Raw genomic sequence first — 144,179 nt, forward strand, 5'->3', positions numbered from 1 at the left:
ATTTTAAGTAAAGCCTCTTCGCTTGACTATCCCATTGCTGCGATAGCACTGGATGCTGAAAAAGCATTTGACAGAATTGGCTGGGATTTTATGTTTCACGCTCTTCAGTGGATCGGATTCCCTTCTAAATTGAATTCCCTTATTTCTTTACTATATTCTGGTCCTAAAGCTTCTATTTTTATTAATGGGATTACCTCTGATTTTTTTCCTCTTTTCAGAGGAGTTCGCAAGGCTGCCCTTTATCACCTCTTTTATTTATCATTGCATTAGAACCCTTCTTAACGAAAATTAGGTTAGACGATAGAATTACCGGTTTTAATCTTGCCAATACTCAGGTTAAAATTAAGGGTGGGCGTAGTGGGGCTACGTGAAGCAGCGCGTAGTGTACCCAAATCTACGCACACTCGTGCGCTCTGCGTAGCCCCACTACACGCCGCCCGCCTCCCGCCCACCCTCCTTTTAAATAATACCCTGCATGTTAAATAATTAAAAGTAAAGAGACTTACCTGAAGCGCGGCATCTCCGGGGATCCCTCTTCCTCGTTTCCAACTTCTTGTGACAAATGCGCATGCGCGAACGCCCACGCATTTCTCGCAAGAAAAGTGTATGCGCGGGCGTCCGCGCATGCGCATTTGTCACAAGAAGTTGAAAACGACGAAGAGCGAGCCCCGGAGACGCCGCGCTTCAGGTAAGTCTCTTTAATATTAATTATTTAACATGCAAGATATGATTTAAAAGGAGGGCGGTCGGGAGGCGGGTGGCGGGCGGCAGGCAGCTACGCTTCGCCCTGGCATTTGCGTAGCGCTTGCCTGCTTCGCCTACTTCGAAAACTGCGAAGCAGGCAGCGCTACGTACACTACTTGGGCAAAGCGTAGTGTAACGCCCAGCGTTAGTTAAAATGTCTGTTTATGCTGACGGAATACTTATGTATTGCTCAAATCCCTCTTCTTCGCTTCCGGCCTTTCTTTCTCAAGTTGATAATTTTTCCCAACTTTCCGGGTACCGTCTTAACGCGGATAAATGTGAAATCCTTCCATTAAATGTTCTCTGTCTGAAACAAGATTTCGTCTCCACTGGTTTCTCCTGGAAATCCACTAAAATAAAATACTTAGGTTTATGGTTCTTTCCCACTATTCCAGAAACTTTAAAAGAAAACTTTGACAGTCTCATTAAAAATGTATCTACCTCTATTGACCGATGGTATCCACTTTTTCTTTATTGGTGGGGGCGTTTGGATTCTATTAAAATGATGCTTACGCTGCTAGTTCTCTATCTTTTATCTATGATCCCGGTTCATATTCCTACTTTTTACTTTAAAAAAATTGATTCTCTACTAAACAAATTCCTTTGGAAAAACAAGACTCCTCGAATTGCTCTTAATACTCTTAAGGCTGATAAGACTTCTGGTGGTCTCAAATGTCCTGATTTTAAATCCTATCATTATGCTTTTTCTCTTAGGCAATCCTCCCGTTGGCTTAATCCGGATCAAGGTGTGCATCCTCCTATTTGGTTAACTATAGAAAAAACATTTATAGCTCCGTTCCACTTTAATGAATCCCTTAACTTTACTAACACTATTTCCTCTTTTCGCTCCCAAGTTATCTCCCACACACGTATAATATTAAAACCACTTCTTCCATCCTCATATCCCTCATCTTCTTCATTAGACCTGCAACCAATCTGGCATAATCATATGCTCCGTATTAAGGGTCGTACTACATATTGGAAGACTTGGAGGCTCAAGGGTTTACTTTGGATTTCGCAATTAATATCTAATCATACTCCGCTATCCTTTTCAGAGCTTCAGGTACAATTTTCTTTACCCTCCTCATGTAAAACTCAATATGATTCTCTCCTTCCTCCTCTTCTACACTATCTTCTTTCCCTACAGCTTAATTCAAATATTCCTTCTAAATGCTCCACTCTTTTTCCTTTGTTATCTATGAATACATAAGCTTCCTCTTTATATAAAGCCTTGTTTTTCTCTTCTGATAGAACCAAGGGGAAAGCTGAATTGGCTTGGGAACGAGATCTTGCAGATTGTTGGACTATCCCATTTTGGGATAAATTATGGTCGAAAATCCACAAAACATCTAGGGCAGCGAATACTTCTCAGACTCTTTATTTTGTTTACAAACGCCTTCTTCTAACTCCTTCAAAGTTAGCTTCTTTCTCTACAGACTATTCCTCGTCCTGTTGGTCATGCGAAATGACTTCCGCTGATTTAAAACATATGCTCTTTGACTGTCCCTCTCTCTCCCGTTTTTGGCTCTCAGTTTGGTCTCAAATGAATAAAATTTTCAATACCCAAATCCCTTTTTCTATATCTAATATCTTTATAGGCTCCTTAGCACCTTCTTGTCCTCACCCATCTCCTAATCCCTCCTTACTTGACTTATTACTAGCTATAGCCTTTCATTTAATCACTTCCAACTGGAAACAAGTTGAAAAAGTTACCTTCAGAGCCTGGTGGAACGCTGTTTGTTTTCATCATAGATTGGATACAAGCAATGTCTCTCCTCCATCCTTATCTATCAAAAGAGATCTTCTATGGCTCCCTTTATCCACTTACCTGACTAATGTAGCTTCTAAACCCGCCATTACAGTGAATACTCCAGACGAAGTCAGAAAACCTCCTTAAGTCCTCTGTTGTCTTTTTAAGTTTAGTTTTTAAATGTATACCTTGAATGATTCCTTTTTCTTCTTTCTTTTTTCTTTTCAGTATTGTCTCTTATGACTTTAGGATTACAGTATACTTATTACAGTTCATGCTTATGCCATAGAGTTTCAGATTCTGATAATACCTGTGTTTATATTGGACCTTTTTTTTCTCCTTTATCCCCCCTTTCCCTCTCTTGCCCTTCCCTGTTTTATTAATTAATAGGTTTGATGTTGAGACTTACTTTTTGGGTGATTTTCTTATATATTGTCACTCTTGTTTTGTATGCTACAATTTTTCTTTTCAATAAACTTTAAACTTAAAAAAAAGAAATTGCAACCTGTCTAATTAATATTAATTTGACAGGTCATTCTGCAGCCTCCTGTGATTCAGATAAGCCGTTTTATGTTATACTGGCTGACCACTGCGTTCCTAATTCTGTAAAGGGATACATTAGCTTGCTACTCTTTTGCAGTGCAACATGATGCCTAGTAATTGGGCTGTTCTCTGAGGCTTTGTACAGATGTTTTCTAATCAGCGTGCCCAAGAGAGTATTTTGTTCCCTGTTGTTTTTTGCTTGGCTGTGGACCGGTTTTTCACTATGCAAAAGTGACCATGAGCATTGATACTTCCGGTTTTGCAAAATGATTGACAGCACTAGCTTTACTTCCTTGTCTCTTCTTCGTCCCAGCCCTTTGAATGTGAGGTCTGCCTCGTTCTTAAGCTAGGGTTTACCCATCCCAACAAAACCAAAAACATTGTAATCCTAAATAATTCGCTTCTCTCATCTCAATTGAGATCTTCCTGTGCAAAGCATCTCTTGTCTGTCCAGCAGTATTGATAAGTGAAAAATGTATATTTTTGTTTCTCAATATTATATCTGTACAGGCGGCTGTGATTTAGCCGTATCTTTCTATTTATTATGCATGGCATCAGAGGCTTGACTCAGTGGTTCCTGTTTCTGTGGTACCCGAGCTCCTTACCTCGTGGTTTGCATCCGGCAGCCAGGTCTTTCTCCTATCGAGTGGGTGGAAATGGGTGCTTCAATCTACTTTGGAGAAGAGTTTGCCAGTATGGGTTCCTGCCTGAGGCCTGGTATTCTCATGGCAGCGACTGCACGATGTTTAGAGCTACGCAAGAGTTGAGTTACTATTGAAGGTTTTTAATGCAGGACGTGCACATGCGTCAATTCACCAAAATGCCAAGGGTGGCAGAAGCGACATCACATACCCTATGACCCTAATGAATTCACAGGATGTGACATAATATTACTGTTGACCCTGGTGTCGTGTGACCTTCAATCCCAACAACATCACAGGACATGCTCTCTCAGCTGAAGTGTAAGTTATCAAAATAGCAAAATATTACTAAAGCAAGTAAAAAAACAAGCATTATTAACTGTGATATGCCAATGGAGCAGCTATGAAATGCCATAGGCACATTTCCAAACAAAATGTAATGTAAAAATACTCTATTGTGCCCCAGTTCTGGAAGACCAGTGCTGGTTTGAACCAGTGGTATTGCATACAGATTTAACTAGCATAAATTCATACCGTTCTTGCAAGTTGGATATTCTGTATTCTTTAGTGTGGTTCACTTTAATGCAATTACTTGTTGTGATAATTTGCAATGTTTTACTGCACTGTATTCATTAGCATTTTTACTGGTGGTCTAAGATACCCTGCAATTTAATTGTTTGCATTTTTAGATCATGGATGGACAGGCGTAATTCCCTATATACAATCACTTCTTAAGTCGTTTTTTGAAATATGAAACCCTTTGTTCTCACTCTTTTATGTTCGAATATAATTGAGACAAATACAATGGAAATTAAACTAGCAGACATGCTGAAAACACAAACATTCACAAGTTTCTGAAATGTTGTCTCCTGATTCTGATACAGGGGATGAGACACCTGTGGTTCCTTCTCGATTTCTCTCTATACCTCTTCTTTAGTAAATGACAGGCAACATAGTAGCAACCCCCCTTAAAGCTAGAGAAGAGTCTCCAAACACAAAACAAACCACAGGGGAGGACCAGCCAATGACTATTCTGCTAATAAGCAGAATGCTCCAGATAATAGAGAGCGATGTGTCCAAGGATGTGAATTGACAAACCTGCTGCAACATGTTAGGGGCAATTTATCTTTCCCTGAACTGGTAAAAAATGGGATGAGGACTGCTTTTTACAATACCAGAATCAGGGAACCATAGAGCTTTTTTCTACTTAAAAAGTGCTCATCAGAGTAGACGGATGTGGACTGTCCTGTGTTTTCCAGATTTCTGGCAAAACAATCTCTTTTGAATGGCTTCAGAGAATACCTACCTTCTGTAGACAAAGTAGACGCTTTAATGGATGGCCGTTCTTTGCAAGGCTCCATGAGCTCTGAAGAGCCATCTCTTTCTGGCATGATGGAAATGGCAGTAAAGAGATCATAGTCAGCTTTAAATTTTTCCATCTGCGACAATACTTGCTTCACTTATGCAGTTCAGTCCTTTCTCAGAGACTTACAGTCATTAGCAGAAGGTATTTGTTATGACAGAACCATAAGAAGGATTTCTACGTGATGTATCCTTTGATTGTCTATGAGTAACTGCAGCAGCAGTGGGTTCACCTTCACATTTTCCTAAGCCGTGTGAGGATTTTCAGCAGGTGTATCTCACATGGATTCCGCATAAACTGGAATAAGTCACATCCCTTTTACGGCAAATCCTGGCCACTGGGAGTCTTTATCGAACAGATAGAGGTCAGGAATTTCTTCCCCAAGAGAGTAAACTGGAGTTACATCTCATCTGGCAAATCTATTAGGTAAGTCCGTGATGACAGCCAGAGTTATGAGTGCAAGGGCAAATGGCTGCTTCTCTGGCCATGGTTGCAAAGTCCCAAATGCATCTACATCCTCTAGTGCAACACCCACTACTGTTTTGAAATATTTTCTCCAGAGATTGCGAGAGTCTAATCCCTCTAACTTTCCGAATTTATCAGGCACTACAAAGTTGGCTGGTGCTGGAAAATACAGATGCCAGCAACAAGGGGAGGGTTACAACTCTGGGACAGTAGTCGATCCAGGATTGTTGCATCTTGGAAGACATTCAGAAGTCTTTCAGCTTCCAGATGTTAACAGGAATTTATCAGGCCCAATGGACAATTAGGTAGCCAGGTCAAGGAGACACTCAAGTCCAAGATTTAGTCATTCTGGCTCAGGAGACTTTCTCAGTAAACAGAGTTCAGCATTCTCTGTTTAATAGCAGTGTATTTGCCTGGGAGGGAGGATAGCCATGTGGACCATCAGAGATGGATGTTTCCTTCTTCAGTATGCCTGAGTCTGTGTCCCCACCTGTTTCAGGAGATATATCTCATTTGCAGTCATCCTTGGCTGGTTGCTTCAAGGAAGATTACCCTTCTTCCAAATTTTAGTTCCTAGTTCCATCTCCTGTAGGCTGATAAGTAAATGTTATGGCCTTCCAATGGCCAAAGGGTCTTGTCTATGCATTTTTCCTGATTTCTCTCATTTCCAGGGGTCACAGAAAGATCCAGGACGATTGTGCACAGATGCTTTTAATGGGTCCCATGCTGGTCCAGATGTTTCTGGTTTCCAGTCCGGTCTTAATTAACAGTACAGATTTCATGGTTATTCACACTTCTTCCTAAAATTCCTTCTCTTTCTCATTACTTTACCACAGGGAGCTCTCGGTAGTTGTGGCAGATCTCCTCCCTGGTAGCTGACATCTCCACATGTTAAAGTATAAGAAAAAGTAAAAAAGTTTTTTCAATTTGAAAAAGTTTGTAAAATTATTTTTATATTGAATGTGAATGTAAATAATTTTTATATATTCTTTTAATCGTAGAAATAAAGAGAAATGATTCAGCACTATTGACTACATTTTGACTTAAATTAAATGATATCAAATATATATAATACAATTTAAATTAATTTTCTCAAAATTAAATAAAAAATAAATTTCCACCTAAAATAAGAACAAATATCTTTCTATTATCTATTACTATTTATTTAAAATGATGTATAAAAGTATTTAAAAGTACTATATAAGCACAAAAGGATATTAAAGTATTTTATAATTTAATGAAACATATGCTCTATTTTATGTATATATTAAGATGAAATAATATTTATTTATATTTCTAACTATTTGAAATAATTTAATATAAATTAGCTATTTTCTGTGTAGTTTTACTTTTAAGTTACTGCCTCAATTATTTTTTGTGGGAGGGTGTTGCACTACCAGGTGTTGCTCATGTATGGTGCTACACGTACTACTGTTTAATAGTAACTTACCCTTTTAAATGAGGCTCAACTCCCTTTTTCATGTGCTTATCTACACTTTTGAGTAACTTTATACACAGATTTTGTAAATAGCCAAAAGTAGTAAGGGCACTCAAAAGTGTAAGAGCAAATGTACACACTAAATTACTCACAAGTTATACGTATCTTTGTAAATAGCTCCATCAGGGTTTGCATACATGATCACATGTATTTAGCAGTTTGAGCAAGAAAAAGTTCAATGTGCAAACTTTTAGTAACAGATGGTTATGTATCTAGGCCACAGATGGGTTCTGTGTGTGACCAGTAATAAATACTCTGTGTGGAAATGTATGTTTCTTTTTGAGAGAGTGTGCAGGAGTTCATCAGAATTTGTCAAATTCTGGCAGGTTTGACTTGCTGAATTTTAACAATTTATGTGGATTCTCTTACATTCGCTAATCACCGGCTGTAGTTAAACGCTGCATAACTCAAAATTCAGACCCCTGCACAAACTAGCTTGCGCTAGGGTCAGAAAACGTATGCCCATTCGGAATCAGGGCCTGAGTGAAATGTCAATTCAGCAAAACCTAAAAAGGAATTGCTTAAAGCATAGGGTTGTAATAATGAATGGGTTTCACTTCCCTGGAACCTCCTGGATTGTACCAGGGCCGGACTGAGAACACAAAGCAGCCCTGGCAATTTTTTTGGACCAGCCTGTGGAGGGTGGGGGGGAGGTTGGGTGAGGGTGCGGAGCACTGCTGCTTAACTAAACCGGACCCTAGAACTGCTGCTTTTGTTACTGGGTCTGATATTGCAGCACTGATGCAAAACCGGCCCCCAGTAACAAAACCGGCCCCCACCACACCAAAACCAGCTCCCACCCTTTCAGCCTCCTGGGGAAACGCACGATGCACGCTACAGCCAGTCCAGCCCTGGAAAGTAAACTTCAGGAACAATGGTTCCAATGATATGTAACTTTGTGTGACACTGCCAACAGGTGGGAAGCAGCACATTACCACATAAACGGCTGTATAGTGGCAGTGGCGTAACAAAGGCCCCCAAAGCCCACGCGGTGCGGGGGGCCCGAGCTCCAGGGGGCCCCCTCAGCAGAGTACCTTGACCTGAGAGCTCCCAAGTAAGTCCGTAAGAGGGCCGCTCCTTGCACTTTGCAGGGGGGGCCCTCAAATTTCAGTACATCACTGTACAGTGGGTCCTAAATGTTGTACAGTGCCGTACAAGTGAGATGAAAAAGGGTACAGGGTGGCCTCAAAGGAGGTGACGGAAGCATTTGATATCAGAAAATGTAGTATAAACATCAAAAGAGAAGTCCTATTTAAAAGTCTTTGAAGATGAAAGTGATAGTCATATTTCATCTCAATTTACATGCCCTGCTACAATTGTAAGAGTGATACACGTGCATGCCAATGAACATTCTGTGACTGTATGACATGCGGGCACATACAATGTGTGACAAGAAGACATGTGCAATGAGATGAGACATGTAGGCAGGCAGATGTGACAGGAAATAGACATCATGAGTGTGCAGATGACTATAAAGTGCAACGTGACGTCTGCACATTACAGTTTATCGGATGATTCCGCCACTTACAGGTGTAAGTGTCAATGACATAGGCAGTACGGGATATCCTGCCATTTGTTTCATGATTCACTCATACACAAGGAGACACTGCACTGTGTACATGCAATAAGTGAAACATGGTGACCGAGGCCCACGATTTCAGTGAATAGCCACGGAAAAAAGAATGATCCATGTGAAATGGGTGAACAACCACAAAAAGAACGGGGTAAATTGAAGACCGATAGAGGGAACACATCAGCTTGAGCATTATCAAAGACCATATCCCTCTTACTTAGGCTTCTGCTACATTCATCCTTCTCTCCTATTTATTTTCTCCTCTTGCTGTTGTTGATGTGTATAGGCTTTTCCTTTCCTGAGCAGGTTATTTGCTGCTGTTGTCCTGGTTATCGTTGTCTTGATCAATCAATAGACCAGTTTTCAAACTTTTCCTTTCTTTTCTGGATCCGTGATTGACAATCCATTGGCAATGCTTCTTGGGCATTTAGCCATGGCCATCTTCTGAGAGCATTCCAAATTTTCAGCTGAGGAGAGTTGTCTGAAGACCTCTGGTGGGAAGCCTAGGATGGCTGTATCATCATACCCAGCTCTGAATGGTGTCTGCCTGAACCGAGGAAGATTAAGCTGGCAGGGCTCAAAACACAGCACTACCATATTCCTTTGAAAGATTGCATTTTTTTCTGGCTAGTGATCCACATCTATTGCAGCAAACTATTGTTGTTGTATTTCTGTAGGCAATCAGGACCAACTGAAGAAGCCCATTATCCATCTCAAGTCTGTCCATTGTTGCCCTCAAAATACCTGGTCAAAAGAAACATAAGTTTGTGCCAGACCTTCAGATGCAATATGTCGTCCTTCTCTGACATACCCGTACTTCCAAATCAAGGTCTTACCTCCACCTAGCACTGTGGTCTTCGCAAAAAGATAAGTGGTTATAGACACAACATATCCTTCTTTGGAATTCAGTTCAATAATGTATCTATATTATAGTACTATGTGGAATCCTGGGGGCATATGTATCAAATTCCGTTTTTGCGATTCTCAAATAACGATTTTTAGGGAATCGCTATTTGAGAATTGCAAAACGAGATGTAATAAAAAATTTGCGAATGTTTTGCGATTCCTTGGCATTCCTTAATCGCGAATAGCAAATTGCTAATCGCAATTAAGGAATACCTTCCCATTCATTCCTATGGGCTAGGAGGCCCATAGGAATGAATGGGAAGACATTCTCATTTTGCGATTCGCAGTTTGAGAATCGCAAAATGAGAATGCAATTTCAAGGGTGCCAGGGTGTCAAAAGGACACCCTGTTGCACCCCTTAAATATGTATGTATGCACATGTGTCGCACAAACATGCCCTAAGGGCATGTCTGTGCTTCACATGGCACTTTGAAAAATGCCAAAAAGTGAAATTTTCAAAGAAATCGCAAATTACCACCAACTTGAAGTTGGTGGTAATTTGCGATTCCTTACGGCCAAATTGTACTTTTTCTAGGCTTCATAAACTGCATTTAAGAAATCACAATTTGCGATTCCTTAAATGCAATCGCAAAATAGAGAATCGCTATTTTTGCGATTCTCTAATTTGTGATGCCCTTTTGGGATGATATATCCCAAAAGGCCTTTTCCCGTTTGCGAACGGTAAAAGGGCTTGATACATATCCCCTTAGATATTACTTGTCACCTTTATTAAAAATCTATATGACTGAACTTTCTCTCAAAGGTTTCATAGGTCTGAATTATATAACCGTGGTTGGAGGAATTGTTAGCCTAGACCCTCAATCGGGGTTACTAAGATAAACATTTGATGTAAGCTGTATGAGACCTGCTGCTTTATCAGCTTTGAGTAACCTAAGACAATTAAACACTTCACTGTAGTACCTGCACCTGAGTTTGCAGAATAATCAGGAGTATTTGAGGAGTGCAGGTTTTCATAGAAGGCAAAACATGCAGGAGGACAATATCCTGTATCGTCCTTGGTATCACTATTCCTGTACCATGGGTTACCATGCACCAAATCCTACATTGTCAAATTCGCACTTCAGTTTGTGCTTTTACTCCCACCTCATAGGGGTGATTTGTTTTAGCTTTCAAGGATGGCTTATGCATGCTTTTCAACTGTCCCACAAACTGGGTGCGCTCTTCTACTAACTTTAACAGTATACTTACTGTATCATTAACATAGTTCTTTAATGCCAAAATAATGAGAGAATAGAGATGTGCTATCTACATCTTTTTCATCACTCAATTTAGGCTGACATCGCCAGAGTTACATTTCCACTGTCAGAGTATTCCAAGTTCCCAATACTCCCTTTAGGGCCAGCACTTATATTCAGGATCTGAGCTTCTTATGTACTGATCCCTGCAAAGTCATCCCCACACGAATCCACTTCCCTGGGTATAAGAACTACTATACAGTTAAAGTTTAGTAGCAGTTTAGTAGCAGTTCATTCTAAAAAGTAGTATAGCCCAATATATATTTGCATATATTTATAATGACCCTAAAGTCATTTCTGGGAGTGAAGGGTGAGGCTATTTGTTGGCAGACGTCTGGGTGCCACGAGGGTTGAAATTTATATGTATGCATTGTGCTGTGTGATCATGTAACAGTGACTAAACCCTACCTAGGTCTCTAGTCATACAAAATCTGGGGAGGGCCCCAGCAGTGGCGTAGCTAAGGGGGGGAAAGTGGGGGTGGACCGCCCCAGGTGGCATGAGTTTTGGCGGCAGCGGCTGGCCTCACCTCCCCCGCTTTTACCTGCGGCCGTTGCGGCCGCAAGAAATGCAGCAGTGCCCCCCCTTACCTGCAGCGGAAGCGGCCGCATGAATGGCCAGCACACCCCCCCTACTCTTCGATAAGGCTGCTGTGGGCGGCAAACGCAGCGGCCACCACCGGCTGCCTGAGGCCTAGTTACACTTCTGGGCCCCAGACTCCTATGTCCATGCCCTGAATTGGATTAGCCTGGTATTCTTCAGACATGAGACAGACTCTGAAATTACAGAATCTGTATTAGGAGTCCACATAGTAACAATGTCATATCTGTGTGACCTGTTTAGAGCAATCAGGAGTCAGGTAGGGCACAAGAATATGCAGAGTGGGGGAGATGTATGCTTCGGCTGATAGGGTAGCCTGTTTAGGTCTCAACTGTTTATAATAATCAAAGGCTCTGGAACCTTCATTATGGTCCCTGTAATGGAGTAGCCCATCCACCAAACTCTAAATCAGGCTCTAAAACCTGAAGGTTCAGGAATGCCACAAGATATACACTGCCTCTCATTGTGCTATGGGTTTCACAATCATCTGCACCATTAAATATGAGTTGTAGATGCTATATTGTTATTGGCATCTAGGTGAGAGAGAAATACTAGGAGTTAACTTTCCTCTACAAATCTGTCTCACTCAAGCAGGGATTTTATTATGGCATGCATTTACACATTATTTGTATTCCATGGTTCCCACTATGGCCCTGCCTGAGGCCCTAGATCATTCATGGCTAATGCTGATTGTTTTGTTGCATAGAAATTATAACTGTACAATGTGTTGCTTTTCCTATTCTAATACTGTGCCTTTAATTTGTATGTTCATATAGGCCCCAATTTACAAAGGTACTGCACCTTATTTACACATGCCAGAAATGTACAAATGAATTTCTGGTGGGAGTAAATACCTCTATTATTGCAGATTTCTCCGCCACAACAATGGACAAATCCACAATTTTCAATCCCTCTCAAGGGGTGGGAAGTAGGTTTTCCATGGCATGATGTGCCTTGGAAGTGTGAGAAACCCCACAAACATATATGTTTGTGGGTATTCCCAACCTACCATCCAGTGCCTTTCCATCTTGTAAATGATTGGAGATTTACTCAATACAGTGTTGCACTTACTCCCTTTCTAGGATAGGAAGGAAAATGGATTATCCCATGTTTGCTGGAGAACAGAGGAAGAGTTTTTTTCATGAGAAAAAATGCATTCCTGAGGGGAAAACAGTGAGCCTTTGAAAGGGTACTTCATTCCTCGTAGAACTCCACACAGCGGGTTTAAGATCTTAAGGGAATAGTCACATGACTTTCCCAGTTGTATACCTAGAAAACTGTGCCTGACAAAGCTTTTCAAGCCTACTACTGGGATTTTGGTGATTAGGAAAAAACATAAATGTACATTCAGGTGAAGATGTTAATGTCTATCTGTGGTATTAATTTTCTTTGTGAGTAGGGCCCATAATGTTAAGGGCCTAATTCCGATGTCGGGCAGACTTAAGTCCGCCCGACATCATTTCGGTCGGCGGTCCCGACCGACCAATTAGGATACGACCGAACAGTGTTCGGCCGGACTCCAATTCTTTACATTGGGAGCATGCATTCCGAGCGGCATGCATGCTCTCATTGTAAAACAAAGAGGTGCAGTTCAACCCTGCATCAAGTGGCAGGTACCTCAAGGTGCCTTCCACGGGGTGCGGGGATCTACAAACCAACCAGAGGCCGTGCACCCGTGGGGGCCCTGCTGGGGACCCCAAAGTTGACTGCTGGAAGGCTGGCACAGAAAGGCTGTCGGAATCCGACATTGTAATCCCTCGGGCGGAAAGAGCCGCCCTTGGGATTACTGAGGTCATTCTGACTGGCGGACGGTCTCTCCGAGCCCGTCGGAGGCCAGTCAGAGTGACCGGTTGGATTCCTTTGCGACCGACACCATCAAAACGGGTCGGTCGGAAAGGAATCCGACCGACTGATTACGTTGCGTTAGGAAATGGCTCCGAACGATGTTTGGAGCCATTTCCTAACGCATCGTAATCAGCCCCTAAGTGTTTTACATTATGCCCATCATGCACATTAATAGGTAGACTCTAAAAAATTCCCACAAAATTCTTCACACACTGTGCAATTGGCAAGAGTTAGTTTATTTATTTGGGAGCGGTGTAACGCTATCAACTTAATAAATCCACTCTGGGTAAGTTAAAACAAAGCCCCTAGAGAATCTTTGCTCAACCCCTGGTAGCTGTGGCATAATCAGCATGGAATTCCCCATGGAAATGCAAGTTAAGTACCAGCAATTTTAAAAGTATGGAAACAGCACAATGAAACACCCAAACCACTTAAAAAATGATATCAAAATGTCATGAGTAAAAGTTGACCAAAGCCATCAAAATGAAATAAGAGGAACCATATGTCTGAATTTTTTTAATTAGTAAGGTTAAAAGTACCAAGGAAAAGCAATGCACCAATCAATAATACTGTTCATCATTGATTTGGATGAGGTAGGATCTTAGGCTGACCACGAGGGGGCAGAGGTTGGATATAGTAAGCAGGTCCTCCCAATCAAAGATTTTACCTTCACTCTCTCTTCTTCTGAGTCTCTGAAATAGTAAGCAGCATCTTTAAGGGTAGCAAGGATTAAGGCTGTGGCCAGCCCTGGACGTCAGGTATGTTGTTGTCAGCCTCTTGCTGCTGTCGGCTTTGGTGCCAGGCTACTAAGCAGGACAAAGATTTTGTGGCAGCTGAGGGTGCTTTGTTGGTCGAATAGATTTGTCACCTCACCCGGGTCTGGGATTTTACCATCAGACTTAGTGACTTTGTTGAAATTCTAAATCCTTCAGCGGGGCAAGGCTGGAAGCTGTAGCCTGCCGGGCTCCATGATGCGTGATACCTTTACTGTGAAGTCCCATTGAACCGGTTTCCAGCAAGGCAAAAAGCTCCAAGAGAAATGAACCCGGTTTTCTTGCCTGCCCAGGGTGCGACTTTCCCAAGCAGGCCTTAGTATCTTGTCCTGAGTCTCCAGAGGTGGAAAAAATAAGTAAGGGCCAGATGTGTACAGACATTAGGAATACCGATTTCCTAATTGCTATTATCTCCGAATCACAATTAGGAAATCGGTCTTCCTAATGTAAGAAATGTTTTATTCCTAAATAGCAATACCTACTAGGTTGCAAATCAACCTACCTCATGAATATTAATGAGGTAAGCATCAATTAGCGACCCATTAGACACTCCCCCATCTAGAAGTGCTCTCTTCCCACATGACAGGGTCCAAACCAGTTCTCTCCCCCACATATATTGGAGCTGACTTTCTAGGAGCCCTGAGAATGAATAGACTAGGCCCTCCTTGATGTTTACAAGTTAAAAGAGGCAGTGCTAAGGCTGGCCTTTGTTCCACCAATTCCAGGTAGCTTATCTTTGGTAAGTGCTCAGCAATTAACAAGGGGCAAGCAATTAATACCACCCTGCCATTCATGGGCATAGAGGCAGGCCATTGGTTTCTAAGCCAGAGTTATAACTCACTAAGCTAATGATGTGCATTTCAGCTCTTGAGGTGTGCCAAGGGGCAGAACTAGTTTTAAGCACTTCTAGCTAAGGCAGCATAAAGTAAATTTTTCCACTAAAGTTATAAAAATCTGATTTAACCATTAAATCTAATATTGAAAAATAAATAAGAAATTTTCTAGTTGGAGATAAGAAATAAAGATTTTAATCCCACCGAGGCCTCCTCTATAGGCAAAAGTCTAGCAAACACAGTGGATAAGATTTTAGGTTGATTTCATTGTGAGAGTGCACTAACCCCATTATGTAGTATGCCACATTTTTATATATGAGCACCCTGCCCTATGGTTTTCACTTTAGGCATGACTACTGAATGTCTAAAGATAGGCTTTTCCTACATAGCAAAGGTCCTATTTTCTGCCGAGTGGCACCGTAGTGTATTTAAACTGCAGCCGAGCCAAAGCACAGTGGGGCTCCTGGAAGAAGTTTTTTTGTGATATACGTGGGTGGTGCAAATGCACACTCCAGCCTGCGTGTGCACTTTCTGTGCCATCTACCATGGCCTACATGAAAGTTAAATTGACCAATTAGATGAAAACAATTTTACCAGCACTATTTTAGGTCTAGAGCACGCACACACAGTGTCACTGAATAACAGTGTCACAGAGTTAGGAGTTCTGATACCACCCCAAAAAACGGTTCAGAAAAAGGTGAAGAATCCTGGGTGATCACACATAAAAGGCCTAATTCCGCCACATTGCTATAATTACCAATTATATAATTGTTATGAAAATGTAAATATAAACATTATGGTGCCTATCTTGATTTCATTAACAAGAAGACAAGGGAGTTTGTAAATTGCTATAGATAAAAGTTAGGAGCATGTCTAGTAAAAACAAAACATCAATACATTTCCAAGGCTTTAGTTTCAATTTATCACTGGGAGACAGGTACGTAAGGTACACATCGCATTATTGCTTATGCATTTTGAACGCAATGTTGATCGTGTTTCCATTAGCTACAAAGACAGAGATGTATTACTAACAACCTTTGAGGTTTCTGATAAAATTGCTGCATCATCTGCATGTATCTTTTGACAGCATCATCTGGCAACATCTGGCAGAAAACTTCTAGTCACACTCAGTTTCCGGAAGTGTATTAAACTGAGAAAAAGTAAAACTATTTTTATGTTAAATATTAATGTAAATTAATTGTATGCATTTATTTAAAGTGTAGAATAAAATAAAAACGTGACAATACTACTAACTTAATTTTAATATAAATTGTAATTATGTTGAATGTATATAAATTAAAATACATTTATTTTTCTAAAGATTAGATTAAAAAAATTGCCACCGAAGTACAAACATATATTTTAATTATGTATTACAAATGATTAACATTGACACATATAATTAATTTAAAGGAATATAATTATATTTTAATAACAATTAATTGTTATATTGATGATTAAATTCAGAAAGTCTTCTTTAACAAGTGTATATATATATATATATATATATATATATATATATATATATATTTTATCTACTGGCAGTTGATGTGGAAACATATCGTGATATGTTGGAATTGGGTGAGGTGGCACAAACCAATGGAGCCTGCATGTCCCCCTTGGAACCTTGTGTTAGACCAACTACCCCGTTCAAAAACAAATCTAAATTCGTACCAATCATGGCAAGGGACGGGCTTGATGCATTTAATGAACATGTGGTCAACCAAATCAAAAAACTTAACCACATAGTCAATAGCCCGGACAGGAAGTATACCAACAAAGAAAGGAAATATTACCAACTGATTGCAAAATTACAGAAGGAGGACATTGTTGTCAGGAATTCAGACAAGGGGGGTAATATTGTTTTATGGTCCATGGAGGAATATCTCAAAGAGGCCTATACCCAACTCAATGATGAACAATGTTACAGGAAGAGCACTCCTACTAAATATAAGAGCACACAGGAAATGCTGGCCAAGTTTCTGCTGGCATGGAAAGGCCTGGGATTTTTGAGTGGAGATGAGTACAAATTCCTCAAAAGAGAACACCCTACGATCCCATGTATATATTTTATACCTAAAGTGCATAAAAACATGAACAAACCCCCCGGCAGACCAATCATTGCTGCTTGTGATGGTCCACTGGAGAATCTATCTAAATACATAGACTACTTTCTGCAGCCATACATGAGGAACTTAAAATCATATATTCAGGACACGTGTGATTTTTTAAACAAAATTAACAATCTACAATGGAGCACAGATTACCTGTTGATAACCTTGGATGTGTGCTCACTATACACATGTATACGTAATAAGGATGGCTTGAGAGCAGTAGAGTATTTTCTCAGCCGTAGATCCATCGTATATGCTCAACACACAAAAATGATTTTGGACATGTTATTATTTAGTCTTGACAACAACCTCTTCCTTTTCAATGGACAAATGTACCCACAAACGCAGGGTGTAGCCATGGGGGCCGGTTTTTCTCCCAGCTATGCTTGTATTTTCATGGGCTGGTGGGAGGAGCTGGTCCTCATGCGACAATATGACTACACCTATAACAACAATGTTATCTGTTGGTACAGATTTATTGATGATTTGTTTATTGTCTGGAGGGGAACTGAGAGGGAAGCTATCGAATTCATTGATCAGATCAATAAGAATGATATTAATTTAAAATTTACTCATACCATCAGTAAACAAACAGTGTCCTTCTTAGATGTACAGATAACAGTTGAAAATAGCAGCTTAACCACTACATTATTTCGAAAACCCACTGCAGGGAACACTATCCTCCATGCATCAAGTGCTCACCCTCCTCACCTAATTAAAAGCATTCCGTACGGGAAAATGCTACGTATTCGGAGAATATGCAGCAGTGAGGAAGAAATGAAAATCAAACAACAGGAGAGCCGTATTAGGTTCCTAGCGAGAGGATTTAATGCAGGAGTGGTTGACGCAGCCATCAGAAGGTCACGTTCCAAGGCGAGAGAGGAACTTTTAATTTACAAGGCCAATCGTCCTGAGCAAAGGGTCAACACTTCCGCCCAACCGGTTAGATTGATTCTGTCATATTCTAAACAGGAAAGGCAGATCAGAAACATTATTAGGCGGAATTGGCATTTCATACAAGATGACCCGGTGATAGGAGGTAACATGCTTACTAATCCCTCCATCACTTATAGGAAAACAAAAAGTTTGGGTAACAAATTGACAAACAACAGTCAAGATGTGAGTCGCAAGGATATGTGGCTCACTGCTAGAAAAGGTTTTTTCAAGTGTTCCACTTGCAAGGCCTGCAAATTTGGTAACAACACAAAAACATATACTACAGCATTCTCACCTAAGATCCGGGAGATTAAGCAACATCTTACGTGCAAAACAGAATTTGTAGTATATGTTTTGGAATGCAGTTGCCATCTGAAGTATATAGGGAGTACAAGATTAGCTGCACACAAGAGAATATTGCAGCACATACGAGCGATCATTAACAAAGATCAGAACTATCCAGTCGCAAGGCACTTCCAAGCATTTCATGACAGTGATCCGAATCATTTAAAATATTTTGTCATAGAGGCTATCCCGGTCACCAAGAGGGGAGGGGATAGAGAAGCGAAGCTTAGGCGGCTGGAAACTCACTATATATTAGAATTTGACTGTAAGCACCCAAGAGGATTAAATGCAACTGAAGACCTCTACACCTATTTGTAATTTCCAACTATACTAGAAAAATGGATTATATCTAAAATAAGGAATCTGTGAATTATTTGCTATGTACGTTTGGCCTTTGGTATTTATAGGATATCTTATTGCTCTTATCTCAATATTTATTGTAATTTAAACTTTTTAGACTTACATTTTAGACATACGGTTTTAATATTTTATGTCTATTGTTTGTTCTGATGGTTTATAGATCAAGGTCATCTAATGATTCAGTAGCAAAAAATATTAGCTCAATCAGCCTGACTCCCCTATTAGCGTCTCTATTTGGCATGTATGCAAAAAATTTCAATCCCTCTTGTTTTAGATTCTGTGGCTCTTTTGAACCAATTAGCACTTTCTGCACCTTTTTCAAATTACTGAGTGCCTCATGTTTGCATTAATGAATTTACAATTTGTAAATATGGGAATTTTATGCAATGATTACTTATCAATGCATTTTTCTATTGTATTTAACATAGACGCCCTTAATACAGACAATTGTCATTAAATTGCAACCGAGGTAGCACTCAAGTAGTAGTTTATATAGATAAATGGCAAGTAGATTTTAATCATTCACTTAATTATTCTTTTTTCACAATCACGCATGTAATATAACGACTGAAAATATTTCCATGAAGGATATTCATTTCTTTATCTGTATTTAAACAGTTATTTGATAAACACCATATTGATTGAGACTAGCCCTATGTGGGATATTTACCGTTCTGTATTCAAACAGTTAACCAAGTGAAAGTATAAATACCATCAATGCTTTTCTAATTGTTCTAATGGCCTTCATGGGCATGTATGAAATGTACTAAGGAGGTATTTTACCAATATTGTTTTTTAATTGCATTTTTGCAATCAAGTTTATTGTACATGAACTACATATGTGGATCCTCAATTACAGGATGTTATTTCAGTCTTTCTTCACTATTCACGTATTTCTACATGTGTGATAGGTTGGTTTTGGAAGCACTAGCACTTTAAATAATGGAAAAAATGTCTGAACATTGTCATGTGATCAAGGCCGCTTTTGACGGCTGAAACGCGTAATGGCGGACAAGGAGAAATAAAATTTTGAATTATACAACGAGGTCCACGTTCGTTCTTGTTTCTCTTGGAAGAAACGTGTGAGCGAAGCAAAGCTCATATATATATATATATATATATATATATATATATATATATATATATATATATATATATATATATATATATATATATATATATATATTTTATCTACTGGCAGTTGCCAGTAGATAGTTATGGTTAGGACATATTTTCCATAGGAAATCCGCAACATTCTATTGGGAATATCTTTGGCGCCGATTGACAAATCTTCGCGAAATTCTCCAAACGTTTGGCCAGCTCCACTCCGCTCCTACCCTGAAAGTTTCGTGGTGATTCGTCAAGCGGGGGCCGAGAAAAAAGGGGGGTCCCAAAACGCATTTTCCACATGCAATTTCCCATAGGATCTGTTGTCGCAGCTACAGCCCGAACCGCTGAACGGAATGACACCAAATTTGGCAAAGAGGTAGTCCTCAGTTCGGACTCTTGCCTTTTGCATATTTGGTGTGAATCTGTTCAGTAGTTCCTGAAAAAATTAGGGTAAAGAAGTTAGTGATATCTATGGCCGGGGAGGTTCCGCGGACCCTACCCGCACCGTAAGCGAACCCTCCCCGAACTGAGCGCGCACCCTCCCGATCGCGCGCTGAATGCTAATTGGCTGTCGAGCGTCTCTCTACATTCGAAACCAGGAACTGTTGGCGGCCATTTTCTGCCTCGGTAGAAGCGAGGCTGAAGAAGCAAGGGGAATAAGTGTGTAAAACATATAAAGGGGGCAGAGTGGAAATACTCGGACCCTCTAGAGGTGCCTAGGGGGTCCCAGAAGGACCCCCTGGGGCCCCCCTTTTTTTTAAAAAAAAAGCGGCGAAATGCGCGCACGGTGCGCGCATCCCATCGCGTTGGATGCACAGATCCTCTCGCGGTGGATTCGCGGATCCACGGCAACGTTTTTTGAAAAACGACAAGAAATCATTGGTTGTATAACAACTTTCTACACTGAAAGGTAGGGTGTATATTTCTGTTTTTTAAAGGTATGATTGTTATTGGTTAATAAAAACAGATTATAAGGAACATTATATATGATAAGCTGATATGTTGAAAAGTCAAGCACACTTCCTGTCTTGTGTAGGAACATTGTGTGCTGAACTTGTGACCTGTGAGCTCAGTGCAGTGTTCCATGACCTGTTTCTATGGTAACAGGCAGAAGGCAGATTGGGGGAAGGGTTGAAATGTATTTCAGTTGGAAAGGGTTGAAATGTTTAACCAATAGAAATGTGTGTTTGCTTTTGAGTTTATGTGCGAAGGATTGTGATTTGATGTTTACATGTATATGTGTGGAAAATGAAAGGGAAACTTTTTCATTCTTTGCTTTTGCTGAGAGGTGCACAGTGCAGAGATTCTGTAAAAGAAAATATGGTGAGTGATTGATATACTCCTTAATCTACAAAAGAACTTGAAAGATGAGTTATTTAATTGTGAGGGGATGTATGTAGACTATTTTAATCAGACTAATGTATTTTTCCTGCTAAAGTGTAGGGAGTACTTTTTCTCTCTAAAATGTGTGTGCATGTAGAAACCATTCTGTGATAGGCATTTGTGTTTTTCATGTGTTTGTAGACAGATAACTGTGCAGTTTTTATATTTTGGTAGAATTAGAAACCAGTCATTGTTTATGAATTTGTGAAATGAGTTATGTTATATTTCTATACTAAAATGTAGTACTACTTCTAGATGAAGAAATGTGTTTTGATATAGTGCAAGGGATAGTGTTGTTTGTCTAGAATCACACAGTGAGTCTGTGTGCATTTGGGAACCACTGTGAGAGAAGCATTTGGTAACATCATATATTTGCTGACAGATAACTGTTTTAAAACATGTTATGCTGTCAAGTTTTAGTAGCATTAGAAGACAGTTATGGCTTATGCTTTCATTATATGAGTCAGGCATTGACAGTAAATTGCAATTGTGAAATATGTAGATTGTGTGCAGTTCCCTTACCACTTGCACTATAGTGAATGAGTTTTGGTAAACTCATAGGGATAGTGGTGCTTGTCTAGAACCACACTGTGAGTTACTGTGTATTTGGGATCATTGTGAGAGAATCATTTGGTACAATCATGTATTGGCTGACAGATAACTGTTTTAAAATCTGTCATGTTGTGAATTTTTAGTAGCATTAGAATCTAGTCTTTGCTTATATGTTGATTAAATGAGTCATGCCTTGACACTGATGTGCTGTACTTAAATATGTAGATTGTGTGCAGTCCCCTTACCTCTTCCACAGTAGTGAATGATTTTTGGTAAAGTCCTAGGATAGTGTTGATTGTCTAAAATCACACTGTGAGTCTGTGTGCATTTGGGTAAGGATTGTGAGAGAAGCATTTGGTAACATCGTGTATTTACTGACAGATAACTGTTTTAAAACCTGTCATGTTGTCAAGTTTTAGTAGCATTAGAAGCCAGTCTTTGCTTATGCGTTGATTAAATTAGTCAGGCATTGACATTAAAGTGTAGTCGTGAAATATGTAGATTGTATGCAGTTCCTTTACCACTTCTACTGTAGTGAATGAGTTTTGGTAAACTCCTAGGGATAGTGTTGTTTGTCTAGAATCACACTGTGAGTCTGTGTGCATTTGGGAACCACTGTGAGAGAAGTGTTTGGTAAGATCGTGTATTTGCTGACAGATAAGGGTTGTAAAACATGTCATGTTCTCAAGTTTTAGTAGCATTAGAAGACAGTTATGGCTTATGCTTTAGTTATATGAGTCAGGCATTGACAGTAAATTGCAGTTGTGAAATATGTAGATTGTGTGCAGTTCCCTTCCCACTTGCATTGTAGTGAATGAGTTTTGGTAAACTCATAGGGATAGTGGTGCTTGTCTAGAATCACAACGTGAGTTAGTGTGTATTTGGGATCACTGTGAGAGAAGCATTTGGTAATATCATATATTTGCTGACAGATAACTGTTTTAAAACCTGTCATGTTGTGAAGTTTTAGTAGGATTAGAATCCAGTCTTTGCTTATGCGTTGATTAAATGAGTCATGGTTTGACACTGATGTGGTGTACTTAAATATGTAGATTGTGCGCAGTACCATTAACTCTTCCAGAGTAGTGAATGAGTTTTGGTAAACTCATAGGGATAATGGTGCTTGTCTAGAATTGCACTGTGAGTCTGTGTGCATTTGGGAACCACTGTGAGAGAATCATTTGGTAACATCATGTATTTGTTGACAGATAACTGTTTTAAAATCTGTCATGTTGTGAAGTTTTAGTAGCATTAGAATCCAGTCTTTGCTTATATGTTGATTACATGAGTCATGCCTTGACACTGATGTGCTGTACTTAAATATGTAGATTGTGTGCAGTCCCCTTACCCCTTCCACAGTAGTGAATGAGTTTTGGTAAAGTCCTAGGATAGTGTTGATTGTCTAAAATCACACTGTGAGTCTGTGTGCATTTGGGTAAGGATTGTGAGAGAAGCATTTGGTAACATCGTTTATTTACTGACAGATAACTGTTTTAAAACCTGTCATGTTGTCAAGTTTTAGTAGCATTAGAAGCCAGTCATTAGAAGCCAGTCTTTGCTTATGCGTTGATTAAATTAGCCAGGCATTGACATTAAAGTGTAGTCGTGAAATATGTAGATTGTGCGCAGTTCCTTTACCACTTCCACTGTAGTGAATGAGTTTTGGTAAACTCCTAGGGATAGTGTTGTTTGTCTAGAATCACACTGTGAGTCTGTGTGCATTTGGGAACCACTGTGAGAGAAGTGTTTGGTAACAGCGTGTATTTGCTGACAGATAAGTATTGTAAAACATGTTATGTTGTCAAGTTTTAGTAGCATTAGAAGACAGTTATGGCTTATGCTTTCATTATATGAGTCAGGCATTGACAGTAAATTGCAATTGTGAAATATGTAGATTGTGTGCAGTTCCCTTACCACTTGCACTGTAGTGAATGAGTTTTGGTAAACTCATAGGGATAGTGGTGCTTGTCTAGAATCACACTGTGAGTTAGTGTGTATTTGGGATCACTGTGAGAGAAGCATTTGGTAACATCATGTATTTGCTAACAGATAACTGTTTTGAAACCTGTCATGTTGTGAAGTTTTAGTAGGATTAGAATCCAGTCTTTGCTTATGCGTTGATTAAATGAGTCATGGTTTGAGACTGATGTGGTGTACTGAAATATGTAGATTGTGTGCAGTACCATTAACTCTTCCAGAGTAGTGAATGAGCTTTGGTAAACTCCTAGGATAGTGTTGCTTGTCTAAAATCACACTGTGAGTCTGTGTGCATTTGGGTAAGGATTGTGAGAGAAGCATTTGGTAACATTGTGTATTTGCTGACATATACCTGTTTTAAAACCGGTCATGTTGTGAAGTTTTAGTAGCATTAGAAGCCAGTCTTTGCTTATGCTTTGATTATATGAGTCAGGCTTTGACATAAAAGTGCAGTCCTGAAATATGAAGATTGTGTTCAGTTCACTTACCACTTCCATAGTAGTGAATGATTTTTGGTAAACTTCTAGGTATAGTGGTTGTTGTGTAGAATCACACTGTGAGTCTGTGTGCATTTGAGAACCACTGTGAGAGAGGCATTTGGTAACATCGTGTATTTGCTGACAGATAACTAATTTAAAACCTCTCATGTTGTCAAGTTTTAGTAGCATTAGAAGCTAGTCTTTGCTTATGCATTGATAAAATGAGTGAGGGTTTGACACTAAGGTGCAGTACCATGTACTATTCTGTTCACTGTGGCAGAACTGAAAATGTTAAAGTTTTACCTGAGCACTGTCCTAGAAGTAGTCTGATTATTTAGTCAGTTTCTAAGTACCAAATAGACTGCTTCAAATGTCTATGCAGTATGCATGTAGTGTTCTAACATACTATACACTTGTCTTTTACCCCTTCAATTCCCTAGTCAGTATCCATACACTTCCAGGAAATATCCTGTCACTTCCTTTGCACTCCTCTAGAGACTCATTCAACAGCATGTACTAATCCATTCACTGTGCCAAAACCCAAACACTTATAAATTCACCAAGACACTCTCTTTCCAGTACTCTAATGATTCAGTCACTGCCTAAGTATTCATGCACAGAGCCAGGTCTTTGCATATGGACTTCTTCAAACCCCTATCCACTATGCATGCAGTCCTCTAAGCACCTACACACTTGTCTTTCACTCCTTCAATTCCCCAGTCAGTATCCGTTCACTTCCAGCAAACACCCTGTCACTCCATTTGCACTTCTCTAGTGACCCATTCAGCATAATGTACTAATCCATTCACTGCGCCAAACCCTAATAAATTCACCCAGGCACTCTCCTTGCAGTACTCAAATCATTCAGTCAGTACCCAAGTACTCATCCAGTGACACAGGCCTTAGTATATGGACTGCTTCAAACCCTTATCCACTATGCATGCAGTCCTCTAACCACCTACACAATTGTCTTTCTCTCCTTCAATTCCCTAGTCAGTATCCATACACTTTCAGGAAATACCCTGTCACTCCCTTTGCAGTCCTCTAGTGACCCATTCAGCACCATGTACTAATCCATTCACTGTGCTAAAACCCAAACACTTATAAATTCACCAAGATACTATCTTTGCAGTACTCTAATCATTCAGTCAGTGCCTAAGTATTCATACACTGAGCCAGGCCTTAGCACATGGACTGCTTCAAACCCCTATGCACTATGCATGCAGTCTTCTAACCACCTAGATACTTGTCTTTCACACTTTCAATTACCTAGTCAGTATCCATACAGTCCAGCACTTGTGACTGCCTTTGCACTCCTCCAGTGACTCATTCAGTACCAAGTACTAATCCATTCCCTGTGCGAAAAGCCTAGCACTAATGAATTCACCCAGGCACTCTCCTTGCTGTACTCTAATCATTCAGTCAGTACCCAAGTAGTCATGCAGTGAGCCAGGCCGTAGCACATGGACTGCTTTAAATGCCTATGCAGTATTGATGCAGTACTCTGATCACCTACACAGTTGTGTTTCACACCTTCAATTCCCTAGTTAGTATTCATACTCTTCTAGCAAACACCCTGTCACTCACCCAATGTGTCTCCTTATAGTACTGTAATCATTTAGTCAGTTAGCATGTAGTCTTTTAGTGAGGTAGGCTTTAGGGCATGAACTGCTTCAAAATAGTATGCACTATGCATGTAGTGTTTTAACGATCGTCACACTTGTGGTTCAGGGCTATAGTTTCTTAGTCAGTTTTTATATAAAATGTGTTTGTACAGTGATGGAATAGTATAAATTTGAAAGTTATTAATATACATTTATTTGTGATTCTTTTTTTACAGATACAGAACAGGAGTGTTTCTCATCTGTTTGCACTCTTCTCGTGCAAGATTGTTTGGATGAAGGGTCCTTAGGTGTTTCATCATACTTGCTGTGCCGCACGAGTATTTTTTGTTAGGATCCCCTCGTAACAGAACTCTTTGGCAAATGTTGCGAATAAAGAAGGTGGCATTGGTCTTTGTTTGCCCCTTGGAAAAAGTAAAACATTTCTTCACCACTGAAGAAAAACGTTGTGGGCGTGGTGCCTTCTGCAAAAAACAATTCCTCAGATTCGGTAAATATTTTAAAGCGGCAACATTTACAGTTTTTGTAAGTTAAACTTATAAAATTTTGTTAGCTGTATACATTTTATATATCTGTGATTTGTTTCTTGTGGTATTTTGTTAAGAATACCATGTTGATTTTTTTTTTAACAATCTTTCTGATTTTCCAGGTCTGTCGTCGACATCCGTGGTTCCCACAGGAGTGTTCCGCCCTGTTGTTTTGTATTATTGTTGTTACATTTTGATTATTAGTTTATTGTTTATATTAATGTTAATAAAAAAATAAAGTTTGAAAATAGTTTATCATTTATATATTTATTATTATAAAAAATAAAGTTTGAAAAAAAATTAATAATATTTTTGGTTGTTCTCTTAACTGCTGTGTGACTCTTTCTTGTTCTTATTACTGTTATTTGATGGATTCCAAAAGGGGGTGGTTATGGACGGAGCATCAGAACCAATCAAACACTCACATCCAGTCAACAGATCTGGGTTTGATCCATCACCGTTCTTTAGCCCACTCTGCCACCCCAGTTCAGACATGGCCATATGCAAATCAGTCTGACCCTGTGCCTCATGGGTACAGTCCAGCCCGAACTGCCAAGCCATGCCTTCCCTGGACCGGAAACAAGCTTCCTAGGACCGGTTTCTGGCATTTCAGCCGTCTTCAGCCAGGCTTGCTTGAATCCAGTGGCAAAGTGAGCAAGGGACTCACGTCTGAGCATACCCTGCCAACTTATGGCGAACAAAGCAGTACAAAAGGGGGTGGTGATGGACGGAGCATCAGAACGAATCAAATACTCACATCCAGTCAACAGATCTGGGTTTGATCCATCACCGTTCTTTAGCCCACTCTGCCACCCCAGTTCAGACATGGCCATATGCAAATCAGTCTGACCCTGTGCCTCATGAGAACAGTCCAGCCCGAACTGCCAAGCCATGCCTTCCCTGGACCGGAAACAAGCTTCCTAGGACCGGTTTCTGGCATTTCAGCCGTCTTCAGCCAGGCTTGCTTGAATCCAGTGGCAAAGTGAGCAAGGAACACACGTCTGAGCATACCCTGCCAACTTATGGCGAACAAAGCAGTACAAAAGGGGGTGGTGATGGACGGAGCATCAGAACCAATCAAACACTCACATCCAGTCAACAGATCTGGGTTTGATCCATCACCGTTCTTTAGCCCACTCTGCCACCCCAGTTCAGACATGGCCATATGCAAATCAGTCTGACCCTGTGCCTCATGGGAACAGTCCAGCCTGAACTGCCAAGCCATGCCTTCCCTGGACCAGAAACAAGCTTCCTAGGACCGGTTTCAAGCATTTCATCCGTCTCCAGCCAGGCTTGCTTGAATCCAGTGGCAAAGTAAGCAAGGGACTCACGTCTGAGCATACCCTGCCAACTTATGGCGAACAAAGCAGTACAAAAGGGGGTGGTGATGGACGGAGCATCAGAACCAATCAAACACTCACATCCAGTCAACAGACCTGGGTTTGATCCATCACCGTTCTTTAGCCCACTCTGCCACCCCAGTTCAGACATGGCCATATGCAAATCAGTCTGGCCCTGTGCCTCATGGGAACAGTCCAGCCCGAACTGCCAAGCCATGTCTTCCCTGGACCGGAAACAAGCTTCCTAGGACCGGTTTCTGGCATATCAGCCGTCTTCAGCCAGGCTTGCTTGAATTCAGTGGCAAAGTGAGCAAGGGACTCACGTCTGAGCATACCCTGCCAACTTATGGCCAACAAAGCAACAACCAAAGGAAATGATGGACGCAGTGTTGAACATTGCAAGCACTCACCCCCAGTCAACTGATCTGGGTTTAATCCATCACCATTCTTTAGCTCACTCTGCCACCCCAGTTCAGACATGGCCATATGCAAATCAGTCTGACCCTGTGCCTCATGGGAACAGTCCAGCCCGAACTGCCAAGCCATGTCTTCCCTGGACCGGAAACAAGCTTTCTGGGACCAGTTTCTGGCATATCAGCCGTCTTCAGCCAGGCTTGCTTGAATCCAGTGGCAAAGTGAGCAAGGGACTCACTTCTGAGCATACCCTGCAAACTTATGGCGAACAAAGCAAAAACCAAAGGAACTGATGGACGGAGTGTTGAACATTGCAAGCACTCACCCCCAGTCAACTGATCTGGGTTTAATCCATCACCATTCTTTAGCCCACTCTGCCACCCCAGTTCAGACATGGCCCTATGCAAATCAGTCTGACCCTGTGCCTCATGGGAACAGTCCAGCCCGAAATGCCAAGCCATGTCTTCCCTGGAACGGATACAAGCATTTCACTGGATTCAAGCAAGCCTGGCTGAAGACGGCTGATATGCCAGAAACTGGTCCCAGAAAGCTTGTTTCCGGTCCAGGGAAGACATGGCTTGGCAGTTCGGGCTGGACTGTTCCCATGAGGCACAGGGTCAGACTGATTTGCATATGGCCATGTCTGAACTGGGGTGGCAGAGTGGGCTAAAGAATGGTGATGGATTAAACCCAGATTAGTTGACTGGGGGGTGAGTGCTTGCAATGTTCAACACTCCGTCCATCATTTCCTTTGGTTTGTGCTTTGTTCGCCATAAGTTGGCAGGGTATGCTCAGACGTGAGTCCCTTGCTCACTTTGCCACTGGATTCAAGCAAGCCTGGCTGAAGACGGCTGAAATGCCAGAAACCGGTCCTAGGAAGCTTGTTTCCGGCCCAGGGAAGACATGGCTTGGCAGTTTGGGCTGGACTGTTCCCATGAGGCACAGGGTCAGACTGATTTGCATATGGCCATGTCTGAACTGGGGTGGCAGAGTGAGCTAAAGAATGGTGAGGGATTAAGCCCAGATCAGTTGACTGGGAGTGAGTGCTTGCAATGTTCAACACTCCGTCCATCATTTCCTTTGGTTTTTGCTTTGTTCGCCATAAGTTGGCAGGGTATGCTCAGACGTGAGTCCCTTGCTCACTTTGCTGCTGGATTCAAGCAAGCCTGGCTGAAGACGGCTGAAATGCCAGAAACCGGTCCTAGGAAGCTTGTTTCCGGTCCAGGGAAGACATGGCTTGGCAGTTCGGGCTGGACTGTTCCCATGAGGCACAGGGTCAGACTGATTTGCATATGGCCATGTCTGAACTGGGGTGGCAGAGTGGGCTAAAGAATGGTGATGGATTAAACCCAGATCAGTTGACTAGGGGTGAGTGCTTGCAATGTTCAACACTCCGTCCATCATTTCCTTTGGTTGTTGCTTTGTTGGCCATAAGTTGGCAGGGTATGCTCAGACGTGAGTCCCTTGCTCACTTTGCCACTGAATTCAAGCAAGCCTGGCTGAAGACGGCTGATATGCCAGAAACCGGTCCTAGGAAGCTTGTTTCCGGTCCAGGGAAGACATGGCTTGGCAGTTCGGGCTGGACTGTTCCCATGAGGCACAGGGTCAGACTGATTTGCATATGGCCATGTCTGAACTGGGGTGGCAGAGTGGGCTAAAGAATGGTGATGGATTAAACCCAGATTAGTTGACTGGGGGTGAGTGCTTGCAATGTTCAACACTCCGTCCATCATTTCCTTTGGTTTTTGCTTTGTTCGCCATAAGTTGGCAGGGTATGCTCAGATGTGAGTCCCTTGCTCACTTTGCCACTGGATTCAAGCAAGCCTGGCTGAAGACGGCTGAAATGCCAGAAACCGGTCCTAGGAAGCTTGTTTCCGGTCCAGGGAAGACATGGCTTGGCAGTTTGGGCTGGACTCTTCCCATGAGGCACAGGGTCAGACTGATTTGCATATGGCCATGTCTGAACTGGGGTGGCAGAGTGAGCTAAAGAATGGTGATGGATTAAGCCCAGATCAGTTGACTGGGGGTGAGTGCTTGCAATGTTCAACACTCCGTCCATCATTTCCTTTGGTTTTTGCATTGTTCGCCATAAGTTGGCAGGGTAGGCTCAGACGTGAGTCCCTTGCTCACTTTGCTACTGGATTCAAGCAAGCCTGGCAGGAGACGGCTGAAATGCCAGAAACCGCTCCTAGGAAGCTTGTTTCCGGTCCAGCGAAAACATGGCTTGGCAGTTTGGGCTGGACTGTTCCCATGAGGCACAGGGTCAGACTGATTTGCATATGGCCATGTCTGAACTGGGGTGGCAGAGTGAGCTAAAGAATGGTGATGGATTAAACCCAGATCAGTTGACTGGGGGTGAGTGCTTGCAATGTTCAACACTCCGTCCATCATTTCCTTTGGTTTTTGATTTGATGGAGTTCATCATTGGTTTCTTTTTAATTTTCAATATGAACTCACTTTCTAGAACACGTGCAGGTTAAAAGTTCATCAATTTTTTAAAACTTAACGATATTTTTTTTGTAACATTTTCTTGAAAATTTAACGACACGTGCAGGTTAAAAGTTGACGATTGTTTTAAGTTCGAACAGTGCCTTCCAAATGCAAGTAGCAGGTGTGGTTGATCTGAGCAAGTTTTATCCTTTGATATGTACTCCACGTTGAAACTGCTTTTTCTTAACCAATCACAAAGATGCTTTTCCACAAAACTAATGTGCACCCTACTTTTAAAAAAGAATGCTTTTCATGATATCTTTAGAGATAAGTTATATATAGGAATTAACATTTAAAAAACCTTTCAAATTCACTGAAAAAACCATAGGTTTCAGGGGCGTTATAGTTAGGAATTGGCATTTAAAAAACCATAGGAATTCACTGAAAAAACCATAGGTTTCAGGTGTGTTATAGTTAGCTGGACATTTCCCTCGTGCAAAACCCTAGAAATTCCCCTGTTATAGTTAGTTCAGCTAACTATAACTCGTGCCCCCGCAATGCACTGCTGATGACGTCACATATTACATCACTCATGACATGGTCAGTGACATCACTGATGACATCACTGATGACATCTCAAATGACATCACTGATGACATCACTGATGACGTCATCCATTGAGTATGTGTTTCTGAACAGTTTTAATATGTTTAATATATATAGGGAAAATCCTGTTGAAGAATAAGTGGGTGTACAAGTGTGTGAATGGATGATTTTCTAGGTGCGCAACTGACTCTATAAGTGAGTCATTAAATGTATCTTACTGCAGACTAGTGACTAAACTGTGTGTATGTCTGTATGTGTCTGTGTGTTGGTGTATAAGTGGCTGCATGGTTTTGTGAATAGCTATATGAGTGTCTATATGGGTTATTGATTGGTTGTCTGAGTATCTGTATGGGTGCCTGAGTGTTTGTGTTGGTAGGGTGTGTGTGACTCTGTGACTAGATGTGTGAGTGGGTGATTCAGTGGGTGCATGGTTTTAAGAGTGCATCTGTGATGAACTGTATGGTTGAGTGAGTGTATGTATGGGTGTGTTAGGGATTGAATGTATATCTCAGTGGTACATTTGTGACTAACTACATATGTGAAAGGCAGTATATATGCGTGTAAGAGTATATAAGTGGGTATATGTGAGAGTGTGTGATTGTGAGAGTGACTGTATGGATGAGTGTGTGCTTGTATCAATGATTGTATAAGAGCGTAAGAATGTGGTACTATTTTTATGAGTAAGTGAACTTGAGTGTGTATAACTGCATAGGTGAATAAACGGGAGTGTGATTATTTGCATGACTGACTAGGTGTGAGAGTACCTCTATGGATGATTGGTGGTGTGTGAGTGTCTGTATAGGTGTATAAATGCATATGATAGTCTTGTATGGAGTGACTGTAAGTATGAGTGACTGTACAGGTGAATGAGTGGAGGTGTATGTAGACCTAAGAGTTAATAAGTGGGTATGTAGTTATTGGTATTGGAGTATCTCTGGTTTTGAGACTGGAACTCTGAAATTTTGAGTCGGTGTATCAAAGGTTATATTAAGGTGTGAGAAGATGCGATAATTTATCACATGGATGACGTCATCAGTGAGGTCATCAGTGATGTCATTTGAGATGTCATCAGTGATGTCATCAGTGATGTCACTGACCATGTCATGAGTGATGTAATATGTGACGTCATCAGCAGTGCATTGCGGGGGCGCGAGTTATAGTTAGCTGAACTAACTATAATAGGGGAATTTCTAGGGTTTTGTATGAGGGAAATGTCCAGCTAACTATAACACCTCTGAAACCTATGGTTTTTTCAGTGAATATATATATATATATGACCAAACAGTCCTGCTCCCAAAGAAGAAGGCACGTACACGAAAGCTGCTGGAATAAGGCACTTTTATTTTCCTGGTTTTCCCTCGACCCCGAGCTCAAGGAGACGCGTTTCGGCTTCACAGAAGCCTTTGTCAATCAAATTGGCGCCCAAACAGTATGAGTATATATAGCCCTCCCCCTGCATGTACGAAATAGACATAGACAAAATACTGCAGCGTGAATAAAGTGCACCTATGTGGAACGAATGTAAAGTGTAACCATATTATTGTAGTTGTACACAGAGGCAATGTCACTGGTACCATAATAACAGCTCCGATATTTACCGAATTTGCATAATACAAAAAATACAAAAATATCTCTAAATATTAATTTCTACGTAACCAGCAATATATTGCCCCTCTCCCGTCCTGTGTGCAAATAAACGCTCATTTAAGTCACCTGCCTAAACGGAAACACTGGGAATGTGTGCACAGGGCTGCCAATCGCTCAGAAACATGTGCCTGAATTTAAAAATAAATATGAAGTCACAAAAATCAATAAAAGAAATGCTGCACAGTATCACCGCATTATTATTGTAAGATTCCCCCTAATCTGGCAAGTTCAAAAAGGCTGGATCAAAGGTTGCTTTAAGTTAGATCTGTCTCTTAAAACATTAAAGCAATACAGTTTGATGCCAAAGGTTTCTTTAAATTCGATCTGTCTCTTTTGCTGCAAAATCAATGTTGTTTATTGCCCCGTTTTCCTCACATCTTCCAAGTAAGTATCCTTAGGAGACAATGGGGTATAATGTGAATAGGCGAACCCACAGGGCTAAAATAAACACACATTGTGGTTTTCTGACATAAATGAAAGCCAGCAGGTGCACGCTTATGTCCCTTCAAAACTACAACTCCCATAAGGCAACTTGGCATCGGTGAATAACGGAAATCCACGGGCAATGACCCTTGACTCAATTAATATTTATAGTCCATCTCATTAGGGCCGAAGTCGTAATGAATAAATGAGTACAGCCATTTGAAAGAAGGGTTTAGAAATCATGCTCGGTAGTCAGCATAAAATGTGAATTCCTTCAAGCACAAGACCCAGGATCGAAGGAGACCAATAAACAAAAACTGAATATCCCACACAGCTCTCACCGCTTCCGCATTGGCATCCGCGGTGCCCAATCACCAGAGGGCACCAGACTTCTGGGCAAGGCATTACTAGCTGGGGAAATGCACACCCCGTGCTGGCAGTTGCGAAAACTGCCCCGCTACGAGATACTGGTCTCCTCACTGCTGTCATCCTTAGTCCTCTTCCTGGCATCCACTCTGGGGGCTCCACCTTTAGTATTACCATACTCCTCCAAACAACAATATATATATATTTATGTTACATAGCCTAACTATTTTAATTTGATAAAACATTATTTCCTGGGATTTTATTTTGAGTCCCTATCAACATTATTTTCCATGGAAGGTTGTTATAGTACCATTGGTTGGCCATCTGTGGTGCTGGACTTACTCCAGCTCTACGATGGAGTACTTTTACTACTGTTTTGAGTCTTTTTGGCTGTGGTAACTTTAGATGTGAACTTTGTGAATAGCAATGGGGTTACTCTTTTGTGGGTGGGCGCATATCCCTACCTAAACCGACCTTCTCTAAACCCATCCTTACTCCTCCCTAAATCCCACCCAAGTAGTAGTAAGTATACCTGTTTTCCCAGCCACTCCACCTGGCCCCTTCCAAATTTGCTAATAATTAGTAAACTTACATGTGTGAGGATCTCTCCTTAGAAAAGAAAGGAGCGGGGAGATTTACACGTAACGGTTTCAGAATTGCATTTTGTAGTAAGTACGTAGTATGCATGTAGCACTAATTTAAGTACTACAAAGTGCAGTTTATCAATTGGGTCTGATGATTGAACCAGCATCCTGCTTAGTGCGTAGTCTGCATTTTATAATTCACTTAATGGTAGGTAGGTCCAAAAAGTGCGGCAAATGTGAACGAAACACATTTTCAGTTTTTTATGAGACAGTTGCTGTAAGTCCATATCTGAATATTTAATAACATTCTATAATGTGTTTTATTAACTGACATCAATTGCAACAATTAAAATGTGTGCAGTGGGAATGAATAAAAACATTTGTCGCCGTTTCAATTCGATTTCACATTGTGCCTCTTAGAGTTGAAATCGCCTCACCTTAATATATGAAAGCTGGCAACCAGTTGGCACTTACTCCCCCCCTAAATCCGTCGCTTGGCACTAGTACATGCCTTACAGTCATGGAAGCAGCTGTGTCTTTTTGCTCAGTGCCTGGTGCAGCCGGTTGAGGCTGGTGGGGCTCAGCGAATGTTCTCTATTACCACCACCGCATCCCCCCTTTACAAGCCACCAGAGAGAATTCACGGGCTACAAATCCGCTGGCTCTGGTTTTAATTTAAGAATGATGCCTTCAATTAGAAGGAGATCAATAAACATTCACGTCAATAAGATGAGTCGAAAGCAGCTGAGCTGCATGTTCACAGATTCTCAGCTGCTTTGAAGGTAAGTGAACAAAAGAAGTCAAGCAAAGGAGACCTGCAGCAAGGATTGGAGAAATGCACACAGGTTTCCTCTAGTCAAGTGCAGGAGTACATTTGTTTCCAGGGTGGAAATAGGGAGAGACCTAGTTGGTCTTTAGGGGAAGGAGTCCTTAACTGTTTTCCTAATGTAGAAATAAAAAAACTGAAAAGTACAACTTCACCTTTGCATCAAATGCATGCTAGCAAAATTCCAAATCCCACATAATTTTGCTGGCATATAGTAGGCCTATATGAGTTTGCCTTAAAATCCAAGACTGGTACAGATCTTTATGAGTACCCTGAGATTCTTTGAAAATCCTGTCAAAGTCATAAATCTGTGCTACAAGACTAGGAATAGCAGAAAGGAGAAGATTCACGACTTTCACTTTGTGAATTATACCACTAATAATGAAGTTGCCTGTGACATGCTCAACAGCAGAAGATGCAGGTCACGGTACAGTTGTTGTGCTTAGTGTTAATTTTCTTTCAATATATGTTGTATTGAATTTCCAACAGTGATACAAAGTAATGCATTTCCATACAAATGCATCACTGCATGATAGGTTTATAATACTAGTTTTGTGTAAGGACTTAAGTCATCTTTATTTTTACTTGTAAAGCACATCTATACCTTTGGTATACATATAAATAAAATAATAAAAAACAATATGGTGCTCAAACAGTGGATAAAATCCGAGCAGATACAAACAATGTAAAACCCTAAACATGTACAACATGTACAGTGGCAAACATTTAACAGAGAGAAACTGATATTTGCGAGTAATCATCAATTATTTAGGGCCTCATTATGACTTTGGCGGTGTGCCACACCGCCAAAGCCATAATGAGACCAACCTCCGGATTTTGACTTTTGCAGTGGCTGGTCCAATGTGGTGCGGGGCTAAGACTCATATGTGAGCCATAGCAAGGTACTGCAATGAGAACGCTATTGCATGTTTCTGCAGGGCATGGACTATAAAGTCCATTCCCTGCAGGAACTGGGTGCATGCATACAGAGGGGCACACTATGTGCCCCCCTGCATGCATCCCCTGACGTAGAGGCAACAGAGGGAACAGAGGGCCATGCAGGGCCCCCCTTTGTTTCCTCACCACCACAGTTTTTATGGCAGGCTCACCATCATGAAGACTGTGGTGCTGCGGAAACTCCTAATATGCATGGCGGTGCCGCAATGGTGCCACCAGCATATTAGAGGACTCAGACCACTGCAAGAGATGGTCCAACCACCCAACTTGCAATAGGACGGTCGGACCACCAGTACGGCGGGAGCTGCACCGCCACCGTGGGTTTGGCGGTCCATCATACTGCCAAACTCAGAATAAGGCCCTGAGTCTTTTAAATTTGTGGACAAATGCAAAAATCACTCATAACCAAGGCCTCCATTAACAAGTAGGACGTTTAGACACTTTGTAAGGCGAATCATTATTGAGACTTTCTGCACATGCTTGGCCTTGAACCTAGTGGTCATTATATGTCTGCTCATTGTATTGATAGCTGTGTTGTTTCAGACGGAGTGACAGAAAGTAAATCTACAGATGTCATTGTCACCGTCACCACGACCTCCCAGGACTCTGTCATAAGCTTGCAAGCCTAAGTGGCATAAAAGCAGGGGCGTAACACAGGCGAATGAAGGCCCTGTGGTGCCGGGGCTTCTCCCTTCTGGGGACCTCAATTCGGTTTAAAACTTAGGAATAGTTGTGAGATACAGGAGTCTCAGGGCCCCTCATCAGTTCTGTAGGGGGATATCATCATTTTGGGTTACATCGCTGCATAAGACGTTCAGTCCACAAGCCCCTCAAACTTCAACAAGTTCCAGTCCATAGGTATTGTTTGTTCAAGAGTTCGAAACTTACCTGCAAACTTCCGAAGGATCGAAAATAGCTTGTTAGTCTTTCCTGTTACTTCAAGTTATATGCTTTTCTGCACTCCCACCAGGATTGGACTGGCCTGTAGGGCAATCTGGCAGTACCAGAAAGGCTGGCCTGGTAGCTCAATGTATGGGCCAGTTTGGGCTGTTTGCGGTCTTGTTTTTACTGTTGATTTCCTTAACATTGACACAAACAATACCTGCAGCAAACACAAATGCACTCAGTCTCTTTACCTCCCAAAACACTTATAAAGAATGCATTTACAAGTTCAAAACTGACCTGATTTGAAGATGTGGGTTCCTTTTTTTTAGCTACCTAATAGGTTAATGGGGTTCACTTTTAGGGATATTTTTACTAAAACATCTCGCAACTCAGCACAGGAACCTATGTTGCTGCGCTGCATTGCGTGTCAGGGAGAGAGCAGGATAGCACCATGTCTACAGAGATATGGTGTTCTCCTGCTGTCTCCTTAGTGCTGAAGCACAATCAGGCTGCCAGTTCCACTTTGCACCACTTTGCACTTTGAGGCACTTTGTGCCACTTTGCACCTTAGCACCGTGGTGTGTGTGTGTGCTGTCTAGTGTAGCATTTGTACTGCAAGGCTACCCTTCCAGTATAAAACACTATGCTTACACTTTAAACTTTTCCTACTTAGGGGCCGATTCCGATCCGGGTCGGAGGGCACCGAACGCGATCCGGCCGGAAAAACTACTAGCCGTGCGCGTGTTTTCTGGCCGACTAGTACAGCTGTACGAGCAAGCAAGTACGATGCGAGCTACATGAAATTCACCTACCGAGTCGTTTCCGGGTCCGAACCGCTCGATATGTCTCGGTCGTAAGCTAACCGTGGCGTGCAATGGATGTGATTCACGACCGAGCCAGTACAATGCACGCGTCAGACAGCCTGTGCGAGCCGGAGTGTCCGGCTCACAAATCGTTCAGGTGGTTGCCTTTGGGGGTCCGCGTCGGACCCCCTGTCACCCGCAGCCCTACGACTCAGACACAGGGGGAGACCCATGGGTCTCCCCAACACAGGCATGTACGGTGCGGATGGCACCGATGCATACCCACTGTAGGGGGCGCACTTGTCCGCTACGTACCCATTCAGTCAATGGGAGCCCATGGGCGCGTCGTACATCCGGCTCCCATTGACTTCTATGGGAGTCCGACCGAACCGAGTCCGGCAGCATACGGCCGCATCGTACTCGCTCGGTCGGACTGCAGGACTCCGGCTCGGTCGGAAAACACTCCGTATCCGGCTTGGTCGGAGTGCTTTCAGACCTGGATCGGAATCGGCCCCCAAGTGTGCTGTACAGTGCAGCAAAGCCAGAAAAGCTGGAGAAAGAAACGTATTTCTCCTTGATAACATCAATGTTAAAATATCGGTATTTTGTTATGGCAAATCTGGTCTTCGATTTTAGCACATACTACTACACTTGAATACTGCAGTTATCAGGGTTTAACAGTAGCGGCTCCTGGAGGGAGTGCTGCGGGGGTGGGGCAGGGTGGGGGGTAGTAAACTCCGGCATATGGCTGAACGGAGGTAAGTTTATAAATAAAATGAATTACATTGCGCAAGCTGCAACGCCAAATGGCGACGCAGCGTGAGCAATGTAATTAATTTTCTTTATTTATTTATGAACTTACCTCAGTTCGGCCATATGCCGGAGTTTACTACCCCACATCCTGCCCCTCCCCCGCCCCGCCCACCACCCCGCAACACTCCCTCCAGGAGCCGCTACTGGGATTCAATGAGCCCCTCTGGGCTCTGGGCCCTAGTGCCACTGCACATGCTGTGCGATTTGTAGCTACGTCACTGTCCAAATCCAGTTACACTTGTAAAAAAAAACATGCATTCTGTGGTATAATGGATTTTTAAAAGAGTTATTTTTGTTCGTTGTATAGGGTTTCGTTATACTTGCATACATCCAGCAACCAAAGTGTGAGGTTCTGAAGTCTAGATTAGCCAATTCTTTTCTCTATTTCCAATTTCTTCTTTACCTCGGTTTACATTTTTGTGCCGCATAATTCAGCGTAGAATGGAGGAAACAGTGCACTGGAAGCAAGCATAGAACTGTTACTGCTTATAATCTGCGTTCTGACAAGTGCAGACCTAAGTTTGCCACAGCAAATTGATGCTGTAATAAAAAAAATGTTTTACCACCGTGCAGTAGGAGAGGTTGTTATTAATGTCATATTCGATTCCGGCAAAGCCCTTTATGGAGACTTCAGCAGGAACAAAATGCTGCAGTCCACGTCTTTTAGGTATGCAGGAAATAGGATCATGTCTCTGCTCTTAGGGGACGTCCACTGTCTAACCCTGAGTGTCTGAAGAACCTTTCAGATTTTGACCTTAGTCTTTGAATGTTTACATGGCCTAGGCTACCTTCTGAGGGATCCACAGCTGGACTGTAAATCCAGAGGGGAGAGGAGGCTCTTAGCTCTGGGGCCCAGATCATGAAACAGACAGCCTTCGCCAGCTCGCCGTGAACATTATTTCCTAATCCTTAGAAAGACAGTAAAGCAGTGTTTTTAATTCATTATTCCTCGCTTAATCGCCCTTAGTAGTGACCAATGATGCACCTTGATGTGGCCAAGTGCAAGGAGGTTCTGGCTTTGAAGACATAAACAAAATAAATACATTTAAATAAATAAAATGCATAAAATAAACAGTGGCAGCTCGCCGAGGGACTGATGCGGGGCGGGGGAGGGAGAGGGTGGGGGAGGGTAGTAAACACCGGCATACGGCGAAACGGAGTTAAGTAAATAAGTAAATAAATAAAACATACATTGCGCGTGCTGCATGGCCGAGTTGGCTTTGCAGCGCGGGCAATGTAAATTGTTTTATATATTTATTTATTTACTTAACTCCGTTCCGCCGTATGCCGGAGTTTACTAGCCCCCACCCTCCCCCGCCCACCTTACCGCCCCTCAGCGAGCCGCCACTGAAAATAAAGCGCTATTTTGTTAAGAAACAAGGTCTCACTACTAAGTAGAAACTTACAAAAATGTAAATGTAAATTGATACTTGTATAGCGCACTACTCACCCGCAAGGGTCTCAAGGCGCTTGTACGAATACCGCTGTGGAACCCATCCTGGCTTTCCCTGTGAGGCGTCCACTCCTGGGCACCCCCAAGGTGGAGGCCAGGCATCCTTAGCGTTGTGGGGGCCGTTGTGGAGATTAAGCAAGCTATTGCCCAGATTTGCAGAGTGGGACTCCATGATTGGAATGGCACCGAGGCGAGAATTATCAGGTCCGTGGAATTTTTTTGAGCCCAAGACCCGCCGAGGCAGGGAATTGAACCCTGGTCCCGGGCTAGACCTCTGCATCAGGGTCTGCCGCTGTAATCATTGAGCCACACTTCTCCAAAAAGCCCTTATACAAGACAGCACACTGCCTTACGATATTTCTCCTCGCTAAGCCTATCCTGGTAAGGTGTAACATTTTGGTGCATTCCCAGGTTTACCTTCTCATCACCTGTGTAGATTCAATCTGCCACTTACAGCAAGAAAGTACCCTGTATGCCCTGCTCCCGGCTTTGGTCAACACATGCTTCAAATCTGTGCTCTTGCGGTCTCAGCTAATGAAATATTTGACACAAATGAACACCCATCTGGCAGCACCTAATAAATATAAGTAAAATGCTGTAGCAATTTGGCGCACCCGCTTCCATCTTGGCTGGGAGAGGTTGGGCCATCTAAGAAAATTCAGAAAAAAATGGTCTTCGTTGTGCATTGTAGAACCATAACTTGGCAAGACATGCCTAGCACGACCACTTTATCAAGAGACATTTTGGGAAAGTTTATTCCTAAAACAGTTTTAGAAACGTACCAAACATTTCACTTAAAGATAATTTTATCATAATTTCGTGCCAAAGCAATATGAGCGTTGCAGAACCAATGACTTTCATTTTCAGTTCTTAGTTTACAAACTTCTACTGAGAAGAAGCAAGTGGGGAACATAGTTGTACGAAAACTTCCTATCGATCAATGTCGGTAAAAGACTCCAGAGAAAGCAAATAAAATCTGGAAAGTATTTGCAATTGAAAAGGGCATTCGTCTAAAAATTCTACTTTGTATGCAGCAAGCAGAGAGTGTCGGCAAATAGCACATATCCAGAATACAGACCATTTTTTGGAAAATAGAAGTCGAAAATGGGAAATCAGTCCTCGATCACAAGCAACATTCCAGACTGGAAAGATGATAAACGTCCCCACATATGAAGGAGCACACAAAATCAGGAACAGATGCCAACAAACCATTGCAAATAAAACCTCGATTTATTGATACACAATGAAATACAGCACAGGTGCAAGACGTGCATAATGGAGGCAGCATTCAGAGGCAACAATTCGATGTCTGCCAAACAGAAGCATCAACCAATAAAAAAAAAATTGCGAGAGCAAATTAAGGTTGAGACAACAATGGTGATAAGCCATTAACCCCAAAAGGTGGCTATATACATCTTTGTGACTTGCACATAAAAGTCATTGCAACCCACTCTTGCCAGAGCCTGGAAACATCCCGGCTCATTTATGAGAAAGTCATGCAGTGCAGTAACCTTGCTGCTCTGCACTACGTGACATGGAAAGGGTAGAAATGCACCGTATTTAAGGCAATATGGCACTTCCTGTCCTTTCTCCTGCGCTGGTGCCCTTTTGCCTAGAACCAACACAGGCACCCTTGCAATGATGCAAGGGTGCCTGTGTTGTATGCTGGATTGTTTTTGTGCAATAACGGGCACCGTCCTGCACAAAATCAATCCCGGGAGGCATATTCCTCTTCCTATGTGTGCTGCAGAATCCACCACATATAGGAAGAGGAAGAAAAGAAGAGAAATAGAGATATTTCTCTGCGTTATGCCTCCCAAGGGAAGGTGTAAGATTTTGGTGCATTCCCAGGTTTGCAATTTTTTGTAAATCTGGCAATGCGTCGAAAACAATGGGAGTTGCGTGAGAACACCCATGCAACACCCATGGAATGCCTTTCCAGCAGAGTAACGCAATGCAGTGATTTGCGCTGCGTTGCATTACTCTCAATTTTTGGAACACCTCAGAGCAAATCAAAGTGTCTTTCCGTGGCTTCAAAAATCTGACTTAGAGGTTTGTGTCATGCATGTACCACGTTGCCGGGTGCAAACGCAACACAAGCCTCTCATAAATATGCCTCATGATCTTTTTAAGGTCAAAGTTATACTAACGATCCTGAGGCATCACTGTATCTGACATATGGGTATATTAGGTGTCTGAAAAAGTAAATTTAGCCTCCTTGAAAGCCTATGAAAATCAGATTTAATGAGTCTATTATGCACAAAAAAGTGGCCGGGATAGCACTCAATTAAGCACAAAGCAATAATGCCTCATCTGCTAGAGTCCACACATGCACCATGCACGTGGACAGTTGGCTGCCTTGACACTGTCATTGAGAAGTAAGTGTTGTGATAGCTGTACAAACTGCTGCCCTCAGTCAGGACTTTACTCCAGGATAAAATAAGGGAGCAGAACTGAAGTTCTAAGTGAGATCTAGTATTTAAACTGGAAGAATCTTGCTAGGTGAGTGTGCACCGTGCAGCATTATAGCTGGCAGCAATTCATAAATTTCGGACTGTTATGGACTGCAATAACTTCTTCAACAGTTTTTGAATGGCACTGTACCCTGGTTTCCGATTCTTGTTATATCTTTCAGTGAGAAGATTTGAATTTGTCAACATCATTTACCCCAAACCCAATTTGCAAGGTTTTTGGTGTAGACCAGGTTGTTTAGAAACCAGGGTTTTAGGGCCTTGCAGGCACAAGGTATGGTGGGTCACACCAAAGGACACCAAACAGCACTTCCTGCTAAGGGAGAAGACAGGAAGTGGGGGTGAGAGAGGGAATAAAAAGTGGCCAATCAAGGTCACATGGGGAGTGGGCTCCTGTTTATCCTGCAACCCCAGTATTACAAGTACAGAAGCTTCTTTCCCTTTGTTCTTCCTTGGCAGCCTGACAACTGATGGCAAGGAAGGGATTAATTCCAAATGCAAAGCAATGTTTGCCACTGTGTCCCAGGTGAGGGCAACACTACAGTGCCTGGCACTAATGCACCTTATCAATTAATTGATAAAACATTCATAGAGCGCGGTAAGTCACCCGTTAGGGTATCAAGTGCTTGTAGCTGCTGCTTGGTGATATCACATTCGAACATCCAGATCTTGAGTTCTCTCCTGATTTGCTGGAGTGACAGGGCAGTCCTTAGTGTAGGGGAAGAGAGCTTCATGTCTTGGCTGTCAGGTGCGAGAAGGAGTGTCCTCTGCTGTTGTTTCGCAGATCCGGGGGGTGCCTGCGAAGAAGCCGGAGGCAGAACAGAGGTGTCTGGTTGGAAGATCATTAGTTTGTTGAGATATGATGGTGTTTCCTTGTGTAGGGCTTTAAAGATGTGGGTCAGAACTGGCATCTCTTCTGTTTCAGGAGTCAATGTAGTTTCCTGAGGTGGGGTGTGATGTGGGTCTTTCTAGGCAGGTCGAGGATAAGTCTTGCCGCTGCATTTTGTATTGTCTAAAGTCTCTCCAGGAGGCGTGCCAATATTCCTACATAAAGTGTGTTTCTGTAGTTCAGCCTACAGGTGACGAGGACCTGTGTGGCAGTACTTCTGGTGTTGACTGGGAGCCACCTGAAGATCTTGTGAAGCATGCAGAAGGTGAGAAAACAGGCCCATGAGACTGTGTTGACTTGTTTTTCCATTGAGAGCTTGCTGTCCAGGATAATGCTCAGGTTGCGGGAATGGTTTGTTGGTGCCGGTGGTGGGCAGAGACTCACTGGTCACCATGCATCGCTCCAGATCTAGGTGTTGTTCCCAAAGAAAAGAACTTTTGTCTTGTCTTTGTTGAGTTTCAAAAGTTGGTTCTCATACATTCGGTGATGTCCAGCGTGCAGGTGTGGAAGTTGGCTCTGGCAGTGGAAGGGTCTATGGTCAGCGAGATGATGAGCTGGGTGTTGGTGGCATATGAAATGATGTTGAGTCCAAGTGATCTGACGGTGTATGTCAGGGAAGTCATGTAGATGTTAAAAATGGTGAAGCTGAGTGATGATCTTCTTGGGCTCTGATGTGAACAGTGGGAGACGGATCCTCTAGGTTCTTCCAGACAGGAATGTTGCAATCCATTTGAGGGCATGTCCTCAGATACTGATGTAGTAGAGTCTGTTAATCAGTGTGTGATGGGAGACTGTGTTGAACGTGACTGATCCAGGAGGATGAGAGCTGCCATTTTTCCCAATGTCCAGGAGGCTCCTGGTGTCGTCATTGGCTGATATCAGGGCTGTCTCTGTGCTGTTGTTGGCTCTGGATTGGGAGGGGTCTGGTAGGTTGAGGTGCTCCAGGTGGTGGGTGAGGTGCTTGTTGATCGCTTCTCGAGGATCTTAGCTGGAAATGGGAGTACAGAGACAGGCCGTTAGTTCTTATGCTCGATTGGGTTGGCGGAGGGTTTTTTCATCAGGGGTCTCATTTCAACATGTTTCCAGTCCTCGGGGAAGGGGGCCGATGTGATGGAGGCGATGAGGACCTTTCTGAGTTCACTGCCGATTGTCTTGTTTCCAAGGTTGAAGACATGGTGGGGGCAGGTGTCTGTGGGTGCTCCCTAGTGCACGGACTCCATAATGGAGATGGTGTCATGCATGGTGAGGAGGTCCCATTGGGTGCGTGGGTGTTCTGGGTGTGTTTGTGGTTGTGAGCTGGTTGATACTGTCAACGGCAGAGGGTTCAAAGTAATCGTAGATGGTCGAGATTTTGTTGTGGAAGAAGTCCACTAGTGTGTTGTACAGTTCTTGGCAGGGTGTGATATCATTCTCGGCGGCAGAGGGATTGGAGAATTCCTTCACGATGGTGAAGAGTTCCTTGCTGCGGGTGGAGCTGGTCTCAATGTGGTCTGATAGGGTGTTCTTTTTTGTTTCGTTTAGGATCAGTGGTACTGGTTGAGGGCTGTCTTGAAGGAGGCGCGAGCGTCTGTTTTCCTGCTGATGCACTTACTTTCTATTTGCCGGTTGACGCTGTTAGTAACTTTCAGTTCTTTGTGAACCAGCTAGTTCTTTTGGTTGGTCCCTTGGTGTTGACTGTCTTAGTGGGGGCAATTGTGTTGGCACAATCTGTGATCCATTGGGAGAAGAACTTTGCTGCTTGGTCTTGGTGTTGCGTTTGGGAGGTGGGGATCCCTGGTCTTCTGACATCCTTTTCCAGTCTCTACGTGTGGAGCCATGGTGTACAGCAGCCGCGGTCCGTGAAGGTAACATTGTTGGGGCCGTGGGGTCATGTGGGGGATACTTCGAGGGACGATGCACAGGGAAAATAAATAACTAAATAATTTTCCCTCTGCATCATCGCTCGAAACCACCCCACGGAGCCCTACCACCTCAACGATGTTACTTGCATGGATCATGGCTGGTGTACAGTGCCTGTACTGTTGTAAGACTTGAGATGGTGAAGTGGATGTTGTAATGGTCTGCACAGGCAAGCCTATAAGCCTAACATCTGACCATCAGCACAATACATGCGGTCAGGAGCCACCACCACGACAGAGAAACCTTATGTCAAGCAGGTGCAGTATATAAAGATGACTGCCCACCGTTGACATTGGTTTGTGTTTGCTGGTCACACTGAACTGTGCAGGGCAATTACCACCACAATCCTATGGAGGGGTCCTAAAGAGCACTGACCACCCAGCACTGTCAGAGTGGAGCAAGGCATAATGGGTCACCACCAGAAAGCATTGAAGAAGCTTCACCACAAAACCTTCACTGTGGGATCTCCATGAGATTTTGCAACACTAATCCACCATCTCGTAGTAAGGCAGAGCCCCATACACTTCAATGGAGATCACCATCACAAAATCAGGCCAATATTGAAACCTGATGAAAGTCTACACAGGGGCTTCCAAAAACGCAAGCAGTACTACTAATACTGCACAAGAAACTACATAAACGTAATAGCTACTGGTAAAGGTCAAAGAAGAAAGCAAACAAAGAACAGAATAACATACCAGACAAGATCATTGTCAATCCAACACAAATCACAAGAAAACAGGCAGTCAAGAAACTGATTCAGGAGTTGTATGGCGAGGATCCCTGGGCAAAAGTGAGTGCAACATTAAGACACCCATAGTGTTGTCGGAAGGTGGAATGTCTAGCAATTTCTTTCGTCTTCCCCATCTATTTGAACTCACACATTCTGAACTCAAAGTGTCAGGTGAGAGATTTTAGAAATGAGGGTCTCTAGTTGGCAGTGATATACACCATACCCAAGTAGGGACTCTTCCTTCTAGTCAGGGTAAGGGGATAACAGAGCTAAGATAACCCCTGCTCAACCCCTTGGTAGCTCATAGGCTCATCTCAGAGGCAATGTGTAAAGTATGTGTAAAGAACACACACAGTAACACAGTGAAAACACTACAAATGGACACCACACCAGTTTAGAAAACTAAAGTTTATTTATCTAAACCAAACAAGACAAAAATGCAAAAAATCCAACATGCACAACTCAAAATATGACTTTTAAAAGATTTCTAGAAATTCAGCCCATAGGAATCTATGGATGCGAGAATGTTTACACAAAGTACCTAAAACGCGTCAAAATCCACAAGGCAAAACAGGAATGTATGACGTTGCAACACAAACATTTACAACGCATGCCTTTACAATGCATCACACAGCGGTGGTTTCGAGGGGCTCTGAGCAGACAGGCAAAGTCCTGCCTTTGATTGCATCACGCAGGGGTCCCGATGCAGGGTCTTGTGAGTTAATGTGTTACGCTGAGTCCGTTCTTCTAGAACAATACATGGGCTGGCAGAGCACCTTTAGGCCTACTTCCAAGGGTCCAGGACTGGGGTGGAACCACTTGGGGGAACAGGATTCACAACTGGCAGGGTCAAGGTGCTGGGTTCAATATTGTTGGAGCCAGCTCTGTCCATGAGGCTCTCATCAGGAGGCCAGCCAACTGGCTGTTTGAGGTACTCTGGTAGTCCTGAATTCAGGATACAGGTTCAGTCCTTCCCACTCAGCCAGGAGCGCAGACGGTCAGCACAGCAGGGCATCAGAGTGGCAGTTCTTCTTGCAGCATAGCAGCACAGCAATCCTTCTTCTGAGTCTTCAACAGGTGCAGATGTGTACTGAAGAACTGGGGTCTGAGGTCCACTATTTATACCTGTGCACAATTTTGAAGTGGGAGAAGTTTCTAGAAGTGTCCACCCCAGAGGAGTTTGAATTTTCTTTTCACCCTGCCCTTGCCCCAGTTCATTTGGGAACACAAAGGGCTGGTGACAAACACTTTGTGAGTGTGCTGGGCAGAGCCTTTGTGATGTTCATGTGTGATAGGTGACAGCGTTGCTCACTCTTTAAGTCAGAGTGGCCAATCCTGCCAACACCTATCTTTCCTTTGTCTCACTGACTGGGAGCAATACACAAAGATTAACTGCCAGTTACACCTAGTTATGTGACCCAGGATAGTAGCTGCAGACACCAATTGTTTAGGAGAAGAAAATACCAATTTTCTAAAAGTGACATTTTCATTATTTTGACTTAAGATCCGACCTAACCATTAAAGGTGGGTTTAAATGCCAATTCATTAGACAATAAACTCAACTTTCTTACCTGCTCCCAATTGAAAATTACACAAAAAGATGATGGACGGAATGCTGAACATTGTCAAACATTCACCCCCATTCACAGATCTGGGTTAAATCAATTCTTTTGTGCTCACCGTGCCACGCTAGTTTGAAAACAGCCGTATGCAAATCAGTCTTGAGCCTGCTCCCCATGGAGTACAGTTCCGACTGAACTGCCAGGCCAGGTCCTACCTGGACCGAAAAAAAAGCATCCTGGGACTGGTTTCGGGGTATCATCCCTCATGAGCCAGGCTATCTTGTATCCTGTGGCATAGTGAGCACAGGTCACACGTCTGGGCCTACCTGTACCACACAGGGCAATTATATCAACACAAAAATATGATGGACGGAATGCTGAACATTGTTAAACATTCACCCCCAGTATTAGAGCTGGGTTAAATCCATCATTTTGTTGCTCACCATGCCACCCCAGTTTGGACCCAACCATATGCAAATCAGTCTTAACCCTGCTACCCATGGGAACAGTCCAGCACGAACTGCCATGCCAGGTCCTCCTTGGACCAGAAAACAGACATCCTGGGACCGGTTTCGGGGTATCACCCCTCATCAGCCAGGCTATCTTGAATCCAATGGCATAGTGAGCATGGGACCCATGTCTGGACATATCCTTTCCACTTGGGGTGACTATTGCAACCCAAAAAAAACAACAAGATGATGGAGGAAATGCTGAACATTGTCTTTCACCTCAATATAGAGATCTGGGCTTAAATCCATCTTTGTTTTGCTCACCATGCCATTCCAGTTTGGACCCAGCCATATGGAAATCAGTATTGACCTTCCTCCCCATAGGAACAGTCCAACCTGAACTGCCAGGCCAAGATCTCGCTGGACCAGACACAAGCATTCCGGGACCGGTTTCAGGTTATCACCCCTCATCAGCCAGACTAGTCTGAATCCAATGGTATACTGAGCTCCGGACCCACGTCTGGGCATACCCTGCCCATTTAGGGTAACTATAGTAACAAAAAAATAGATGATGGATGGAATGCTGAACATTGTCAAACAGTCACAACAAGTCAAAAATCTGGGTTAAATCCATCATTTTTGCTCACCATTCCACCACCTTTTGGACGGAGCCATATGCAGATCACTCTTGACCCTACTCCCCATGGGAACAGTCCAGCCCGATCTGCCAGGCCAGGTTCTCCCTGGACCAGAAAACAAGCATCCTGGGACCGATTTTGAGGTATCACCCCTCATCAGCCAGGCTCGCTTGCATCCAGTGGCATGGCAAGCACGGGACTCACGTTTGGGGATACCCTTCCCACTTAGGGCAACTATAGCAACACAAAAAAAAAGGGACGGAATGCTGAACATTGTCAAACATTCCCCCCAGTCACAGATCTGGGTTAAATCCATTGTTTTTTTCATTACCATGCCACCCCAGTTTGGACCCGCCATATGCGAAACAGTCTTGACCTGGCTCCCAATGGGAACAGTCCAGTCCAAACTGCCAGGCCAGGTACTCCCTGGACTGGAAACAAGCATCCTGGGACATGTTTCATGGCCTGGAAGTTCAGGCTGGACGGTTCCCATGGGGAGCAGGGTCAAGACTGATTTGCATATGGCTGGGTCCAAACCAGGGTGTCGTGGTGAGAAAAAAACGCAGTGGATTAAACCCAGATCTGAGACTAGGTGAATGTTTGATTTGTTCAGCATTCTGTCCATCATCTGTTCTTTTTCCTAATTGAAAGTTATAACTTATTAAATGTATTAAGTTAACTCAATGTTATTTTATAGGAGAGGTGGGCTTTGCAATAGTGAACAAACATTTGCAATGCAATCGGTCTCGCCTTTGAGACCTTATATGTATTTAGCTATGTAGCACATTAATCTGGGTGCTGAAATATCTACTGTTTTTTGACATGGTGGAAAGTAAGCACAATAGTGAAAATCGAATTTAAGAGTTTTCCACTACCAGGACATGTAAAACTTAAAAATACATGAAAGCCACAGTTGATGCATTGTGGTTCTGGGCACTATTTGCACTTAAAACTTAAAAATTGCATATATCCAGTTCTACTGATTGAATTTATGTTGTTTTGGCCTCATATGATTTATTAAATGTTGCTCTATTTTTCTAAATTGGTTTTTTTGTGTTGTGTTTTCACTTTATTATTGTTTGAAGTGCCACACAAATACTTTACACACTGCCTCTAAATTAATCCTGACTGCTTTTGTGCCAAGCTTCCAGTAGGTTAAGCACAAGTTATTTTTTTTGGGGGGGAGGGGGGGTTGCATACACTTCACCCTGACACTAACTGCAGTTGCAACTTGAGTAGGGTTTCACCCCCCTCAGCCAGGAACCCAATTTCTTACAGTGTGCAAAATAACGATGGATTGAGATACGGCCCTGAGTAATTACCAGTAGTTGAGATCAATTCAAGCATTCCATCCATCAGTTTGTGTACACTGTATTTATGCAGCATTCAAAATACTGTGCTGAAAGAGTCCATATCACCACTCATTAACACGTAATCACAGAAAAAAGTTGGGCCTTTTAAAACACCATGTCCTTCATTCGATGCCCAACTTTATTATGGATGCGTTTATTGCTTTTCTTTATCACATTCCGCAGAGCTGACTCGGATTTTCTTTACCAGAATTAGCATATTAGTAAATGCTGAGTGATAGCTCAAAATAGCATTGTCATAGGTGTGAAGCAGTAAAATTAATTCTGTACTTTACACAAACACACACAAAAAATATAGAATTGACTTTCCTGGAGTGTATCTTCGAATCTTTGCACGAATTATAGATAGTGAGTTTGAACACCAAGATATTATGTAAAAAAAGAGAACAATTCAGAAAAACGAAATACCCAAAGGTTTTCCACATTTACAGAAACTCAATACCAGTGCTACCATTTGATGTGCACGGGCCTTGGAAACACCACCTGTCTGGCATTGGGTGCACTCAGTGGTAAGACTTGCGTCAGAACTTGGAAAAATCCTAGACAGCATCATTTTCATTCTCGCACAAAGTCCCCATTCTTCGGAAATGACCAAAGGAAGCAAAAACCGATAGATTGCTGCAAAGCCGGTCTGCAGTGCCGGATTTCACAGGAAGTAATACAGGGTCTCCGCAGATAGGTTTCTGTCGGGAACAAAGAACCATTTTGTTCGGTCTTTGAAGACTGAGCCATTGAACCTGAAACAAGGGGATTGTACATGCCACAGAGAGCGAGGCAACGAAGTAAAAGTGAATACGTTTCTCCCAAATTATATCTCAAGCGACGGGCAAACAGTCCTTATCTTTTTGCTTGAAAAAGACTCGCACAGTTTCACTTATATGAACATTAGCTTAGTGGAGGTGTTTGCATATTTTATGTTGTTTGTTTTTCTCGATCACACATAATTTAGCACTTTTGAGATAAACATAAGAACAATAATAGCTCTGGCATTCGTATACTAGGAAGCTTCCAAGCTGTGTTTGAAGCACTTAACAGAACGTGATAACAGTCATATAGATTTGCTAAGCATATAGCCACTTATTGCAAACATTTTCTTATAAAAGAAAACATCAAGTCGATTACTTTTTTTCACATAACTTAAGGAATTGTATTTAGTATACACTTTTTTGGAAATTATCATCAATCTCATATAAACTGGAAAAGGAACACTATTTCAAAACTCAGAGGCATATTCACAAGAAAAGCACGGAGCTGCGCCAAATTTAACATTTTCAAAATGCAGAGATGCGTCGTATTCACAAGATTACAGCGCACCCCATTGTTTCCCCTAGTGCTGGCATGAAAAAAGCTATTTAGAGCCAGTGAAGGCACCCTGCCGCCATGTTTCAAGAGTGCCTGCGCTGCAGGGAAGATTGTTTATGTGCAGGAAGGTATACCTTCTGTAGAATCGTCGGGGACAGAGGAGACACGGACACGGGGTTAGCTCTGTCAGGTTCTTTATTCAACTCCTGCCTCGTCCAGGGCTAACGGCTAACTGCCGTCCCTAGCCCTCTGCTCCTCCCTTTCCGCCCGCCCTGGTCTCCCCACTCAGGCCGGTCCTAGTGCCTGACATAGTGCCGTCATTACATCTCACCCCTCTGTAAATAAACAAAAGAAAAACATAATATGACCAGCGCAGCAGCTGTCTCTTCAAAGTTCCTCAATAAGGCGAGACGGTTTTCTGATGACCCGTCTGGGGCGTGCTTGGTGTTCAGGGTTGTCACGCTCGCTCTCGTCGGCCATTTCCATCAATGCCTGACTATGGTGCGGCAGTGTTTCTGGTTCTCTCTTCTCTATTTTTGGGTCAGTCAGTAGTTCCTTAATGGTGGGTCCGCACTTCTTAAAGTACGTCACGTTCCTGGTGAGCCTTCTTCCCTCGGTCTCTGCAGTAATCATGGTTCCTTTTTGTTGTGTCACTTTCAGCGGAACCTCATGATATTTGCTGTCGGTCTTCCGGTGTTGTTCTTGTCGGGCCAGCACCCAGTCTCCTTCTTGTATTTGAGGGGGCGTGGCACATCGGCGTCCATCTGCATAGTCCTTCATCTTTTCTTTCTTTATCTTGTCTCTGGCTGGCATCTCCTCATGGTCAGAGTCGGAAAACTGTTCGTCCGCTGCCATCGTCATCATCGGTAGCCTGGTGCGCACTGGGCGTCCCAGCATGAGAGTGGCCGGACATTTGCCTGTGGTGGAGTGAGGCGTGTTTCGGTATGCTCGCAGTACCTCGTTGAGTGCCGTCTGAACGCTCTTTCCGGTGAGTTCTGCTTGCTAAATGGCTTTCTTTATTGTAGACATGAAGCGTTCGACCATTCCGTTGGCCTGCGGCCACAATGGTGTAATCTTGCGGTGTTTGAAGTTGAGGTGTTGAGCAAAATCAGCAAAGTCGTGGCTGTTGAATGGAGGCCCGTTGTCTGACTTCACCACGAGGGGAATGCCCCATGCGGCAAAGACCTCCTCCAGTATGGGTATGGTACTCGATGCTTTCGTTGACGAGCACAGTTGCGCGATGGGGAATCTGGAGTACTCGTCCATGATGACTAGGACATATTGGCCGGATTTTATGGGCCCAAAGAAATCAATGGCAGTGTGTTGCCAGACACCCTCCGGTAGTGGAGACATTTGTAGCGGTGCAGGGGGATCCGAACGGCTCACCAGTTGACACTGCGGGCAATCGTTCAGAGTTGTCTCTACCATCATCTCTAGTGTCGGAAACCAGACTCTCTCACGGAGTGCTCCTTTCGTGGCTACGATGCCCCGGTGCCCTTCATGCGCTAAGTTGATGACTCCTTGTCTGAGTTGTCGTGGTATCACTATTCTAGTGTCTCTTAACACAAGACCGTTTGTTGCTATTGACAGTTCGTCGTGGACATGTTTGAATGCCGCCATTTCTCGGTCGTTTTGTTCATTGTCTTGCGTGTGTCTCCAGCTGTTTGTTTGAATCCGACGTTTCACCTCTTGTAAGGTGTCATCTGTTTGTGTCGCTTCACAAATGGCTTCCAGTGGAACGGCCGGAGGTCTCGCTTGGTCTACTACGAAGTGGATGTATTCATCCGCAATTGATTGTTCTGATTCGTTTGATCTGATGGGTTGCCGGGACATGTAGTCTGCTGGGTTTGCAGCTTTTCCTGGTTTGTGGATGATGGTGTAGGTGTATTCCTGTAGTCGGAGGTCCCATCGCTCTATTCTTGGTGGCATTTTTGCTCGTGGGTTACCAAAAATCGTGGTCAGTGCTTGATGGTCAGTCACTAGTGTAAAGTGTTTCCCAAATATGAAAATATGAAAATGTTCACAGGCCCAGACGACAGCCAGGCTTTCTTTCTCTGGCTGTGAATATGCTCTCTCCGTGTCTGTTAAACTTCTGCTGGCATATGCCACTATGTGTCGCTGATCTTCTTCTCTCTCATATTGTGCTAGGATGGCTCCTAGTCCTACGGGGCTGGCGTCCACTGTTATCTCTGTTTTCTTTTTCGGATTGAAGTACGCCAAATTTTTGGCCGGCACGACCGTTCTTTTGATTTGTCGGAATGCCCCTTCGCATTGAGTGGACCATTGGAAATGTTGTCCTTGCTTGGTGAGCATCCTCAGCGGGTAGCTTAGCGTGGTGTAGTCAGGTATGTACCTGGAGCAGTAGCTGGCCATGCCTAGGAACGATCGTATGTCTCCCACGTCCTCCGGGCTCCTCGCATCGTTTAATGCTGCTACCTTTTCTGGGTCTGGTTTCATGCCACTTCCGGAGAATATGTGGCCGAAGAACTTCAGCGTCGGTTTGTGAAATTCACACTTGTCTCTGTTGAGTGTGAGATTGGCTTCCATGAGTGCATGGCAGACCTGATCTAGCGCTTTGTCATGTTCTTGAGTCGTTGCGCCATATACGAGGATGTCATCACTGTAATTTAGGACATGTGGAATGTGATGTATTGTTCTCCTGATTGCCTCTTGGAATATTTCCGCTGCTGATGATACTCCGAAGCTCAGTCTTCTATACCTGAATAGTCCGAGGTGTGTCGAGAATGTCGTGATATATCTTGACCTTTCATGCAATTCTAGCTGGTGGTACCCTTTGTTGAGGTCTAGTTTTGCAAATGTCTTGGTTCCGTTAAGGGACGTGATCATGTCGCTGATGTGAGGGCCTGGGTGTCTCTCTCTTTCTATCGCCATGTTAGGCGCTCTCATATCCACACATAGGCGTACTCTGTTAGTCTCCCCTTTCTTCGGGACTACCACTACCGGGGAGACCCATGGCGTTGGTCCCTCTGTTCTTTCTATGATCTCTGCTTCCAGTAGATCCTGCAGCTCCTTCTCCACCGCTTCTTGCAGGTGGAACGGGATTTTCCGGTGATGCTGTGCTACCGGTGTGACTTGTTCGTTTATGTGTAGTCTTATTTGGCAGTCTTTCATTTTTCCCAGGCCTTGAAATAGCTTGGGGAATTTTTGGATGATAGCTGGTTTGTCAGCTACTCGGTATAGGATATCAACCAGTTTCAGTCGTTCTGCAGTGGCCAGGCTCAGGAGGCAGTCGGCCTCAGGCCCCTCGATGACATGGATATAGGCTGATATTGTGCGATCTTGGTACGACAGTTCGGTTGCAAATTTCCCAAGACACGTTAGTGGCTTTTTGGACATCCACGTGTATACTCGTACATGTGTGTTATCCAGCTTGGGAGGTGACTTCATTCGTTGGTATTCTGTCACGGGCAAGTAATTTAGTGAGGCCCCGCTGTCTAGCACGAACTTTGTGGGGTGGGTACCAATTCTGATGTCCAATCTCGGGTACTCTTTCAGCCGATCAGGGTCAGCTACACAATAAACATATTCCTTTCTGTTTTGAGCGATGGGTGATGTGGATCGGGATTCTCTTGATGACGACCGTCGAGATTGGTATGTCCTGCAAGAGTGGCAGCTGGATTGTGACGATCCAGTCGATGAGTCTCGTCTATCCTGGACTGCTCTGACATGGTGACGACGGCTTGAGGGCTGATGTTGCCGGTGTCTTCCTTGTTGATCAACTTTAGGTATCGCCCCGCACATGCTTTCAAAGTGGTTGTCTCTGCCACACTTTCGGCATTGTTGCCCCAGTGCCAGGCATGCGTCGGCATGTGGGAAGACGTATCCGCATCGGTAGTATTTGAGTTGTCTCTCCGATCGTTCCCTGGTGTGGGTTCTGCCTTTGTGTCCTTTGTTTGACTGGTGGTGATGTTTCTTGGATCGCGTTTGTGGTGGGGATCTTCCATGCATTTGCCGAGACTGCATCCTGAATGCTTGTTCCCGTCTCTCACCTATCCCGGCTTCTATTTTCTTTGCATGTTCATCGGCTTGTTCATCTACTCTCGTCATCTCTACTACCTCTTCCAGCGAGTAGCTTCTCTTGAGCAATTTGCGTCTCAGTGGTTCAGAGAGGCAGCCTTCTATGACCCTCAGCCGAAGGGCGTCTTCAGTTGAAAACTTGTCAAAGTCACAATATCTCGCCAGTCGTCTCAGACGTGTGACAAACGCCCCCATTTGTTCACCTTTCTCTTGCGCGGCCAGATTGAATGTGTACCGCTCGTAGTCCACGTTCCTTTTGTGTAGGAACTTGCCATTTAGTGCTTCGCGAACTTTGTCATAGGTACCAGATGAATCAGCAGGCAGTTCTTTTATGATTCGTCCCACTTCCTTGCCAATCAAGTTCTTGAGGGCAAACAGTTGTTCCTCAAGGTCCGTCACCTTGGACGCTTTCATGAAGTCCTCGAAATCTTCTATCCATTCTTGCCATCGCGGGCCCATGCCCCCACCTGATTCAAGAACGAGGGGCTCGGGGCGGCGCAGGAATGAGGCTCCAAACATACTTGCGGGAGCTGGGTCGGGCATTGTTCAACTGTTATTGCTGATTGTTTTTTTTTTTTTTACGAACTTCGTTTTTTCTCCTTTACACTCGCCAGTGCTTGTTTCTGATATTTGTCGCAATCGCCAGTGCTTGTTTGTGGCACCTGTTGCACTCACCAGTGCTTGTTTGTTGGTTTTGTTGCACTCGCCAGTGCTTGTTTGTTACTTCTGTCACATTTACTAATGCTTGTTTGTTACTTCTGTTGCCTTTGCCAATGCTTGTTTGTTTGTTTTGTTGCACTCGCCCGTGCTTGTTTGTTACTTATGTTGCATTTACCAATGCTTGTTTGTTGCTTCTGTTGCATTTACTAATGCTTGTTTGGTATTTCTGTTGCCTTTACCAATGCTTGTTTGTAGCTTCTATTGCATTTATCAATGCTTGTTTGTTGCTTCCGTTTCATTTACCAATGTATGTTTGCATTTTGATTCATCCGCCTGACTTAAAGATGGCCGCCGAGGGTCCCTGACAGGGAATTGGGCAAATCTCGCGCCTGACCTCAAAATGGCCGCCGCGAGAATCTCGTGTGCAACGAGATTTTCTCTTTCAAATCACGGGAGGCCCCGCGAACAGCAGCGCTTGAAGTCACTCACCGGGGCTCTTCTTTCGGGTACCGCTGCCGCTCCAGGTGAGATTATTTGCTTCCTTCGTGGGCACCTTTCACCATTGCCGCCGGGGTGGGCTCCCGGTAGGCTCTTATGAAATCGCGCTCCAGCCCCACACGCAGGGCGAGCAGCTCCGGGCCAGGCGCCACCGGGGTGGGCTCCCGGTTGGCTCTTCTGTCGTCGCGCTCAAGCCTCCACACGCGGGGCGAGCTCCGGATATGTTGCCGCCGGAGTGGGCTCCCGGTGGGCACTTATGTCGCCGCGCTCCAGCCCCACACGCGGGGCGAGCTCCAGTCTCTTGTTTTTTTTTTCCGTTGCTTTACTTCTTCGTGTTGCTTCACGCACACGTGACTGTTCTTCAACCTTCGTCGCCAGTTGTAGAATCGTCGGGGACAGAGGAGACACGGACACGGGGTTAGCTCTATCAGGTTCTTTATTCAACTCCTGCCTCGTCCAGGGCTAACAGCTAACTGCCGTCCCTAGCCCTCTGCTCCTCCCTTTCCGCCCGCCCTGGTCTCCCCACTCAGGCCGGTCCTAGTGCCTGACATAGTGCCGTCATTACACCTTCCTGCACATAAACAATCAATAATGGCGATTTGCACCTTCTATGTGTGCTGCAGAATGCGCTGCCTCACCATTCATGCGTACGTAGGGAGTGAAAACCACTCCCCCTACCCTGCTCCTTCAGCAAAGAAGCCACGCCCCGCCCTGCTTCCAAAAGCTGCAAGCGTCTGCTACAAGAAAAAATACAATGATAATAACATTGAGTTATTACTTCAGTATAGCAGTGGGGCGATGCTCCTCCTCCTTAGCGGAGGAGCCACCACTGTCTTTTCTTAAATCGTCTACCGTGCATTCAGCAACTCAAACAAAGACTATTTTTGATATGCTTGAAGTTGATAACACTCTCGAGTGCGAAACGTGTAACACATACTGAAGAAAAACAATGCTTTGCTTTGTGAAAAATATATTGGTGAACCTTCATCATATTACTTTTTCTGTAAAAAAATGTAGTAATTCACATCAAAAGCACACTTTTTCTTTGCTGTTTTATCCATGATGTGACTTGATCAACATGACTATTGTGTCATTCTGATGTTATCTTTTACCATTTTCGGAACCTCACCGGGCTATTTTAACACTATTTGACAAATCTTACTGGTATGTCAACTAGCAAGATGTACCTTAATATCATAAAATTGTAAGTATATGTCAAAAGGGGTGCCAAGGTTTTGAGGAAATTCACCATACCTCGAGTGACGAACAAACCGCACGTCCTCGTTTTTCTCCCCGAATTCACAGCTAACCTCGAGTGACTACCAACCGCACGTCCTCGTTTTCTCCCCGAACTCCATTCAACAGCGGTGAGTCCTTTGTTTATTCCGCCGCTCTCGTGATTTACGTCTCTGCCTTCTGCCTCATGCACTTTTCCTTCCCCATGGTGAATTGCCTATTTCTTGCCTCCCATAGACTGCGCGATGGACTACTTCCAATAATTGCTCTCCATTCCACCGCCTGCCTCTCCATCGGCGTTGCTTCATCTCCTACGCCAGCGCTTTATTCAATGCGCTTCAGGTAGACCCATTTGAATTTTACAGTCTGCTTCCCTCTTATCCTCCCCGTTTTTCTACCATTTTTCCCCTTCCTTCCCCCCCCTTCGAGCCGCCCTGATACCTATTTTTATTTACAGAGCACCCCATAAATAGGCAACCCAGGTCCTGAAGATGATCCTAATTTGAGAGGATCGAAACGCCGTCGACCACTGCCCACCAGCTCGAACTCCCTAGGCGTACTCTGACCCCTGGTTCATTAACATAACGGAAATCAAGAACTGTACCATTGAATAAGTTGATGTTTGAACCTTTTAATCTGTACATATTGTATATTCTTTTGCGCCTTCTGCTGTGGTACCTTTCACGTTGTCACTTGCGCCGTTACTTCACTGTCACGAGCACTTTGTACACATATCACTAGGGTTGCCTGGTTATTTATACCCTACAGTGCTGTTACAACTGTTCTGTATATTTACTGATCTTCGTATAATATATGACGCCTACGGGCGCATGGATTGAACTATTTGAAGTCTCCTCTCTTTTGTTCACTAAACTGTAATGTCGTGTACATACAGATTTAAGTAATTACATTATATCCTGCTGAGATATTGTTGCATCTATACTGTACTCACCCATATCTCTGTTTGGTTTATGGGTAAAACTCCTGTGGTTTTTCTATAAGGTTTTGAGGAAGGCGTAAAATTCCAGTGATCACTTAAGCAACACGCCGAGACTTGGATGCGGATCGGAGTACTCTCTGTCGCGAGCGTCTTTACTTTTAGACTGTTTACTGGAGTCTTGAAGATTGTGTCCTTAAATTAGGGAGCTGCACTGCTGTACCTTGTACTTTCGTTCCCCAGTGACCACAGGGCACCCTGTTGATCTTGAGGATGGCAACATTTGGAAGTGTGGCAGAATACTTTATTTGATAAATTTGCCTACAGATACCCGTTAATTGCGCCTTGATGAAGTTTTAGGTTATTACCTACAAACGAAACACGTGTTGGCTCAACCTGTGGCTAGCCGTTATGTTATGTTGAAAGACTGAAGTACATTTTTTACGAAAAAAGGAATAAATATCAAGGAAACCACTTGAGAAGACTATTGTTTGGACTTATTGTGATACCAACTCTATCACTGTGGCTCAGGACTTTGAATCTGTTTTGTGCTATATGAGTGGACATTGTCCGCACCCATTTAACAACGAGGGGTGGTCATTGTTCAAATTCCTTGGAGCACTATCATAGCCGAAACAAATAGAATTGCTTGTTAATTTACAGTTAAATCACTGTGCGCAGCCTAGTACCTCTCTTGCCCTCTCGCTTTAATACATGAGCACCGAAACAGTTTGATCCCAAGATAGAATGAAAAGTGTGTCAGAATATTTTGACAATATACCCGACACGTCACTTTTTCGGTTTTATGCCAGAATATCAAAATAGTAAAAATGTCATCTGGCAGAAATATCACATCTTTGATGAAATTTAGATATTTACAAAAATATCGTCTCATTGAATGTAGTTTTTCAGTCTTTAACTACAATGGGGCGATATTTGTATAAACAATATACGGGACATAATAATTTCGTTGCAGTATTCTGTTACCATCTGGTTTTACCATTAATTTTCTCAACCAGGGCCTGAATATCATTTTAACCATGCCAAATGCCCTTTCTTCTTAGTGCATATTGCTTCACTTTGGGCCTCACTCAGTGCCTATACATCCAAATAAAAACTGAAGATAAAGGTGCACATCTGGTACTAAAGCGCCTATAACACCACCTAATATATGCATAAGTAAGTGCAATATCTCTTTTCAAAATGATATTCATGGATGCCCAATGATGACAGGATTGCGCATTGGGGAAAGGGCAGATTGAACAAACTGTCTTCCTGTTACTCCAGGCTTCCAAAAGATCAGTTGTTTGCTGTTCTCTCTTGCTTTCCTTTGATGATTGCAGTGTACAAGCTACCAAATCCACACTCTGGAAGGGTGGGTATGACAAAAGGGTATTCTGTAACTCTGTTGAGTACAGATACCACATTTGTCTTTGCTGAGATTTTGTGTATAGTCTTGATATGAAGGTATGCATGTGTTTTCCTTCCCACTCACTCTTGTTGATTCGTATCAAATCAAATCAATCTTTATTTCGCATTTGGTTAAATGCATAAAAGTACTTGAATAAAGCAGTGCATATAGTAAATACTGCGGACCACAACGTGCAGGTACAATTACACAGTAAGTCAGGCTAAAATACGAGTTGAGATTTGTTAGGGTAAGTAAAACCATTAGCCAGAACTCCATGTACTGAATCAGTCAGTCAGTCAAAGCTTTTATTTCGGTAAAAATACCATAAAAAGACATAAATACATAAATACTTTAAAAAACATGATTAAATCACAATGTATAGAGTGAAATCCATTAAAACATTAAGACAGTTCTATAGGACAAACACAATAAAAACAAGATCTATTCCACGAGACGGGAGAAAGGTTAAAATTGATCCAGGGCCAGTGATATACACATATGCCTCAAAGAACTAAGATGATGATATGTGTAGTACTGAATCAGGGGGCTGAGTAGCAGAAGACAAAAATTTGGACCTAGCAAACCACATTGAGAGGAGGAATTTGGCCATTGCAAACACTACCAAAGGGGTGGTGTCATATTTCAGAATTCTGAGCACCTCCTTGTAGTCCCTAAGGCCCCTAGACTTGCATAGCTGGATGATCCATTTTTTCCGTGCAATAGTGTATAAGGGGCAAAAGAGAACAACATGCAACTCTGATTCGCGAATATCAGAGCATAGGGGGCAAGAGCTAACGGGGTTTACAACGTTAGACCATCTATGGGTGAAATCTCTCAGTGGAAGGGAACCGTGTCTAAGCTGTATGTAAAGTTTCTTAGCCAGAGGAGGTTGGATCACGTCTAAGAAGACTTCAAATTGGGGACTACACTTAATATCCAGAAAGGTATCAGTGAGCCTACCCAGGGAGGACTGGAGTAGGATACCCTTCCTAAAAGATTTCAAAACCTCCCTCAATGAGTTCTTCGAGAATGTACGGCAGGTCACTTCCGGGGCGGACCATAGATTCCCCATCCCAATTAGGTTGCAAAGGTTCTTTATGTGGGCAAGCCAGGGGATCTTATCCGAATTACCCCTTGCCATAATGTCACCGAGATCGAGCCTATAGCTTTCCAACTCGGGCGTTGACCAAAGACGCCTCCAGAACTGAAGAGGACGATTCAGGGCAATCTCTTCTATGGGAATCAAATCTAAATCCCATCTCAGAGGGATTAATGGGGTGCTGACAGGTAGTTTCAGCAATCTCCTGATGAAGGAATTCTCAATAGATGAGAGGGAGGCGGAGGTGGAGTATCCCCATAATTCAGCACCATAAAGTGCTCCTCCTCTGGCTTGTGATTTGTAGATTTCCAACGGGGGGCCCAGAGGTTTGCACGAAGAGTTATTAAACACCTTCAGGATACCCCCCACTGATTGGGCTAGTCTCAAATTTGCCTTTGCCAAATGGGAACCCCAATTCATTTTGTCATTAAGGGTCACCCCCAAATAGTCAAACGTGGCGACCCTATCCAGCTCAACCTCTCCCAGTTTAGGGTGGGGGCAATTAAGCGAATTAGAACCAAACACCATAAATTTGGTCTTAGAGAGGTTCAGTTCCAGATCCCTGATTTTGCAAAAAGAGCAGAAGGCCTCTAATGTACGCTGTATGCCCATGTGAGATTGAGATAGCAAGAGCGTATCATCAGCGAACATCAGGGCCGGGACCTTACGACCCGCCAAAACGGGGGAGTCCAGGTTAGCGGAGCGCAGAAGATACTCTATCAGCCCATTGATAAAGAGGGAGAAAAGGGTGGGGGCCAGGACACAGCCCTGCCTCACACCCTTCTCTACCGGAAATGGCCTAGAAAGTTCCCCGCCTCTCCCATATCTCACCCTTGCATAGGTACCTAGGTGGAGTCGTTTGAATAGATGGCAAAGATAGGGGGGGGCACCCATCTCTAGCAAAATGGCCCAGAGTTTTTTCCTTTGCACCATATCAAAAGCGGACCGAAGGTCCACAAAGATCAAATACAAATTACCGGCACCCATGCTGACTGTTTTCCAATAGATCAAAAGTAATCTAAATAGTTGATCAATAGTAGAAACCTTAGCTCGGAAACCCGCCTGTAGGGAGGTTAGAACATGTTGATCCTCCATCCAGAACTGCAGTCTGGATAATAGGACTCGAGCAAACAGCTTCTGAAGTACATCAATCAGGCTTATGGGGCGGTAGTTGGCTGGGTCCAATGGGGAGGATTTTTTGTGGATGGGAATGATTTCTGCACCCAACCAGGTGTCCGGGATTCTATGGCCCTGCAAAATAGCATTAAAATATACACATATATAAGGTGCCCAAATTTTTACATCACTTCGGTAGAGATCACCGGGGATCTTGTCGAGCCCCGGAGCTTTCCCTACCGAAAGGGAATTGAGGGCCAATTCAATCTCTGGGAGGGAAAAGAGGCTAGACTCAATTTCTGCCTGGCTCAGCAAGTCCATTGCAGTATCAATCTGTGTGAGGCCTACATCGTTATTAACCGAAGGGTTGCTGGCCGAGAAGAGGGGTTGGAAATGGGCGAGCCAGACCTCCTCACTAAGATTAGGAAGTAATGCTGGGGTACTGGCTACCGAGCCCGATCGAACAATATTCCAGAACGCCCTCGAGTCACGGTCTGCTAGAGCTTGGAGTAAATTTTGCCACCTTAGATCCTCCCACTCGGCTTTAGCTTCCCTGATCAGGTCTTTATAGGTGGCCCTGGCTGCCCGGATACTGGGCAGGGTACCCTCTTTTACTTCTACTAGCAGGGCAGACTTAGCCCGCCTACAGGTACCATTGAACCAGCGCTCAGGCCTAAGAGGCCTTGATTTTGGGGCCGTGGGGTTATAGAAAAAACTGCCCAAACTACCAAGGAGATCCATGTGAATAGTCTGGAGTTCGGAAAAACGGGACTGCGGAATATCCCCAGCAGGACTCAAAAGATGGAAAACTGCTTCCAGGGAGCAGGTCACGGCACTATATACATCAGCCAGCTTTAGATCATCAGACGCCACCCTTTCCCACCTGATCCGTCTGCCACCTGCCACTAGGACCAAATTCTCACTATGTAATGGAGATTGGGGCCTAGAAGATTCACTACCACCTAGATTGTTAATCAATTCCAGAGACAGTAGGTTGTGATCGCTGTCGGCCCGTGGGATGATAGAAAAAGAGGCCAAATGGCCCCAGAATTCTACGTTCACCAAAACATAATCGATGGACGAACAGCTCCCAGCTCTGTTAAAGGTGAAGGACCCCGGGACGTCCGGGCAGAGTCTACCATTGCAGGCCCGCAAGGAGTGTGCAATGGTAAGCCTATTAATCTCGAGGGCAAGGGGGGAGAGACGTTTAGCCGGGTGGGAAATAAGATCAGGGATTAGATAGATTTCGTCCACCTCACAGGAGGGGGAAGGGATCCCTGGAAGGGGTTCGAAGTGGCAATTAAGGTCTGCTCCAATTAGTTTATGGGACGCCTGTGGTAGAGAGTATAGAACATTTTCCAGGGCGCCCAGAATCGACAAACCTAACTGGACCGGCTGGGGGCGCAAGTACACATTTATAACTACTAGTGAGTAGCTAGCGGGAAAGGTTAGTAGGAGGCATAGAATATCAGGGGACTTTGAATCCAATGGCTTTACTGAGCACCCCAGGTGTGTTGCAACCCAAACAACTAGCCCCCCTGAGGGTCTCCCTCGCAACCCCTGAACTGCTGGGGCTGCGAAAGATGCATAACCCACCCTCCGTGGTATAGACCGTAGCCAGGTTTCTTGAAATATACAGATGTCATATTTGTCCATTAACTCTCCCCACTCGGGATCAGAGAGTTTGGACTCTAAACCGGCCACATTCCAGGACCCAACTAATGGTTTCCGGTGAGGTATACAGGGTGAGCTGTCAACCGGAGGGATGGGAAAGGGGGGGCTATGGGAAGCTGAATGCACAGGGGGGTTCAACCCTAGAGAACCCACCAGAGCGCTGGGGGACAGAGATGATGGAGAAGTGGGCCCAGGGCCACTCACCGATCCCGGGGCAACCAGGGGCACCATCGTCCATGTATCATAAACATCCTCATCCTGGCTCCCCCCCACGGGCATAAGCTCTCCCTTACAAGGACTCGGATGTAGTGGTCAATCCACCGCATTTAGTGCACCATAACGGTTTTCAACCGGGATGTTAAAGTGCAAATTGTGTGGGGCCTGGTGGAAGTAAGGTAAATCAGCTGAGACCAGAGTGTTGGAGATGGAATAGAAGTACCCCAAATGCAATGCCTCAATAGCACCCCTTCTGTAGTGCCCTCCCTGCATCAGAATGTGATCTACTACTCTGGGGTCCCTAAAATTAATCAGGACGCAGTCCCCCCCTATGTCTTTTGGGCGGGTCCCTAGCCAGTTAACCCTCCGAACGTGAAGGATCTCCCCTCTCCCTACTCCCTTTAATGGTCTATTTTTAGACAGCCAGTGGATGACTTTATTTTTTAGTTCAAGATAGGATTCCCCCCTTCCATTCATAACCGAAGGAACTCCTGTAAGAACGATCACATAAGGGGCTGCCTCCGGGGGAAGCTGGACCAGAAGATGAGGATCCTCTAAGCTCCGGAGGGGTCGGTCCCCCCCCTCAGGTAGGCGGGATCCGACCCCGTCTGAATTCCGAGAAACTAAGTCCCTGCAGTGAGTTGGCTGCTCATGTGTTGGAACGACGGTAGGGACTCGGGGCACAGTCAGGGACAAATTAAGACCAGCGTTGTGGGAGGGGGCAGTTGGATGCACCATAGAGGGCTGGCCCGGATCCGTAGGCACCTGAATCGGGGGTAAAGGTGACTCAAATTGGGGGATAGAATTAGTTAGATTTACTTTGGAACTAACACCCTCCGAACTGCCCGAATTGGCCTTAGGGTCCTGAATAGGCTGCTTCTTCCCAAATCCTTTGGAGTTAACTAAGGAAACCAACCTGTCAATTCTGGATGACAGGGATTTAGCCAGAAGGTTTAGAGATTGGTCTATGTGTGACTGGAGCTCAATTAATAGGGTAGTCGCCCAGGTCGGAGGGATAGAAGTAGGGGGGTGATGATGGATCGGGGCCGAAAGGGGAGAGCTATCTGGAGCAGGGGCTGATAAGAGTCTCCTTTTTCTCAATTTCTGTTTTTTTTGTTTTTTCCTTGGCTTAACCTGTTTTGTAGGGGCCACAATGGAAACAAAGGAGGATGTTGATAACCCTTCTTCCACTAGAGCTGGCTCATCTATTTGGGCCTGAGCGCACGGTAGTTGTGTGAATGAGGGCAGCATAGAAGACATAGCATCAGGATCCACCTGATATAAGGAAAAATCAGACAATCCATCTAGAGGGGGGGCCGTATTGAATGCCGGTGTAATCGACAGCCGTTTTTCTGTATTTTCAATGGCTGTAGCCACCACCCCGATTGTCTTTTGCAGCATCTTGTCTATTGCTGTAAGACTAGGGATCTGAGAAGTAGAGTTCGCTAGCTGTCGAGTCAACGGACGACTAGCTGTAGGTTTGGAGTGCTTCCCCATGATTCTAGTGTGTCCACAACACAAGCAATGAAAAACTTATGGCACAAATCAGTAAAATCCAACAGTAAAAAGGAAGACACTCTAATCCAAAAAGAATGACTGACTATAATGAGTACAATAAAAGTAGCCAAAAGAGTTCAAACACTACTGATCCGGGGAGGAAAGCTTAGAGGGGCGGCCCAGCCCGGCCTCCTCCGGCCCCGGACGGCCACAGACGGTCCCGCCCTTGTCCCGGGCTTCTCCCGGCGCCGCCCGCGCGCGGTCCCGCGACGCGGTGGTTCGCAGTGTTTATCAAGCGCCTCCCGGCGCGAAAGAGCAGTGGGCGTGTTCGGGTTCCGCTTCCCGTGGCGCCGCTAAGGGTCCTGGGGATGGTAGTCCCCCTCCGTGCAGCGTCCGCGTTGGTAATGGCGGGAGCAGGAGGGAAACAGACAGCAGCAGTCCGGAAGGCACTCCGGCAGAATCTCCCCTCGTCTCCAAACCAGGTAGGAACACCGCCCGCTCTGTCGATGGGTCGCAGTGTTTATCAAGCGCCTCCCGGCGCGAAAGAGCAGTGGGCGTGTTCGGGTTCCGCTTCCCGTGGCACCGCTAAGGGTCCTGGGGATGGTAGTCCCCCTCCGTGCAGCGTCCGCGTTGGTAATGGCGGGAGCAGGAGGGAAACAGACAGCAGCAGTCCGGAAGGCACTCCGGCAGAATCTCCCCTCGTCTCCAAACCAGGTAGGAACACCGCCCGCTCTGTCGATGGGTCGCAGTGTTTATCAAGCGCCTCCCGGCGCGAAAGAGCAGTGGGCGTGTTCGGGTTCCGCTTCCCGTGGCGCCGCTAAGGGTCCTGGGGATGGTAGTCCCCCTCCGTGCAGCGTCCGCGTTGGTAATGGCGGGAGCAGGAGGGAAACAGACAGCAGCAGTCCGGAAGGCACTCCGGCAGAATCTCCCCTCGTCTCCAAACCAGGTAGGAACACCGCCCGCTCTGTCGATGGGTCGCAGTGTTTATCAAGCGCCTCCCGGCGCGAAAGAGCAGTGGGCGTGTTCGGGTTCCGCTTCCCGTGGCGCCGCTAAGGGTCCTGGGGATGGTAGTCCCCCTCCGTGCAGCGTCCGCGTTGGTAATGGCGGGAGCAGGAGGGAAACAGACAGCAGCAGTCCGGAAGGCACTCCGGCAGAATCTCCCCTCGTCTCCAAACCAGGTAGGAACACCGCCCGCTCTGTCGATGGGTCGCAGTGTTTATCAAGCGCCTCCCGGCGCGAAAGAGCAGTGGGCGTGTTCGGGTTCCGCTTCCCGTGGCGCCGCTAAGGGTCCTGGGGATGGTAGTCCCCCTCCGTGCAGCGTCCGCGTTGGTAATGGCGGGAGCAGGAGGGAAACAGACAGCAGCAGTCCGGAAGGCACTCCGGCAGAATCTCCCCTCGTCTCCAAACCAGGTAGGAACAAAGCACATATAAATGACATACATGGGAATGGAAAATAGGTTTTCTGAGGATGCCTTGGTCAAAGTGATGAAATGCTTCCAACTCAAATATCATCCACGTCCAATACCTTTAAACAGTAATATCATATTTATGAATTATACAGCAGGTATCAAGCACGCACACATGACTGCTCTACACCGTTGAGAGGTGGTAGTACACGTCTGTGTGTACCTCCTCTGCCTGCAAGAATGTGTTATATTATCTTGAACATGTTTATTTATTTGTTAGTTATGTAGAATAAGGCACCAGCATTCCTTTGAGAAATGATCTTGCGTATGTAATATCAGTAGCATAGAGCAGAGAGATGCAAGGTTTACACTGGATAACAAAAGCCCAGGTTAGATAGAGCTGGGATACATGGGTGAGCAGACAGAGATCATATGAGATGAATAGTTGTCTCAATGGAAGCCACCTTTCATGAAGAGTGAATCAATCAAACAAATATAGATTGCTTTGGGAGAAGGCATGACCACAGATGTTCTACAGAATCCACATTTTCAGCAGGTGGGTGTTCAGCGCAGAACTGAATTTGTTTGTTGAGGATTTCATTCTGATATCTGCAGGAAGGCTATGCCCCCGGCAAGGGGCGAGTCGATGGAATGAACAAAAGCACAACTGAACAGAATGGCATTTGGGCACTGTATGAAGGCTGGAGGAGGACACGTCACACAGGAACTGTATGGTGTGACTATATAAAGTCATAATGAGTTATGGTGGTACACCATGATTTATAAACATCTTAGCAAGGAATTTGAAGTGGGATCAACTACTGGTGTGAAGCCTAGAATAGCGTCTGCAATGAAGAAAGGAGGATGGTGACGCATAGAACAATACATGATTTGGAACATTATTGATTTTGGTGCCCAGTTATGGTTTGGTGCTGCTGTTGAACTGCTGTCAATTGCAGAGCTCATGATCCACTAAACCCATTGCCCCCCCACATCATTTAGAGGTGGGGGAACTGCCACATTTCTGACAGTGGAGCATCAGCCAGCAGCTTTGTTGGAAATCTTTAACCAGTGGCCCATCCACTTTAGGGCCACAGAGGCACTGGTGTTTGAATGACAGAAGACCTGCATTATATGGAACGGGGCTCCAAAGTTACGCTTCCATGTGCGGGTCCACCATGAAAGGAATGGCCGAGGCAGGCAGAATAGAATAATGCTCCTTGCCTGCAGAAAAAAAAATATGATTGTCTTGAAAATTTGACCCCACACTTTAGGGATTGTGTATGAAAAAGAAAAAAAGCATGTTGAGAAGACTGTCATCAAAAGGCACCTCACCCCACTTGCATTTTTGACAAACGTGCTCCTCCTATGTTGCGTTGCGTACCTGCCAACAATTTATGACCAAAAAGAGATACTTTTTTTTCAGGATTCAAAATCACTAATTACCATAATGGTGAGGGGCCCTAGTACCTGCGCCTGCGGCAACCATTGATAGGTATTCTCCTGAGGCTGAGGAGCAGTCAGAAAAACCAGTTCCTATCACAAGGGGACTTTTTGACAAGTGCGAGAGAAAGTGATCTGTAACACAAGCCCTCCTCTTTTTAAACAGCTTTTGCAGATATGCAAATTATTAACAATAGATAGGTAGAAAGGTTGAAGATCTCCTGCATATGAATTTTCGCTTTGCATGATGGTGTTTACTCAGTAAGAGAAAAACCTGACTCTAGCCCATGTAAGTTTTACATTCAACAGGGACACCCTTACACATCCCCACTACCTCAGCAAATCCGTATCTGCTGCTTGTCTGTTTCTGACATGACCGGAAGTGAATTGTACTCAAGACAAAGCACAGATAGGTGTCGGACTCGCTTGCTAGGGACTTAGAGATGAAGACTGATTTATGGGCCCTCACCTTGCTCTAGCTAATGAAGGACCCTGAATGTGACCTCTATTCAGGAATGGAAACAGGTATTATTTGACGGTAAGAATATTGGAGAATGGTTGTGTTGAATCGGCAGAAGACAGGTAACTATTGAAAATATCTCAGCGGCCATCTTGGTTGGAAATCTATGTAAAACCCACCCACTCGCCCATGCATGCTGGACAATGGAGCCACACTCACTCGACCGAGCATCACTGATTCGCTCAGCAGCAGCAACTGCGAATTCTGGGACTATATCTTGCCGGTGCAGAACTTTGTAGCATCTGAAGTACAATATGAAGCTGTAATCTGTAAGAAGCAACAGAATAAAAAAATGCCAAATAAGTACAGATTTGTTATGAATGGCATGTGCAATGAGCAAAGCTAGACTGACAAGTGCTAGTAACGCATAATTAGCTGGCCAATGGACACTGCAAAGATGTGTGCAGTGCAACTATAATAAGAGAAAACTTTACTTTCAAAACGCTTGAAACTCACAATCGAGACACTTGAGAGGACACACTGGAAACATGCTGAAAGACACTGCACACATCTACAGTTTCTCGGGAAACGAGACTCTTACTATAAAAAAATATAACAGGAAGAGATCAGGTATATTAGAGTCAAGTGTGATAAAGTTTTTAAAGAGCAGATTAGAAATCCACAGAAAGATCAATGAGGGCAATCAGCATTTCATCGCTCTAGCTGGATCAGCTGTATGAGGTCAGTGTATTTATTATTATAATAACGAGTTCGTGAGTGTAGTGAACAGTTTCCAACTTTTTAAAAAAAAAATTATTAGCTTTTTCAAAGTTACAAAATCTGTATTACAACATAACAAGCCAGTATTTTGATACATCATAGTGAAATTTAGCGCAGAGATAGTGTATACATTAGGCAGTAGATCAATACCCGGTCCCGCCAAGCACCAGCCTGGCGTATTAAACAGTACTTAATCACATGCATGAAGGGTCCTCACGATGGCAGTTTGCCAAACCATACAAACCCTCCGCCCAGCACACCCCGCAGCAGAACAAACAACTCTCAGGGCAGATGAACTCCCACAGAGCTCACGGTTCATGCCACAGGGGCCGGGGTCACCCCTCAGTGCGCTGCCCCCGGCAAAAGCTCAACTAACGTTCAGGACATGCACTCACACCCATAGTTTCGCCAGCCAGTTCGCTCTGTCCTCTTAGCCACGTCAGAAAAGGGTCCCAAATGTCCCGAGGCCGGGAGGTAGGAGGCACCAACTCCCAGAATGTACTCAGCTGTACATTCCCATAGATGACATCAGCAATCCACCTCTTAATCAACGGCACCCTCCTCCTCCCCCAGTGTATCGCCACTTGTCGTTTTGCGTAGAGTAAAAGCAAGGCATGTAATTTGCGCTGTTTGGGCGGAGTGTCTTTAGCATAGCCCAGTAGGCCTAGCAAAGGCGACGGAACCGCCGGCACCCCAATAATCTGACCAATCGATGTGAACACTTTTGACCAGTACTCCGTAAGTATCGGGCATTCCCAGGCCATATGTAGAAAAGTAGCGGGGGAATATCTGCAGCGCCAACAGCTACCATCCTCTAATAACCCCATACGGTGCAGGCTGATGGGCGTTCTATAAAATCTATTTAAGTATTTAAAGTGGATCAGACGAAGTCTGTAGTTGGAGGAGAGCTAAGTCAGTTGCCTCGGTCACTGGGGTGGGAAAGTCTGTGTTCCAATATTGAAAGGATTTGGACTCCACCACCGGAGCTGTGTTCTGCATGTGTGTATATAAGCGCGTGATCAATTTACGCGGGGATGGGAATTTCAATAAATTTTCCAGTGCGTGAAGCTGCCGAGGGGCCGTTGGGAAATCTCTAAATAACGCACGACATGTAGTTCGCAATTTATGATATAAAAATAGCTCAGTAAAGGGTACTACCTGGCCTTCCTCTGCAGACGGGGGCGGCCTGAATGCATTGTCAGGGAATAGATCGTCAAAGGTGCGCAGCTGTAATTTCTGCATTAAACGCTTACCAACTCCGTTTTCAAAACAGGGCATCATAGGATTCTGCGCTAAGGGGATGGAGGGAGCGTACAACAGCGGGATCCCAGCCCGCCTTCGCAACTGCTCCCAGGCCCATCGCAGCATGCCAGCAGTATCAACGTCTCTATGTGGGCGCCGCGACGATTTATAGATGGCAATTCGTAGCGGGACAGGTGCGACCGCGTCCATTTCAACTGCAACATGTGGCTGGAATGGCCTGGGGTGTACCCAAAAGTGCAAAAACTGGGCCTGGTCACATAATGCATAAAGATGCATATCCGGAGCGCCCAGTCCACCCTGTCGCAATGGGAGTGTTAGCATGTCCCATGATACCCGTGCCTGCTCGCCCGCCCACGTTAGCGAAACTAAGTGCGATTTGAGAGTGTTAAAAAAATGTGTTGTTAGTGGGATCGGGATATTTACAAAGAGATATAAGAATTTGGGTAGAATGACCATCTTGGCCAGTGCAATCCTCCCAGCTATAGAGAGTGGTAGTCTAGACCAAATTTTGACCTTTTCCTCCAACCACACCACCGACCCGTCCATTATTTAGATTCCATATGGCCTGTGTGTCCCGACTTATCCATATGCCCAAATATTTGACCTCTTCCGCCTCCCATTTCAAGGGGTATTCAGAATGCACTTGCGGCGTGCCATCAGTTAACGGAAATATCACTGACTTAGCCCAATTGATAGAAATCCCTGAGAGTCCTCCGAACCAGATGAATTCCCTCAAAACTGGGTCAAGGTTTACCTCCGGGTTGAGCAAATATAGAGTCACGTCATCAGCATACAGCGATATTAGTAAACTCCTGGAGCTGAGCCCTATGCCCCTCGCAGTGTGGTGCTGCCGGATACGAGCAGCCAGTGGCTCCATCGCGATGGCAAACAATAACGGGGATAGAGAGCAACCCTGCCTTGTGCCGCGCGATATGGGGAAGGAGTCAGATAACAATCCATTCACTCTAATTCGGGCCCTAAGTGATGTATACAGTAACCGTATCCAATTAATTAGAAGAGGGCTAAAGCCCATGCGACCAAGTATGGCGAACAAATACGGTCACTCAAGAGTGTCGAAGGCCTTGGTTGCATCTAGGAAGACCACCGCAGCGCGTACATCAGGGTGCAGATAATGCAGGATTGAGAATATAGTGCGCAAGTTATGAGATGTGGACCTCCCCGGGATGAACCCCGATTGATCCGGAAGAGCAACCATAGGGATCAGTGGTTGTATGCGATTGGCAAGCAGTTTAGCTAATATTTTAGCATCGACATTTATCAGCGACAAAGGCCGATAGGAATGCACTTCCGTGTCAGACTTCCCAGGCTTTCGTAACGTGATTATTATGGCTTCCCTCATGGACTCTGGTAATACCCCCACCTCCAATGCTTCCTCATATACCGCCATTAACTTAGGTGCTAGTTCATCAGCGTATGCCTTGTAGAAGGAGGTAGTTAGACCATCAGGGCCAGGTGCTTTGTCGAGTGGCATGCTTTTTATTACTTGGGCAACATCCTCTACAGTGAAGGGGAGATCCATATATTGCCTGTGGGCATTGTGAAACCAAACGAGGGCAATCTAGTCCATAAAGGACTGCACTCCCTCGGGGCACATGTCCTGGGTGGCAGTATATAACCCCGAGTAAAACCCCAAGAACACTTTTAAAATGTCCCCCTGCCCCCTGATTACAGTGTCCGGTGTGGAGTGTATTTCATGAATAAAAGTGGTGGACCTGGGTGGTCTGATCATACCCGCCAGTGTGCGCCCCGGCCTATCACCCTCCCCATATCGTTTAGCCTCCGCATATTTCCCAAGGAAATGGACCTCCCGTTGTGCTGCCTCAGAGAATTCAATTAGCTTGGCTTTCAGGAGGGTGGCCGTGTCTGTGTCCGCATTGGAGTAGAATTTCCCTTCAAGTTCTCTGATTTGGGTCTCTAAGGAGGCCAGCGTTCCCCTAAGAGCCTTCAACACCCCTGCCTGTCGCGCAATACATTTACCTCTGATCACGACTTTAAATGTCTCCCAAAGGGAGGCCACCGTCTTCACAGAGCCCGTATTTAAGTCAAAATAATCATTTATGTCAGATATAATCTCCTCCTTAAACGCTCCGTCGAGCAGAGCATGTGGGGGGAGGCGCCAAGTGAAGGCGCGTGGAATTGAGCCAGGCATTGATAATCTCAGCTAACATGGGGCATGATCCGATAATGTGCGTGGCATGTGCAATACATCTAATGACCAAGAGGCGACATCACGGGACACCAGCCAAAAGTCTAGATGGGACCACGCACTGTGATGATCTGATATGCAAGTGCCCTCCCTAAGCAACGGATTCCTTGCGCGCCAGATATCCACCAAATCCCCATCAGAAATGAGAGCCTGTAAAGTGGCGCCAGCTGCAGGGTGTAAAGTGCGTGAAGTTCCCTGCCTATCCAATTCGTCATTCAGCACAGCGTTGAAATCTCCACCCCACAGAATCGTGCTGCAACCTGTGGCTTTCACTCGGGGAACAACCTTTACAACGCAACTTTTACAACGCACTACCATTACAACAAAACTATTACAACGCAAAATCTGTTACAACGCATGCCATTACAACGCAAGTCTTTACATCGACTTGCACTAGATGGCGTGCTAACATTAAAAATAGAGTAGTTTACTATCCAAACACCTTCCCTACTGCAACGTGGACTGGAGTTAGAATAGTAAATGACCCTTTTTTAATGTTAGCACGCCATCTACTGCAAGTCGATGTAAAGACTTGCGTTGTAAAGACTTGCGTTGTAACAGATTTTGCATTGTAAAAAATGCGTTGTAACGGCATGCGTTGTAAAAGCATGCGTTATAACGTCATACATCCCTTTCACTCTCATCCAGACATCGGCAAAAAAATTGGGAGAATCTGCGTTAGGACCATAGACAACCACAATGGCCATAGAGACTCCACATAGCAAGCCAAGCAGAATGATATACCACCCTTCTGGGTCAGCTCGCACCACTCCCTCCTTCCAATCCAGCCCCCTTCTGATAAGCACAGCCACACCGCGTGCATAGTTGGAATATACAGATGTATAGATGCTGCCCCATCGCTTATGGCGTAGTTTCGTGGAATGCATGTCCTGCAGATGGGTCTCCTGCAACAGGCAAATATCGATGTTATGCCTAACCAGATATGCATGCACTAGTCTCGACTTCCTACCATCGTTTAGGCCACGGATGTTTCAGGTAATGCAATTCAGTACATTAGTGAGGGCATACGTTCCACACAGCCCCTAACTTAAACAGCCTGGTGCTGACGAGATCCAATCCAACAATGAAGTACACAAACAATCCAAGGAGCGACATATAGACTGGCAAAAACCCACAAACCGACCCCGACCCTCCCTCCCCCACCCACTCCAACCCCCCAATCAGGTTGCAGAATACCCACCCCAGCAAAACATAACCCCAACTTGAGCATTTCAGAACAAGGAAGTCTCCCATGGGGGTGCAGTGGCACCGGCTAACTACCTCGTTCACACAAGGTGGCCAGGAATTCTGTGGGTGAAGCCTCGGGCCCCGGCGCAATACAACACGTTACATGCAATAACATAGTTGAGGGCAAAATGTCGTGCAGCAACCACCCAACCAACAAATCACAGTGTCAACCTTATCTTCTTCCAGGGTGAGACCTCAGCCAATCACACGATACCCATATCAGTCATTGTCGCTGAGGCGGGCTCCTGAAACCTGAGCTTCCCCTCGAGTTCCTTTATTCTTCTTACCCCCATGTGCTTGGCACACTTTAAAGCCGATTTCGAGTCAGTGAAAAAATGGACAGTTCCACCATAGGATACTTTCAGCTTGGCTGGGTATAGCAGGGAGTATGGAATCTGCGCCTGCAGCAATATACGTTTGGCCGGGAGGAATTCTCGTCGAGCCGCCTGCACTGCTGGGGTGAAGTCAGGGTAAAACGAGATGTCATTGCCTTTGTACTGTATCTTCCCCTTATCACGAGCCAACCTGACGATGAGATCTCGATCCTGATAGTTAAGAAGTTTTGCTATGATGGGCCTTGGCGGAGCGCCAACCGGTGGCCTCTGTCCCAGTGAGCGGTGTGCCCGTTCCACAACAAACACAGAGGATATGTTCGGGTCAAATAACTCATGAAGTAGGTCAGTAATATAGGTTTCCATCCTGGAAATGGCTGTCGTCTCGGGAATTCCAGTGACGCAGAGGTTATTGCGCCGTGACCTCGCCTCCAAGTCATTGTTCTTAGCCCTGATAACCCGTAGTAACTTGTCCATATGCAGCAACTGTTCTTTTGTCTCCACCTGGAATTCGTGGAATTCAGCTTGACGGTTGTCCAGTGCATCCAGGCGAGACTCGTGCCTCGATACCTGGGATTTGACGGAGTCCAACTGCGACGTCAGCGTGTCCAGCTTTGTATCTATGTTACGGAGGCTGGATCTCATCTCGAGCATGAGGGACCGCAGGTCTTCACCCTGATCTTCCGTCTGCACACCCTGCTGGCCCCCCCATGCGCTTCTTGATCCGGTTCTGTAGTCCTCGTGGTGCGCTTGTTGTCAAAAGTTATCTTGGACTGCCTTGCGTCTGACTTGCCCATGATGAAGTGGGCACGGTGTACTCAGCCGAGGTCCCCAAAGCCGTGTCTCAGCAGTCAGGTAGTCCGCATGGCAGCCGCTCCGTCTCCTCGTTCCCCCGAAGGAAAACTGCGTCTCACTGCCCCTCCACACAGCCCGTGCAGTATCCTCTCGAATCCGGTCAGAGCCTCTGTTCCAGCCCACGCAACTCCGCTCCGGGCGCCCCTAAAAATCAAGGGTCAACGGCAGAGCCTGGCACACACTCAGGTGCTGTGAGAGAGAGGGCAGGCGTTCACAGCGGGCAGGCCGACCCAGCAGCTTTCACAGGTCAGGCGCCAGCTTCCAACCTGTGTCCAGAGGGCGAATCTAATGCGCACCGCCTCATCTAGCACCGCAACACAAATCCACACCTGCGCCACAGCCGGGGGTAGACGTAGCTATCCCGTGCCAGACCAGCCGTGTCGACAAGCACAGGACTCCCGCCCTTGCACCAACAGCAGCACTTTCAGGCCCCGGGCAGTGTCACCCCAGCACCAGGTCTTTATCTACCTTCAGGGCAGGCAGGGCTCCGCGTACCTGCGTCCACAGCAGCAGCTCCAGGGCAGCCAGTCCATGGGCCAGGGCAAGGCACAGAACTCAGCCAGCACCCAGCAGGGGTCCGAAGCATTCAGCCGAAGTAACCACAGCAGTAGAGAGGACCATGCGACAAACGTTGCTTTGGTGGCTCACCAGTGACGCCTACAGGCACCACAAACTGGCGGGTCTCAGGTACTATCTGTCCTCTCCGTTCGTCCACCCTTCATAGGGTAGCCTCGGAGGTAACCAGCAGGCCGTCGCAGTCCGCCCACACCGCCGATGTCCAGGCAATCGACTTTGCCGGGGTAGTATAGTCAGCGGTCTCCCCACCGATGGCGCGTCCCGTCCTTGCGCAAGGCCGGAGCCGTGGGGTACATTTTCTCGTCTCTCCGCAGGTCCCACTCACGCCTCCACGGAGGGCTCCAGCCGCCCCGCCTCCTTGTCCGGTCAACCGCTCAGGGTCTGTCTCCGAGCATCGGAGCACTCATGGAGGATCCGCGGGTGTTTACCGCCGTGTTACAAGCACCAGGGTCCTCAAGCATTCCTCCGATGTGCAGGATTTGTTCAGGATCTTGTCCCGGCCGGCGGAGCGCGCTCAGTAAGCGGCCATTCCACAGCGCGGCAAATCACGCCCCCACAGTTTCCAACTTTACTATATTTTGTATAGTGTATTGACTCAGGATCCTCAGATTGAACTGCCCCATAGAGTTCCTAGTAGTCCTTAATCCCTCCTCTACCTGATACATCCTACAAGCAAGTTTATAATCCTATTACCACTTTAAAGGTGCCGTCCAATGAACTAAGACACAACCACCACTATTATTGTAGACTTTAAATTACGCAGGGCTCAGAGTTGTATTAAACTGCGTTTTTGGCTGTAATAAGTGCTAGGTTGACTCAATGTCTTTGAGTCTCCTGGTTCAAGTTATTTTAGTCTTTGTTCTTGAGCCTGACTTTACATGGCAAGGTCCAATCTATGTCCCCCTCTGACGCTATTGGACCTTGTTTTCTTTTTCCACAGGCCTTTTCCTCCCTTTTAGAGCTTGTCTCTACTTATTCTGGACCTGTATCAACTTCTCACTGCGTGCAGATTCACCCTGGAGGCAGAGAGAGTGTTTCTCTGAAGACACTAATTTTTAAGATAGAAGAATCCAAAAATAGAAAAAAATCACAAATCGTCCAGCCAGAAATTACAAAAATTAAAAAATGGACTCAACAAAAAATGTAAACAATAAAAAAAATTAAAAACGTATTTTTTGGGCAACACTTTATCTGTACACTGACTGCAGTTGTTACATGGCGGATGGTAGTTGCATAAAGACAGACATGCTCACACACATACACACATACACACACACACACATACACGTCCTATCCCAACTTCTCATATCACACAACAAAGTTCTCTCTTTCTCTCTAGGATAATGGATTTCATTGTGGGCAACTTTTCATTAGTTTGAGGTGAGGGTTAGACATTGGATAGAGTCAAGAAAGACAATCAGGGAGGGTAATCATCCCCTTAAGTGTAGGCATTCACTGTTTCAGTTTTTCCATATTTATAGTTTGCAAAACCACAGAAAAGCGAAGCAACATGATACTTGTGATGGACCGAACTGTGGAGACTCAAAGCACCTAAATATGAGGCCTAGTGGTGGCTCATTCCCAGGTTCACTTCTGAGTTATATGTCAGTGGTATTACAAGAAGGTTTCACATATTCCACACTCCATACTGTTACTGGCAACAGTGCAAACTGCTACGGTTTCCTTCTATTTTGCTCCAGTTCGCATCTGACTTGTGCTGTGTTATGTTTTTATGTGCTTCCTTCATTGGTGACTCTGGGGTTTAATTCCCTTGCTATCTGCCTCTTGGTAGGGAGTTGTTGTGACTCACACAAGGGCTTACCATGTGGCATTCTGGCCCCAAATAGTCCATATAAAAGAGGGACAGAGGGTGATAGAAACTCCAGCATACATGCGCCAACTAGATAATGTCAAACAAAGGGTATGCAGTTCCTAGTAGAAACAAAGGGAGAAAACGGTTGGATGGACCCGAGAGGTCAGACCGGGGGATCTGTTCCCTCAGGAGCAAGGGCCATCACACACCCAGATGGATATCATGCTTCATCATCGGGCAGCTCCTCACTGGACAGTCACTTCAGTGCTCAACAGGCCCCACAGTGGGGTTCTTTGCGGGAGTTCTTTTGATTATTTTGCCGATGTGAAGAGTGAGGTGCAGTGTAGATGTGATAGAGTGAGTAGTCTGGTGCAAAGTAAGTTAAAAATAACTGAAGGAAGACCAAAGTCAATTTAATATCTGGGTTCCTCTGTTATGAGTAAAAATAGAGAGTGGCTAGAGGAGGATACAATGGTCCACACTAGGTCTAAAGGATTACGTTGTGGTCAACATGTTTCTTGCCTATAGAATATCAAAAAAGATCACGCCAATTCATCAGGACCAGGATACTGGGATACACAAAACGTGGGATGGTAAAAGTGGCAAATATTAGATACCGTAACCAACCTCAATCACGAAAGTATATAGTATACCTTCTGAATTAATAGACCGACCATAAGGGGGGAATTACCACACTCCAACAGTGGGTAGCAGAGTGATGCCCATTGGTGTCAAGACACTGTTCGTAGAAAGTGTGCTGGCGAGTGACCTAACCAGAGCTCCACTACCACAACGTTGTCGTGGACAACTTTTAGTTTTTGTTTATAGGCATTGGTAAATTAAGTGATTTGCCTAGAATCACAGGATGTTGAGGTGAGGCAGAGACACAGAGTTCCTCAGTTCTAAAGTCAGCAGCTCTGTCTATTATGCCACATCATCTCCTCTCAATGAAGAACGCCATTTCTCTTGGGAAAATAGTTTGTCAAGAAGATGAGTGCAGAGTGTAAAGTGGAGCCCCATCTCTGATGGTTTTCATTTATATTGTGCGGTTCATTTCCTGCATCAAGTGTGAAAAGGAAAAAAACATTCGGTCTCTGCAAATATATGTCTGACACCTGCACATTGCCTTTTCTGTAAACATAGTCATTTTGTGGCTGGGAATTAAGGTGAGGGAGAAATGTGGTGGTTGGGAAACAATGGACAGCGAATGGTGGTGCAGCGGAAATGAAAGCCTAGTTATCTGCACTAAAAAATGAGCAAAGTGCAAAACCTATTTATTTAAGTTCATAAATGCCACATGTGTGTCTTGCACAGGTGTGCTTTGCAGTTAGTGCTTGAATTGGAACAGAAATCAGTTTAATAAAACAGAAAAGGATTATTATTTTCTTTTTTGCACTTTTATATAGCGCGAACGTGAACCAAAGGCATTGAAGCGCTTTACATAAGCAAACATCTAATTACACACTAGTAATAATAATTACACACTCATTTTTTTGTTTATAGGCTTCGGGAAATTAAGTGATTTGCCGAGAATCACAAGGGGACATATGTATCAAGCCCTTTTCCCGTTCGCAAACAGCCGATTCTCAGAATCGGCCCGTTTGCGAACGGGAAAAGGCCTTTTGGGATGAATCATCCCAAAAGGGCATCGCAAATTAGAGAATCGCAAAATTTGCGATTCTCTATTTTGCGATTGCATTTAAGGAATCACAAATTGCGATTCCTTAAATGCAATGTATGAATCACAGAAAAAGTGCAATTTGACCGTAAGGAATCGCAAATTACCACCAACATCAAGTTGGTGGTAATTTGTGATTTCTTTGAAAAATTCACTTTTTGGCATTTTTCAGAGTGCCATGTATGTGCGCCACATGTGCACACATACATATTTCAGGGGTGCAACAGGGTGTCCTTTTGACACCCTGGCACCCTTGAAATTGCATTCTCATTTTGCGATTCTCAAAATTGCGAATCGCAAATTGAAAATGTCTTCCCATTCATTCCTATGGGCCTCCTAGCCCATAGGAATGAATGGGAAGGTATTCCTTAATTGTGATTAGCAATTTTCTAATTGCAATTAAGGAATGCCAAGGAATCGCGAAACATTTGCGAATTATTTGTTACACCCCGTTTGCGAATCTCAAATAGCGATTTCCTAAAAATCGCTATTTGAGAATCGCAAATACGGTATTTGATACATATGCCGCAAGATGTTGAGATGACGCTGAGACTGAAACTGGGTCCCCCTGTTCTACAGTGAGCAGCTCTACTCATTATGCCACATCGTCTCCTCTCAATGAAGATCGCCATTCCTCTCTGGTAAAGTTTTAGTCGAGAAAATGAGCTGACGTCTTTCATTTATAATGTGCGGGTCGTTTCCTGTATCAAGTGTGAAAAGAAAACAAAAGTTCTGTCTGTGCAAATTTGTTTCTAACCCCTGCACGCTGCCTTTCCTGTAAACATGGTCATTTTAAAGCTGGGCAGCAAGGTGAGGGTAGAGTGTGGCGGTTGGGAAACAATGGACAGCAGAGAAAAACAGACAGCGAACAATAGTGAAATTAGGTCAGTAACAGTGACAGGAGGTCGGGGATGAACGAGATTGACTGCATTAAAAAGAAAAAAGCAGAGCTACACAAATAATATGCAGTTGCCAAACATGCTTGCTCACAAAGAAAAAAGTAGGTAAAAAAAAAGTGGATGAAAATGAGTACGTGGGCCAAACTCCACTGATAAGAAAAACACACGAAGAACAACAGGAAAAAGCATTTTACAACAAACAGAAACCGGGAAATAGCAAGCTACAACCAACAGAAATCGAAGAAAACAATGTGGTAAGCACACAAACTAATGAAAAGTAAGGGCGGGCTGTAAGCCCCTTTTAAGATGTGTATTGATTATATGAGATTTCACAAGCACAGTGCAAGCGCGGTGCAGGCAAAACCTAAAAATATGGGTTTGGGTTTTAATTCATTCTTAAATTATGAACCAGATTGCCTTAATATTACGGTTTACTTTGTGATCTATTGAACCAGACATGCATAATAGATACCGGTTGCGCCTGCCCAGGTTGATGGCCCATGGTCAACAGAAGCAGAAACCACACTGGTGCTTTTCGATTGTACAAGCATTTGCTCACAGCTTTGACCTCAGGGTCTCCACGCTGTCTGACTGCCTGCCTGACCACTGTAAGTCATTGCAGACTTAAACAGAGATGTTAGAAACAGTGCAGACATTGAAGTCATGTTACATTATCTTCCCACCCACTTTGAAAGCTGCTTCAGCCGGCAGTGGAATTTAAACATCAACCCCTCCTACTTTTGTCTGTGAATGAGTCTTTCCTCTCCATTAGTCTCCAACTCACTAGGAAACTAACTAGTGAAGGCCAGGAGAAGTTGAGAGGCCTCCCATGGCGTAGGAGGTTTTTTGGTTTGGGTGATGTGTGTTGGCAATGCCATCAAAGGAGAGTGTTAGTTGTGGGTTGCACTTCAGAGAAGTGGCAATGGTGCAGCTTGCAGGTGATTGAATGTAACCAGAGGGGGAGTTGAACCAAAGTCATGATGTATTTTTAACTCTGACAACAGTCTTGGTGGCATTGGGCCCCAGAATTTCGATGCTACTGACACACGAAATGTGTTACATCTCACATATTCTAAAGCACTTCTGATACGTTTTATGCAGCATGAGCAGCAAATACAGCAAATACAGACAGCCTAGTTTAAGAAACCCTAAACCCACTGGCAATGTGCAGACTTAGACTTACCGCAGCGCGGGAGCCACTTTCAGCCAGGAGACAGGGGACTTCGACCCCCAGAACGATTTGCACCTTGCAGCATCGACGCCCATTTCCCTCGCCCGGAGGCGCATTTAACCAACTCGCGGCCCCCGCAGCACGGGACGTGTGCGGGTGCGCCCCGGCCAAGCCCGGGCCAAGGGCGGGCCCATCTGCGCCCATCAGCAGACGAACGAGGCCGGGCTGGCCCACTCTCTTGGCTGGTGATCTTGTGGGGAATTTTGGATTTTGGACATACTGCTTCCCCTGTCTTCACATAAAAGATCAGCCCAAGTGGAGATTGCTGGACTCCAGAACCTGAAGGTACTTTAAGCTGGCTGGCTGATTGACCCTGCGTGGGGGTTGGCGTGGGGTTGGAGTCGTCCAGATGGGAAAACGGAAAGCAGCTAAGGGTGGTCTGGGAGCAGTCCACAAAAGTAAAGTGAAAAAGAGCACTGTGAGCCTTGATAGCCTATTATCAGATTGTGAGGTCTTACTCGATCCAGCAGGAACAAGCAAGTCTTTAACATCAATTGAACAGGTAGAAAGTTGTAATCAGGCTGAATCCAGGCGCATTCAGTCTATGTTTTTACGAAGGCCCTAAGCTTGAACATGGACACGCAGCAGCCATCTATATCTGCGCATCCCTCTAACCAAACCCCTTGTGAGAATACAGCCATGTTGTTTCTAAAGGATTTCCCATGTAACAATAGGTTCACAGTGTTGCAGGCCCAGATTCACCCCGTCCCAGGTGATGCCTCCAATAGTTTTGCCAGTTTTGCAGCAAATGATGGTAGGTTGACTGACTTATAGACCGAAACATCAGACCCCAGAGTAAGCTCTGGCTATTTACTTACTACCCCAGGGCTCTCCTTAACCCAAGGCAGGTCCCCCAGTGCAGTGACTGATACCGTATTTGGCATGGATTCTTCCTGCAAGCCTCTTGAGCTCCAGATAAAGGACCTGGCCCAGGTAGTTAGATATTTAAAAGACCTAGTCAGTAGCCTCTGTGACTCTTTGTCCATGGCCCTCCCTGAGATACATAATATGAAAAAACAAATGAGCCTTCCTTCATCTAGCCCAGCAGCAGACTCGGGGAGAGCAGGTGGTGCGAGTCTGGCTAGTGTGGTGCCCGAGGGGCCGATGGAGGAGACCAATGGCCTTGGTAGGGAGGGAGGGGGGAGACCGCAACCTTAATCACGTTGCAAAAGTGGGTTATTGAAAATCGCACACACAAGAGGTGCTACGAACAGGGGAGTAGGTCAGTGACATCGTTCCAACTTTAATATTGCCATTGCTCCCCAAGTTGAACCCTCTGTCACCTGGGAAAAACCCCTAATCCTATAAAGAATATGGCTAGTACCACCTAAAAGACAAGGGCAAATGGGGTATGTCTGACGGGTGTCCCCAAACTTTCAGCCAGTTTCGAGAGAGAGGATGAAACCTCTCTAATTAACAAAAGCATCCAATGGATCCGGCATGTAAGAGGGTGTTGGTCTATCATTAGGGAGGATATTAAAGGGGCATATAGATGCCTAACTAAGGGTGGTTCCCCAGATACTATAGCGCTCAAATTTCATCACCAAGAATTGGCTGAAAAGTTTGTGGCATTTGACCTACGCACCCATCACTTAACTAAATCCATTTCCGTATTAAACATTCAACTCCTGGGGCAATTCCATCTGCTCCCCCTTTTCCTGTTTCTCTTCCTGACATTAGATCATCCCCTCTCCGGGAAATTAATTGATTTCCGCACCCCTGCTTTTCTGTAGAGAAGCAAGCACCCTCCCTGGCCCAGGATAAAAATCATGCTTCCAAATTGGAAAGTATAGTCCCCGACCATGAGTATGTACCTAATCTACCTGCTCATAAATTTTATGGTCACCTAGAGGAGAGGCACCCAGAGGAAAAGCCTTCTAATGGAAATGGTATTCAGCCAGCTCCTTTACCTGTATTACAACAAACGGCTTTTATGTCATGGAATATCGCAGGGCTTAGGTCTAAAATTGTTTCTGAGCCCTGGAACAAATTTGTAGAACAGTATGATATTTGTTTATTTCAGGAAACATGGTCCAAAGCTCCGATCTACGCCCCAGGCTATCTTAATTTTTATGGTACAGCTGTAACTGGAAAAAAGGGGCGCCCCTCAGGGGTCTAACTACATGGATTCGCCAAGTTATGTAACTGTCGGTCCGGGTGTCTCCCCTCAGGTAACCCTGACATGCTTACCATTCGACTGACGTGTAGTCCTTCTAGCATCCTTGATATTTTCAATGTATATGCGAGAGGGGCCAGAGGAGGGAGGAAATCTACTACTGTAGAGGCCCTAGATGAGCTCCTGCTCATCATGTGTGTAAGATCAGGTGAATCCTTGGTTATTATAGCAGGTGATTTTAATACTACTTTTGAGCCAATGGACAGGGATGACAGCGACCTTGCAGAGGACGAGGACACAGCCTGGGGTATTCCTAAATTGGAGATAGATCCAATTAAACGTTGGACTGAAGCAGGAATTCAACTGAAGCCGCTGTGTTTAGAGAGAGGCCTCAGGGTAGCTAATGGCAGAACTATTTCTGACAGTAAAGTGACCAACACATCCAATAACGGGTTCCCTACTAGTCGTATTGATTACTTCCTCTTTGATCTACCTCTATGGCACACCTTAATCGATATGACCGTTATAGAATGGGATGAATGCGATCATAATCTGCTCTCTGCAACTCTTACCCTTTTGCCATCGGATGTTCTTGTCCGCCCAGTTAGTTTGGTGACCACTAGAGACATAACGTATAGTAATGACATGAGGAGACTCAAATGATCTAAAATAGTTAGTGACCCGGAGGCACTGTCCTCTATTGGCAGAGATGTTGAAGAGGCGATCAATGATCTAGAGGGCCTTCGTGATAGCGATCAACTAATAGGCCTAATTACTACTATCCATGCCTCACTATTTGACAAAGTATGGACCTGTTTCCAGAAACCTTGCAGTAACAAAGGTTGTTTTAAACAAAAGAGACAAACCTGGTATAATAAAGAATGCAGTGGAGCCCGTAAATCTTTAGGGGTAGCCATTAGACCTCGAAATTTAGACTATATGAGGAAAGCTAGGAATGTTTATAGATCCGCACAGAGTAAAGCAAAAAGAGAATGGGTTGAGCAAAGGTGGCAGGAATTGAGGTTAGCATGCACGAGAAGTAATCTCCAACACTTTTGGGCCCTTGTAAAATGGTGCACTGGGGCACAACCTCTGTCACCGGAAAATCATGCAGCCCCTGATCAATGGGTAAAACATTTCTCTCAACAGTACTCAGAAGATGACGCAGGGATCTTGGAACTTCCATTGAGGACACTCAGTCAGACGACGTGTTTGGTATTCGAACCCTCGGAAGTCATGGTTGCACTTAATGCAATAACGGGGAAGAGCCCCGGGTATTGACAGTATTCCCGCAGATGTTTTTCTGCCTGATAGGGAAAGGTGGAGCAGGTATATAACACTGCTTGCAAATGGTCTGGCCCAAGGTGCCCCCATCCCCGATTCGTGGAAGGGGTCGAGATTATTCCGGTGTATAAGAAGGGTGACAGATCCCAGCCTGTGAATTACCGGCCCATTAGTCTCATCGACTCCATCCAGAAGGTGGTGGCACGCCTAGCTCTGGGAAAGGTCCAGGAATGGGTTGATGATAATAGCATTTTAACTCCTCAGCAGGCTGGCTTTCGGGCCCACATTATTACTGTAGACCAAGTTTTCAGATTTATTTTGGTATACTGGCAGACAGTGGTGCTTGGGTAAGGCAGCATATAAGCAGTTTTTGTTGATTTAAAATCGGCTTTTGATTTAGTGTCTTGTAGCAAACTGTGGGAGGTGTTGCAGGCTCTAGGTGTGCCGGCTCATTTATTAACTTTTTTAGTGCGCCTTCATGAGAGCAATTTTGTTCACATACACTGGGGTGCCCAGGGGGAAATCACACACCCATTCTGGGTCGACAAGGGAGTGCGTCAAGGGTGTGATTTGACACCCACACTGTTCTCCCTTTTTATTAATGAAGCTGCAATTTCTTTTGCTTCAACACCCACTGATGCCCGGTCCCTTGCTGGCTCCAAGATCCCAATTCTTATGTTTGTGGATGATACCCTTGAGACCCCCAGTGGACTGCAGCGTGTGCTGGCCCTGTTTGAATAGTTCTGCAAGCTTTGAGGACTTAAGATCAATGCATACAAAACAAAACTTATGAATTTTATTAAACATCGACCTTTTAGGGGGAAAATTACCATGGAGGGCGTTGCACTAGAGGAAGTAGATGCATTTACGTATCTAGGTGTCACCATGGAAAAAAGGATGAAATGGAGAACCTACATCGAATAAATGGCATTAAAACATAGACAGCTAGCGGGTGCCTTAAGCAAAGAATTTAGCTTGTCCTTGACCAAACCAGTTAGCCCAGTAATACAGCTATACAATGCTGAGGTAATTAGCTTAGATCTTTATGGCTCGGAACTATGGCGGTATGGAAATCTTACACAGCTGACCATCGCTGAAAATAAGTTATTTCGTGCGATTTCTAGTCTCCCTAAGAGTACTCCCTCACTCCCATTGCTCAGCGACATGGGAAGGCATCCCCTAGCAGATATAGCAAGGCTTCGTCCCGTGTTATATTGGCGCCGAATTTGGGTCACACCCGAGTTAGCCATCATCGCAAGTGGACTCAGGGATGTCATAGCTGTTGATTGCCACCACAAGATAAGGTGGCTGAGTGATATCAAGGGGGCACTGGCCTCAATGAGTTTGAATAACCTATGGGAGAATCCGAGCAACCTACTGTGTGTGCCTAAAGCTATACTGAAGAGCAAATAATGGGACATGGTGGGACCAAATATCAGCAGGCTGAGCGACAGTACGACGCTGACTCGGGGGTTTGTGTTAGCTAAACCTCGTCCCCACCTTGAACAATATTGGGATACTATCTCTAAACCTCTTGACCGGAAACTCTATTTCCAATTTAGAGTCGGCTCTTTGCCGTTAAAATCCTTCACTTCTAAGTGGTCGAATTTTGGAGATAATAAGTGTCCACATTGTGCTGAACATATAGAAATCTATTCACATGTTCTATTTGTATGTCCTGCATATGCCATCCCACGAAAGACTTGGCTAGTGCCTTTATGTAAGAACTTGGGCACTAGGCAAAGCAGCGAAGCTTTAAGAATTTTGAGGACTGATCCCTCGCTTCGTTATGCTACTCCCCTAGCTAAATTCCTAAAGTGGGTTTGGTGCATCAGTTGAAAAAGAGTATCAATATAGAATAACCATGCACTTTTGTTACCATATTTCCCCCTTGTCGTAGTATTGATACGATTTTTAAAGGGTATTAATTAAATCTCATTGTATGAAACTTTTACTATTTGTATTCTATACTGTGTTAATAATATTTTAACTTTTTATTACATTCATTTTTAATAAGTTTTACTACATTTCTGACCTTATTACCCGATATTTATATTAGCTATCCACCAATTGATTAATTCTGTGTTGTATTGTTCGTCTTGTGGTTTGTAACATTTTGTGTGTTGATATTTAATATATCATATATCATGTTACCACTGTACACAGTGTATGCTATGTGTTTTCAAGGAAGTATTAATGACAAGACCGCTTTTTAGGATGGAATGAATAATGGCTGTTTGATTTGTACCCACTGACACAGTTTGACTTGTAAGACCTATTCAGTTGTTAAATTATGAATGCTTTGTTGTACTTGCTTTTATGACGTTATTGTCGAAATAAAGCTTATTAAAGTGAAGAAGTGACTAAGTGGTAAATCTAAATGTATGTGGATCTCCCTATAGCAAAGACAGGAAAAGTGGAGATTTCCACTGGTAGGTTTGTGAACTGCAGTTTGTAGTAAGTAGGCAATACTAACACAATACTATTTCACATTCTACAAAATGTAGTTTGTGAATCTGGCCCTATTAATGTAAAAGGCATTAGTAAGATGAATGCCCCAATCTAGTGCAGATTATGTGAATATATATGTGAATATATGTTACCACAAAAAAAACAAATCAGTGGCAATAAAACATAAAACATGTTAATAAGCAACATATAAAAGGAATGCAACATTCTGGTTGTCTTCATATTATAATGGTTAAATCAAAGCATTGAATGATGAAATCAGTCTTTGGTAACCAAGCCCTCTCTTCTAGCACTTAACTGAACCTTCTTAGCAACAAAGTATCTCTCTGAGTTTCTTTGGTGACCTCAATCTTCCCTGAACAACAGAACTTTTTCCAGTCAGCTACTTTGCATTAAAAAAGTCGCTCTGTTGTGGTGTTCCCGAGCTGGGAAATATGCATATAAGGTTGACCTCTTGGAGCCTGTGGCCTTTACTGAAGATGCCTGAAGTACACCTCTTGCTTAAACCTTGCAAGTAAAGTTTATGATGCTCTCTTAGAATATGTGCCTGTACTAGACTTAAATACCTTTTAAGGATTACCAGGAAAGGGGCAATGGCCCACCCCCGCACGAGACCGCCCATCCACACAGCCCATTCCCAGCGACCCAGTCAACCCTCCTTTCCTCCTCCCTGTGGCATGTAAGGCATCTACAAGACCCGCAAACTTGACACCTCCTACGTAGTGGCACACATACTGGTTTATATGCTGTACCGGTATCCGCCATGAATGTGAGGAGCACACGTGCTGACTCCATACCCTACTATCTGTCTTTCATGGACGTAAGAGCTCTCAAAATGTTGACTTTTTCTTTTTTCCCCCATCTTTTTATTCCCCTCCTTTATCTCCTCACAAAGTTGAAAGCCGCACAGTAAATCCGTTATCTATTATCACAAACTCTACGTTGATATATACCATGTTAATGCCAAACATTTACTTTGATTCCATAACGTGCATCTGCTTCATATGTTGGGAGTTCCACTGACATTTGTTGCAAAATGAAAATTGTGCTGTCAATATTTTTTTTTTTTTAAAGTATTACTATATACAAGGCTACACCTCATTATTAATTAATCAAAATGTAATAATTAATGTACAAATGCTGCTGCATATTCCCTAAAAACTGCTATGTATTAAAATTCATGCAGATACATGATGTATGAGCAATTGGTGCGTTATCAACTTATAATGAAAGAAATGTTATATGTTGTCCATGTGCAATTAATACTAAGTGCAACATGCTTTTATAAATGAAAACTTTGCTTTCAAATACATGAGTAAATGAAAAGCAATGGGGGGCTCAAGCAGAAAAAGCTAAGTACACATCACATTCACCGATATGTTGCATTTAAACACTTGAAGACTAAACTGGATTTGTGAATCTTGAGCTGTTACTCATCTTTGTCATCAGACTTTATTTTCAGTGTTTGGTTATATGTGCCAGTATTATTGTCTAGCTATTTGGAATTTCTGACTGACCAATGACGTCCTGTTAATTCATAGGTGGTGTACATTTATTTCGGAACATTGTCTTCCATGTTCTAGACGTTTCCAATCATATTTGCCTTATTTAGATTCAGTGTTTATACTATTTATAGTTGAAAGACACTGTGACTATCGCAAACATTTTCTTCAGATTGAAGTTTTGAAGAAGGATTGGGACTGCTCTTTCCCCATCTTCTGGTCATGTGGAAGAATCCAATTCAACATCTCTGCATCTTATGCGCTTAGAATTCGCTCTGCCAGATATAAAACTTGGACCTAAAGAACCAATGGCACCTGACACAATTCTTCAGGTGAATCTCAGTCAATTTAATAGTATTCCTAGCGCGAAGTTGCTGTTTGGACAAGATTTCTTTGACATGCAAGACCTGCCACTTGAGGGTTCTTTTCATTTCCCAGGAACCTATGGGCAATTTTCACAGGACCTTGAGGTTCTTTACATGATGCTGAGTTCGATTCTAAAAGTGATGGAGAACCCACCCTCAATTATAGGTCACATAGAATCCATTTTTGGGGAGAGGCTATCTTTCTTTTGTTGTGCCCTAATCAGGGGTCCTGATACTTCAGGAAAGTCAGAGGTATTTAATTCTCAATATTATGAATATTTTGCATCAATCTCGCCCACAAGCAAAGGATAGCATTTCTAGATGTGTGCCCTCCACCAGATATTCTGGCCAGGATATGAATAGGATAAATATGGTGGCTCAGGTAGGTCAACCGATGTTAGAGGAAAGGCTACCCTTAAAGAATATGCCTAGAAAAAAGGAGTCTTTTGATTACATAGTTCTATCACTAAAGCTGTTTTAGCAAAGCAGCCTGCCTCATTTGAATATGGCCTCCTTAGAATGGGCAGTTAGAGTACTTTCCGATTTTTAAAAAGCAGGCTAGAGAAGAGTCACAGATATTGTTAAATCAACTGACAGGGCAAGCAACTGAAAAAATGAAAAAGGGAAAAACTAAGAGGAGTAGAATTACAAAAAAATGTAACAGAATCTAATCCTCACTCTGCCCAGAGGCTGAATCCTTTAGCTGCCACATTTCGGTGGGTATAATACGGCTATACCCTAAAGCCCGCCATAGCGGGCTATACCTGCTATTAAAGGCCCACTGCATCGTTAAAGGCCCGAGCCGAGGAAGGGCTATAAGGCTATTAGAACATTCTGCCACTAGAGGGCAGAATGTTCTAACAAATAAAACAAAAGCTTCAGGGAGCGCGAGGGGATTGAAATCCCCTCAGGCTCCCTGAAGCCTTTGTTCACAGCCAGAGCTGTGAACAAAGAAGCATTGGAATTTTGGAGCTCCGGGCTTATACCAGCCATTATAAGCCTGGAGCACTCCATTGTTTTCAATGGAGCTTCCAACATTTCAATGTTCTAATACTACATTAGTAAAGAGGTACCTTTGACTGCGCTGATGAAGAGCCTAGACTCTCTTTTGAGGAATTTTACTGTGGCAGATACATGTTGGCAAAAAAGACGTCAAAAGGATGTTCTAGACATAGATTCAATGTAACATCCTTCAGTGTTTTTAATCCAGCCCTGTGTACACCCCCAAAAATGGAAAGCCTGGGGTTTACACAAAGGTCGTTTTATAGAATCTAGGCCCCTTGTATAATCAGAAGAACATGTATTCTGATTTCCCACGCAATGAGGTTGAGATCATCATGTTAGTACCATTTTAGCATGTTGGGGCAGACTAGCCGATGATGAAGAATGCCACAAAGAGTGGGTGAGGAATTTCCATCACAATCTTTTTGGCTGATTGCTTTCCCTTAGATATGAGTCTGCTATTCCAAGAAAAATGGAGCAATAGGTACTTTGCAGTAATACAATGTGGTTCTTTGGTTTTGTGTTGGAGGGTGTACCATACATAGACCTCTATCTCTCTATTTGTGTGAGTTATTAGTATGGGAGTATGCCCCAGGAGTTAATTTTGCCTCTGACTTAAGCAATATTTATCTTTATTTTTCTTGGAACCTTGCAGAGCCTAAATCAGATGATCAAAAAATTGGTCTACTAATAGGCGCCCGTACAAATATTCGTTGGTTCGAAGAGACCTGGAGAACTGTACATTTTCGAAATGATAAATAATATGTTATTAGTAGTTCGGCCAAAGGCCTAATGTTTGAGGATAAATCATGTAAGTGCTGGTATAGCCACTTTGTTATCTGTGAACTATTAACTGAATTATGGGGTTTTCCACCATTAAGGGAGTTCTGTTCTGTGTATACAACTCAATTTTGTTTTGCCATCTTTAGAGCAAAAATATTTTCTGTTGTTATCTGTTGTGTTTGCTCCCTCAGAGTGCAATTAAGGCCGAGGGAACAAACATAGCAAAGTATAAAACTGAGAGCAGTTGTATGCTTTATTGCCTTCATAGACAATAGGGATGAAGCTGAATGGGTATTAAATGTGGGAGACCAATGCTGAACTGTTAGATTATGTTTAGGATGTGTACAGAAATGCTGGCATGGAAGAAGCATGGAATGCCCCTGAGTTCATAGTCCTTCTTTGTAACAAAACAGGTCAATGTGTTGTAAATTTACTTGGGAATCTGAGAGAGATGGCCTGTTTTATAATGCATTTTAAATATTAGTCTCATGGTAAAATGACCAGCAAAAGTTCTCATGGATCTTCAGTAATTGACTATGTGATTACTACCTATGAACATTTTATGGTTATTTATAAGAACCAGGTATTTGATTCTGCTTTTAGTGAGCAATTAATTTTATTATTGAACTGGCTCTTCCACTCCCAGTGACCTTAGACTGCCATCTGCCTTGGGTGCATATAGACATACAGAAATCCTGTAGTTTATGGAGGAAATGCTCTAAGTATCATAAAGTAGAAGAAGGTAAGATGGCTTATTTTGGCATGACTTTAAGTGTGCCGTAAAGGAAACATATCAAGGGACTTCTGGGTTGTTGTATGGGCTTGCGTGCAATTCCATTCTTGATTACCTATCTGAACTCTATATTCCAGAGTAAACCATAAAGCCCTCTGTATTCAAAGAGCTAGGCATTAAGGTGGGGCCCTATCAGATCCCATTAATGGTTCTGCAAAAGGATCCCAACCTTTTATAAATCAAGAACTATTCCAAGCTCCAAGGCTGGAAACATGTCACCCCAATACACAAAAAGGGGTATACTAAGTCTCCTAGTAGGGATAGACAAATAGCACTCTTCACCTCGATAGGGAAGATTTTCATCACAAATATCTTTGGCTTCAGAAAAAGCTGCTATACCCTGTGAACAGTTAGGCTTGAAATCCAACAGCTCAGTACTTGACAATATAGCCTCTGTTCAGCCCATATTGTAAGATATGTTGATTTCAGCAGGCACAAGATTTATTGGATTTCCAATGGCATTTGATCGTAGCAGGAAACCCACCCTCTGGAAAAAGCTGGTGTCACCTAAAATAGCATTTGGTCTTATGAAGCTTATTATCACCCTTCAATCTTCAACCTTGTGTAAGGTCTTAATGGGAGCAGATAGAGGTTTATGCATTCCTCCATGGCACTGAATGGATGAATGCAATAGTATCTCTTGGGCTACTCTCTATTTGATCCTTTTTGCCCTCATTCCAACAAGTTCCCAACAGCTGCTTAATAGAAATGCATTGCTATTTGTCTAATCATGTTGTGAAGATTAATATCTCAAAGAGTTTTGTTGTTGCTCTGAGAGGCAGTTGAAAGTACACTTCATATTAAAGGGTGTTCAGTCAGGGACAAAACAACAGTGTAAAAACATGTCTCAATTTAGGAAGAGTATTCTCTCTCATCCTGAGCAGTAAACAGGGTAGCAAAGCTTTGGTCCATTGATGGGGCCTAAGCTCTTTGTATAAATCACTTGGCCAAAGACACTTTAAGCATTGAATCCATATTTAGGAAGTCAAAATGTGTACCTCACTGCTTTATGTCCTTGAACATGAACCCTGTGACTTTTGATGCTTTTAATTAAAGAAATTGAAGGCAAAATAATATATTCTCTTTGCTCATTGCAACCTTCTACTCTGATCTAAGCATTGCACCTGGAATTTGGACTGTTGAGGCTACCGCAAGATCCATTCTATAGAGTGGTCACTGAGAGCGTTCTTGAAACAAGAACTCTTATGAGTCATGAGAATCATTGATTAAAAAATTGAACTAATGCCCTACAGCTTTTAGAAATGTCTCATGAAAGCTTACTTATCTTTCTGTGTCATCTTTATCTCTGTCAACGTCTATATCAATAACATCAACTGAAATTAACTGAACTAACCAAGCCTTCTACATCAGGGTCTGCACTGAAAGACCTGAAGCTCATTTTGAACAATGGGATTTAAGCCACAGCATCAATAGCACAGTCCAGAGGATGCGAGGAGCATAAGAATTGTTTTTTTTACCAGGGCTGATGGTGTTTTTCACAGTGTGTCTTGGCATGTGTGTAGAAGATCCACTGATGAACCTAGATGGCAGTAGGAAACCAGTAGTTAGAGAAGTGTAGACAATGTTGTGATAAGTAGGTGGGCATTACAGGTCAACTGAGACATAGTTTGCAGACGTATCTCTGTGATTCTATTCTCTCCCCTCTGAGCCAGGAGGCACATAGGATTTCAGTTCACCTGTGTCTTGTCATATTACCCTGCAGATGAATGATTGTGAGATGCAGGCATATCCGTGAAGGAAGCTGTTGCAGGATATTGTAGGACACCTACCATATTGTCTTCCCGCACATGATACAGGGCATTTTCTTTTTGGGTCTGAAGTGGTGTTCTTTAATCCCTGTAAAGGGATTTAAAATAGGTATTTGATGACAATTTGATTATTCTGAGATGCCATACAGTGGATGTGATCTTGCAACTTTTCACCTATCCAAGCAAGTCTGTTGTTTTGGTATTGTGCCTGTATTATGATGTTCCTATCTGCATCATCTAATCTCAGAGGGTGATTAGGGTTTTATGTTCCTTCAAGTCAATGGGCCTGATTCACAAAACTTACTTAAGACAAAATCCTAAACTTACTACCATTTTGGTATTCACAGAAGGCACTTACTCATTTCGGTATACACAGAAGGCACTTACTCATTTCAGTATTCACAGAAGGCACTTACTCATTTCGGTATTCACAGAAGTTAGGAGTCCTAACTTTAGGACTCCTAAATGCCTTCTGTGAATACCGAAAGTCTTAAAATTAGGATTTTTCTCAGTTTAGTAGTAGTATAGTTAGGACTCCTAACTTTAGGGCTCCTTAATGCCTTCTGTGAATACCGAAAGTCTTAAAATTAGGATTTTTCTCAATTTAGTAGTAGTAAAGTTAGGACTCCTAACTTTAGGACTCCTAAATGCCTTCTGTGAATACCGAAAGCCTCAAAATTAGGATTTTTCTCAGTTTAGTAGTAGCATAGTTAGGACTCCTAACTTTAGGACTCCTAAATGCCTTCTGTGAATACCAAAAGTCTTAAAATTAGGATTTTTCTCAATTTAGTAGTAGTAAAGTTAGGACTCCTAACTTTAGGACTCCTAAATGCCTTCTGTGAATACCGAAAGCCTTAAAATTAGGATTTTTCTCAGTTTAGTAGTAGTAAAGTTAGGAGTCTTAACTTTAGGACTCCTAAACTGAAAAAAATCCAAATTTTAAGACTTTCGGTATTCACAGAAGGCATTTAGGAGTCTTAAAGTTAGGACTCCTAAATTCTGTGAATACTGAAGTGAGTAAGTGTCTTCTGTGAATACCAAAATGAGTAAGTGCCTTCTGTGAATACGAAAATGGTAGTAAGTTTAGGATTTTGTCTTAAGTTAGTTCTGTGAATCGGGCCCAATGTGTTCCTTGTCCATGTGCCCTCTCTCTGTTGAAGTTAGATTGCTTATATTCCCTATGTAACCTCTCACAGAGGGCCTGATTCACAAAAGTAAACTTATACTTTTGTGTAAGTTTACGTTTTTTTGCTATTCACAAATCAATTTTATGACTAGTAGTATTAGTATTTAACTTTATTCAATAAATAAATAAATTAGACCATAAACGTACAATAAAAAGATACATAAAAATACAATTAAGAGCTCACAAAATCGAACAATACATTTTGACATCATTTAATATAGATAATCATTAGACCCGGAAATCCTTCATTTGTAACATCCATACATTGTTTTTACATGGTTGCTTTAACACAGAGGAAAACGTAAAGAGGAAGAAATGCAAAAACCTCAACTAAGGGTCCGCTATGCATTACTGCCTGACTGTTTTCAAACAGTCCTCTGTTCTGGTTAATAAATTCATAATATTTATTCGACTATATAATTAAAATCATAAAATACAGGTTATTTAAAAACAACATACACAATTTAAGTGCCAGAATCATTCATGTTTTAGGACTCCCATCAGAAAACGCCCAAGGAAAAAAAAAAAGAGAAGGAGAGTTTAGCAACTGTAAGAATAGTAAGGCTGGTCTAACTTGATTAAAATTCAGCGGTACGAAAATGGAGCGTATGAACTTGTGTTGCAGCTTACTAAATTTTAGATAAAGCATAACCACATGTAATGTATCATTGATAGATGTGTTATCACAATTCCAAAAAGGCAAATATGAGTACTTAAAACAGCCATGATTGGAAGGAACCAATCGGGGATATAAATTGAATCTAAAATAAGTCAGCAGTCGGAGTTGGTGGCGAGACATGTTCCAAGTCAGATATGGTCCGATATTACTGACTGTTTTCACCAATATTGCGTGTCGCATACAGTGTTTTGCTAAGGCGACATCCTCACGCTCTGACATCAGCTTCTCCCTAAAAGCGGTTTCGACCCATTTTGCATCAGCTCAAGTTATGTTTAAGGTGTTGGTAAACATATCCAGCTGCCCTATTGCCAAACTATGCGCCACATACACTAGCCGAGGAATCTGTAAGGACCTTTCAAGTTGTAAACAATCTTGCAAAACCAGCCTACTGAAACTCAGTTCCTCTTTTATCCAAATTGAGTTCCAGAGTTTTAGTGGATTAAGGCGAAGTTGACCAATTAAAAAATTCCCTACCTAATTCCAATTTCATGAGGTGTACTTTGGCAAACTCCCAGGAGACTCCTTAATAACTTGTTTTCAGCGACTTGGAGTGGTGCAACCTGGCTGAATCCCCAGATTCCACTACCATAAAACACTAAGGAGATACATTTGGCTCTATAGATCTCTATAGACCGTTTGGATATGAGTGCACCCGAATCAGCGAGAAAACTCCCTGATGCCAAATATTGCACGGCTAAAAGAAGAGACATTCTAGTTTATGAGCGAATGCCAGTTAAAATTGGAATCCAATTGCAACCCCAGGTACTTGAACTTATCCATCATTCTAATATGTTGGCCATCTATCACATTATTCATGGTTTCCGTATTTGATTGGCCAAAATTCATGACGTGTGACATTAACAAATTTGTAGATAAGTCAAGGCTATTCATAAAACTAATAAAAGTAATAAGAAGCTTATTCAAACTTTTGCTGGTGCGGGCCATTAAAAATGTGTCGTCCACACATAACAAGGCAGGAATAGGATGGCCACCTACTCTGGGGACGTTGACACCCGCAACTGTCAAGGCCTGCTCTATATTGTTAATATAAAATAAAAATAAAAAAGAAGCTAAAATACACCCATTCCGCACCCCTGCTGAAGCTCAAAGTGCTCAGTGCATTCCCCATTGGGACCAAACCTAACGCTAGCGGAAAGACCATTGTGCAAATCACACAAGAAGTTAATTAAGACTACGTCCACAGCTATTTGTTCCATCATGGACCAAAGCTTAGAGTGGTTAACTCTATCAAAGGCTGAGCTAAGGTCCATGAAGGCCAGATGGATGGCCCCCTTCTTGGCATTGGTATATTTAGAAGTTAAAAGATAAATGTTCAAGGTCTGCTCTACTGTTCCCCGACCTGAGCAAAACCCGTACTGAAGGTCGGACAAGAATCCTCGCTCCTCTGCCCACTCTGTGAGGCGATTTATTAAAATAGTACCAATAATTTTCATCTCCAAGTCTTTAAGGGAAATGGGGCTAAAACAGGCCAGGTCAAATCTATTGCCCTTTTTAAAAACTGGAACTAATATAGACTGAGACCAAGTTGGGGGAAAATTACCCAATACAGCAGAGTTTAAATCCAGTATCAATATCGTGGCCCACAAGTCTATGCAAGCCTTGTATAGGTCCCCTGGTACCCTATCAGGCCCTGGGAATATATGACGTCACAATGCAAACATTTACAATGCATGCTTTTACAACGCGGTTTTTAAATTGCAACTACCATTACTTCGCATTCCATTACAATGCATACCATTAAAACGCATACCATTACAATGCATAATACTTTTAGGGAAACAGTAGGGTAAGTGTTGGATAGTGTAGGGGTAAAAATTACTATCCCTACTCCAGTGAGTGAAACAGTAGGGTAAGTGTTGGATAGTGTTGGGTTAAAAATTACTATTCCAACCTCAGTGAAATTGAAGTTGAGTTACACTCCATCCAGGGACCTTCTGTAGGCTCCGACTCCGCTTCAAGGCTATGGATGGCCTTGAAATGGTTCACCCAGGCCTGGGATGAATTGGTACAAGCCTGATTGGGGAGATGGTATTTATGAAAGAGAGAAAAGTTGATAACACTCCAAAAAGCAGTGCTGTTATGTTGCAGACCAACCATTTCTAGCTTATCCCAGGCCTCTTCTTTGATTTGAACGTTATGTTCCTTACAGGCCTTTTTGAACGCTGCCCTGGCATTTCTTTATTTTTTCTTGACAGCGGGGTTTAGCAATGAAAAGGTTCCAGAGGTCCTTATGGATTCTGGAGCATTGCCTATCAAACCATCTTTCCACACAGATGATCGGTGAGGCAGCAGTTATGAGGAGTGCAGATTTAATAAACCTGCAGATATTGGTAAATGGTGTCAAAATTTTCTGTGGTGACTGTACTTCTGACAGACAGGTGTGAAAATCAACATAACATGAAATAATCAGATTTTAGGCGAAAGTCGATGGAACAATACTGGCCCACTTTACCCTTCGTCCCTGATCAGTCAATGTAAAGGTCTCCTTGTAGAGGGGTGTTTAACTCAGCACCTTATTATACCAGTGTAATGATGCAGTTAACAGGTTGGAATCGCTCAGGTTGTGTCTAAAAACCTCAAAATCTATGAGTGTGGCCGGGAGGCATCCTGAAAGTAAAATATAATCAATCACGCTACAATGTCCCCTCCCATTAAAAGTGGGTGTGTTCACATGCGGGTGACCTTTATTGCTCACCAGTAGATTCACCCAATTATACTCAGATATAAGGCTGTTTGCAGCTTCCTCTTGACGCGTGTGTTTAAAGTGTGCCTGATTTTCAAGTTGGCCCCTCAAAATCTGGATCCTTATTGTTAAATCAGGAGCGACATGGATGCAAGTTAAAATCTCCCACTAACATCAAAGTAAAAGGGGGTTTTGACAGAAAAAAGTCGTCCATAAATATATTAAGACTGTCAATAGCATCTATCTTGCTATTCGATGGGACGCATTATAGAAGTTAATAAGAAGCAGTCTACTTTACTAGGAAATGTTAAAAGGGTGCCCAGTATTGTTTTCCATTTGGACTTTATAACCTCAGCTTTACAGTTATATTTAAGATTGATTAAGGTTGTGAGACCGCCACTAGCCCACCACTTGAGGAATGGGTGGCTAAAACTGAATAAGAAGAAAAGCCATCAAGATACAAGCAACCCTTTGTGTCCCACGTTTCCTGTAAACAAATAAAACTAAAATTCTTCAGCATATCTAACCAATCATCATCTGAGATTTTGTCCTGGATCCCAGCGACATACCAACAAAGGACCTTGATAAAGTCTTGGATCAAAAACGCAGGCTCCTTATATATGTTAACAAAGGTCAGCGTATCTGTAACAGGAAAAGGGTCCAGTCAATCTGGATCATCGAGCTCGCTCAGCAGAAGAAAATGGTTACTTAAAGGTAGAGCAGTGGTGTCTGATAAAACGTGCCTCGTGCCCCCACCATCATAATTTTTGGGCAGGTAGAAAAAGCCCGGTGATGCGCCCTTTAGTCCTAGGGTGTGAACAATTGAACCTGCCTGCACTGGATTGTTTAAATTCACTATTATGCAATCTCCCTTTACCATTCTCTGAGTTTGGCCTATCCATCCCACTCTACGGACCATTATAATTTCTTCTACCAGCGTCTGTGTGAGGGGATGAGAGGCACTTGTCCTGATTGCAAGCCAATGTACTGTTTTGATTTTGAGTTGGTCAAAGTTCTCCTCTGTTCCCTTCCTCAAAGGGGGCACATCCACCAGCACGACGACATAAGGTGTGGCTGCCGGAGGCAGCTGGATGGTGATGTTAGAAGGGCGATACGCTAACATGCTTTTTGAAATGTGGTAGGAACGGCCAGGTCTGGGTTACTAGAACTTCCCTGATTGGTTGGTTGGGCTATACCAAGCACCTGCCGCCCAGGGTCAGCCTCCAATGTCCTGGGGGCGCCGATTTTATTATAAATACAGGCATGCAATGACGGTTGTGATGGAACTGTCGATAGGGCTGAGCCTGGGAGGTTGCTCCAGCCCTTACACTGTCAATATCGTCACGAGTGGTAGTACTCGGACCAGTATTTAAAAAGTGATTCTGAAAATCAGAGACCCAACTGCTTATACTTGAGTGTAGGATATCCACTGACCCCTTTAGAGATCCCACTGTTTGCTCATGTACGGAAATCTGTGTGTCAAATGCATTCAGGGCTGTGGTAATCAGCGTTTCCAAGTTTTTGAAGGATACCATGATGCTTTCTTCTGGGACGTCCCTCCCGCTGGGTACAATGTTGTCCGTTACTGGAATGGGTGGAGCTTTCCTTGCTCAGGCATAGTCTTATTAGTCAAATTAATAGATACAGGCAACCCTAGGGTGGAAGTTTTCGGTCTTGCCCCTAGTTGGCGTGTTTTCGCAGGACATTTCATCATGGAGTCCCTGGATGCAGGCAATGAGTCCTGTACATTTGAAGGGCTAGCTAAGATGTCAGAGTCTTTAGAGGGGGGGGACAAGAGGTAGACAAGTTTTCAGGTTCCTAAGGTCGACTGTTCCCTCGGTCGTAATGTCTGTCTCATGAGACTCTTGAAATGTAACTTGGTGATTGCCAGCTAGCTCTATTTGAGCGCTGGTGATCTCCTCTGATATTACTCCCATGGCCTGGTTCAGAAAGGACAGGATTGACGTACTAGCTCTTGGATTTTTATTGCCCCCGTTAGTTGTTTCCGCCTTTCTATTCCCCATGCTCAGAGAGAATAAAACATCAAGCAATAAACAAACATACAAATGGACCATTAAGTAATGCTGGGAAGCAGCTGCCTGCGTAACCACTCACCACCTGCAGAAATGGTGTTGACGCCAATGTCCTGCGCCAGAAGAAAGAGGGGTGGCCTGGCCTCTCCCAGTCTATGTCGGGCTAAGACGGGCCTGTATAGGCCCGGGCACGTCCCGCGCAGCAGGAGCCTTCACAGCCTTTTCTGCGCCTGCAGGCGCGGGAAATAGATGTCAGCAGCGGTGGTAGCGGTGAAACACTTTGGAGCTTGTTGTCCGCCCCACTCCTCTTTGGATTGTCCTCCGTGCAGCGGGCGCCTTCGCAACCTTTTCTGCGCCTCCAGTTGTAGGAAACAGATGTCAGCAGCAGCAGTAGCTGTAAAACACCATGGGGCTTGTAGTCCGCCCTGCTCCTCTTTGGATTGTGCACCCAGTGCACAGACAGAATATCGAGTTTTAAATGTCTACATACACAAATGTCGAGTTGGAAATATCGTGATGCAGAAATATTGACAGCAAGACTATTGTGGTCATGAATATCGACTTGGAGGTAAGAAATATAGTTTGCAAAAATATAGTTGTTTAAAATTTCGATGTTTTAGTTAGTGTTATGTATTTTAGTATGTGTTTTAAAAGTATGTGAACAATTTTTTTGTATAAGTATTGTTTTTGTTTTTAATATATGTGTTACATTTTTAGTAGTTATTAATTGTATTTTATTTTAATTAAATTTTGCCTTTTTTATTTCAGTGACGGGTTGTGGGTTTATAGGGGTGTAGGGTGGGAAGTAATTTATTTATACTAAATTAATAGTTATTTGTTAATTAATGCTAATTAATTAATTAAAATTTAAATATGGCAATTGTGTAGTTAATTTTAGATGTGAGTTGTGGGGTTTATAGTGGTAAAGGGTGGGAAGTAATATCTTTTCAATTAATTAATAAGTTGTTGTTAATTGATATTAATTTATTAATGCTAAATTAGTTTTGGAAATTGTGTAATGATTTTCAGGTGTGGGTTGTGGTGTTTATTGGGGTAGAGGGTGGAAAGTTATTTATGTTTAATGAATTAATAATTAGTCGATCATTAATATTAATTCATCAATTCATAAATATTTATGGTATTGTTTATTTTCATTTTGTGTGTGGGTTTTGGTTTTATAGGACTACGTTTGGGGGGTAAATTAATTTTTAACTGTTTTAATTTGTTTTTTAATTAATTATATTTCTTTAATTGATAATTATTTTAATTATGGAGGTACATTTTTTATTCAAATTTAGATGTGTGTTTTGAATTGTGTGGTGTTATAGGGTACGAAATTCCCTACTGTTGCACTCACTGGAGTGGGAATAGTAATTTTTACCCCTCTGCTATCCAACATTGTCCCTACAGTTGTACTCACTGGAGTGGGAATAGTAATTTTTACCCCTCCGCTACCCAACATTTTCCCTACTGTTGCACTCACTGGAGTGGGAATAGTACATTTTACCCCTCCGCTATCCAACACTTTCCCGCCTGTTGCACTCACTGGAGTGGGAATAGTAATTTTTACCCCTCTCCTATTCAACACTTTCTCTACTGTTGCACTCACTGGAGTGGGAATAGTAATTTTTACCCCTCCGCTATCCAGCACTTTCCCTACTGTTGCACTCAATGGAGTGCAAAATTTAAGTTTGAAGACTATAACATATTTTGTTTTAATGTATAATATAATGTATTTTATGTTATAGGTGTATTTACATATATATATATATTTATTTGTAAATGTTTATATATTTATAACATTTATAAAATAAATTAAAATTAGTCATTTATTATTTGTTTTAAAGTAAATATATATATGTATATTACATTTTATATATGTATTAATACATTTATTTAAATGTAATGTATTTCTTATACTTGTTAAATGTATATTAAATCCAAATCATTTTTTTTAAAGTTCATTTTATTATTTATTATATTTAACATAATTCTTTACATATATAAGAAAAAATGATATTTTGTACATCAATATTTTTTACATCGATATTTTTTTCTGATATTTTTATGCTTGTCATTATAAATATAGGATGTCAATATTTTTGACATCGATATTTATGAGTCGATATTTGTATATGGGAATATTTTGGGTGTCGATATTCTATCAATGTACCTGTGCACCCGTTTAACAGCACGTTAAAAAACACCAGCGTCTTTAGGCAACACAGTCAATAAAATACGTTATTCATACAAACCATTCACAACAACATAAAACATTAGTATACACACCACTTTGATTGGAAATCTTGCGCACCCCAGCAAAACATCCGCATCCAAACTATCTCCAATGCTAGTAGCTAATTTTACGAGTAGTATCTTTATGACTGCGGCTCCTGCGCACAGAAAAAATAGAACAGTCCTATCTTTTTCTGTGCAGAGACTCCGCAGTCATAAAGATACTTCACGTAAAATTAATTTGCGCATGGCAAAAAAACGTAAATGTACACAAAAGTGTGAATTGACCTTTGTGACTGAGCCCACAGTGTAAATGTGTGTATTTTCCTTGAGTGATTTTATTCCATAAAGTATGTCCCTTAGTCCTATTACATCTATCTCTGATTGGGGTCCGCATTAATTTTTTTTCTCATGCTCCGAGACAGCAGGTCTATGTTCAACTAAATATGTGTAGGTAGTTGCTTCCAATATTTGTGTTTCCATATTCAAGTTATGGAACTTTGTCATCATAGAAACATCTTTTAACCTTCCAACATACTTGGGTGCATGTAATTTGTGGGTCTTTATTACATTTACACTGGTTGTTTCAGTGTATCCCAGTCTGACGTGCAATAGTGATTCTTTCTCTACCAGGGTGTATGCCAGTACTTCATTCTCTCTGTCCACATTTCTGTGTTTCACATCATCGTATTTCTCCCACTTCCACTGTCTCTCTATCATGGGTATGAATCAGTGCATGTTTGTGTCAGCATTAAGCGTGGGCTGAGTTTGCGTAGTGGCACTATGCGGAATTCCGCGAAGTTGTAAAAAAAACTCTGCGAGCTACACGCAGTTCCTCAAGTGTGCGGAGTTGCTTGCTCTGCACGTTCGAGATGCGTTTTTGGCGTTTGGGAATGCATATTGCATGTTCAGGAACGCGTTTTGCGTGCTCGTTGGGAAATATTGCGCAAACTTCACCATGCGGGTGCCCATGGGCACGGCCATCTTGTTTTTCATCTTTGCTGTGGTTCTGGGCCTGTTTTTCTATCCTCCCTATATCTTTTCAATTCTTTGTTTCTAAAACCTTTTTTCTGAATTTTTTTGTTTATTATCTATCCCTCTCTATTCTTGAGTGTATATTTTAAAAAAAATTCTACTGTTTGTGTGGCTTTTTGTGTGCTTTTTATCTCTTTTTCAATTACTTGCTTTTCATTTTGTGTACTTCCTTTCTTTACTTCCTACATTTTCTTTTGCGTCTCCCCGCCACCCCAGATCCATGGCGAAGACAACTAAGTAGGGGAAGATGAGGAGTGAGAGCTGTGGCCGCCTTCTGAAAGGCCTGGGTCTGGGTACGGGCTTTGGGAGCGTCACCGGCGGTGGGCGAGGTTGCACAGAGCAGTGTTTCGCTGCTCTGTGTTCCGGCGCACCCATAACCAACTGATGCACTGGTGGGCCGACATCCTGGACCGGAAGCAGGACCTGCTGGACCTGCTAGGTGTTGAGGTCCTGGGGCTCGGTGAGTGGCTAATTATGTTACTATTGTGTTCTGTTCTGTGTTATTGCAAATATTATTTTTTTCCCAAATATCAAGAATGCTGCTGCTGCGCACATGCAGGTAAGTTACATTTAAAAATCTTATATTATGTGATTGTTACTCTTCTAGACAGATGCTCAGCGCTACTAATCGTACTTGTTTGCAAATTTGCGCTCGCTTGGGCTGGTTATGTAAGAGAGGTTAGAGAACTTAACTCAGGTAATGCAGACTAGAAAGACTCCTTTCCTTTGTCCTGTCAGGCGGATCTGTCACTAAGATAGTGGTAGTTAGTTAGTTACTTGCTTAGGGACCGATTCCGATTCCGGCCGCAAAACAAACTGACCGACACGGACCCGGACCGGAGACCGACCGACACGGACCAGCGCCGTACGACCCGTGCAGTACGATGCAACGCGTGTGAATTACAACCGAAACGTACATAATACAAGCCGTACGACCGAGCCGTAGGGAAAATAGTGAACCGTCCGGAAAACCGACGCAAATTTCACCGACCGACACGAACCCGGAATGAACCCGACCGACCCGTACCCGTGATGTCCGATCCGCATGGAGAACGATGCAATGCGTGGAAACTCAGACCGACTCGCACGGAGACCAAGCCACACGACCGACACGCACAGAAAACCGGGCCCACAAGCAATAGAGATCTTCGTGACCGACGCGTATGCAACACAGAAGATAGTCAGCGTGAACGAGGCGGAGAAGCCCGTACGAGCCAACATCAGCGCCCGTCTCGGTCAGAAGAACGTCTCCTTCATGCCTACAAAACCCAAATGAAAAAAGACAAAAAAAGCACCAAACAAGCAATGACAAAGCCAATAAATAGCAAATTAAAAAAACCTGGGACAAAGACAAACCCACAACTCCAACTATATAAAGGACTACAATCACTACCATGATCCCTTGCAAACAGGAGACACAGCCAGCAGCAAACACGATTACACAGCAACCACAGACACACTCACAACTCACCCATCACACAACTCACACACCATCAGCACCTCATCCAAAAGCACACACACATACACCCAGGAAAACCAACACCAACCCACTCTCACTTGCACCCTCACACACACATCCCTCACCACCACCACCCATCACCATGCCCCCAAAGAAGAATCCAAAGTTCACAGATAGTGAGTTAGAAGTGCTGGTAGACGAGATCATCAGAGTAGAGCCACATTTGTTTGGTAGATTGGTCACAGAAAACCAAGATGTGGGCGAGGATTGTGGACAAGGTGAACGCACAAGCACCAGCAAGGCGCACAAAGGACGATATCCAGAACAGGTGGTATGACGTGCGCAGGAGGGTCAAGAAACTCATCGAAAAAGATTATGCCCTGAGTCAGTGCACCGGCGGTGGCCCTCCTGCTAAACCAGTCTACTTCAGGACCTGGGAGGAGAAGGTGCGGGACATCCTACCACCAAAGAGCGACCATGGGCTAACCGACATACCAGAGCCTGGTGAGTACACAAACAACATACCCAAGATTGTGTGGCAAGGGGACAGGAAAACCATGCACCGCAAGCAAAGCTACAGTAGCCAATAGATAATCACCCCAAGATGTGTATGCCAGTCAGGCAAACACAATACTGCCATCTCATAGTGACTTGGAACTGTGTCATGACATGCATCAACCTACAAACAAATAGAGCAAGCCAGTGGCACAAAGCTAAATCGACACTGCCAGACAGTTTACCACTACAAACACACTACCTCACAGTGCAGCTGACTGACAGGAAGGAATAGTGGGGATGCAGGTGAAGTAAGTGTATCCAAAAGCATGATGGGGTCTGTAGTCACAGATAATGCTCCCTCTCCTGATTGGCCCACCAAGACCTCTCTGAAACATGCCCACATCACAGGGAGTGGAAAATGACTGACTAGATGGCTGACACTGGGTCCTGCTGTGAGGAGCACAAGGCCCTGGTAGGGCATGTGCGCAAATCAGAAGCAGGACACCACTGACTGACATCCTGAAAGACAACTTGCACGCCCTACAATGGAAGCACGTTTCATGATGGGAAGGAAGACTGACAGCTCTGACCATACTTACCAGCATGTGGAGAAACCCCCCCTCAACACAAACTCCACACAACTCACCGGGTAGAATGCATTGACCCACTCCTCTGTGAAATATCATCAAAAGATACCCCGTACTGGGTGCTGCTGTGTGAAGCACAGGGGCTCTCTTTGGACTTGTAGCCAAACAAACACCAGGATTTCACAGTTAGCCATCTTGCCATTGCTGTCACACCCCCTCACAGGGAAGCAGAGTCAAGAGGGAGGAAGTATGGGCATGCTGGGAAGGGGGGTGTAGCCAATAGTATGATGGGAGTTGCAGTCACAGACAATCCCCACCCACCCACATGGCCCAGCAAGCATACACTGAACCATACTCGCCTCACAGGGAGTGCGAGGGTACTGACAAGATGTCTGACACTGGGCTCTGTTGTGGGGAGCACAAGGCCCTGCTGGGAACTGGGCTACAACAAACACCAGGACTTCACAGTCAGCCATCTTGCCATTGCTGTCACACCCCCTTCACAGGGAAGCAGAGTCAAGAGGGAGGAAGTATGGGCATGCTGGGAAGGGGGGTGTAGCCAAGAGTATGATGGGAGTTGCAGTCACAGACAATCTACACCCACCCACATGGCCCAGCAAGTTCTAACTGAACCATACTCGCCCCACAGGATGTCTGACACTGGGCTCTGTTGTGGGGAGCACAAGGCCATGCTGAGACATGGGCAACAACAATATCAAACTCTGTCCGTGACAAGCTGGGAAAAATCAGTGTACAGGCAGGAATCTGTTCGTACAGTAGAAAATGTCATATTTGTGAACCATCGATGCATGTAGAAACATAACTCACATCGTGTGTCTCTTCCAAACATAGGTGGTGCTGGGGACCCAGCACCAAATGAAGAGGATTCCCCGGCCCAGACTCTGGTGGACACTGAGCTCTCTGGTTTGACTCTGTCTCTGTCCTCTTCGGATGACGACGACCAACCTCGCCCCTCCGGTGTGAGTCATCATGCAGCACCAGCAGCATCAACATCTGCACCCCCTGTACCCACGCCTCCTGCATCTGGAAACCGACAGGGCACCCTCGCCAACACGGACAGACCAAGGCCACTGAACACCCACAGCACAGGAACACAGGACCCCCCGGAAGCTACAGCAAACACCACCAGCAACACCACCCAAGGGGTCCCAGTGTCACTTGTGCGTCCCGACCGCTGGTCCAGCCCATGTGGATAGGGGTGCTGGGAGGTGTGGGAGGCAGAGGGCGCACCTTGCAGAGGGGTCTGGACTGCATGATGACCCCCAACTGGCATGCATAATAGATGCGTACCAGGATAGCACCGGAGGATTTGGCCAGGTAGTGGGGATCCTCAAGGACATGCAACAGGACCAGGCTGCCCATCATGCCCGCATGGAGGCCAAGTGGGATGCCCTTACTGCGGTGCATCAGGACATACTCCAATGCCTCCGCCAGATCAACACCAACCTGTCCACACCTCCCTGTGTGGCCACAGCATCTGTTGCAACACCATCTGCCAGCGCCACAGGGAGGGAAGAGGAATCTGGCGGAGAGCCCCTGCACCGCAGAGGCCTGCACCTGAGGATCCCCCCCAGGAAGAAGAGTGGTCGTCCGAAGAAGGACATGTGAGAGGCAGATGTCCCAGCACATCCCCCAGGGCCGCTAAACCTGTTCTGGACAATGTTCTTTGTGCGCAACCCGTTCACCTTGTTCAATCGCACACAACTCGCCCACATGACATGGAGGGTTCATGTTGGGCCAATGTAGCAGATGACTGTGGACTTTACTCTGGACATTTCATCTACCAGCACTTCCAACTCTAATGTGAACTTTGGATTCCAAAACCAATGTACAGCACCCGCCATCCTGTGCCCTTTCCTCACACATGTTCGAAAATAAAATTACCAGTACACCATACTTGCCTCTGTTGTGATTCCAAATTGTCATGTGTCATGAGATGTCGATCTGCTACACAACACAGTGCATGCCAAATACTGCAACAATGTGACTAACGTTAGGTGAGTCATGGTGATGGGACACATGTGAGGGAGACACACCACTATGTCACCACAACACATACTCACCATGGCCATGTTACTCCTCACACATAATGATGTTGACTTGAAACACATAGGTATGCACAACCACAACACCTATCCACAGTGAGTGGTAACAAGTCCACAGGTGAGGTAAGCAAATGTCACTCAGATGTGGGAAGACCGACAACGCACCTAACAAGGCATAACACAGGTTCATTACACATCAGCAACATGTTTATTCAAAAATAGTTGCAAGGCAATTGTACGTTACGGTGGACACACGGTCACAGAGTGTCTGAGAATTGTAGTCCAATGGGTGTGTGGCACATCCCTTGTTGTCAATTGACTACGGCCACACTGGTACATACAACAGGCAAATTACCCTGTGAAGGACAGACACAAGACACAGTCAAAAGCACAGCACAGCAGAACAGGAGAGAAACGCAATACACATGCACAAAACATGTCGCAAAAAACATACACAAAAACAAGTTAGCAGTACTACCCTATTGTGGAGTACACAGCACCTAAATGGACACATCACTGCATGCATCCAGTCAAGTGGCACACAGACACACTCAGACAGCACAGAGCAGCCACAACACATTCCAGGCTAACTCCATACATTGACATAACAACCCTGGAAACTCACATTCAGGTGAAGAAGTTGTTGATGAGCTGTGAGCAGACGTCACCCTCATCCTCATCATCACTGGCATCTTGGCCCCGGCCGGGATCCTCCACAGGTGCCGGAGGTTGGTCATCGTCATCGTCATCCTGGATGAGAGGCACCTTCTTCCGCACTGCCATGTTGTGTAGCATGCAGCATACAAGGATTATTTTGCACACCTTTGCAGGCTCATATGGGAGGGCCCCTCCGGTCTTGTCCAGGCAGCGAAAGCGGCTTTTCCAGAAGGCCGAATGTCCGCTCAATCACCCTCCTGCTCCGACCATGTGCCTCATTGTTGCGCATCTCGGCTGGTGTCACAGGGTTCCTGAGGGGTGTTAGCAACCACAACATGTTGAGGTATCCGGAGTCACCTACACACACAAAAATGAACAAGTAGCTGAGTTTTGTAAGAGTGCGGAATACAACATTGACAAACACACATGATGAGAAACAGTCACTACACACCGACAAGCCAGGCATGCTGAGCTGGCATCTGTGACATCAGCGTTGCAATGCGACTACTCCTCATTATGTAGGCATCATGCGCTGAACCAGGGAACCGTGCACACACATGTGTGATAAACATGTCTGCAAGATATACCACCAGAGCATTGATTGAGTGGAAATGTTTCCTGTTCCGGTATGCCTGCTGCCTGCTCATGTGCCTGTGATGGTATCAGGGCCACATGTGTCCCATCAATAGATCCGATGACGTTCGGCATCCTCCCCAGTGTATAAACATCCTTTTTTTCAGGGATTTCAGCTGGGCTTGGGAATTTGATGTACAGGTCTAGGAAATGCAACATCCCCTCCAAGACATCGCGTAGCACCCGACTAAACATAGTTTGCGACATACCAGCAGCAGTAGCCACAGTGTACTGGAAGGTACCAGTAGCAAAGAAGTGCAGGGCTGCCATCACCTTCACCTCTGGGGTCAGTGCTGTAGGGTATGTCCGGCCAGGTAGCAGATGTGGTGCCAACTGCTCCGCCAACTCCTCAATCACTTGCCTGGTGAAGCGGTACCGTCGAATGCGGTCGCGTTCCTGCATGGTTGCAAGGTCTGGGAACGGTCGATGGACAGCTGGTGCCCTGTAGAACAGAGATGAACAAAGGAAGAATGTCGGTTCATCCACCCATGTGGCCATGACCAGGCTCAATATCACATGATAGATCATGACATTACACAATGTACTGAGGTGTGTGATGTTGGGCATGGACACATATGTCACCTACATGACCATCACCTTACATCTCAATTCCACATGTCCACTTGAGTCCCATGTAGTGCAATGGCCAATCATCTGGCTGTGTCACCCGACCTATGTAAACACACACCACAGTGACAACTGAGGCCTGATGACTTCCAGTCATCACAGATCTTTGCCATGCAGAAACCCAGGGTCCCTGTATTGCCACATCGACACTGGCATGGACATAGCGTATCACGTACACACCAGAAGGCAAGCGTAAGTCCCACAGGTTAGTGGCCACTGTTGTTCCTGCCGGCCCTACATGTACGTCTCTTAGACACACACACACCATCAAGGTTGATGCATATACCACATGGATGTGGAGACTGTCACCCATTGGGCACATTTGATCAGACACATCTGAGACACAACATGCACACAGCCTGTGGGTGCACATCAGTATTGTGGCTACAGGTCTCACTGTGACGTACATGCCATCACCCCCAGGACTCAGGGGGTATATGACATGGCCCAAACATATCCAACATGAAACTGTGTCCGTGACTCATGCCCATTACTGTACATTTGCACATCACAGTGGTAATGTGCACGGCACACAAAGGATTCTGTCCCCATGTACACGTGCACAGCCTGGGAGTGGCTGCACAAAAGTGCCACCCAACAAACCAAATGTGGCCCCCCCCAAACACACAGGGAATGCAGCCTTACATGCCATGGGACACTGTGTGGCCAATGCTGTAGTGTGGTAGGTGTGCACAGGTGTCCCTGGCAAGTAATTGTGTGTTGAATCCGTCGAATAGTCACACCAATGAGGTCCGACGCGGGTGACAATGCGTACACATTGCACGGTTCATGACCGAGCCGTGCTTACGCTTTGCCATTGACTGCAATGAGGTCCGACGCAGGTGACAATGCGTACGCATTGCACGGTTCATGACCGAGCCGTGCTTACGCTTTGCCATTGACTGCAATGAGGTCCAACGCGGGTGACAATGCGTACGTATTGCACGGTTCATGACCGAGCCGTGCGTACGCTTTGCCATTGACTGCAATGAGGTCCGACGCGGGTGACTATCATGCATGCACGTCGGGCAGGCATGGTCCGAGACAGGCATACGCCTTGGCCATTGAATCGTATGGAGACGGGTGTGTGTGTATTTTCAAAATAGGCGTTGTACAGTCAGTTGACCGAGCCGGGCGCACCCATTGGCTCTGGACTGTCATGGAGACGGATGCGGATTCAAAACCTGTACGCGTTGTGTGCTGGAAATTCAGTTGGATGCCTACAACAATGTTGCAATTACTAGAGTTTCATGAAGGTGAAGATTTGAACGATGCGGAAGGCGTGTACGAGTTGTACATTTCCATGGATTGGCCAGATTCATAGAATACAACCGTGTTGGACCTATCACTTGGGACACATGGCACAGATTCTGCCTCTGCAGCACAGATATAAGGCTGGCTGGCCCCCAGGGAGCTCACTTGCCTGCACTACATACTAATGGACCACATCCCTGCTACCACTGCTGCTGTCTCTGCATCCTCTGGCTCCTGCGATGGCACGTACTCTGGAGAGGGCCCCAGCGTTCACTGAGGAGGAGAACCAGGCCCTGCTGGACGGGCTCCTTCCACAGTACAGCAAGCTGTATGGGAAACCAGGGGAGCAGGTGAGTGTGCAGTCCACTGCCTTCCTAATTGTGCATGTTGTGTGACTAGCAGTACTAGCAGTGTGTACACCAGTGGCAAGCATTCTCACTGACTACTTTCATCACCCAAAGTGTGTAGGTACATGTAATGAACAGGTGTCTTGCTGCTAAAGTGCATTAGTGCAAGCTTAAACTACCCAGGCATTGTTAACATGTCAGACATTCGGGTGATTTGTCCTTCCCCATGGTTGCACTACCTGTGTAACTCTTTTCCCTTTGTGATGATGACATGTATCTCCAAATGTGTGCAGCACAACTATGGGGCATGTGTGTTAATGTACTTTTAACTTTGTCATCCTCACAGGTTGATGCCCACCAGAAGCGGGAGATATGGCTGACCATCGCCCGGGCAGTTCGTTCGGTGGGGGTCTACAAGCGCCGGATCCGCAACAGCCAGAAGAGGTGGCAGGACCTTCGGGGCTGGACCCAGAGGATAGCTAGAGTCTAGCTGAAGCTGTCACCTTCACACAGGAGGGGCGGACACCGGACCCTGACCCCCCCACATGCTCTGGATCCTGGCGGTGGTCTTCCCGGACCTGGATAGGCAGCTCAAGGCCAGACAGCAGCAGAAAGGGGGTAAATCCATGCCTAATCTGTGTACCATAATTGACATGCTAATTGCAGTCTTTTGGCCTGGTCACACTTCCACATTACGTATGTCTTGTAGTCCAATACTCTGGTCCCTCAATTGTGTGATGCACCCTCCTCATCTGTTCCACAGGTGTGGCCCCTACAGTCTGTTGCTTGTGTCACCAGGGCACTGTGTCCCTGCAGTCAGCTATGCTTCAGCTACTGGACAGCATCTGTTCCTATGACTCAGTTGTGTGTTTCATGGGTGGTTCAATTGTTTGCCCAATGCCTGAGATCTGACATGTGATCTGTGTGTGCCCTTGAGATGTGTTGCAATTGCTGGTCTGACTAGCCACATGTGGCTGGGGTATTCCAAACAAACAAACCCATGCAGCAGGGGACTCCAATTTAGGGGCCTCAGGAGTATGTAAATCAAGTATGTCACACTTGCTTTGCCACCTGACTATTGTCCAGGGCCAAACACTGTTCACGTAGACCTGGGCAGTCATGCCTCCTCAAGGGCATTTAGAAACACTCTGTAATCCCACTCCTGTGTATCAAATTACAGGTTGTGCTTAGTGACATGTGCCTTCCAGTGTCTGCCTCTGTGTCATTATGGTGTGGCTTGTTGCTATGTACAACTGGGGTGTCCATGATTTAGAGGGCCAGCAGGACATCTGAGATGTGACTGTGAGAGACAAGACCTGTGTGACATATAGGTGTGTGATCATCTTACAGCACGCAATGGTGTATGCGACTGTGTCCTTCAGGCAGCTGGGTTACATGCATGGCAGACTGTGATGTGTTAATGTACATGGAGTTGTGTTTGCAGAGACTCATATGTCTGATTTGCATGATGTAGGGTCTTCTGGGTCCTGGATATGTTGTTTGCAGGGGTTGGGCAAGTGCACCGGTCATTTGCAGAGTTAGCTTTACCCCTGAGCTATGATTGTGAGGCAGTGCATGCTGTTGTTGTCTGGATGCTCTGCCCCTGTGACAGGAGACAGTGTTGACTGACTTTTAGGGCATGCCAGTGCCATGGCATTTAACTTGCTATGAGTGATCCTGCATTGTGTTCAAGTGTGCACCATGCACCCAATTGTGGCATTGCCCATCAGGACATGAGAACGTCATAGTGTGTGTTGCTGGCATGCATCACAAGCATGTGAAATGAGTCACTGCCCATCCCTTCATCCGGACACCTGTACTGAGTCAGTAGCAAGAGATGTGCTGTGTGTATAGTGACATACTCTTACATGTTCACTTGCATGTCCAACTAATGTGTGGGTGGTGCATGTCGGGGCCATTGGGGTATTATCATCCAACATGCAACAGACATATGTGTGCAAGTCAAGGAGGCATATGTGTGCCAAGGTTGATGTTGAAAATGACAATTGACTTATTCTAAACAGTGTTGGCACTTTGAGCTGTTGATGCCAGGGCTTGCCCTGTGATGTGATGTACTCACTGTGGTATGTGCAGTCAGTGCAAGTGACTGATGTTGTTCTTTTACTACCTATTCCTATCCAGATACATCCACGGCCACAGGAGGGGACAGCTCCATGGACCAGGAGGAGCCACAGAGCCTGACAGGGACAGAAGGACAGGAGTTGGGGGGACCCAGTGGCACGGAGGGTGAGTGGAGACACACAGAGGAGTCGTCAGCATCATCCCCCCCCAGCTGAGGGCCAGAGCAGCTCTGAGGATGACTCCCTTGTGGAGGCGGGTGTCAGCAGCCACCAAACCACAGCTAGTGAGGCTGTCCCCGCCACAGCTCCCACCACCACCATCACCACCCTCCCATCAGCTCCCATCCCAGAGGTCCCTGTAGGCTCACTTGTTCGGGAGCATGTCTCCTTTGTGCCAGGCACCGCACCCCCTGCCCCTGTGTCCCCTGCTGCCTTGAGTGAGGAGTCTGTGGACTTACTTAGACAGATCCATGTAGGGCAGACGTTGATGCTGAAGGTCCTCCATGCACACACAAGTCTGTTGACGCAACTGTTGTCGTTCATGGAGGGCATTTCCTCGGGCATGTCTGCCCTACAGCGGACCAATCAGTCCATGGCCTCCTCCCTGACGGCAGCAGTGTCCCTCCTCCAACAGTCCTGCACCCCTCCTACCCTTGCACCACCCACGATTCCTAGCAGCCTACCTGTCCCAAGCACACACACACCTGCACATTCTCACAAAACCACAGACATGGGCAGCACACAAACACCCAAACCAAGGGCTAGACATGCACACAAGCAAGCGCAGGGGACTGATACCACACTCACAGGGGACGGTTTGCAGACACACACACAGTCATCCACAACCACTCCGCAGTCCTCCGAAACCTCTCCCTTCCAGCCCCCTTTCCTTGCCTCACCTGCAACCCCATCTCCACAGAAGCTCTTCCTCTGTGACCTTGGCCTCTTCCCCACCGACCCAGTAGATCCTGATTACAAGGGGAAGAGGAAGTCCCCACACTCTGTGGTACTGTAAATTTCGGAAATCATGTGGGTAGCATGGTCCTACCCTGCCGATTTTGGTATCAGCGAACCGCAAATGACTAATGCGGTATGTATGAGTGTTTTCGTCATATGTCACCGATGAATTCACCGTGTATACGATACAACATGTCGAACCCTCGGGTTCCATTTTAAAAGGGTAAGCATTTTGTGGTTGCCCTCACATAGGCTGCGCTTTGAGGCCATGCCTAGGCCTAAAGGACACGCAATCTTTCTTTGACTTCTTTGTGACCTATGCAAACTGACTCCGCTGCCCAAGGTCAATCCTGCCCGGCCGGTTCCTTTTGCTGCGGCCTTATGGGATTAGCATCAGGGCCCAACACATCATAAAGTCGTGTATCCCACGCGACTTCTGACTAATCCCTTTCACACCTGACTCTGTTTCCTACTTTATGGCTTGTTTTACGAGGAAGAGGTGTCTGTTTTATTGGGGTCTACTGATATCTGATGAGGGTTCTGAGCCTCGCTGGGTAAATAATTATGTGCTGACCGAGCTGAAATGTGGGATTATCATCATGACTGTGCTCTTTCTTTGAAGCGAAAATATGTGAACGACCACTTGTAAAAGAGGGGCGGTGTTGCCCAGGGCGTAATATTCTGTATATAAGAAAAGACTGGTTTTTGGTTGGGAGCAGTCTCCTGAGAACATACATCGTGTTGTACTTCTCGGATACCTGTGATTGGTCTGCAGCCAATAAATACGATCTTTGACTTCACCTAGAAGACTCTGTGTTTCTGTGGTCCGAAACAGGAAGAACTCGAAGTCTTCGGGTGTGTCCCCTGGCACCGCTGGGTTGGTTCTGAAAAACCCAGTACTTCAACACAGAGGGGAGTGCCCCTCACACCCAGACACCCTCCCCCAGGCGCAGTCAGACTGAGACCCCCACCCGCAAGTCCCTCTGGAGCCGTAAGAGCAAGACCCCACCGCCACCACGCAGCTCCAAGGCAAAGTCTCTTTCCTCCATCCCCCAGGCCACCACTCCAGAGGTTCCCCCGCCACTCCCTGCCCCGGGTTCCCCCACCCACAGATACACCATCTCCAAAATGCTGAGGCCCTCCCCCTTACCACTTGCTCCTCCACACCTGGTCAGATGGTTAGCGCCTCTGTCCTGCCGACCTCACCTGCACCCCATTCCGCTCACATGGATTTAGGCACTGCATTGGAGTCCACGACCACACCGTCTGACTTGGGCACTGCAGTGCGGACCCAATCCGCTTCATCTGACCTGCCCACTGAAGTTGTGCCGGCACCCACCCCATCTGACTTGTGCCCCACAGTTGTGACTGCACCCACCGCTTCAGTCAACTTCACTGCAGTTGCAAGTGTCTCGCCTGCATCCACCACCTCTTCACTGCCTCCTGCTGCGCCCTGATCCTGTCCCTGCGGTGCCTGGCCTGCCCTCATGTATGCCCCTACAAGGGGATGTCCCCTGTCCTTAGCAGTGCAGGCAAGCAACGTGTGGCAGTTGTCACTCTAGTTCACTCCTTGGCATTTGATAATGGACTGGCCATTGGCCTTTTGTTTGAATGGACGTTTAACTGTTAAGATGCTGAATAAAGCTTTTTTTCTTTATCACTGTGAACATTGATTTAGCTGTACATTAGGTTGATGATGTTTAACATGCCCTTGCACCTGTAATGCTTGGTTTCCAATGTTGAATACTGATGTGTTGATGTGAGGTACTCCATGTGGTCCATGAGATATGTATCCTATTCTGGTGGGTATCCATGTCATCCTTTACAGCTACCTGGGTGTGTCATGATCAACTATTTGTGGACATCTCTGTGAACATTTCATTTGCATGTTCACATATCTGGCTTGCACCCATGCACACATTATGTGCTTCCCATTGTCCAATTTGTCTATTTCACAGACTTTGTGCGCATCACCACTGGATCTACAGGTGTGGGCATCATCGATATAGGAGCAACTGGGTCCTCTGTGCAACTTGCTGTACATATGTTTTGAGTATGTGCAGATGACTTAGGGGAGACTCCCGTACACAGGCTGTTGTGACCAGAGCCTTCATTGAGTGGTAACTGATGGCTGACTGACCAAGTGTTCTGCTGACATGAGTGAGACGTGCTGTGAATATGTTTGGCACAGCTGGGCTTCCACAGGAGTTGGGTCCCCTCAAGTAAGTGTGTTGTCCCGTGACACAGCCTGAGCCCATGGTGTGTGTTGTATGAGCATGTGTGTGTATCCACATCCCTTTTCATACACAGGCAGTGTTCACTTGATATGTTCCTGTTGTTGATGCTTGCTGAGTGGTACTGTGTTCATCCCACTACTTTGCCATGGGCTCCCAGATGTGTGGGTGCATGACACACTACTGTTAATTGGTGTTTCATCATTGGGATTTGTTAGTTCTGAGTGATGATGATGTTGTCAGACGCAGATGGGACACAGTCAGGGTTCCCCAAGGCACTTGTTTGTTCGCAATATCGTGTAGTTGTCCCTAGGTGGTACCTTTCAGTGATTGAGACATGTGTATGTGTGTGTCACTGCTCCCACTCGTCGGGTTCGGGGCTATAATGTTTGCAGGTGTCAGCATGTGTGCCTTGTGGTTCTCCTTGGCTTCTGCATTGTCCTGGGAGTGTGGCAGGTATTCGGAAGGTTACGTGAGCTTTGACGTCATGGCCATGTACCACATACTGTGCAGTATGTCTGTCATTCACCAGAGTTGTAAACTGTCCTTGTGTGATGAGTCTGTGCACCTTATTTCCTCCCAACATTCCTGTGTTTGTCATGGGTGCATGTGCAATGACACCTGTCCATGTGGGCTTCACAGATGCACATTGTTGCAGTTCAGGGTGTGTGGTGTTGAGGGTGGACTGATGTAAATGTTTGCATGGATGGCCCCTAGCTCCCGTGTGTCCATGGATGACGGGCCATGCTGAGTGAATTGTGTTTGTGTATGTGTGATGTATGTTTGTGGAACAGGACACATGTCTGGGTTTCCCAGTTTGTACGACATCTACCTTTGTCATCACAGTGGAGGTGTCATCCATGCTTGTGTCACACCAATGTCTGGTCCCTGGGGGTAGTGCTGTTGTGTGTCACTCTCTTGCTGTGTTAGTTGGTGTTCATTCCAGCTTGTGTCACATGTGTCTGTTGTGCTCCCTCTCATCTCACAATGCCTGATTGCCCACTAAGGGTGTCCCAATGATGGGTTACTTTGCTATGGCACTGTGTCCACATCTGTTTCACTGTGGTTCGACCCCCCTCATGTGTTGTGTATTGCCTGGGGATACTGAGATACACACACACACACATGTTGTGTCAGATGTGCAGTGTGAGGTTGCCTGTTTGTGTTTGTGCATCTGCATCAGTGCATTGGTATTGCTGTTGTGGGCCTTTGTCTGGATGCTGTTTCTGTGATTTACCCTGCTGTCCCTGTGAGTCATATCACATCATTGTGCACATTCATCCTGGTTGTTAGGTGCCATTGCTGGCATGGAATGTGAGTTTGTGAGCTGACACCTACAGTCTACACAGGTTGTTTTGATTAGTGTGTTTATTTTCGAGATGTGTGTATGCTTTGTGATGGTCACTTCTGCTCTTGTGTCATTGTACACTGTATGCATTGTCAGCCCCCATGGGTGGTGCTTGTCTGTACATGGCCTAGAGTATGTTAGGTTTTCACAGCAATGTTAGCCTCACCACATCTCTGTGGGTATGGGACACAACCACTACTTTGCCCCAGAAGTGTTTGATGTGTTGGGACCGGAAATCATACATGCTGTTTGTTATTTGCAGCTTTGACCATGATGACACTTACCTTTTGGTCACTGTGATGAGGGGGGGTTTAGACCCCATCACCACAATGCTCGACATTTGCTGCAGTTTGGAACCCCACACTTAACTTTTGTTCTGCACAGTGAGGGGGTGTTATTTTTACATTGCCACAGTGCTAGTGATGCTTGCCTTGTGTAGGGCACACTCATTTGTTGGTCACACATGTGCTGTTAGTTTCATTGTATGTTCGAAGTCATAATCACTGTTGTGGGCATTTGTCACAGACTACACACTGTTGTCATGATGTTAGGGGGGATGTATTTTGCTGAGGGTGGCAGGGGTGATGGGCAACATATGCCCTGTGAGTGGGGGTGGTAGGGGTGATGGGCAACAGGTCCCCTATGTGTGGGGGTGGCAGGAGTGCTGAGCAACATAAGCCCTATGAGTGGGGGTGGCAGGGGTGATGGGCAACAGGTCCCCTATGGGTGGGGGTGGCTGGGGTGATGGGCAACAGGTCCTCTATGGGTGGGGGTGGCAGGGATGATGGGCAAAAGGTCCCCTATGTGTGAGGGTGGCAGGAGTGCTGGGCAACATAAGCCCTATGAGAGGGGGTGGCAGGGGTGATGGGCAACAGGTCCCCTATGGGTGGGGGTGGCAGGGGTGATGGGCAACAGGTCCAACATATGCCCTATGAGAGGTGGTGGCAGGGGTGATGGGCAACAGGTCCCCTGTGTGTGGGGGTGGCAGGAGTGCTGGGCAACATAAGCCCTATGAGTGGGGGTGGCAGGAGTGCTGGGCAACATAAGCCCTATGAGTGGGGGTGGCAGGGGTGATGGGAAACATATGCCCTATGAGTGGGGGTGACAGGGGTGATGGGCAACAGGTCCCCTATGTGTGGGGGTGGCAGGAGTGCTGGGCAACATAAGCCCTATGAGTGGGGGTGGCAGGAGTGCTGGGCAACATAAGCCCTATGAGTGGGGGTGGCAGGGGTGATGGGCAACAGGTCCCCTATGGGTGGGGGTGGCAGGATTAATGGGCAACATAGTCCCTATGGGTGGGGGTGGCAGTGGTGCTGGGCAACATATGCCCTATGAGTGGGGGTGGCAGGGGTGATGGGCAACATAAGCCCTATGAGTGGGGGTGGCAGGGGTGATGGGCAACATAAGCCCTATGGGTGGGGATGGTAGTGGTGCTGGCCATGCAACCCCTATGGTGGCCTGTTGTTAGTGGCCAGGATGTGGATCCCCTGTGTGTGTGTACCATTTTGTGGGTATGTGTCGTTTGTTTGTGTGATAGGTGTCTGACTTACCGCCTGCGCCGTCGGTTCCTGATCTGGTCATAGATGTAGAGTACTGGTATGAGCTGCACGATGGGATTCATGATGTGTTCGTGTCGTACACGCTGCTTGTTGCTCCGTCTCATACCCGCTGCAAGCTGGTCCGTCTCGTACCCGTGGATTGAGTTGTGGCACGAATCGGAGCTGATATGCTTGTTTTCCAGATGCTGTGACGTGCCGTACGTGGCGACCCGTCCGGTGCGTAGGAAGTACGCATCGTACTTGTCAGGGCGGAAACTGCTGTGGATATTGCTTCGGGGCGACTCAGTTCGGCGTTCGGAGTTACGGCTCAGACGGAGAATGAAGCTTGAATCACAGCCTACGTGTCGGTGTAATTTTTGGCAGTTATGCGCATTGTACTTCATCTACAGGACGGACCGGCTACGGGTACGTGTCAGTCACACGGTAAGGCTATGAACAGCTCTCGGGGAGCTCCCCGACTCGGATCAGAATCGACCCCTCAGTATTAGTTGGTTATTTAGCAGCCTGTGTGACTCGTCCTCTCACGTGACTTCAGTCCTAGTAGAACCTTTTGTAGTTCGTATAGTGAGTGAATAGCAACCAACCAATTTGGTGTATGCAATATGCATGCATCAATCTATGCATTTAAGAAGACTAAATGCAGACTTAGTGGATTGGCCCGTCAAAGGGGGGTTGAGAGATGAGTGTGCGAATGAGATCTGGACTTAGAAGCAAATATCACTTTTTTGCAATTCAGTCCAAAGTCTTTGGAATAGGTGGGCTGGGTAGGTTTAGGATTCAGGAATCGGAATGGAACTGTGGAATAATAAAGATAGGAGGTCCTTAACTGCGATATTAGTCTACTACAAGTCGATCTGATTTAAGATAGGTCAATGTTATTGCAATTGCCGTTTCCTGTCTAAGGATCTTTTTGGAACGATTATTTAATATTTATTTATTTAACACCAATCATTTTTTGTCTCTTTAATTTTGTCTTACATGATCAGCATCCAGGGGCAAGAAGAAGACTGGGTCTGCTGAGGCGGGTGCGGGAGCCGGAGGGGCCTCCCAATGGCAGGAAGCGACCTCAAATGCAGATGGCTCTGCTGGCCCCAGCAAGTCCTCCTGTTGTTAATATTAATATATATTTCTTCTGGTTTTCCACTCAGCTTTCCATCTCCCCTTATATATTTTGTGGATTGCCTAGTGGTGGTACTGTAAGAATCAGAGAACCCATTGGACTCCTTACTACTACTAGTAGTACTAATCTGCTGTGCAGATTGCATGCCCAAGTAAGGTATTCTATGCATGTTTGTTGAGATGAGAAGGCTTTCTTTTACTGTCTGATGCTCAATCAGTAAATGATGGTCACACACGTTGGATACCCCAAAGTGGTGTATTTTACTTTTTCTCGTTTAGGCCTAGTACTTTTTTTATTAGCAGCAGTTGATGGTGAACACTGAACAACTGATTACCATGCACCATGGCGGCAGGAAGTATGAGGAAGAGGACAGCACTGGTATTTTCCAACCAAGAGAGACCTCATGTCCGATTGTACGCCCAGTTTGCCACTCTTTTTCTTCTTTTAAAAAAATCAAATGCACCAGTAGCTCTTGCCACTGAATCCAGTCCTTTGGGATTTCGTCTTCTTAAGAGGCTTTTCAAAAGTTGCCACCAACAAAATGCTCAACCGATATTTTGTTATTTTTGATAGTACCCGAATTGTAGTGATGTTTGAGGTCTATGTATTGTATGTTCAAAATTGCAAATGAAAAAAATGAATAGGGGAGGTGTATATGGCATCTAAAAAATGTGAATTTTTTTTCTCCAGACGTAGCGACCACCAGTGCCGGGGCCAGCGGCGAAGGTGTTACCACACTGGAGGGAGGGAATGCCGCAGCTTCAGGGGGTGAGCCAGCAGCCGTGGCGGGTGGTGGTAAGCCATATTCCTTACTTATTGACAATGATGAATACACTCGCAGCAAGGGTGTACAGTACACTGCACTGCTGCTGAGACTAAGTTGTTGTGAACAGTTGAAGAAGACACCCTTTACTTAACATTAGCATTAGCGGGAGTTGAGTAACTAATGGCATCTTCTATTCTATCTTCAACTCAGCAGAGAAAGTTTTATGACGAAGAAAAGAAGTCAAATGCCATGTAAAATATGACGGGCAGAGAAGGATGCGTGGGTGAAGGAAGGGGCCGCGGGATGCATATCGGTGGCTGATAGAATGCATGGGTGGTTGAAGTATGGGTGAAAGGTGAAAGAAAGGATCCCTGCCAGGGTGGGGGAATCTGTATGGTTGAAAGGAATCCTCCAGGGGGTTTGATGGGTCAAACTCAAAGGCAAGCAAGGATGCATGGCTGGTGGTTAAATGACAAATGTATGTTGTTGGTAAAAGGTTTGTTCAGATTGAGAATGATAGCCATGTTTGGATGGATGCATGCGTGGATGGTATCATAGGTGAAGAGTCAGACTAGATGAAGAGAATTAAAAGAACATTAAACCGTTCCACAGTAGCAAAGCCAAGGGTGAAGAATAAAATAATGCTAGTAGAGCAATTCAATGATAAATGAAAAAACCCTGGGAAGAATAAACAAGGACTGGTTTTTTTTCAAGGTTTTTGATTCAAAGGTCTGAGGTTGTATTTCAGAAAACTTCCTTGACTCACAGGGCCCAATTCACAAAAGTAATCTGAGACAAAATCCTAACTTTACGACTTTCGGTATTCACAAAAGGCATTTAGGAAGAGTAAAGTTGGGATTTCTAACTTTACTACTCTTAAACTGAGTCAAAATCCTAACTTTACGGCTTTTGGGTTTCACAAAAGGCATTTAGTAGAAGTAAAGTTAGGTTAGGTTTGCCTTATTGTAGAAGTCAGGGTGAAAGTGAAATTGAGCGTTTGCCAGTGATTTAACAGAGTATGGCCGTAATGGAAAAATAGATCATTGTGTAGTACAGCTGCCTCACCTGAAGACAGTAGTAAAGTAACGTCAGTCTGTGACACGAGTATGTCTGTATAGGGGGCAAGCTGACTGAGTTGGCATGCCTACAAGATTAATTTAGCTAAACAAGAGAGAGAAGAATACTTGTCTATTCCATAGTGCCTAATGCCTGAAAGTCTAATCATCATCACATCCAAATTTTAGGGGTTGAGGAAGTGAGGATACCACAAATGTTATGTACTGCTAGTGCTATTGTGCCAATATAATTTTATGTGCATAATTTTGTGTTACTGTTTTGCTAAAAGTATAGGTTACAAATGTCTTTTTTCCTTCTTGATTTAGCTTCTCCTACCCAACCCGCCACCAGGCAGGAGTTAGCAACTAGGACATGGCAACGGAAGCTGGAGACCATCCGGGCCAAATATCACCGGCTGGATGTCCTGGCGGAGGAGGAGGCGGCAGCGGCAGCTGCAGCTTCTTCCAATGCCCCGGGCCCCAGCCAGGCCCCCCCGTGCCTCCGATGGTACAGCACCATGTGCTGGCAGCCGCCCAACGCAACTCATCCCCATCAACCACTGCTGTCCACCCCTGTTGTTCCTGCAGAAACCCACATGCTCCTCTGGATGGTGAACATAGAGGCCAGGCTGGAGGAGGTCCTGGAGTGCACCAGCTGGCACGCCCGCCACTAGACCTCAGTCTTCTTGACCCTTGCCCCTTTTTAAATCTTTTTTTTGTGGTGGGATGTGTTGGGGAGAGGGTGAGAATGTTGGGAGTTGGGAAAAATGTGGGTGTTGTTCTTTTTTTTTAAAGGACATTTGGACATGGACATTTACTGGACATTGGTTGAGGTTTGGGAGAGGCATGGGTCAGGTGTTGTGGGTTTCTTCTAGTTTATTTATTAGGATAATAAATTATTTATAGTTTTACAATACATATGATTTAAATCTTTTCTGGGGGCTTACTCTTTTACTTCGCCTTGTTTCCTCCTTTGTTGCAGGGCTAGAGCCAGTTTTTGAAATCTGCCGATAGTGTAACACACCAACAGATAGATGCGGTACCCTCACTTCTCCTACTACTGTCAGTCTCTCCTCCTAGTCTATACAGTCTGCAACTAAAACCCCTCTCTACTCGGAAGGAAGTGGATGTGTGAATTAATTAATTTCCATAGTATATACATTATTGCCTCCCTCACACTTTTTCTCTTACCTGTGATTGATGTTTAGGCGAAGCATTGGCTGCATGGTGATGGTTTAGTTTCCCAAGGTGCCATGGTGGTGGTGGTAGCAGTAGTAGACAGTAGCATTTGCAAATAAAGAAAATTAGACAGTCACCTGAGGGAGGCTAGGGAACGAGTAGTAGAAGCACAGTATACAAGAAGAATACTGCCAAACAAGAAACCATGATGATGATAGGCAATGCTAAAGTAAAATAAAACATAATGGTGGTGGGGATAGCCTAGTACAAGTTACAAACTGAAGATGACTCAAACTATGAAGTGAACAAACGTATCCTTTAGTGCTGGAAGGATGATAAATCGATACCGGCAATTAATCGCGATGGATTATGTTCCTCTGGAAAAACATGGAATATCGAATACTGTGCATGGGTGGGCAATCTAATCTATATGTTGCCAGTGTGGGCTATACATATGTATATATATATATATATATATATATATATATATATATATATACTTAGAGCAGAAGAAGATCCTCGCCCTGCCTTGAGTTAGTGTTGCTTTCACCGCATTCACCCCAGCAAGTGTGTGATCAATTATTGGTGTAAATTTAATTTAGTCACATCTCATAATAAATCACACAGCCAGGGGGAAGAGGGTTAGGGTTTGATGAATGGTTGAGAAGGGGGATTTGAGGAAAGGTGTGACAAAGACAAACACTACACATGGACAACACATTCATCTTGGCAGTTGACCATCATAAATCTGTTAAGGGGGAAAAAGGAAATGCATGCATGTTGAGGAGTAGTACTAGACTAGTACAGGGCAGTATGTTAATTATGCAATTGCCTGTCTGCACCCAGAGACACCCAAGTTGCATACATACATTATGTTCTGTTGTACCGGACTTCCTTTGAAAGATAGGAAATAAAGGTAAAATATCTGTAGGAATAAAATATAAGCAAACAAACAATACACACAGCTGTAATGATTGAAGAGAAAAAAAAGAATCAAATGAAGACGATACTGTTACTGTATTATATTTTTGCCAAATTTGAATTTGCATTCTTCTTGGTCCTACTTTGGACTGTCCGTCCGTCAATGTTGGGTGCCTGGTGGATGCGGTTTGGTAAGGTAAGTGTGAGTTGTTTTTCCTAGTATGGTGCAGGGTAAAGGGCCTGAAGATGGAAAAACAAAAAGGATATTGAAAAATCAAGAAGAAAAGTTAAACTGTATAATTAAGGAGGAGTGCAACAAGAAGACTTTCAGAGGGGCATGGCTAAATCATGTCTGTTTCCCGCAGTTAGTTACCCTCAAAATCAGGAACAGGTCCCCCACCCAACCTCCACTTAGCTTCAAATTCGAGCTAGACAGCAGTAGCACTGAGCACACACACACACACAGCAACTTAGCATTTTCCAAATTAAGTTAAAAAAAATCAATGCACGACTGTCAGTCACACTACCACCACTACACAGACATGTAGGTCTGGTGTTATTGTTTACCTTTAGGCCACTTCACACCCTGAGTTATTCATTACATCAATCATCTCTGATCATCCTGATTCTGACTGCGAGTATGGTATGGTGTCCATCTCTGTACCAGCAGTGTACCGACTCCCGAATAAGTCCTCCAGACTCGTCCTGACTTAAAAATGCAATGGAACGGCCTGCAGCAGTACAATTTTGTTATTTAACAAGTGGGAAAGATTGACTTGAGTCACTTTTTTTGTTTGTAGATTCAGAATAGTATACATCATGCACAACAAACAACAATCACTCAGCGTGCAATGCATGCCATCATTTACCTGTCCTTCTGGGGCAGTCACTCTAGGCTCGGAAAGGATATATATAGTCAGGGCCCAGGTTTGGAGGCAGACACACATTTCACATTTGTTGTATTATCCATCCAATGTCTACCATGAGGGAAATGGCTTTAGGGAGATCCAGGAGTGGGCTAGCTACTTCTGTACTGACTGCAGTTGCAACTCCAATCTGGCAGTAAAAGAGTAAGACGGTTGGTATGGATTTGTGAACCAGAAACATAGTGATACACACAAATAATAAAGTAAATGATGTTCCTCAGCTATATGTTTTTTTGGGGCTTCAGAAAGGAAGAAAGAGAGTAACTGGAGTTGACTCAAAAGCCTAGTTGTCAAGGAAGTAGAGCTTGTCCTCAAACACTGGTGGTTCACCCAAAAGTAGGTCACCTAACACACTACTTCCATGACCTGAGTCGTCGTCATCATTTTCCTGCTGTGCTACTTCAGGTATTAATCGGGTGGTATAAAGTGCTGATCCATTTTGACCATGGTTAACCCCTCCTAATTTTGGGGCAAGAGACTGGTCCTTCTCACTGTCAGAATGGTACCAGCAGCACTGAAAACACGCTCAGAAGAGATACTTGTGACAGGGCAAGCCAGGTAGTTTATCGCCAGCCTGCTGAGCACTGGCCATTGGCTCCTTTTCCCATACCAATACAGCAATGGGTTTTGATCAAAGTAGACCTCTGTTGGGTCATCCAGATAGGCCTGGACCATCCGCTCAGTGTTCATGGGTGCTCTGCTTTGCTCAGCCGCTTTTGCCTTAGCCTCAGCACTGGACTTAAGCCCTTGCTGTTGAAACCATTCTTGTGTCAATTTATGGGTTGATGCTTCTGTTCTTGTTGATGTTGCTAATGTTGTTCTTGGTGATTTCGGCTGCTGTGAGCCAACCGCTCTGCCCTCAGGCTCTGACGTTGAACTTGAAGCCGGCTGCCCTGCAGTACTTGTTGTGCCCTGGAGTAGCAGGCCTCTAATTCCGGGCCATTCTTTTTCTAACTGACTGGCTTCCACAGCTATCCAAGTTTTGTAGTCAGCAACATTCCCGTCCAAAAAAAGAATTCAAGTGTGCACTAATGGTTTGTACCGTGGATCCAGAATTGTGGCACAAACGTAATGACTGGATGACAAAATGCCTCTTTGCACCCTTGTATTTTCAGATAAGCGAAGCAATAAGTTCTCCACCAACTCATATGCTTCTTTTTTTCCTCCACACCTGCGTACATTGCAGGCACACCCTTTAGCTGTTCCTGTAGCATGTGCAACAATGGGATAGCTTGGCCCATAGTACAGTCCTCCTTGCTGACTTCACGTGTGAAGACCTCGAAAGGAAGTAGCATCTTTGTCAGGCATTTAACAAGGCCCCATTGGTCCATCTCAATGATCATGCCTTTCACAGTAGCATCCCATCTTCGCATGACATATTCATTAATTGGTCTGTACTGCTCAAGCAGACGTTCAAGCATGTAATAAGTTGAGTTCCTCCGTGTTGGCACCTCCTGGATGAGTGCTTTAACTGGCATTCTATTATCAAGTTGAATGATTCTCAGCTGCTTCCGAGCTTTAAAAGAATGGCAAAAATGTGTGCAGATTCTTCTGCAGGTAGTCAGTAAGTTGCTGACTCGGTCTTCTTTTTTCAGAAAGTCTTGAACGATGATGTTAATGCAGTGCACCAAACACAGGACCCTGAAATAGCCACCATCGGCCATGGCCTTAACTATATTACTACCATTGTCCGTGGCAACAAAACCAATGTTAAGCCATCTTGGTCGCAGCCATTCAAAGACCTTGCTGTCAAAGTCTTCCAAAATGTTTGTATCAGTATGAGATTTCTCCATGGCGAACATGGCTACAGTTGCATGTTTCCGAACAGTATTAAAAATCTCAGCAGTGTCAACAACACCTACTGTAGATATCTTTTCTCAAACCCCCACAGAAGAGATCCAGTGTGCAGTGATGCACATGTAATCAGTGCCTTGGCAACTGGTCCACGTGTCTGTTGTCAGGTGGATAGTGTGAACAGCACTCTGCTGCAAAGCTTGTCCACGCAATTCCTGCACGTCGTAATATAGTGCTGGAACAGCAACTCTAGTGAAATAGGACCGGCTAGGAACCTTCCATTTTGGGCAGGTGGCTGCCACAAATTTTTAAAAACCCACACTTTCCACAAAAGAAAAAGGGAGGAGGTCTAGTGCTAAAATTTTAGCCAGATTTACGTTATACAAATGTGCTGTTGGGTGGTTGCGTTCGTACTGACCCTCTGACCTAAACATGCTGAAAAAGGTAGCCTGGATATTTTTCTTTTCTGGTGCCACTGACGCAGGTGACTTCTTGACGCCAGATATTAGGCTCAATGCACATTTTTTTGTTGCGGTACCCTCTTGCCTTGGACCCCTTGGTGTCTCAGCCTGACTCTTCTGCCATTGCGATGTTGCTTATGATGATGTGGGTGGTACCACTGCACTTCTGGGGACAGGGCTGCTTTGTGTAACAGAGAAAATGTCTCCCTCTTGTTAACCTTCCACCGTGATTGGTTCTTCTTCTTCATCCCCTCCACCAACACGTGTAGTTTTTTCGCCGCTAGGGTGCGCCTCCCACTGTTTCAAGTGGTGTTTTCTCAGATGGGTTGTTTGGCATCCGGTACCATAGTTTGTACCAAGCTTATCCCGACTAACACCTTGTCCACAAATGGAGCATATAGCAATGTTCACCTCCTTCTTGCTAACCGGAAAAAAGTCCCAAACTGGGGAGGTCAATTTTCTGGCACTGCCGGTGCTACTTGCAATGTCAGATGAACCGGTAGGTGGGCGTGATGTTTGACTCTCTGCAGTACCTACTTCTACTCAGGTGTTTGTGGTGGATGTAGGTCGCTGCCATAGAAATATGGAAGCTGAATGTTGTGTTGGTGGTATCATCTGTGTTGGTGGTATCCATGCCAAATCCCGCACAGCAATTTGGGATGGGGTAATGTCGGTCTACCCTGGGGCGGGACTAATGTCCATGATGACTGGCTTGTCATCATCCTCCTCTTCTACATCTACCTCCATAATTCTAAGGCTTTCTGGAACCTTCCTTTTCCCTAGCCTTGTCTCGTAGCGTGATTTGTACTCGTGATTAGACATGGCTGCCTCTGTGACAGACATGGGCTTGGGCCTAGGGTGGTGCGGTGGGTCCACTGATGCGGGGGTGCTGCTCCCCAGACACTGCAGCTGCAGGCGCAATTTTTGTTTTCCCAAAATAGGTCTTGGGCGACATACTGGTCTTGGTAAGTGGTAGTACCTTCTTCTCACTGGCACCTTTCTTGGTACTGAACCTGTTACCTTTCTTTGGGGCCATCTTGAAGATGTCAGCAACACGCAGTAACACAAGTTGAAGAGATATCTGTGGTCAGACGTCACGTGACATCGTGTGCAGCAGGACTTCTGTCTGGCAGTACAATGAGTCATGCTGTCTTCTCCTCTTTTGTGCACCTAAAATCAAAGAAGTAAGAAGAACATCAGTGAAACGTAGCATTCATTGTTGTGGTTCAATCACTACGAGTACAAACAAACAAATATAATACATAACTTAGGGGCCTATTACGATGGCGGGTGGACAACGTACCGGGAAACTGGACCAGCCGCCACATGTGCGGCGGTCCCACCATGGGAGTTAGGATGCCACCGCCACCGTGGCGGTGGCATCCCGCATATATTGCATTGTCGTGGGCGGTGCTGTAAGCAGCACCCGCCACAATGCAATATATGCATGTCCTGCATTTGCATGGACAACTTGGCAGGCACCGCGCGTGCCTGCCACATTGTGCATGCAAATAGAGGGAGGTACCATGGGTCCCCCCAAGTGCGCCCCCAACCCTCCCAAGCCCTGTGGGCCCCCAACGGGCCCCCGAAAGTGAACTTCGCCTGGCTTTCTATGGCGGGCTCTCCGCCATGGAAAGCCCTGCACTGCCGCCCATCCTAATATGGATGGCGGTGTCTTGCAGACACCGCCACCATATTGGAGCCCTTTTCCGCCCGGTCACCTGTCTGACCAGCGGAAAACTGGCGGACAGTCTTTCCATCCGCCGGGGTCCCCACCACCATTGTAATTTGGCGGGGGGAAATGGTAGGCAGGCGGTGGAAAATGGCAGGCAAATCACCACTGCCAGACAGGCGGTGGCGATCTGCCCGCCATCCAAATAGACCCCTTAGTGTGTGGCCACACATGTGAGTGTTAGTAATATTATTAAATGTATTAACTCACTTATTAAAAAACATAACAATACAGTGTAGCCATTTGTGAGACTTTGACAACAACACGGGCTTTCACGGTTGGTGTACTGTACATTACACTCAGAAAGTTGGAGAAAATGTAGATAACTGTGCAACAGGTTTCCTTTATAAAAGAATAAAAATTACTTACAAAGAAACAACTAGGCACCTACTGAAACTACAGGCCACCCACCTCAATAAATTTAAAAAATAGCAATGAAAAGTAAAAAAAAAGTAGGTGCAATGCCCCAATTAAACAAACAACACCAAGTTTCAAACTGACTTGTGAAATCTCAAATTCAAAAGTCCTCAAATCCAATGATATATGAAGTAGCAGACACAAAGAGTGATCCTTCTAGCTCCAAATCCAAATGAAAAGTGAGCAGGAGATGGACAAAGCACTGGGAGGAGCCTTCTGGACAGGAACAGGAAGTTAGAGACTCTGGGGCACTTCCTTCCTCTTAAAAATAAGTAAAAAAGAAAAAGGACTCCTTGCACAAAGAAAAAAACAGCCAAATGTCAATCTGAGGAGTTTTTATAATCCAAATCACCATTTCGAGAAGTTTTTGATGCAGCTCGGGAGAGAACCTTCTCCAGATTTCAGATTCTGTGTGTTCGGGATCAGGTTCTTCACAAAACTTCTGCCGGAAGTCCGATTGCGCTTCAATGACGTGTTTGTGATCACAAACTTTCACAGGACCGTGCAGCTGGCTAGCAAATCTTGTGGTGCTCATGAACGGATAGGAAATCTCGTAGGCGATCGCAGGCACCTGGTAAGGCGCTCCAGCAAGTGGGAAAACGCATTTTGGGAACGCGAAAACAAAAAAAAACTCCGCTCTGTTGCATACTGCGGAATTTTCCGGCAACTCTGCGTTCTACGCGTAATGCAGAGTTGCCAAAAATCCACAAACTCCACGAGCGGAGCGGAGTTTTACGCCCAGGGTTAGTCAGCATGCACATTGATTTCTCTCTGTCGAAGTCAGCTAGTCTCTAAGAATTTGGGTTTGTGTCCCCATAACCCAGTGTTGGACACTCCGAACTGAGGGAATGCGTTCCTCCATCCTGTAGCATGTTTCATCTATCACAATAAAATTTTGTTAACTCTCCTGATATATCTGTTGTTTTTTGCCCCCCCGGCTATATACTCTCATTTGTTTTGTTAGTGTAGTGTGTTCTCTGATCCCATGTACCTCTCTGTTTCCAAGTATTAGCATCTCCTGGTCAGCATGTAAGGCCTCCCTGTCCCAGTATCTCAGTTTGTCTTGTCAGACAGTAATTGCCTTCCTGTCCCCATGGTTGCATATGTCACACGCAGTTTTAGTGTATTCTTGGTTCCAGTATCAAAGTATTCCCTTTCCTGGAGTCACTGTTCACTTCTCTCAGATCCCATGAATTTGTCTTCCTGACTTGCTGTCTACTTTCACTGTTGTCCATCTGCCAATTGTGTGAGTTTTCCTTGACACAATGTATAAGTGTTCTTCTATCCCAGTATTTCTGTCTCCTTGTTTCAATATCAATCCATTGCAGGACCTGATGAATACGGCCCCTCATCCTAGTGTAAGTGATTGCCACACTGATGTTGTCATCTATAGGGGTGGATGTATTCTTAATTGTGCCTGTAGTGTCAGAAAAACCAGAACATTATGTAGTAATCAAATGTTTTCCAAAGTTTTCCTACTATGAAAGACTTAGGGGCCCATTATGATGTCGGGCGGATCGCCACCGCCTGCACTTCAATTACCCCCCACCAGATTAAAATGGCGGGGGTACAGCGGTGGACGGAAAGACCGTCTGCTGCTTTTCCGCAGGCAGGCAATCGTTACGATTGCCTGCTGTGCGGTCCTGGGCCTTAATATGGTGGCGGTGCCTAGCAGGCACCGCCCGCCATAGTAGGCGATGCCACCATGGAAGGGCATGTGGGCTTTGGCTGTGGGGGCCCATTGCGGGCCCCCTGGGTGTTGGAGGGCTTGGGGTGCACCTGCATTGGCATGCTCAAGGTGGCAGGCACCGCGCGGTGCCTGTCACGTTGTGCATGCCAATGCACAACGTGCATATTCAACATTGTGGTGGGTGCTGCTTACAGCACCGCCCGCCACAACGTTGAAAATCCGGGATGCGACCTCCAGGGTGGCGGTCGCATCCTGATTGCTATTGCAGGACCGCCGCACCCCTGGCGGTCGGTCTCGTTTACCGGTCCCACCATCGTAATGGGCCCTAAGCCTCCAACTTCCATAACCATTTCAATCTCCTCTGGTGGAAACATCCTGGAGGAGGAAATCATGTATGGGCAGGGTGTATCTTCCCACAACCAATGATAAGTGTACGGGAAGGTAGCAAGTGGGTGCATTGCCAACACAGAGAGCATCTTCTTGGAGCCATGCAGGGTGTTGTAGATGGGGGCACTTACGGGCCAGGCCTGCTGCCAGTCTTTGTGCAGGTGGGGTTCTCAGCAGCAGATGGTGTGGATGGGAATTTAACTACTCAGTGATATGCAAATTGAGTAGAATGTTGTACTTTTAAAAATTTGCAGACTCCCTATCATAGAAGTACATTTCCTCGTGTCCCGGAATAAGTGTTTTTCTTTCCCGGGTGTTCATCTATACCAAAGACTTCCATGTTAGAAATGCTTATTTCCAAACAATGGAAGTAAGATTCCTCTTTTTCCTGACTATGGGGTGTATTAGTATGTCGGGCAGATCGCCACTGCCCGCATGGCAGTGGCGATCCGCCCGACATTTCCCACCGCCTGCATCCCATTTCCCCCCGCCATATTAATATGGCGGGGGGGACCCCGGCGGACGGAAAGACCATCCGCCGGTTTTCCGCCGGTCGACGAGTCGACCGGGCGGAAAAGGGGCTGTATATGGTGGCGGTGTCTGCAAGACACCGCCATCCATATTACAATGCATGCGGGAAAGTGCCTTTCCATGGCGGAGTTGCCGCCATGGAAAGGCATGCAGTTCCTGACTGGGAGGGCTGGTTGCGGGACCCCAGGGTGTTGGGGGTGTGAGGGGTGCACATAGGGGGTACCTATGGTACCCCCCTGCGTGTGCAGGCACAATGTGGGAGTCGCCACGCGGTGCACAAGGTGCAACCACAGCATTGTGACCAGTGGTGCTGTGGATGGGGGATGCAACTGCCACCGTGGCGGTGGCATCCTAACTGCCGGTGCAGGACCGCCGCACCACTGGTGACCGGTCCCAGCACTGCTAGGGTGGCGGGCGGACAAAAGTCCGCCCGCCATCCTAATAAGCCCCTAAGTGTCTTCCTTTCTCAGACGTAGGCCTCTTTCTGTACCAGTGATAATACATTTGTTTGTATGTTTGCCCACTACCAATATATTGCTTTGCATGCGGATGTATCACATTTTCCCAAATGAGTGTCACAGTGTAACAGTATAACATCCTGGCTAACTGAATATTTCCTCTTCTGATTCACGTCCCAGTGTCGTGTGTTCTAATTCTCAATTACTGTGATTTCTTTGCCATCATGTCTGAGTTTTCCTTTCTCAGTGTCCTCTGTGGTGCATGTCTCACTGTGTTCCAGTGTCAGATACTCTCTTTTCCCGATCACTTTTCCCATGGTTCATATCTTCCTTCCAAATTGCTGTGACTCCATGTTCCCTTCAACATGATGGTGTGCTGCTGGCAGTTCATTATACTTGCGCCCTACTCAAGGGTATGTGTCTATATAGTGGTGTGCAGTGTTCCTGTCTCCCTATTCCAATGCCAGCTTATTGCTAGTTCTAGTGTATATGATTCCTGACCGAAGATAGGTATATCTCTTCTGTAGTGTGGGTGAACCCCTTATCCCAATGGAAGTCTGTTTGCTAGCTCAGGGTCTATATATTCTCCGCAGCTACGTTTGTCTCTTCCTTTTCCTAACTGAAGTATATTCTCACCCACATTCACAGGCAATCACAATAGGTTTCACAATGGCTCCTGCCTCGTAAAGATAAATGAGGCAGAAGATGTTGTGACCTCATACGACTGGTCATTTTGCTATGCTACTAATGAGTGTATCAGTGGCATTGCAAACTATGGTCCAGAATGCAAACCTGTCAGCGCGCACAAACACTGACTGATTGGAAATTAGGATTAGTATCAAAGTACGTTCTTTCTCCGTATATGTTCTCACTGCCCATAAGGATATTATCAATGTACTAGTGTCTGTGCATCACCATCTCAGTGTGCATGGCTCCTTGTCCTGTATACCACCGGTTGCTTCTCTAAGCATGAGTGTACCCCTATTGCTGGAAGTTGTCTATACCTCACGGGCCTTGTTAGATGTATGCCTAAAACATTAAGGGTGCGATAAATAAGCTCCGAGGAGTGGAACACACAAACCATTCTTCAAGCATATACATACTTGCACGTTCTAGAAACTTAAAATAAAGTCTGCACTCCGCAGTTATTTAAACAACATGTTTCCTGTTTGTTTCAATGTTACCTTTAGGCAGTTTTCAAGAAAACATGAAGTGATTCATTTCCTCTTGAACAGCCTTTCCTGCCCAGTCTGTGTTTAATGATTTTCATGGTTGGTGAGATTCACTCTAGTAGAAAACTATTTTCACAATCCCTGTGGCATTTTAGAATCATGAATTAGGTAAAGAAAGTGCACAAAGTCATGCTGGTCACTAGCAGAAAGTATGAAGTGCCAGCGCCTTGTGGCACTTCTGAACGAACACTTAACACACAATTATAATCAACCCATCAGAAGATAGTGGGACTTACAGATCAGGTACTGATGAAAGGCTTGTCGTTTGTGTGCAAATGAGCTGATGTGTAGTGTAGGGGTGTGTAATATTTGTGTAATTAACTTTTGCTGAATTACCAGAAATTCTGACAAATTATGTGAAATGCATAACCAGCATTTGGCGCTATATTTTACTGGAAAATGCAACCTCTCATCCATTTTGGATGAGAGGTTGCATTTCACGCTATAAAAGTGTAAAAAACAGAAATACCACAAACAACAGCTGCTCGCATTCTTGTCCTTTGCATTGTTCCTGTGTGTGCACATTAACTTTTTGCAGCAAATGGCACATAATAATGTGTTGTGGTGTAATAGCGGAAATTTCGGAATTTTGCGGATGATGGAATTACTGCCATTATGATGGCATAATGGAAGTTTCGCCTGGTCCAAGTTGTGTGCTTAAGGTAGAAAAAATGCAAACATGTTATCATCACCCAGTTCTGTACTTTGACTGAAAAGTCTGCCATCTCACAGCTCAGGAACCGAAACAGAATCATAACATAAGTACAGAGCACGTTAGCTACAACAAATGAAGAGATCAAATGAAATAAGAGGAAGGCACAGTTTTCTTAGCAAATGTATGTCTCAGGTTTACTATAGGAGGTAATGAGTTTACTTACGGGCGGTCCAATGCCAATCAGTGATGATACGACCTCAGCTGGCAGCACCAGACCCAATAAAATCCAACATGCCAATAGGAGGCTAATGGCCAAAGATAAATGGTGGTTGAGCCCACAAGTAAGATGGCAACCAAGAAAAGAACAACCAATTCCAAGGACCATACATTTATATAGATACAATATAATCACTGTAGTAAAAACGACTTGCGTAATTCGTTGTACTTCCTTAGTTTCAAGAGAATAGGAGACTGCAGAAACACACAAATCTCACTGACATTTTCCTACATGTGAACAAGTATGCATCACACAGCCTAACCCCAAAATACACTGTGGTTGCACGGTTGTGACGTGAGATATAGCCATCTTCACACCACTGAACTAAGATTTGGTAGCCAGTATTGCAGATCTAAATGTATAACTCTATCACTGTCAATTAACCCCTTCGCTGCCAGGCCTTTTCCCCCTCCTGTGCCACGCCCTTTTTTGGCTATTTGGGGTAGTGTGCGCTGAGGCCCCCGTAACTTTTTGACCACATAAGGTATCCACGCCAAATTTGCGTCCTTTTCTTCTAACATCATGGGGATTCTGAAGGTACTCAGGGTTTGTGGATTCCCCTAGAGGGGTCACAGAAATGAGCCAAAATGCAGCAAAATTAGGTTTTTGGGGGGGGAAAATGGGAAAAACGGGCTGCAAATAAAAGCATCTGGGTTTTTCCCTGCAAATGTTATCAAAAAAGGAATTGTGGGGCTGAAATCACCATTTTCCCAGCTTTTAGGGGATACCAGACTTTTGTCAGAAACCCAAAATGTTTTACACAGTTTTGGCATTTTTCTGGGACATAGCCTATTTTTGCTATTTTTTGTGCTTTCAACCTCCTTCCAGTTAATGGTAGAAATGGGCACAAAAGCAATAATGGATCCTGGAAAGCTATACATTTTAGAGAAGTAGACAAAATTCTGAATTCAGCAAGGGGTCATTTGTGTAGATCCATCAAGGTTTCTTTATAGAAACTAACAGTTAAATATAGGATAAATTGAAAATTTGTTGAAAAAAAGCGCCTTTTGTGTCAACGTTTTCACCTGTAACTTCTTCTAATTTTGACAGCTCTTTGAAAGCAATATACCGTTACATCCACTGGACTTTACTGGTTGTGGGGATATATAGGACTTGTAGGTTCACCAAGAACCCGACGAACCCAGAGCCAAAAACTGAGCAGCAACTTGCAATGGTTTTTTATTATGTACCGGGTATATAGTAATTATTCTGTAACAATGTGTACATGGAAAAATCGGTATGAAAGACACCTATGTATTTCTGAAATGGGAACAAAATATAGAGTTTAGAAACAGTAGATATTTGCACATTTCCGAAATTGGGCTACTCATACTAGCATGAGAATTATCAGTCATTTTTTAGAATGACTTCTTTTTTACACAATGTCTTTCATTTGGAAGGCAGAAATGCATCAAAAGTCAATAGGTAATAACAGTTCCTTTACAAACCTGAATTACCCTAAGTCTCCCGATAAAAATGGTACCTCACTTGTAGGGGTAGGCATAGTGCCCACAACAGGAAATGGCTCAAAACCCAACGTGAACACACCACATTTTCACAATGCAAAATTACCCTTTTTTAGCAAAGTGCCTAGCTGTAGTTTTTTAACCATAGCTCTGCCGGCACCTAGGGAAATGTTATAAAGAAGTACGGGAGTCCATCAGTTCATGTAAGATACTTCTTTAATGGTAGCTTAGTTCCATCACAGGTGGTCAGGATATCAGGAGGTAGTTAGATAGTACAAGATTAGCCCCACCAGGAGCAAGCTCCATTCAGCTCAGCCTGAGTACACCAACTGCCAAACTCCTCTGGAGAGACACCCAGGCATTCCATGATGTCATACAACATTCCAACCCCAACAGAGCTGTGCAGTAGAGAAAAGCTAACAAGTAATCTACAACACATCCTCTTCCCTTAGGGAACAAAAGAAGTAAAGTAAGATACCCCATAAACTTTAGGCAAGAAGGTGCAGCAATAAAGTGCACCTAACCTTGGGAGTAATGCACGAGGTATCACAAAACGACTGGCATGAACAGACATATGTTAAAGATCACAAACAACATCACTACACGCCCCATCCCCCTCCCTTAGGGAAAATAATGCAAAGCACAGATGAAAAACACAATGCAACAAGAAAGACAAACACCCACCCAACCTCCCCAAAAGTGGGTACACCCAGGGAAAACACCCTGTAACCAAGTGGATGTAAATACAGACCCTTGAAAGAAAACAACATCAAGGATTAGAATCACTCTAGTTAGCCCAAAGAGAGCAACCACAACCAGAAAGACACTAGAGAGAAAACATGTTGGAAAGACACAAAAATTCCCCTAATTAGGCTAGAAAGCATGCTGACTCTTAAGATCCACCAAGAGTAACAAAGAGATCTAAACACAAAACTGCACACTCCAAGTCCTCCAAACATGAAACCCTTGGCCACGAGTTCCATGGAGGCGGACTTCGACTGGAACACAGTGTCAACTAGAAAAGAAGACCCATTGATAGCACTGGAAATTAGTCAAACACGCCAAAAACACAGAGTACTAACCCTTGAAAAAAAACAACCTGCCCTAAATAGGGTACACCATAGAGTACACAAACCCAAGAAAACTAAAAAACTAAAATAGAGGCCTTGCCTACCCCCACAACCTCCCCAAAGAAATGGGTACACTCTAAGTACATAGACAACAACTTAGAGACATTGACAACCTGCAAACGCAACCTAAACCACAACCCCTAACTAGTTTACACCTAGAAGGGTACACAGAGTACTAACCCCAGAACACCGAAAACTAAATTAGAGGCATAGATTACCCATACGACCTGCCCACAGAGACAGGAACACTACAAAACAAACACTTCAGAACACACAATATCCCCTAGGTAGGGTACACCACAGGACAATCACCCTGGGAACTGACACCACAGGGTAGACACCCAGTTAAAGAAAAGCTACAACCTCCCCTAAATTAGGTACAAGAGCATACCAACTGACCTCCCCATTGCCAGGTACAATACCCTTGTACCAGGGTACATCGCAGAGTATACGTCACCCAAAAAACAAAACTTGACTTTGAGCACGGACTGCTCCCTCAACCCCCTCATGACTGGGTACAGCGCCCCCCAGACCTCCCCATAAATGGGTACACACTCCAGCTTGTGAACTGAAAAGTGAGCACCATACAACAGTTTTTTTTTTTAAACTTTATTTTTGTGCAGGCATGGAAAAAAGTTACAGCTGTGACACATCTCAACCCACATGACCAACTTACAGCTTGTTATGAGATCATAGCTGTTATAGAACCCCACAATCCCGCTTTTGTATTGTTTTTCTCCCACAACACCCCCCCCGTCCCCCACCCCTACCCACAGAACCAATAGCACGTCTCCCTCCAGGGTGAACCGACAACTCCCACGTCGCGCCAACTATGTGTCCCCCGTCCACCGATGTCATACTTGTATAATGCATTCACGCTTGCCCCCCCCCCACAGCCTAATATGGCACCTCGCATGTATGACATCTCCAAATGAATCACTGTCACTGTCTTGTACTGGCCCTCCTCGTTATCAAGTGGTCTCTCCCTCCCGTCCCCCCCATCCTCCCCTCTATGTGTGTCCTCCTATGTGTTCCACCTCTAGGCCATGGTACTGCCTCCATTTGCTCCATATCTTTCGAAACTTTTTGGGACAGCCTCTCGCTTTGTATGTCACTCGTTCTGCTGCCATATAGAGGTCCAGACCTCTCCTCCATTCCTCTATCTCCGGCCTCTCCGCCACCCCCCAATATTTCGCGATGTCCCTTTTCGCTACCACCAGCGCCAACACCAGGAAAATGATATGCGGGCGCGGCAGGTCTATTTCGGTCACCATTCCCAGTAATGCCAGTTTCGGGTCTAGTGTTAGCTCCACTCCCAGCACCTCCCCCAATTCTGTGAAGATGTGAGACCAATACGTTTGAATTTTCTCACAGGACCATAGAGTGTGGTAGAAATCTCCCTGTTCCGTATGGCATCGAAGACACGTGGCGTCCGCTATTCTACCCATCTTGTGGAGACGCCTCCAGTCAAAGTATGTCCTGTGTAGTATATTTAATTGGATCAGCCTCAGCCTTGATTTAATGGCGACTTCTCGGGGGTGCATCAATATCAGCTCCCAGTCTAAGTCCTCAAGCTGCCCTACGTCCGCCTCCCATGTAACTCTGAGTTTCGCCAGATTTCCCAACATGTTGTTTGTGAGGGTTTTATATGTAAGCGAGACTGCCTGGTGTACCATCTGCTCCTGTAGGAGTCTCCCTTCCAAAGGTGAGTATTCCGGTATGCCCTGTAGTGATACCTGCTGTGTCTTCCAGGCGTGAACTAGCTGTAGGTGCTTGTATCGTTGAGTGTGGTGTAATCCGAACTCTGCCTGTAGCACCGCGAACGTCTTCAACTCACCTTTACTAATCACGTCCCCGATGGTGGAGATCCCTATGTCATCCCACCTTTGGAAGCCTCGCAGTTTATGTAGTTCCTTCAACCATTTACAATGCCACAGTGGAGTCTGACGCGTTGGCTTCCCTTCCCATCCCGTGGATCTAGTCGCTCGGGCCCATGCTCTAAGCGTGATCAAAGTCGCTGGCAAAAGCGTTCTCTCCGCCTTTCCCCCATACAGATAGTGAAGTATATTGTGTGTGGATAATTTATACCTCTCCAAGGCATAGGTTGGGTGATCTGCCGGTGCGTGCAGCCAGTCATTAATGGGGGTCAGGTGTTCCGCCCAATAGTAAGCCTCCAGGTTCGGTAGTGAAATCCCTCCGCTGTATTGATGTCGCTGGAGGGTCTGGAGCGCAATGCGTGGTTGTTTGCCCAGCCATATGAATGACCGCAGGTCAGCGTGTATTCTAGTGATAGTATTAGTCGGGAGTAGATAGTACTCGTTTTGAAGTGCGTAGAGGAATTTAGGTAGGGTAATCATCTTATACATCGCCGCCCTCCCCAGTAGGGTGAGTGGCAGCTGTCTCCATCTCGTCATATCCTCCACTGCCTCCTTCAGTATTCGCTCCACATTTCTCTGGAACGAGAGCCTTTTGTCCAAGGTGACATATGCCCCAAGGTACTGGAACCCCTCAGCGGTGGTGAGTAGACGTCCCGGTAACGTTACTCCCTGTACTGCTCCCCGTGGCATATACAAGACTGATTTATGCCAGTTGATGGTGTGTCCTGCCATTCCCCCAAAGTCTTCCAACTCTCTGAATAACTGCCCTATGGATATCTCGGGGTTCGTGATATACAACAGTACATCGTCCGCATATAGCGAAATCTTTTCCTGGGTATCCCCCAACTCGGTACACCTGAAGCCATGGATCTCCGGATTCTGTCGTATTTTAGCCGCCAGTATTTCTATGGTGAGAGTGAAAAGGAGAGGTGACAGCGGGCACCCTTGTCTGGTGCCCCGCTCCACCCGGAATTCGCGTGATAGGCACCCATTCACTCGTACCCTCGCCTTTGGCGCCGCGTATAGTAGCCCTATCCATTTTAGAAAGTGGGGGCCAAAGCCAAACCGACGTAACACGGCTCTGTTCTACCATGTATTTCTTGGAGCCAGTTGTGGGTCCGTCGGAGGTTAAGTTTTGTCGCCCTATCCGGCAAGAATCCGGATTGGTCTGTGTGTATAAGGTCCGGGATCACCGTTCGTAGGCGCGCCGCTAGAATTGTTGCCAGTATTTTTACCTCCAGATTTAGGAGGGAGATGGGGCGGTACGAGGCACATTCCTCCCTTGGCTTTCCCTGTTTGTATATCGGCACTATGGTTGCCAGTGCTAAATCTCGTGGGAGTTCCCCTAGTCCGTAAGCTTCTACATATAGTGCCAACAGGTGGGGCGTCAATAGGTCCGCCGTCTTTTTAAAGAATTCCGCCGGGAACCCGTTTGGCCCCGGCGTCTTCCCCGTTTTTAATTTATTGATGGCTACGGAGATCTCCTCCAGGGTGATTCTCGCCTCCAAAGGGGCACTGAGTTCCTCATCCAAAACTGGGATATCTAGACTTTCCATATAAAGTAAGGCCTCTTCCACCGACCCGAGGTCCCGGCCCCTATAGAAGTTCTCATAGTGTCGCGCGAAGGCTGCTGCTATGCCCCGGTCGGTAGTTTCCAGGCCTCCCCCCTCTTCCCTGATTCGTTCCACCCACCTCGCGGCTTGTTCTTTCCTGCTAAGCCAGGCCAGAAGCTTGCCTGACTTGTCGCCCACATCGTACAGGCGGTGTAGCGTGGCTAGGGCTTGCGTCTTTGCCTCATTGGAGACCAGCTCCCTATACTCCTTCTGTTTGTCTTGCAGTTGCCGTAGCATTCCCTCCCCTCGGTTTACAAGGTAGTGCCTTTCTAGGGTCAGGATTTCGCATTCTAATGCTGCTGCCTCCCCGTGTTGTTTGCTACGCTCATCCCGTAGTCTCCCACTGAGTCTGTCTCGTACCACAGGTTTCATGGCTTCCCAGAAGACAATGTTAGATGCCACCGAGCCCTTGTTCTCTGCTACATACACTTTTATGTCCGCCCTCAGACCCCGGACTATTTCAGGGGATTGAATATCCCAGGCCGCCAATCGCCATTCCGTCTCACGCCTTTCGGTGTTCTTCCCTAAGCGCGCATAGAGGGGGGAGTGGTCCGAAATTCCCCTTGCTTTGTACTCGATCTCATCCCCTTCCGACAGATACTGTCTTGCCACAAAGATGTAGTCCAGCCTGGAGAAGGTTTTGTGGGCCCCCGAGTAAAAAGAGAATGCCTCTTGCGTCGGGTGTCGCCACCGCCATGCGTCGGTGAGTCCCATGTCCGCCACGTATTTCGCAAGAGGTGTCTGTGCCCCCCCTCGGTGTTGTGCCCCCGAGCGGTCTAATTCTTCTGACATGACATCATTGAAGTCCCCCCCCACTATTTGCATCGTATCCGCCGTGCCCAGTAAGATGGACGCTACCTCCCTGAGTGTGCGTGGTTGGAGTTTCGGAGGGGCATATACTGAGATGATTGTCATGCGTTGTCTGTTCCACTCCCCCTGTACTCCCACATATGTACCCTGTGTATCACTCCATGTACGCGCTACGGCGAAGGGGTGTGATTTGTTAATAAGTATTGCGGCTCCCCTGGCGCCTGACGTGTATCCCGCATGGTGCAAGACTTTGTATCTCCCCCTCGCTATGAATGTACATCTTCCCGCCCTAAGGTGGGTTTCTTGCAGGAGGATGAGGTCCGGGGCGGTCTTCTTGATGTAGGAATTCACTAATCTCCTTTTTATTTTGGAGCCCAGACCATTAACATTCCAGGTCATAATGGAGACCCCCTTGCGTAGACCGTCTGTGTTTGTTAATGTACCTGCCATATTGTGTAGGTCTTCCGAAGGTCACTAGGCGACCCCTGCGGCTGCGTGTGACAGTGTGGACATCCATTCCTCAAATCATGTCTCTTCGTGCTATCCCAGGTCCAACTCCCTCCCCTGCTACCCCAACTTGTTGAAACTCCCCCGTGCCCCCTCCCGCCCCCCACCCCACCTCTCTCCCCTTCCAGACTCGTCCCCATCACGGTCCAAGCTGTCAGTAGAAGTCGGTCTGTCACCCCCCCCACTCCCTCCCTCTACACAACTGTTATTGCTAACAAGTAAACCGTACCTGAAAACACAAGAAATGAAAGTTAACGGAAGGGAACAAAAAGGGAAAAAGAAAGAAACAACAACTGAAAGGGTGTTGGCCACTTGCGTGTCATGTCCGTGTCCCGGCCGACAATCTAACCCTCCACTTCTTCCAGGGTCACGAATGTGAGTCTTGCGTTGTCGGTACTGTGCTGCAGTGTTTGTCTGATACGTCCTGTTCCAACTGCCGGATCTCTGCTTCCAGTGGGTGTAAGGAGCGCTGTTCAATGTCCGACACCTCACCCTCTCCCTCCGAGTCCCTGAGGTGCCCTCCTTCCCCTTCCGAGCCGGTCGGGTCCCGCGACCCTCCCTGGGGTCTGTGTGCCGTCCTCGACGTCCCGGGTGATTCCGATCTCCCCCTCCTGGCTCCTGCCGATACACGCGAATGATATGGGGTGCCGGTGTGTCTTGAGTAGAGTCTCCTGGATCTCCTCCTCTGCTGTTTTGGTGTGTCCCACCGCGCCTTATCCTGTGCCGTCCTCACCAGCTCCTCTCTCCCTGCCGTTTCCCGACCATTCAGGATCGGTCTCTCCTCCAGCCAGTGCCATGCATCCTCCGGCTGGCTGAAGAAGTGTGCCTTGTCCATGTAGATGACTTTGAGTTTCGCCGGGAAGAGCAGCATATACGTAATGTTCAGTGATCGCAGTTTGACCTTCACCGAGTCAAAGGAGCGCCGCTGCTTCTGTACCTCCTGACTATAGTCCGGAAAAATCATTACGTTGGTGTTCTCCACTCGGATTTCGCCCATTTTCCTCGCTTCCCGCAATATTAAATCTCTGTCCGCGAAGTTGAGGAATCGTGCGATCACTGGCCGGGGTCTCGCGCCCTCCGGAGGTTTCGCCAGAATCGCCCTGTGCGCTCTTTCGACCACGAAACAGGAAGAAAAACGGGCTCCAGGGAAGGTGTCCGTGAGCCACTTGTGCAGGAAGGCTGCCATGTTGTTCCCCTCGATTCCCTCTCTAAATCCTACGAATCGGAGGTTGTTCCGTCGCGCCCTATTTTCGGCGTCATCCACCTT

This window comes from Triturus cristatus, chromosome 4_2 (assembly GCF_964204655.1).
Source record: "Triturus cristatus chromosome 4_2, aTriCri1.1, whole genome shotgun sequence".
Taxonomy (NCBI): Eukaryota; Metazoa; Chordata; class Amphibia; order Caudata; family Salamandridae; genus Triturus; species Triturus cristatus.